This window comes from Sus scrofa, chromosome 9 (genome assembly GCF_054392235.1).
Source record: "Sus scrofa isolate SSC_HxYL_T2T_F1_AM1 chromosome 9, Sscrofa_HxYL_maternal_Yorkshire_Landrace_v2.0, whole genome shotgun sequence".
In the NCBI taxonomy this organism is placed as follows: domain Eukaryota; kingdom Metazoa; phylum Chordata; class Mammalia; order Artiodactyla; family Suidae; genus Sus; species Sus scrofa.
The window spans coordinates 130,719,776-130,833,619 of NC_139391.1; the positions used below are offsets into that span (position 1 = coordinate 130,719,776).

The 113,844-nt window shown below is 38.9% G+C and overlaps 1 protein-coding gene and 1 long non-coding RNA gene across 7 annotated transcripts; one reads left to right on the forward strand and one right to left on the reverse strand.

Moving 5' to 3' along the window:
* Positions 1 to 18,769: 18,769 nt before the first annotated feature.
* On the reverse strand, positions 18,770 to 92,873 carry EDEM3 (ER degradation enhancing alpha-mannosidase like protein 3). Of its 6 annotated transcripts, none has more exons than XM_021102625.2 (21): positions 92,496 to 92,873; positions 87,504 to 87,549; positions 72,651 to 72,751; positions 71,968 to 72,007; positions 67,156 to 67,268; positions 65,864 to 66,017; positions 60,749 to 60,883; positions 57,471 to 57,576; positions 51,159 to 51,256; positions 49,427 to 49,552; positions 49,149 to 49,232; positions 47,561 to 47,644; positions 46,155 to 46,279; positions 41,908 to 42,073; positions 41,508 to 41,662; positions 40,530 to 40,683; positions 38,762 to 38,953; positions 35,877 to 36,042; positions 32,484 to 32,669; positions 31,152 to 31,199; positions 18,770 to 22,644 (listed from the first exon to the last, which is right to left on the reverse strand). In XM_021102625.2, exons 1-21 carry the CDS (start codon positions 92,654 to 92,656, stop codon positions 22,235 to 22,237), a joined length of 2,850 nt encoding a protein of 949 aa, XP_020958284.2. In that variant the 5' UTR covers positions 92,657 to 92,873; the 3' UTR covers positions 18,770 to 22,234. The 6 variants fall into 6 exon arrangements, with proteins under 6 accessions (XP_020958284.2, XP_020958283.2, XP_020958287.2 ...); XM_021102624.2 differs by having other exon boundaries at positions 40,530 to 40,686; XM_021102628.2 differs by lacking the exon at positions 31,152 to 31,199.
* Positions 92,874 to 93,408: 535 nt separating this feature from the next.
* Positions 93,409 to 94,795, forward strand: LOC110262256 (uncharacterized). The gene is made up of 3 exons (XR_014816515.1): positions 93,409 to 93,542; positions 93,965 to 94,048; positions 94,667 to 94,795. It is a non-coding gene; the product is annotated as an uncharacterized LOC110262256 (long non-coding RNA).
* The last annotated feature ends 19,049 nt before the right edge of the window (positions 94,796 to 113,844 follow it).

Here is a 113,844-nt window from a genome sequence, read left to right on the forward strand (position 1 = left end):
CTTTATCCTTTCCCAAGATATTCTATCTTCTTCATCTACTAGGCTATGAAAATTGACTTAGTTATTGCCTTAACTTTAGTGGAAATATAAATGAGTTTATATTAACTGTATGTTACACTAATGATAATTTTATACATACATAAATTGTTATTTCAAAAATATTTTCATATTCATCATCTCATTTGTTTTCCATGACAGCAAATCTTCTAAGGTGTATGTTAGCATAATTGTACTTTACAGATGATGAATTCGACACATGGGTTAGAATACCTACCCAAGATTATGAAACTTAAAGCTGAATTTCAGTTCCAGTAATGATGGAAGGGCTTATATTGAAGGACTATCCTACAGATAGCATGTATAAATTACGGACACAATACTCAAGCTTGTTGTTTTAAAGCCACCGGAGAATAACCAAAAGTAGGCAGAAACTGAAAGGGAAATGTTTTAAAACCAATAATTGAAGTTTCCATCTTAGGGAACTAGAAAAATATCACTAAACTAAACCCAAAAGATGTAAAGGAGATGAGATAAAGATAAGAACATAAATGAATGAAATAGAAAACAAGCTGTAGAAAAAAACTGACAAAACCTAAAATGTCTTTATTGAAAAAAATTAATAAAATTGATAAGTCCTCTCAGACTAATAAGAAAAAAAGAGAGGAAATACAATTTATTAATACTGGGAATGAAAGAGAGCATCACTACAGATCATATAGACAATAAAAGAATAATAAGGAATTATTGTGAACAACTTCTATGTTAATAAATTCAACTTAAATGAAAAGCACAAATTCCTTGGAAAACTTATCACTAAGACTGGCAAAAGAAGAAATGGAAAACATGAGTATCAATATGTTATTTTAAATGAATTTCTCAAAATCTTGCCACAAAAACTATTCCAGGTCCAAATGATTTCTCTAGTAAATTATGTCAGACATTTAAGGAAAAAAATAACCCTAATCGTAAATTCTAGAAGAGGAACTATTCCTAGTTTATTTTGAGGCCAAAATAACCCTAGCACAAAAGCTTGATGAAAACATTATGAGAAAAGGGAATAAAACATACCTCTCAGGAACAGTGACATGAAAGTTCTTAGCAAATTTTTAAATCAAATTCAGCAATATAGAAAAAGAACAAAACATAATTACCACATGAGATTTATCCAGGAAAATAGTCTTGGTTTAATATTTGAAAATCAATGTAACTACCACTAATAATATAAAACAGAAAAGCATGATGATTTCAATAGTGTTAAAAGTACTTGACAAAATTCAACAACTTCACAATAAAATTCTCAGCAAAATAAGAAAGAGAGGGAAGTTAACCTGAAACATACACCTAACATTATAGGTAATAATGCAATATTATATACTTTCTCCCTAATTTCATGAATAAGGCAAGAATATCAACTCTTCACTGCCTCTACTCAATATTGTACTAGAGGTTCTGAGACAGTTTTATATGGCCAAACAGTGAAATAAAGTCAAGATTGAAAAGGAAAAAATAGAACTGTCATTTTTTCACAGACAGCATGATTGTTTACATGAAATTCCAATGTAATCTACAGAAGTTACTAAAACTAACAGGAGAACCTAACAAAGTTCTAAGATAAATGAATAATATACAAAAATCAATCATATGCCTATATATTTGAACAATAAATAACATTGATTTTTTTATTTTAAACTTTAAAACAATTTCATATCATCATAAACACAAAATACTTAGGAACAAAACAAAAGGCATGCAAGAACTTTACACTAAACACTATAAAATATTGCTTAGAGAAATTAAAGACCTAGTTAACTGGGAAGATTTACCATATTCATAGAATGGATGACTCAGTGTTATTTAAAAATGTTCATCCTCCCAAAATCCGATCTCTAAATTCAATTAAAATTTTAGTCACAGTCTCATCAGACTTTCTTTGAAATGATTGATAAGTCATTGTAAAATTTACCTGGAAATTCAAAGGACCTAGAATAACCAAACCAGTCTTGAAAATAAAAAGCTGAAGGACTCACACTACCTAATTTCAGCACTAACTAGAAACCTACATTATCAAAGAGAAAGCAAAATTTGTGTAATTGCCATGAGAACCTACTAACTTGACATGACTGTATAAATAATATTTAAAGTTCATTTCAGTGCAATTGATCATTTCTTACCTCAGGACAAGAATGGCCTATATCTATTAAAAACATACACAGAATAAGCAGTATAGTATATTACAGTATTTTCCAAAATAAAACCCATATACCACTGATTTGAAATGATTTTAAATAATAGATAAACATGTTTTTTAATAATCATGAATTTAAAGATTTTCCATGCTTAATATCATGAAATTTTTCCATTAAAGACGATCATACAGCTTTTCCAGTAAGCAAACCGAGGTGACCTCTAAAAGTTTTAACTCAGAAAACCCAACAATATCATGCAAAACAAAGAGTTTCAAATCTTAATGTTCACTTTAAGAATACTTGTGGGAGTTCCCGTCGTGGCGCAGTGGTTAACGAATCCAACTAGGAACTATGAGGTTGCGGGTTCGATCCCTGCCCTTGCTCAGTGGGTTAACGATCCGGCGTTGCCATGAGCTGTGGTGTAGGTCGCAGATGCGGCTCGGATCCCGCGTTGCTGTGGCTCTGGCATAGGCTGGCAGCTACAGCTCCGATTAGACCCCTAGCCTGGGAACCTCCATATGCCGCGGGAGCGGCCCAAGAAATGGCAAAAAAAAAAAAAAAAAAAGTGAAACTTCCCAAGCCATTAAGAGAATGCATATCTGAAAAGCTACCAAATATCGAAAGGATGTCACTTTACAGAAGCAATGGCTGCCATTCCATTGCTACACAGTAGCGTTAGTAGTTGGTAGATGTGCTCGGGCCAAACAGTGGAGCTGGACACAGGGTCCATGACCCAAAAGTAGTGCTGAGTTATTATTGCACATGCTCAAAAACTCAGAGTAATGTTGAACATAGGGGCTTAGATGTAGATTCGTGGAGCACATCCAGGAGAACAAAGCCCCCAAGATGGCCCACAGGACCTACAGAGCTCACGGTCCCATCAACCCTTGCAAAAGCTCTTGCTGCCGTGCTGAGATGATCCTTACTGAAAAAAAAGTGGATTGTTCCTAAGCCAGAGGAGGAGGTTGCACCCAAGAAAAAGATATCCCAGAAGAAAATAGTGAAACATAAAAATAAGACCTGGGAATAATTGCTGCAAAAAAAAAAAAAAAAAAGAAGGCAAATAAAAGTAAAAACAAGCATACAAAATTTCCTCCTGAAATAAATTGAAGTTTGAAAAACACAGATGTGTTTTAGGACTAACATTCCAGAATTGGGCAGAATTACTTGGCCCAGCTCCGGCCCAGTAGGAAAACTCAGACTTTCCACATGCACACACCTCTCCCCTCACAGGCTTAGACTCCTTTTACTACCCAGGAGAAAGTAGACTGGGAGTCGTGTTTTCCATAGATAGGCTGGCTCCCAACTCACCGATCTGGTAACACATGGATGAAGAGGCAAACCACATGTCATTACCTTAGGGCAGACTCTGGGCATAGACCTCTCAGCTTCACACTTTTCCTGGCATTGCTGGACCCGGATGTTATCAGTATGTCTCCAGAGACTGCTTTTAGGGGATGCCAATACACTCGTGTGAACAGATTCCAGGTCGAGCCCGCCTTTAATTCAAAGCTGCAATTCACAGGATTTAAGCTACCAGCCTACCTCATGGCTGCAGAAGAAGCTGCCGAAGTAAGACTGTGTCTGATAGCTTGTATTTCTATAGTGGTGATCCCATGGGCCCATCTAACAGAGAGACTGGGGGGAAGCATGTTGGGCAGACAAAACCAGGACTCTATAGAGGAGAAAGCCAGGTCTCAGAGAAGTTAGGTGAGTTGTCAAGGTCATGCAGCAAGCAAGCCCTTCTGCCTATACACCAAACCCTCCCTAAGGAAGCTCTGGGAACCAGAGGCTTCAGGAAGGAATTTTGGTTCTTATGTGTGAGAAAGAAATTTTGTAAGGGGGACCAAAAGACCAACAGCACAGAGGTTGCAACCCTCTCGAACCAAGGAAGAATGATGTCCCCGTCTGAATCACGACGGCTCTGTGTGGCCCACGGCCATGTCAGGGAGCTGCGTTCCCCTGCCTTTATCCAGGGTTATGAGTTGTACGGTGTCTTTTTGATGGTGAGATTAGAATTCCCAGGAAAGCACCTTTGTTTTTTCCATGTAAAGCTAGAGCTTTATTGGAATACCTGTCTTTTTTTCTTTCTTTTCTTTAAGTCCCTTCTGCCTCTGTTCCTGTACAGCTCTTTGGCAATTCGGGGCTCTTTCCCTGGATTCAGAGCTTGTGCAAAGGGACCCACACTCTGCAGCTCAGACCCTCGGGCAGTGGTCCTGCTACCCTTTCTACACGGCAGACACTCTCCTCTATAGTGCAGTTGTCTGGTCTGTTCCCTGGCTCATCTCTGGTAACCGTATCAGGAAGCAGCTTTAGGGACAGCGCGGGCAGGCCTGCTCCTGGGGATTCCTGGTATAGCAGCTGCACTGGAGAAGAAGCAGGATGTCCTCCCTCATGGGTACTTTGTTTCATTCTGGGATTCACTTTCTTACACCCTTCTCCAGGCACACAAGTTCTGTATGAACAATCCAGGCCTTTCTTATTGTTTCTCCTCCGAATACCTAGCTTTGGAAAGCTCCTTAGGATGTCAAGGATTCTTTTCTGCTGGTTTTTGAGACTGAGATGATGAAGTCTGTTTCCCTTGGTGGGGTCCTCTCCCTGTATCTCTGCCTGGACCAATCAGAGGTTGAAGGACTTGTGAGTGGGCCACAGCTACCCCTAGTGATGCCCAGGATGGCGGATATGGTAGAGTTTGGAGGTGAAACTCAAGGACGGCAGTCTGGGGGGAGAGAGACGGACACGAGAGGGACTTGAAAGCACAGTTACAGAGCACTTTATACCTTAGCTGACAACAGCCATCCTGCTGAGATTCCTCCGTGAGTGTGGCACTGCGCTAACTGCTTTAAACGCAACTGTCCTTTGAGATAGGCTCTGTTACTATCCCCACTTTACAGATGGGGAAACTGAGGGACCCAGTTCAAGTTCACCTAGAGTAAGCACTGGAGCCAGGATTCTAATCTCAGGGGTCTGGCTCCAGGGCCTATCCTCTTAACGTCCACCTTCTATACAAAAAAGAATAAGAAATTCTTTCCCTTTTGGAGTTCCCATCATGGCTCAGCGGTAGCAATCCCGACCAGTATCCATGAGGACTCGGGTTTGATCCCTGGCCTCACTCAAGGCCAAGGGTCTGGCGTTGCCATGGGCTGCAGTGTAGCTTGTAGATGTGGCTCAGATCTGGCATTGCTGTGGCTGTGGTGTAGGCTGGCAGCTATAGCTTAGATTCGACCCCTCGCCTGGGAGCTTCCATGTGCCATGGGCACAGCCCTAAAAAGCATAAAACAAACAAAAAACTTCCCTCCCTCTGTCGCCCTAGTGTCACCACTAAAACCCTCCAGGAAATCTCTCCTTTCCAAGCCTGCTTTATTTATCCAGAGTATGTTTCTTTAAGAACCCCAATGGCTAAGCCTCAGTTTTCTCATTGGTAAAATGGGAATGGGAATGGTACTTGTCTCGTAAGGTTGTGTAAATTCTAAGCATGCGGTAAACATCCAAGAAATGATCCTTGTTATTACAAGCTATTAGACAATCGTACAGAGGTTTAGAAAATACTGGCTTAAAAGTAGATGTTTCTGGCTTCATTAGTCTAGAATTCTCCCTTATTGCTTTACCAACATAGAGATAAACAGGTAAACAGGTTATTCACCATTCTTTCCGGCAGCCCTTTATCTTACTCGAATGTCAAACTTAGAAATTTCAGATTCAGCGATTCAGTTCTAAAGAATTCCTGCCATCACCACAAAAGTTCAGAAACCCTCGGGTTTGAGGCCCAGGAGAGGGTCACCCAGCAGAGGAGCTTGGTTGTAAACCACTTGAGCTCTGCCCACACACATGGTGATTCAGATGCATAAGAGCACAAAAGACAGTACACTGTGCGTTTTCTCTCATTAGTGGGTTTGTTCATCAGGGAAGGAAGAGAAGAATAAATGTTGCCAATGAGAACAGCCTATTTTCAAGGAATTAGAAGACATTTTTGCTTGAATGTGCTAAAAGGTTAAGTAATGAACAGTACAATATCTAAGTCTCAGTCATTTTCACACTGTGCTCAGTGGAGCCCTGGAGTTTTGCAAAGGCACCTCGGGGGCAGCTCTGAAGTTAGCAGTTATCTCACCAGCTGGAATGTTAACTTGCAAAGGAATGGATAGATGGAGGCTATAAAGCATGTGCAATGTCCTTGCAACAGAAGCAGCAGAATCTTCTTGCATCCTACAGGCATAATCCATCCTGGATATGTGTGACTTTGGTCAAGTCACTTCCCACCTCCTCTGACGTCTGTTTTCTTTTCTGTCCAGTGAAGAGAATCAGCGATGGGTTGATCACAAAAATCTTTTGGCTCTAAAACTCCGACCACTACATGACCTGTGTTCTCTTCAATGTCTACTTCCAACAACAAAACAAATCTTTTTAGGATTATCTTTATACAACTCTCTTCAAAGCTGGTACATCATTTCTTTGACATTTCTCAGTGATTGCAAATCCTGGCTCTTTCAGGAGAAATGTGATTTTTTTTTTTTGAAACTTACCCAAACAAAACAAAACAAAACAAAAAAACCAAACAAAAATCCACTAGTTCAAAACCAGATTGTAAAATGACATTCATATTTCATGGAAAGACCAAAAAAAGATAAACATAAAAAAGTGTTCTCTGCCCTTTTCCCTCTTCTTTGCCCTCCACTGTGCATCATGCATCTGCATTAGGCATGGACCTATCCTCCCCACTGGCAGAAATACCTGCTCAATCTAAAGAGCAGCATTGCAACATCGTGTCTAGCCTCAACAAGACAACTCCTTAAAAGATAACATTCCGGAGTTCCCGTTGTGGCGCAGTGGTTGACGGGTCCGACTAGGAACCATGAGGTTGCAGGTTCGGTCCCTGCCCTTGCTCAGTGGGTTGACGATCCGGCGTTGCCGTGAGCTGTGGTGTAGGTTGCAGACGTGGCTCGGATCCCGCGTTGCTGTGGCTCTGGCGTGGGCCGGTGGCTACAGCTCCGATTCAACCCCTAACCTGGGAACCTCCATATGCCGCGGGAGCGGCCCAAGAAATAGCAACAACAACAACAACAACAACAACAACAAAAAAGACAAAAGACAAAAAAAAAAAAAAAAAAAAAGATAACATTCCTCCTTCATCTTATAAGAGCTCACCATGGCCCATGACCCCCTACTTGCTAGATGGGTAAACTGTCAATAACCCATCATGTAATGTACAGCCCTCTGTCTCAAAAAAAAAAAAAAAAAAAAAAAGCCTTATGTAACTGTGCTTTGACTTTGAATCAGTAGAGCAGTTCTCTGAGCTTGCTGAGATGCTGTTCCTGGGTTATAATTCAATTTGGCTCAAACAAAATTTTCCATTTCTCTCTTAGATCTGACCGATGAATTTCTCATTGACAAGGTATTTCATTTGGCTCTGCACAAGAGCCAGGTACTGGTGTAGATAAGACACAAATGAATAGGCCCACCTCCTGTTTTCTCAAGGGGCTCCTAGTCTAGGGTTGAGCTGGTAAAACACACTTCTGTGATTTCTTTTGGGCTTTATAGATGTCTCCTAGTTCTGGCCATTCTGACTGGAAATGATAAAACATTTGAGCCAATGATGAGAGAAACCAGTATTTGCCTTGCAAAGATGGACCTTGTCTTTGGGCTTTGGGCATAGGGTTAGCAAATTTTGAAGGATTATCCTCTCAGCTCAGAGGCCAAACGTCTTGCCTCTGTAAGCAGTACATTCTCCTATTCCTACCCCTTCAGTAAGTGCTAAGTACTTTCACTTCCCAGGTCCCTTTGGTGGCTGGCTGGTTGACAGTCGAACTTTGTTTAGCAGCCGTATTACACTTGTTTCAAATGGATCATTGTGCATAGATAGGAGGGCAGTCTGTGTAGTAGAAACCTGATTCATCTAGGCTCAAGTCCCAGATCCCTCTAACTGGCTTTGTAGTTTAGGGTTCCACTTAACTTTGCTGAATCTTATTTTTCCTTATCTGTAAGATGAAATTACAGACAAGTTTGCTAAATGGATAAGGAATCACATATATGGAGTGCCCAGTATACATGAATACCTAGTGAGGATTCAAAAATGGTTCTTTTTATTAGCTGGTCTGCAAAGAGGGCATTAGTCCTCACACTGCCTACAAGGGGAAAGATGACCTGGACCAGTCCTCTTTGAGTGTTGCTGGAACTTGAAGGAATCACCACTGAGCTGAGCACAGGCTTATATATGTATCCTAGGTGGGTATGTGGCTCTAATGGGGCTCCTGGAGACAGGGAACCTCCAAGAACCACAGAGGGAAGAAGTTGAGGTGAGGCTGAGTCAGACCAGTTGATGGAGGCGAGGTCTGAACTGTGTCTCTGTGGCTGACATTAGATTTGTAGGAAGGTGAATGGATGAGACACATTTTCCCATTGACCTACTTGATTAAGCCAATGATCTGGTTCGGAAAGCCACATGATCACCACCTGAGATGATAAAGCCATCAGAAAATATCAAGTTGGAGAAGACCTTTGATGCACATACTAGATCTCAAGTTGGATATTGGAGAGTAGCTCCTTGAAAATGAAGGTGTCTTTTCTTCACATAGACATGTGGAGAGAAGGCTTTGCCGGCTTAGAGGTTGCAAACGGGAGGCTTTTGTTGTCACATTTATTTTGACTTGAACAGTGTTTAAAGTGAGATTTCACCAGGATTTCTGGCTTTTCTCAAATGTTAGAAGATGGAGGCACACCAAACCTACAATCTTGGACACAGCAGTGGTTCACTGGCACCAGCTCTTTGGTGGTTTCAGGTTATTCACGGCTCCTTCATTGAAATGAGCTTTTCTTGTGGTTTTTATAACACTCCTCTGTCCTCATCTTCCTCTAATCTCTCCACCTCCTTTTTCATTTTGTTTTATCCAAGCCCCTCCTCCGCTGCCAGTCCTTAAACGCCAGCAATCTCAGGGGTGGGTTTTAGAACCTCTTCTCTTTTCCCCAGTCCACATGCTTTTCCTGATAAACCTCATCTCCTCCCAAGGTTTTGAATCCTACCTAGTTCAATGATGCTACTGGCAAGGAGAAGTTTTTCACTTCTTCCCTTCTAGGTTCTTTGGCTGATCTAGATTAACAGGAGAAAAATTTAATTTCGTGTGTACAGGAGCTCATAAAAATATGAGAGTCCAAGAAGTGACCAAAGTAGGCAGCGTGTATACCTTTTAGACAAGGAAACAATAAACTTGTGAAGAAATTGACAAGACAAAGGGGTTTGGGCGTAGGGTTAGCAAATTAGCAACCGAGGAACAAGGTTCATTTATACAGACTTTCTTGTCCCCAAATTCCCTGTCTCTGGTGCTAAGGATGCGTTCTACCCTCCTGGTCCAGGGAGGGTACCTTTCACGTGGGAGATTTATTTTCTGCTCTCAGGACAAAGGAGGGTCAGAGTGTCCTTGCACTGACGATTCTTAAGTAACTTTAATTCCAAATAATATGTAGAACAGGCATATTCTACTCCCCTTCCATGCTGATGTTCATGGAAGTATGTGGCACAGAGGTATCAAGACTCTTTTATAATGTATTTTCATAGTAACTGATAACAAACATCACACGGAACAAGATAGCTGGATTGCCAGGTATTTTCCGATTTCTACCCTTAATTTTATATGTGCATTGATATACTTGGCTTATACTCTAAAACTTATCCGTGTACTGAAAAAAATGTTAAGCTGGTAAATTTTTACTTACCACTTATAAACATTTAGCTTTAGAGAAAAGCACATCTTTCAAGTAGCAGAACTCCCAAAGAGCCCAGCTCCAGGAGCCTCTCCCCCATTTTCTCCCTTCCAGCCAAACTGTGTTGCTTTTAATTTCCACCAACAAAGCACACCCTCTCTTGTCTTGGGGTGTATCAGTTTTCTGGTGATGCTCTAACAAAATTCTACTGGGTGGCTTCACAGCAGGAAAGAATATCGTGCTCTGATTTTTAAGCAATAAAACTGCAAATGGCTATTATGTCTAAAGTGCCTTACTTCTTATTCTTCCAAATGTCTCTCCCTAGAACATGGTGAAATTTTTACATGAGCTACTTTGTATGGAAAGACAAAGTAGTTAATGTATTCTGAATTATGCAGAAGCACAAGATGGGAGGGTTCTGATGTGATCATTTTCTTTTTCCCCTTCATCCTTTAACTGACCTACATTGTTTATTTTAACATCATAATGCTCATTTATCCAAACACAGATAATTATAAATAAGGAAATAGAAATTACCTATAATCCAGAGATAACCCCCATTGATGTTTTGGTTATTTAAAATAGAATTCTGGAGTTCCCTGGTGGCTTAATGTGTTAAGGAACCAGCATCGTCACCGCTACAGCTCAGGTCACTGTTGTGGCACGGGTTCCATCCCCAGCCTGGGAACTTTGCATGCCATGGGCATGGCCAAAAAATTAAATAGATAAATAAAATATAAGAACTTTTGCCGTGATTTCCATCACTGTCCTCTTACCATAGGTTCTTTTTCTTCATAAACTCATTATTACTTATTTACTGCTTTATTTTCTATCTTCTTTACTAGGCTTGGCCCACTGTTGCAACCCCAGTCCCTTATAATAACGCCTGGTACACAGGAGGTGCTGGATAAGTTTTTGTTGAATAAATTAGTCTCTCAGAGTTCCGGCTGTGGTACAGTAGGTTAATGATCTGGCTTGTCTCTGTGGTGGCTCAGTGGGTTAAGGATCTGGCATTTCTGCAGCTGTGGTATAGGTTGCAGCTGCAGCTCAGATCTGATCCCTGGCCACTGACTCATTTAAAACCCTTCTGTGATTTCTCACTACCCTTAGAACAAAGCCTAGCATCCTTATTACTCTTTCCCATAAGCTGTCAGTCTTTGGAAAGACACACAGTCCTCGTCTTTGAAGCTATGGCATCTCCAATCCTTAGCATCTGCCATAGGCTCCAGGCTCCTCTCCCACATCTTCTCCCTTCCAGCCAAACTGAGTTGCTTTTAATTTCTACCAACAAACCACACCCTCTCTTGTCTTGGGGCCTATCAGTTTTCTGGTGCTGCTCTAACAAAATTCTACTGAGAGGCTTAACAACAAAAATTTCTTTTCTTACAGTTCTGGAGGCTAGAAGTTCAAGACCGAGGTGTAGGCAGGTTCATTTCTTCTGAGGCCTCGCTTCATGGCTTATAGATGGCTTTCTTCTTCATGTCTTCACACAGTCTCTCCTAGTGCATCTGTGTCCCAGCCTTCTCATTTTCTAAGGACACCAGCCACTTTAGTGATATCATGTCACCTTAAATTGCCTCTTTGAAGACCCTCCTTCCAAATACTGTCACAGTCTGACATATTGGGGATTCAAATTTGGGGGGACACAATTCAGCCGAGAACACAAGGCCTTGAATTGGTTGTTCCTTCTGTCTCACTTCCTTTTATTTGCTTTCTCAGCTTAAATTTCACTTTTCAGACAACTTTTCCCTTACCTCCACGAGGCTGGGTGGGTGCCCACCTTCAAGGCTCCCTTGGTATCAGCATCGTCCCCTTTTTTTTTTCAAATCGAAGTATAGCTAATTTAAAATGTATTAATTCCTGCTCTACAGAAAAATGATTCATATATATATATAGATATAGATATATACACATTCTTTTTTATTCTTTTATACATGGTTTATCACAGGATATTGAGTATAGTTCCCTGAGCTATACGGTAGGACCTTGTTGTTTATTCTTTCTTTCTAGTTGGTTTTGTTTTTGTTTTTTGGTAATGAAATGCCATTTTAACTATTTAGGATAACTTATCTTAGCTATAACTGAATTTAAACTGATTAATTCTTGAACTTCAGATATATATTATATAATATATATTTACATATATTAATAAATTTTATTGGCTCAGATAGTTGACTTAGAAAGTTGTGTTAGTTTCAGGTCTCCAGAAAAGTAAATCAGTTATACATGTACTTATATCTATTCTTTTTCAGATCCTTTTCCCATATGGGTTATAACACAATATTGAGTCATTACCCTGTACTATACAGTAGGACTTTGTTGTTTATCCATTCTATATATAGTACTTTGCATCTGCTAACCCCAAACTCCCACTCCATTCCTTCTCATCCATTGGCAACCACAAGTCTGTTCTCCATACCTGTTAGTCTGTTTCTACTTTGTAGATAAGTTAATTTGTGTCTTATTTTAGATTTTATGTATAAGTGATAACATATGGTATTTGTCTTTCTCTTTCTTACTTCATTTAGTATGATAATCTCTAGGTCCATCCATTTTCCTACAAATGGTGCTATTTCATGCTTTTTATGGCTGAGTAATATTCCATTGTTTTGTGTGTGTGTGTGTGAATAATATTCCATTGTGTGTATATATACATACAAATCCATTGTGTGGACATTTAAGTTGTTTTCATGTCTTGGCTCTTATGAATAGTGCTACTATGAATATACAGGTGCATGTATCTTTTCAAATTGGAGTTTGTCTGGGTATATGACCAGGAGTGGGATTGCTGGATCATAAGCAACTCTATTTTTAATTTTTTGAGGAACTCCATACTATTTTCCATAGTGGTTGCACCAACTTACATTCTTATCAACAGTGTAGGAGGGGTCCCGTTTCTCCACACCCTCACTAGCATTTGCTATTTGTAGACTTTTTGATGATAGCCATTCTGACTGGTGTGAGGTGATACCTCATTGCAGTTTTGATTTGTATTTCTCTAATAATTAGCAATGTGGAGCATCTTTTCATGTGCCTGTTGGCCATATGTATGTCTTCTTTAGAGAAGTGTCTATTTAGGTTTTCTGCCCATTTTTCAATTGGGTTATTTATTGTTCAGTTGTAGGAGCTGTTTGTATATTTTGGAAATTAAGCCCTTGTTGGTCGCATCATTCGCAAATATTTCCTCCTAGTCTGTAGGTGTCTTCATTTTGTTTATGGTTTCCTTTGCTGTACAGAAGTTTGTTAGTTTGATTAGGTCTCATTTGCTTATTTTTGCTTTTATTTCTATTGCCTTGGGAAACTGACCTAAGAAAACGTTAACATGATTTATGTCAGAGAATGTTTTGCCTATGTTCTCTTCTAGGAATTTTATGGTGTCATGTCTTATATTTAACTCTTTAAGCCATTTTGAGTTCATTTTTGTGTATGGTGTGAAGGTGTATTCTAACTTCATTGATTTACTTGCAGCTGTCCAACTTTCTCAATACCATTTGCTGAGGAGACTATCTTTTTTTTTTCCATTGTATGTTCTTGCCTCTTTTGTCAAAGACTAGTTTATTATAGGTATTTGGATTTATTTCTGGGCTCTGTATTCTGTTCCATTGATCCATATGTCTGTTTTTGTGCCATTACCACACTGTTTTGATTACTGTAGTTTTGCGGTACTGTCTGAAGACTGGGAGGATTATGCCTCTTGCTTTGTTCCTTTTCTTCAAGATTGCATTGGCGATTCTGCCTTTTATGGTTCCATGTAAATTGTAGGATTATTTGTTCTAGTTCTGTAAAAAAGGTCATGAGTAATTTGATAGGGGCACTTTAAATCTGTAGATTGCTTTGGGTAGAATGGCCATTTTAATAATATTAGTCTTCCAAGCATATCTTTCCATTTCTTTGAATCATCTTCAGTTTCGTTTATTAGTGTTTTGTATTCTCAGCATATGAGACTTTCACCTCCTTGGTGAGGTTTATTCCTCAGTATTTTATTTTTTTGGATGTGATTTTAAAAGGATTTTTTTTTTTACATTCCTTTTCTGATATTTGTTAGTGTAAAGAAATCAACTGACTTCTGTATGTTAATCTGGTATCCTACTACTTTGCTGAATTCATTTATCAGTTCTCATAGTTTTTGTGTGGAGTCTTTAGGGTTTTCTATGTATATAGTATCATGTCATCTGCATATAATGACAATTTGGATATATTCTATTTCTTTTTCTTGTCTGATTGCTGTGGCTAGGACTTCCAATATTATATTGAAGAGAAGTTGTGGGAGTGGGCATCCTTGTCCTGTTCCAAGTTTTAGCAGGAAGTCTTTCAGTTTTTCACTGTCAAGTATTATATTGGCTATGGGTTTGTCATAAATAGCTTTTATTTCACTGAAATATGTTCCCTCTATACCCATTTTGTTGAGTTTTTATTATGAATGGATGTTGAATTTTAATCAAATGCTTTTTCTGCATCTATTGAGATGATCATGTAGTTTTTGTCTTTTCTTTTGTTGAGTGATATATCTTACTGATTTGTATATGTTGAACTATCTTTATGCCCTGGGATGGCTCCCACTTGGCTGTGGTATATAGTCTTTTTATGTGTTATTAAATTGGCTTTGCTAATATTGTGTTGAGAATTTTTGTATCTATATTCATTAAAGATACTGGCTGGTCTGTCATTTTCTTTTTCGGTAGTGTCTTTGGTTTTGATATCAGGGTGATGGTGGCTTCATAGACTGTCTCTAGGAGTGTTCCCTTCTCTTCAAATTTTGGGAGGAGTTTGAGAAGAATCAGTATAAATTCTTCTTTAGGATTTGCCTGTATAGCCATCTAGTCCTGGACTTTTGTTTGTAGGGAGTTCTTTAATTATGGGTTATCTTTCACTTCTAGGGAGTATCATCCTCTTTCAAAACCCTCATCATGTTTGTAATTACTTGTTCAATGTCTGTCTTCTAGATTTGACTCTAAAATTGATGAAAACAAGATCTGTAACTGTGCTGAACATCACCTAATTCTCAGAGCTTAGTTCAGTGCCTGGCAAATAGGAAGTGCAGTAAATCTTGGCTCAATTAATCTGAATTGAAGAACAGTCTCTTAGATTTTAATAGTTTTTATAAACATCATTTTAATGAATGCACATTATTTTTATTGATGTGTGTGCACACTGATTTTATTGGTAATACTCTTAATCATTACCCCATAGGCATCTATATTATATCCAAATTTTTTCTCTTATTCACAATCGTAGGATGGAGATGTTTCTGTCCCTCTCTTTCCTTAGATTCCTAGTAATAGATGATGAATTCAAAGGAAATAAACAGTTTTAAGGCTTTAATGTAAAATGTATACTGCATACTTGATTTCTAAAAAGACTGAATCAATTTATACTTGTATTAGCAGTAAAAATGAAACAAAAATAAGCACAAACTGATTAAAAGTATAAATAAAAGAGCTTATTACATAAAATTTTAATGTATAGTTTATTGCCCAAGTTCTCTGAAAGGAAAGGAATATAAGTTGGTGTCGTGTAGGTTTCTGGATCTTGAATGACAATCCTGTATATGTACAGTATCTTATATTTATTTTCATAAGTCCCAGTGATGGAGATAATTTGATGCTCCCTCCAGAGTTGGAACACATCTATGGAAGGGAGTAGTAAGGTGTGGTGGTTGGAATTTCTTCACCTCTGTGGTCATAGCACCCTGATTCTTCCATCTCTGAGTCTATCTGGTTTGAGTCTGGGGGTTCCTACTCTCTAATTGTCAAAGTAGGGAAAGTTGATGATTGTCCTAGAATATGTATAGGGAAATTTCTATCAAAATAAATGCAAATGCAAGTCATGCGGATTCACTAGGTAGAGAAGTTAGTGGAGGCTAAAGTCATTCTCATTTGCGTCTATTTTCTCAATAAAATGTGTGGTGAGGTCACTGAGTGAGGGGAGGAGTAGGGGATATTTCAAAAGAAAGGTGGTGTGAAACTGTTGTCGCAGAGTAGGAAAATAAATTAGCTAGAGAAATACAGAATTGTGGGAAGTATTGAATCTCATTTCAGATTTGTGTTCATGATTTAAAGTGAGGCTAGTCACTGGTTATGTGGTTTCATCCAGTTCCAACAGCTACTTAAGTTTAGGTGCAACATTGGTGGGTAATTTGGTGTAATAAGATTTAAAGTTTTGCCAACTTAACTCAAAAGAGGAGAAGAGGGAGTTCCCATCGTGGCCCAAAGGAAACGAATCTGACTACCATCCACAAGGGCACAGGTTTGATCCCTGGCCTCACTCAGTGGGTTAAGGATCCGGTATTGCTGTTAGCTATGGTGTAGGTTGCAGATGTGGCTCGGATCTGATGTGGCTGTGGCCAGCAGCTGTAGCTCCAATTGACTCCTAGCCCGGGAGCCCCCACAGGCCAAGGGTGTGGCCCTAAAAAAAAAAAAAAAAAGAGAGAGGAGTTTTCATTGTGGCTCGGTGGGTTAAGGACCCAATGTTGTCTCTGTGAGGTTGCAGGTTTGATTCCTGCCTCACACAGTGGGTTAAAGATCTGGAGTTGCCACAAGCTGCATAGGTCATAGCTGTGGCTCAGATTTGGTGTTGCTGTAGCAGTGGCATAGGCGGTAGCTGCAGCTCCAATTGCACCCTAGTCTGGGAACTTCCATGTGCCACAGGTGCAGCCATAAACAAAAAACAAAAGAGGAAAGGACATTAATGGTGGGTAAATAGGGAAGTGAGACCATGGGAAGGGGTGAGGGATTCTGCAAAACTAGAAGGAACAGTGGGTTGGAGGTCCTGAAAAACTATCCATGTGAATAGACAAGACTGAGTTGAAAATCATGATTAGATACTAAGATCTCAGGGTTTTAAAAACATTTATTTTGGAGTTCCTTGGTGGCCTAGTAGTTAAAGATTTGGTGTCACTGCTATGGCTTGGGTGTGATCCTAGGCCCAGGTTCTTCCGCATGCCATGGGTGTGGCCAAAAATTTACGTATTTTTATTAAATATGAATGCAGTAAGACAGTTAGGGCTGGAATTCTCTTGGCTCAAGGCCTCAGGTAAGACAGGAGAGTGGCTAAATGAAGAGATCAGTCCTTCTAAAGATGGCAGCGGTCTGGGGCTGCCCTTAGAACTTCATCTACTGTATAAATGGAAGGGGCTGGTTGGGAGACTGGGGAAAGGGCATTTAAGATAAGCTGGCTCACAGTGTTTGTCGGTTTGCCTCTTGACCCTAAGGTCAATGGCTTCTCCTAGAAACTTGGCAAAGATAAAGTTGGGGGGCGGGGCTCCTGTGTAGGATGTGCTTCCAGCTGCCCTAAAACTGTAGCACTGGGGTCGTGCTGGTGGTGCAAGAGTAGCAGCCAGTCCCTTGCTATTAAGTTCCTCTGTATTTGCCTAGTCTATTTAAGGGCTTTGCGAGGGAGGTTTTCGACCTTTTCAAGAAGTCCCTGTTACATCCAAAGTATTTTTTTGTATTGTTACCTGCTGTTGCTGTTGCTGAGAGAGTACCACTTCATAGGCAGCTGAGACCGAAACTGTGCGTGCTCTGACACCACAGGACTTCTCAAACATTTCTCCCACTGTCATCTGGGATGATGAGTCCATTCTTTCACAGCCGAAGAGTGCACCCCAAGCTTCCATCAGTGGACTCTCGTTGATTACCTCATTGAAGAGGTGTATGGAAACGACAGACCTCCAGGCTTATTAGGGTGAGCCGTGAGAAGCACAAGCCTTCCTAGGAGGCAGATGCTGACACTCACCAGTCTCCACCCTTAAACTGCGAGTAAAACTTCTCTCAGTATATAGACCACTTCAAGTTTGCTTTACCTAGAACAGCAACCTCCTCTTTGAAATCTTGTAAGAGAGACTGTTGGATCTTTAACTCTTTCCTGAAATAGTGGTGCATTGTTCTAAAGGCATGGAGACAGGCTGAGACTGGAGTTAATGCCCAGACAACTTGAGAATGGATGCTGCCACTTCTAAACTTCAGTCCCAGGTGGGGAAAAAGTGATCAGGTGGGAGGGCTGAGCCAAGGGTGAGCAGAAACTGAAATGGAGGTGGGAGGAGAAAGGAAGGGAGAGGGCGGCACATGGAAGGGACACGGGCTCTAGAAATAAACCAGGGCTCCCCTTCCGTGGCCCAGGCACCAGATGTGGGACTTTGAGTAAAATGCTTGAGCTTGCTCAACTCTCAGTTTGTTCATCTTTAAAGAAAGCAGTTATCAAGAAATAATACCTATTACATCTTTCAAGATATCTGTGCTCAGAAACCCTGGAACAGTGCAGATGAAAAGCATACTGTCTTAAAGTGGCTGCTAAAGGAAATGGTCTCACTGGAAATAATAGGTTAGTGTAACTTTTTATGACAATGTTCAAAGGACAATTGCTTTTATTAAATATTAGTAAACTCAAAATGTAAGCGAGGAGTTCCCATTGTGGTGCAGCAGTTATGAACCAGACTAGTATCCATGAGGTCGCAGGTTCAATCCCTGGCCCTGCTCAGTGGGTTAAGGATCTGGCATTGCCATGAGCTGTGGTGTAGGTCGCAGACACAGCTTGGATCCTGTGTTGCTGTGGCTGTGGTGTAGGCCAGCAGCTGGAGCTCCAATTTGATCCCTTGCCTGGGAACTTCCATATGCTCCAGGCGCAGCCCTAGAAAAGCAAAAAAATAAAAAATAAAAACATGTTACCAATATTGACACTTTGAAATGCTAACTCCTCTAACTCTACTCTGAGGGTCCCTGGCACTAGTTCAGGCGTGGAACTGTTCAATGTGTTTCTATACTTGCAGCTGTCCCCAGATTTACTCTCCGGGAGTAAAATGAAAATTAAAGGGAAGACAGAGTGGCAAAAAAATTTTTTAAGATATCAAAGTATAAAGATATGCAGACTGATTTTAAAAATTAAAACTAGACCAGAATATTTACATATTTTATTAAATCTTTACAATCAGTAATTATAATCAAATACACAATTATATACAAGGATTATATACATTTTGCCCAGACTTTTACATCACAGTACATAGTTTCCCTTAGAAATATGGTATACATTTATCACCAAACAATAAAATCCAACAACAGTAGTGTTACAGCACCTGTTAGTACAGACATCTTTTTCATAAATTACATCATAAGAAAATATACGGCTGTAAATTGGGCTTTTAAAAATGTCTTTTATAAAATCTGAACATACAATATTTCATTCACAGAATGTTTTTTTTTTTCTATGTTCTGACTGAAGCCTTGTGCATAAAACGACCGGTTGGAATATTTATTAAATGCCCCCCCCCCAATTATAAGCACTATTTGAATTACTTATGCTGAGCTTTCTTTATGATGAATTTGGCATGGGGTTTGGTGAGGGAACAAATGCTGGTTTTCCTATAAAAAGGGCTGTGGTGGTAATTAGAAAAAAATATCTTGACAGAGTAATTAGAGAAGTCAAATCAGAGAGTGCACAATTTTTCATTTTAATTCCTAATACTGTGGGGGAAAAAGGGAAAGTATAACGTAAAAAAAATTTTTGTTCTGAACAACAATGGTATTCTTGTTGGAAGCCTATTAAAAGTTAAAAAAGAAAAAGAACCTACCCAACAAAAGCTCTCATTCCAAACGTATCTGGTACATTACAGTTCTTTCACACCTAAACTTTATGGAGAAAGCACTGCAAATTAGGGTATGTCATTTCAATGGACTTTCCAAAGCAGAAAAAAACTATTTCTATTAGGTAAACAGGTTACGTTTTAAAACTTGAAAATACCTGAATTAAATACTTTCTCTAATATCTGATTTTAACTTTCAGATAAAATCCTTACTTGATTCCAGGTTTGTAAACATTGCATAAATCCTTCTTAGTCAAACAGTTTTATGGCTGTGGTGATCACTTCAGCTCTCTCTCTGTACAGGCAACACTTAACTGAGGTAGACCAGATGTTTCTAAAATTCAGGGTCACACAGAATCTCCTGAATCTTTAGGAAGTAAAGAAAATGCTATAAAAGGTATTTCAAAAACAAAACATTAAAAAAAAAAAAAGCCTAATGGTATTGAAAGTTTTTAATGAACTCAAAAACAGCTTTGTGGCAGTATGTCAATTAAGAATGGAGAGAGTCAAGGACAATGTCGGAATCTGAAACTGAACATGTTACCTTCTTTTCTTAGCTAGGGAAAAATCAAGAATAACTCCTTCTGGGTGTTTTTTTTCTTCTTTTCTTTCTTCCTTCTTTTTTTTAAACGATTCATTTTCGAAACGAGTGAACAATTTGCTTCTAGACCTCAATGGCAACAGCTCCCCCTAACGGCCAAAGGAAGGGAGAGTGGCAGTAGTCTGGCTTTTCCTAGGATGCCACAAGACCTCTGCTGGACACAAAACTATGTTGTTTTGTTAACTTAGATAAGTCAGATTTAGACAACAATGGCTCTGTGCTACAAATACAAAATCAATGTACATAAGGCTCTGTAATCCAAGTTTTAAAGGAACATCTGCTCCTTTTCTCCAAGCCCCAGTCCTATGAATCAAGGCAAGTCAAGTAATTAAGCTTCAGCTATTTTGGTGGCTTTGCAATGAAGATGAACAAAGCAGTCTATCCTTCCATAGACTGTATGTATTATAGTTCTATCTTCTTACACCAAATTTCACATGCAGAGAGACTAAAAATAGCCATTTTGGTGTCAGGTTTAATTAAGGGCCAATAAAGGTCTTGTTTACTACTCTTCCCCCGCCACCCCCCCAATGTGAATTCTCTATTAGATTACTCACTGACCCAATTAAGTTTAGATGGAATTTTTGAAAGTAGCTATTTATCCCCTTGTGACAGAATGTGTTTGTTTACCTGGGATCTAAGACTGTACATGAATATACATAACTACAATACAGCACTGCTGTTCTTTTAACAGCTCCATATACAGTTTAAGTTCATCAGTACCTCAAAAACTGTTTTAAGAAAAGGTTATTATATAATGTCATGGTAAAGAAAAGGGGAATTCTCAAATATTCCTTTAGAAATGATACAGGTAACTTTGAAAATAAAATGAGTAAAGCCATGATTTCAATTACAGGGCTATCTACAGATATCAACAACAAACTTTTTAAAACTTATATGTGGCCAGCACCAGACTGCCACACACACACACACACACACACAACACACGTACACACGCTGGAGGGCCGGACTCTCATTAAACTATATGGCTGTATGTTAGTTGCTACTGTGTAAGTTTTTTACACAGATTACCAAAGACTAATTTTCAAGTCCATATCAGATGGAATACTAGTTTTTTTAAAAAAAGCAAACTTAAAAAACCATGATTCAACAGAAAATGTGACAGACTCCTTAGGTGCAACTTTAGAAATCATAGTTTCAAAGGAGGAAAATAGTAGTTACCCCAGAATTTTTAAATCACTACCACAGTTTTATCATGGCTCCCGAAGATAGAAAAATGGAACAAAATGTATTCAGATATTGGCAACACAGGCCTTGTGGCTCAAAATGCGTACTAAACATGGGATGGAGTAAGGCTGATGGCAAGAGGTAATCACCTCCAAAGAAATGAACTGGAAAAGATTTATAATTCACCCTACTAAGATATAACCTTAAGTTCCGTTTCAGAGTAGTCACAGCTTTCCCTTTGGAAGGCCCAATGGCAAGTGCATATTGCAACATTATGTTTCACCCTTGCTCCATTTTTCAAAAATATTAAGTCCTCAAATTCCACAACACAGTATATGACCTTTTTACCTGGTCCCAAGGATTAGTAACTCACTGAGAAAAGTATACTGGCTTCACCTTTGGTTTAAATGAAAAGGACATTGTTAAAAGGGAAAAGAAATCAAGTCATTTTGATCGTGTTACACAATGAAGCAAGTGAAAATGATAAGCAAAGACCGTTTTCACCGTGAATGCAGTTGCTTCATCACCACATAGGTCACTTTGAGTGTTTTTGTGAAGGCAGCATCATCGGAATGCCCGCAATACTCATCTGTGTTTTCCCCAAAGAGCCTCTAACCCCCAAAGCAAGAAAGCCGAGCTTCCTTTCATTAGAAAGAGACTCAAATTCATATTCCCCACCTCACAGTTAACTGAATCCTGTCTCTCCAGAGACTCCAGCAATCTCCTCCTGGCCTGAGGTACAGCAGGGTGGTGCATGCTGTCACCTGAGGGGGGGCTGTGAGTTTCCATTTGTGATGGGACAGTTTAAACAAGGTCAGTTCTAGCCTAACACGCTCCAGATTCCTATGATAACTCCCTCTCCCAGTCAGAACGTGGTTGCTCATCACCATACTTAAAGCCTCCCATGAGAGAGCCTGCTTAGGACCAGGGTGTCTATGAACCACAGTTTACCTTTTCTTTGGAAATACCTACCACCAGGTAGACTTTAGGGAGTCAGAGCTCATCCTTCTCCATCATTTCAAATGCTTCTATATCTTCATTCCAGTCTGCTAATATGGAGTCTATAGGCTGGACCTTCTTGCCCCAGCTGACATTAGGATTGGAATCCTCCTCAGTGTCTGACTGTTGTTCAAGTTGGTTATCTAAATCTGTACATTCACCATCCAGACGTGTCGGCTCAGGGCTTTCTGTGGGATGAGAATTCTGTTCAGAAGGAGGACCACCTGCAGCACTGTCCCTATCTGCTGGAGATGATGAGTCTGGGTGAGAGTTTGAAGAACCTTCCTCAGGAGACTCTTCATCAACTAAATCAACCTCTTGAGAACCTGATGCCATCTGTTCAGCACTCTGATTCTGAAAGTCATTTTCAGAGGATGGTTGTTCTTCATTTTCCATGTCAGGATCTGAGTAGGAAAGAAACAAACTTCATGTTACTTTTCCCCTCAAAACAGGTACTATCACACGTTCAAAAGCATACTGGTTTTGAGAATAAAGCAGAACAATAAAGATTAAAGAAAATCATGTTAATGCAGAAGGGTGAACAGGAACACTGAAGAGTAAAATATTGCCTTACAATAAAGCAATCCCATTTCTCGGTATATTCATAGACATTGTTATCCCCAGCTGGACTGCAAGATCCAGGTGGGCAGGTCAGGTGCAAAATGTGGCACTTGAAAAGTCCTTTCAAACTGAAAGGAATGACTCTAACAACTGACAAGACTGCCTTCAATGGGCAATGGTAAAGGCCGAGAAATACCTTAAACAGTATTATTAAAATGCATTTAAATTTGCAATATATGTTTAAAATTTATTAAATAGTTAAATTCAGGAAAGTGTGCACGTGAGGACATATTCAATAGAATAAATTCTAAACAGCACATACCATTGCTATATTTGAAGATAATACTCTTTTGAACAGTGAAATACACTCAGCCATGAAAATGCAGACAATACAAAATGCTGAATGATTCATGGATATTAATGTGGTTGATTAGATATTTTCATGAACACAAGAATTGAGATTATTTATAAAACTTCTACTTCATTACTGGAGGTCTATGAATTATATAATCATAAAATCCACTGGAAGGCTGGAGAGCAAGTTAAGCCTCTTGTAATGAATATATAATAAAAGCACTAGAGGCATTTTATTTAGGGCTCCTACAAGAAAGTGCTTAAAATAGCTTCAACATGCACATGCTGCATCTGCCTCAGACTCTGCAGTCAGCAAAGACCTCCCGTGTGTCCACTGTGGCAGGCACTCTGCAAGGTGCTGGGGCAAAATGAGGTAAAACCAAACACCTGACCTGCCCACCTGGATCTTGCAGTCCAGCTGGGGATAACAATGTCTATGAATAATCACACAAGTAAACAGAAAGCTCTGAGATACGCTTTATGGGGAGACTGGAAGATTTCCTTCAGAAAGTGACGCCTGAGCTGAGATTTAAAGATAAGCAGAGAAAATCTGTCAAAGAAGAAAGGGAAGGTAGACTCAGTATAAAGCCACCGAGTGTGACGGGACCACAGGAAGGTACGCAGGTATACCCTGATTAGAAACGGTACCTGAATAGGGAGGGTTAACTTAGTTCTTAGAGTGTGTGCTGGGGGAGAGGGGGCAGGGGGAGGAGTCCCCACATATACGCTCAGCTACCGAAAAGCTACATTTTAATTTGACAATTAGGGAAAGCATGGGGGGCCCTAAGAAGAGAAAGCAGCATCTGGCTGCTGGGAGTTCATTTATGCTGAGCTTATCCTAAACTGGATGGACTGAAAAATGAACAAACAAACCGAAACCTTTAAGTTTCTTTCCAGATTGTATTAATCTAGTGTAGAAGGATAGGAGAGTGCAGGGCTGTTTCATCTACTAATGAAGATTGTGCTTTTGGCAAAAAATCCCTCTTAAGGTTACATGTTATGTAATATTATTTGGAAATCTAGCTAATGAAATGGGATAAGAAAATAAAGTGTAAATACAGGAAAATAAAAGATCAAGTTGTCAGTATTTTCAGATTGTGTTGAATACCTAAACTCAAAGCACCTCAATTTTTAAAAACACTATTAAGATGATAAAAGAATTTGATAAGGAGAGTAAAAATTAAGGTAAATAGTGAAATACCAATAACTCCTCCATAGTAGGAATAACTGGTTAGAAATAAACTAAGTATCCTTTTCATAATAAAAATAAAAGCTACAAGACACAGAACTAAATTTATTAGGAAATTCTATTGTTTAATAGTGTAAAATCTCAATAAAAACATAAAATAAGATCTGCTTAAATTTATAGGTAAGTGTATGTTCCTGGATGGAAAATCTTTTTTTTTTCTTTTATGGTCTTTTTGCCTTTTCTAGGGCTGCTCCTGCGGCATATGGAGGTTCCCAGGCTAGGGGTCCAATAGGAGCTGTTGCCGCCAGCCTATGCCAGAGCCACAGCAACGCGGGATCTGAATCTCGTCTGCAACCTACACCACAGCTCACAGCAACGCCGGATCCCCAACCCACTGAGCAAGGCCAGGGATCAAACCCGCAACCTCATGGTTCCTAGTCAGATTCGATAACCATTGCGCCACGACGGGAACTCTAATATTCAACATAGTTTTAAAAGTCCTAGCCACAGTTATCAGAAGAAAAAGAAATAAAAGGAAGCCAAACTGGAAAAGAAGCAGTAAAACTGTCACTGTTTGCAAATGACATGATACTATACATAGAAAATCCTGAAGTTCCCATCGTGGTGCAGCGGAAATGAGTCTGACTAGGAACCATGAGGTTGCGGGTTTGATCCCTGGCCTTGCTCAGTGGGTTAAGGATCTGGCATTGCTGTGAGCTGTGGTGTAGGTTGCAGACGTGGCTTGGATCTGACATTGCTGTGACTGTGGCATAGGCAGGCAGCTACAGCTCTGACTAGACTCCTAGCCTGGAAACCTCCATATGCCATGGTGCGGCCCTAAAATGACAAAGACAAAAAAAAAAAAAAAATCCTAAAGATGCTACCAGAAAACTACTATACCTCATCAATGAATTTGATAGTTTCAGGATATGACATTAATACACAGAAATCTCTTGCATTTCTATATACTAACAATGAAAGATCAGAAAGAGAAACTAAGGAAACAATCCCATTTCCAACTGCATCAAAAAGAATAAAATACCTAAGGGTAAACCTACCTAAGGAGACAAAAGACCTATACTCTGAAAACTATAAGAAGGTAATGAAAGAAATTGAAGAGGACACAAACAGATGGAAAGATACACCATGTTCTTGGACTGGAAGAATCAATATTGTCAAAATAGTTATACTACCCAAGGCAGTGTACAGATTCAATGCAATCCCTATCAAATCACCAATGGCATTTTTCACAGAATTAAACAAATTTTAAAATTTGTAAGGAAATACTAAAGACTCCAAATAGCCAAAGCAATCCTGAGAAAGAAAAACTGGAGCTGGAGTAATCAGCCTCCCTGACTTGACTACTCTACAAAGCTACAGTCCTCAAGACTGTATGTTAGTGGCACAGAAATCAGAAATATAAGTCAATGGAATAGGATAGAAAGCCTAGATATAAATCCATGCACCTATGGTTATTTAATCCATGACAAAGGAAGCAAGAGTATACAATGGAGAAAAGACAGTCTGTGAAGGGAAAACTGGACGGCTGAATGTAAAAGAAAGAGATTAGCACATTCTCTTACCATATACAGAAATAAACTTAAAACAGATTAAAAGACCTGTATGTAAGACCAAATATTACAAAACTCTTAGAGGAAAACATAGGCAGAACACTCTTTGACATAAATCACAGCAATATCTTTTTTTGTTTGTTTTTTTAGGGCCACACCTGCAGCCTATGTAAGTTCCCAGGCTAGGGGCTGAATCAGAGCTGCAGCTGCTGGCCTACACCACAGCCACAGCAATGCCAGATCCAAGCCATGTCTGTGACCTACACCACAGTTCATGGCAACACTGGATCCTTAACCCACTGATTGAGGCCAGGGATTAAAACCTGCATTCTCATGGCTACTAGTCAGGCTTGTTACCAGAGCCACAATGGGAATTCCACAGCAGTATCTTTGAATCCACCTCCTAATGAAAATAAAAACAAAAACAAACAAATGAGACCTAATTAAACTTAAAAGCTTTTGCACAGCAAAGGAACAAAACATAAGCAAAGCAAAAAGACAAACCCACAGTATAGGAGAAAATACTTGAAAATGAAGTGACCAGCAAGGGATTAATCTCCAAAATATACAAACACCTCATGAAGCTTAATATCAAAAAAGCAAAACAACGCAATCAAAAAATGGGCAGAAGATCTAAATAGACATTTCTCCAAAGCAGACAGAGGCCAAAAAGCACATGGAAAGATGCTCAACATCACTGATTATCAGAGAAATGCAAATCAAAACCACAACGAGTATCACCTCATATTGGACGGAATGGCCATCATCAAAAGGTCTACAAACAATAAATACTGGAGGGCGTATGGAAAAAAAGGAACCTTTCTACACTGTTGGTGGGAATGTACATTGGTACAACCACTATGGAAAACAGTATGAGTTTCCTTAACTTAAAAACATAACTACGATATGATCCAGTGATCCCACCCTTGGGCGTATATTCAGAGAAAACTATAAAGATACATGCTCCCTCCTGTTCATTACAGCACTGTTTACAAAATGTCCAGGATATGAAATTAATACACAGAAATCTCTTGCATTTCTATATACTAACAATGAAAGATCAGAAAGAGAAACTATGGAATATTACATATGTGTGTATATATGTGTGTATATACACATAGAATATTAATAACAAAGATCAGAAAGAAACTATGAAACATTATATGTGTGTATATATAATAGAATATAACAGAATATATTAGAATATAATGGTATAGAATATTACTATATACACTATTATATATATTAAAATGATATATAATAGACTATTACAGAGCTATAAAAAATGAAATAATGCCATTTATAGCAACATGAATGGAACTAGAAATTATCATACTAAGTCAGTCAGAGAAAAAGAAATACCGCATGATATCTCTTAAAAGTGGAATCTTAAAAAAAAGATGCAAATGAACTTATTTACAAAACAAACAGATTCACAGATTTCAAAAACAAACTTACGGTTACCAAAGGGGAAAGGTGAGGGGGAAGGATAAACTAGGAGTTTGGGATTACAACGAGGACTTACTGGCACAGGGAACTCTACTCAATTTTCTATAATAACCTACATGGGAAAGGAATTTGAGAAAGGATGGATATATGTATAACTGAATTACTTTGCTATACATCTGAAACTAACTCAACATTGTAAATCAACTACACATTAATTAAAAAAAATAGCAAACTATTTTATTATTGGCACAAGAATAAGCAAATAGATCAGTGAAAAAGAAAAGCCAGTCCAAAAACAAATCTAATATATAAGAATATCTGATATACAGCAAAGTGGCAACAATGAGCTAAATAAAAATGGCATTTGGAGAAGTTCAAAAAGGAAGAAAGAATCTACCACACAGCTACAAATCTTCATTCTAAGGTGCTGTTATCACAGCATGCAGTATTATAGCCCTTAGAGTGTAAGGCTACGTCATTAAATTCATGGTGTATCAGAAACACAGGAAGCAAAAAAATAAAGAAAATCTCAAGATACAAAGAAAAGTACTGGAGTTCCCGTTGTGGCGCAGTGGTTAACGAATCCGACTGGGGACCTTGAGGTTGCGGGTTCAGTCCCTGCCCTTGCTCAGTGGGTTAACGATCCGGCGTTGCCGTGAGCTGTGGTGTAGGTTGCAGATGCGGCTTGGATCCCATGTTGCTGTGGCTCTGGTGTAGGCCAGTGGCTACAGCTCCGATTGGACCCCTAGCCTGGGAACCTCCATATGCTGCAGGAGTGGCCCAAAGAGCAAAAAGCCAAAAAAAGAAAAGAAAAGTACTAAATGTTTTTTTGTTTGTTTGTTTTGTTTTTTTTTTGCCACACCTGAAGCCTATGGAAGTTCCAGGGCTAGGGATCGAGCCTTCACCACAGCTGTAACCAGTCACAGCAGTGACATCGGATCCCTAACCCAATGAGCCACAGGGAACTCCAAAAGTACTAAGCTTTAATAATAAGATGACAAGGGGATCTTAGCAGAGACTTAGCAGTGGATATTCTACAATCATTCATTCATCCAGCATTTACTGAAAGCAACGGATACAGATCTAAGAAGCAGGTGAGGAAGTATAATGTAAAATAAATAACATTCCACTATATTAAGATGTCCTTAAATTTTATCTTCGAGAATAAGAGAGAATTTCGTAAAGAGGACAGCTCGGTCTTTAGGATGGCTAAATGTTCTAAAAGAGGAAACAGTCATGGGATTGACAAGGCATTTCTAAAGAGGGAAGAGATGTGCCAATGCGAAAGTGCAGGAGAAAACCTGCTGTAGCTGAAAAGAAGCCCAGTTGGTTAAGCATTCATCTGCTAACAAGAAAGTTCCGGTTGCCCCCTTTCCAAGCAAAGATTCCACCTGCTTACACACTAGATTTTTCTCCTCCGAACAAATCCTTTCCAATAGCAATCTAAGTTCTACAGATCACCCAATCAAGTTCAGTGGAGGATAATCTTGGGAAAAGCAACTCTGCCAGACTTAAATCTTGAGCAGTTCACACATAGGACCTTTCTTTTCTTTCCCCCATTTTTGCTGTCTGCTTCCCCCAGATAGACACAAATAGAGGAGTAGCCCTGAAAATATCTGTCTATAGCTGTTAAGGCACTGGAAGTCTCCAATGTAAACTACAAGTGTGACAATGCATTGAAACTTTAAAATGCTGATTTTTTTCCCCCTTGAGAAATACTGTGAGAAAAGGCAACGGAATCTTAATTGTAAACTGTTTCTATTTGAATCAAAAGGTAAAAACACAGTGTGTTTTGTTTCTGGACACAGGGTGGGAATTATTAAGTACCTTTACAAACTCTGGAAATTTCAGAAAGATGGGACATATGACAGAGATGACATTAACACTTTTGTGATAACTTTTTTTTGGCCATGCCCACGGCATGTGGAGGTTCCCGGGCTGGGGAATGAACCCATGTCACAGCAGCAACCCAAGCCACTGCAGTGACAATGCCAGATCCTTAACCCACTGTACCATAAGGGAATTCCTAACTTAACTTTTAGAAGTATGACTGGTTTGACCCAAAGAAGCAGCATTTCCACCTGATGCTTTATTTCCAGAGAAGAATGTGTAATAATGTATCTGGACATTTTTGCTAGCAGATAGGACTATTTGCCGGTATTTCTATATTAATGGCTGGGACTTATCATCAGAACTAGAAGGTGGGAGTGGGAGTGGGGGCTTGTTCTGGGCTGTTTTCCATATTAATATGTGGGAAGAAGTGCTCAATTAAAATTGTGTGACTTTTTAAGGGAAATATGTATCTGTGGAATAAAATTTTATTTTTAGGAAGGGCAATTTGGAGGACATTTTATCATTCAGATTTTAACGATGCTATTATTTGGTGTACTTATATAACCCAACCTAGTACCTTTGATGGCATAAGATGGCCAGATGCAGAGCTGGGAGATGATGAAAAAGGGTGCCTTCTTACTCTTGCTCAGTGTTTCTCAAAACATAGCTGAGTGCAATTAACTGGGATGCTTGTTTAAAATTTCAGACTCTGGAGTTCCCGTCGTGGCGCAGCGGTTAACGAACCCAACTAGGAACCAGGAGGTTGCGGGTTCGGTCCCTGCCCTTTCTCAGTGGGTTAAGGATTCGGCGTTGCCGTGAGCTGTGGTGTAGGTTGCAGATGCAGCTCGGATCCCGCGTTGCTGTGGCTCTGGCATAGGCCAGTGGCTACAGCTCCGATTCGACCCCTAGCCTGGGAACCTCCATATGCCGCGGGAGCGGCCCAAGAAATAGCAAAAAGACCAAAAAAAAAAAAAAAAAAAAAAGTAGTTAAAATTTCAGATTCTGATCCTCTGCTTTCAGAGGATGATTCAATCAATATTCTGGAGTAAGATCCTGGAACCTACACTTCTAACAAGTACATCCGCTGATTCTGATGCTGAAGAGAAATGCTGATGCAGGCGGTAACTGACACAGGACAAATTAATGATGACCACTACCGACATTAACTTATAATATTTTCCTAAGTGAAGAAAGTAGTTGATTTATTAATAAAACTATTATCATTGATTTTTGTTACTCTGATAAATATTAACAATTATACTATAACTTGTTACTGATTTAGTTAATAATGCTGTACAGCTCTTGAAAAAGCTTTATAAAAAGAGGAATTTTTTAGGACTTTTTGTCAAAAGATCACTACACAACAGAATCACAGTTCAAAAAATTGATAGAGTACCAAAGCTTTTTTAAAAATATAATTTTAAAAAGCCTTTTTACGACAAGTTCCTTAAGGGAATACTGTTGTATTGTTTAGACTTTTTTTAAATAGTAGAACTAATCTTTTCTCATATCCTTTCTCTAGTATGGGAAACACATGCTTTACCACAATCTCACAGTCCTAATCCCCACACACCCCTATACACATATGGGTTTTTAAAACAAGTGGATATTTTAAATATTTGACAACTGTATTCAAATAAAAAGCGAGATCAAAAATAATACATGCATAACAACATCTTTTTGTTAGAGTGACTTGTGTGTATTTGGACTAGTGAATTAACTTCTTAAATGAGATATTTAATTCATAGGATTTGTTATGACAGGATCAATAAATTATCATTATGGGACAGCTGACTAGACATGAAAATAATCTAATTACATTAAATCGGATATTATCATGGTAGCCACTGAAACTATATATATATATGTGCACACACAGGCATGTATATACATGTATATATACACATACACATATACATATATAATTTAAGGTTCATCAATGCGAGATACTTACTACTATTAATAATGTAGCTTGGAATCATTTTACCTTTTAATATTGCTGCTGAAATTCCAATGGTAGCACAAAATAGGGGGGGAAAAAGCAAAGGCATTAAAGAGTTACATGGATAATATTTGCCTGTGTTTGATGTGCCTAAATGCATATAATACAGGAAAGAAGATCTGAGGTGAAAAAAGGGTTCCAAAAAAAAAAAAAGAAAGCGGCACACCGGAGGATTTAAGAAGATCAGAAATCCTTTCTCTTCTGTTCTGTTTCTATTTATACATCCTTACATACATAAATACTCACTCTCCATACTGCTTAAATAATTGACATCTGGATGAATCTCCAAGAAGAACAAAGTAATATGAGAAGAAAAGACAAAACACTGTTTTGGCTAGCACTAGATTATTGCTAAACTTTCGTTGTTGTTGTTCCACTTGGAAATTATACTGAATTGAACTGAATCAGTTTCCTACACATCTGGAAAACAAACATCCCAGGGGACTCAACAACCCTGTACAAATTATACAATGTATCCATGTAAGGGGGATGGGAGGAGTAGTGCTCTCTACAGGTGTCTCCAGGAGATTAGAAAGGCTGCTGTCACAAGCAGGATCCAGTCTATGTCTGATGGTGCACTTTCCCTCATTTCTCCTCGATCCCTAGGAGTGAAACTATGAAGAATACTAGAAAGACCTTGGATTTGTACAGTAATTTGGGCTTCAAAGAGCTTTTCAAATTACTAACAAATGTCTTGGCCTAGAGAGGACTATATACTCATCAATTAAGGTGTCCTATCTTGTTCTTCAGGAACCAGTCCTGTGTGACTCTTGTAACTTATAAATATCTAAGTGATAAACTTAGGTCTCAGTGGAGAGAAACTGCTAGATTTCTGTTGCCTCCACCAAGACAGCGGTCATTTGATTAGGGGGGACCTGGTGAAACCCGACTATTATATTGTATATATATAACCCCATTCTGTACAATCTCTCTTTATTCTTTGTAAAAGAAAAGTATGATGTATCATCGGCAAGGCTGAATGGTGAACATTTGTGGTTGTTAAAAATGACTCTCAATGTAATCTCTTGTATTTTAATCACTGGGCAGAATCATAGCCAAAATTATGAATTACATATAAAATATTCTAAAAACATTCTAACTCAATAAACATAGCAAAATAAATGTTTTACTCCAGTTATTTCCAAAAAAAAATATTTTGACACCATCTTCTAAAATGTTACTTCTTTTGTCAGCGAACCATAAATAATCTTTTTGTAACTCGTTTTTGTTATTGGATTAGTAAAATTGATGCTCAACTGAAATTAAATGATTTTTCACTCTTACCTCGATCTTTTGCTTTGTCAGAAAGGAGCACCTCTACCTCCTCATATTCCCGCATGGCATCCAATATGATACTTCCTTCTTTACTGAATAAAAACAGCATGGGGATCTTGATGTCATCCGTGTCCTTTCCATCACCTGCCATCTGGAACAGAGGGGCAGTATCACTGCTGCTCCCCTCGTTGTCATCTAGCCAGGAAACCAACACAGCGAACATTAAAAGTTCATCCATTAAAAGGGTCTGCCAACCAATCTCTACTATTTTTTACCTGTTGATGGCATTAATTTTATGTATCAAGAATCATAAAAACAATCATACTTTTGGGGCCTACTAATTCTACCTCCTAGAAATGTATCCTGAGGAACTAATTTGAAAGAAGTAATGTGATCTATGCCTGAAAAAGTTTACTGGAGTGCTTTGTATAATTGTTAACAAGTGTAAACTGTTATAAGTAACTTATAATGAACTACTTGAGGGAACTCCCAGAAAAAACAAAATGTTATTATTAAATAAAAAGAACACAAAATTCTATGATTATGGAAAAACCTAAAAATGGAAAAATTCAAAGATCTGAATTACAATGATGGAACTATCAAATTTTATTGTTTAAGATTTCCTCTAATGGCATTATATTGTTTTACCAAACTACAAACTGACAATTCATTTTACATATATATATATATATGTATATATATATATATATATATATATTTTTTAGGGCCGCACTTGCGGCATATGGAGGTTCCCAGGCTAGGGGTGGAATCAAAGCTGTAGCCATTGACCTATGCCACAGCCACAGCCACATCAGATCCGAGCCACGTCTACCAACCTACACCACAGCTCATGGCAGTGCCAGAGCCTTAACCCACTGAGCAAGGCCAGAGATTGAACCTGCGTCCTCATGGATGCTAGTCAGATTTGTTTCTGCTGAGCCACAATGGGAACTCCCGACAATTCTTTTTAATATACTGTTCACAAGGAATAATTATGACTAGTGTTTTTTCTCTATAAATTAAATGAAACACTATTGTGATTTTACACCAGTTAAATAATAGTACGAGGACTGCTAAATACTGTTTTACTGGTGATGCTAGTTGTGCACAGCCCTAAGCTCACACACCAGTCTCCCTGGAGAATCTGCCTGTCCCTTCTCAGCAAGTCTGCCTGGACAGCCCTGCCAAGTGGGGAATACCATGTAGAACCCACGCCCTTAGCAATAACTCACTAGACTAAGCATGGCTACCTGGCCCTCAGTCTCTCTGGGCAACCTGGAAATGGCACGCAGAAAGACTTTCAGTTAACAGTAGATAGAGAGCCAGTTAAGTAACACAGACTCATGGCTTAGGTTGCAATTTGGGAATGGCCATTTTAGAACTGAGAGTGAGAGGCGAAGAGAGAGCCGCCTGGTAAGAAGTTGCAGAATGAAGCAGAACTGCAAAGAGTTGCAGAGAAGAGGGCCCAGAGATAAGAGATGTGAAAAACGCTAGCAATCATGGTTCTTGTTGATTTTTAGTTCCCAATTCTACTTCTCAGAGCACTCAGTTGTATTTCTCATTCTTGGGTTCAATGAAATTAATCCACTTCCATATAGTAAACAAACCTGCCTCCTAAACCAGCTTAAATAAATTGTCTCTTGCAGCCACATTATTTCTAAAATAATTTGTACTTCCAGCGCTTGCAATAAAAAACAAAACAAAGTCCTAAATTCCTCATTTACACACAAAGTCCTAAATTCCTCATTTACACACAATTAAAACACACAATTAAAACACACCAGTAAAAATCAAACAAAATGCTTCATTAGAAACAAAAAAACTTAGAGGAAAGAAGTTACAACACAAAGTTTCCATTTGAAAGTTAAATTTTTTGAAAATAAGGATCACTGGCTCTTATTTACTGACCCATGGAACTCAGTATAGGACTTTGTGACTAATAGCTACTAATGAAAACATTTGATTCGGAGGGAAAATCTATTGCACGTGCGTTCCAGACTTTTTTTTATGTTTTTAAAGTCTCAGTAAGAGATGTTAAAAGGGATAGCGATGGCAAGCTATTGAATCCGTCAATAAAAACAACCTCAGTATGGAAAACAGCTAAGGATCAAGAGATGATTTAAATCGGGCATCAGCAAACTTTTTCTATACCTGGCCAAAGAGAGACTCTTCTCTGCTTTGTTATTCGCTGGTGCAACCACTCAGCTCCGCCACGGTACCCTGAAGTGGTCCTGGACAGCATGTGAACAACCTGACAGGCTGTGTTCTAATACTTTTCTTTACAAGGACAGGCAGTGAGCTGAATCTGGCATACAGGCTGTAGTTTGCCAACCACTGATTTAAGTAAGTATTAGGAGAAACTCTGCCTAATAGCTAATGAAATTTATATATTCATTAAATCAACTTTGGAGTGCTCATTTGGGATAAGCAAGCGGAATAGTAAATAATTTCTCACTGAAGTAAACCTACTATTTTAAGTCTCTTATTAATTTTACTTATCCTGAATTCAAAAAAGGAAATCTATCCTAATTAGAACACAAAGTGGATTTCCCCTGTGAGATAAACTATTCAGAAGAACTAGCCTCACAAAAAGGAAGTAACCTTAGATCTTCCAGTTCTGTTTACTCGAAGCATAGAAAAATATGTATTTTCCCTGATAGTCATGGCCTGCTTGTCATGATATCAGTGATTTTTAATGAAAAATAAAAAAGCAAACGCACTGGCTGAAAAACTTGGGTAAAAAAATGATTTGAAGTTTGTGAGTTCAGTGGAAAAAGACTGAAGGAGATAAAAATTTGCTACTGCTCATATCTATGATATGTCAGTTATCTTAAGAAATTTTATACATCTTATTTTCAAACTTTACAACCACCTAAAAGATATTTATTACCATGTTAGCTGGAGCTCAGAAAATATCCTATTGAATAAACAGATAAAGAAACTAAAGCTGGGCCACGGTTGTACCATGATTTTGTGGCCGAGCCAGGAACTGCACCCCCATGTGTCTGACTCCAGAGCCCACATATTTGTGGAAGAATGGATATTTTCCGTGGCTTCTTGCTGGAAGTGACAGGGGGTAATTTGTCCTTAAGGGGTTTTGGATCTCGTGGGCATTTTCGTATCCATGGTATTGGGTGTTTTTACCATTCACCCTACCACACCTTCACACCTGACCCTAAATACTTTCCTAGGCATGAATATACAGAAACCCAAATCTAGACTTTCAAACAAGAAATGAGATATACACAAACGGCTAAGAGAGTCATGGGATTACTGACCCATTATGCTATCTAGTGAAGTAAAAATGATATGGCAAACTCTTTGATATAATTTTGGAAAACTAAAAGGTGAAATCCTAAAAACTACCTCTTGGTCAACACAATGACATGGAGGATGACTTACCAATAACAATGCCACCAATGGCTCCAGCATTCTGGATGTTGCGTGCCTTTTCTGCAAACATGCACTGTCCTCTCTGTATCAGGGCAATTTTCCCCATCACTGCCTCGGGGTTAGTAAGCTCTGAGCAGCCATTGTATGGTTTACTACTTGCAACAAATCCTCTTGTCTGTCAGAAATAAAAGTAACTTAGTCTTTTATCTTCTGAAATCACTACCTCGTCATTAAAATTCAATATCTAGAGTTTTAAGTAGACCTCATTGCTTTTCTAATGATAATATAGCCAATAGATATTTAGCATTAATTTTTGTTGTAAACATTTTGCATACCACACAGTACCCAACCAATATTCCTCTTGTGCTTTGCAGTTTGTAAAGCATTTTTACATAAATTATATATAAACCAGCTTTTTGTAATGACTCTGAGCGAAATAATACAGATAATATTTTCATTTTGCATATGGAGAAACTGAAGTTCAGGTTACATAATTTGCTTAAAGACACACTGTTATTAGTAAGTGGTAGAGCTGGAACCTGTCGGCAGATTCACTACATACCCACACCCCCACATACAACAGCTGAAATCATTTTTAAGCCATCATTGGTGACCAGAATTTTTTTTTTTTTTTTTTTGCTTTTTAGGTCCACACCTGTGGCATATGGAAGTTCCCAGGCGAGGGGCTGAGTCAGAGCTGCAGCTGCCAACCTATATCACTGCCACAGCAACAAGGAATCCAGCTGCGTCTGGGAACTACACCACAGCTCATGGCAATACCAGTTCCTTAATCCACTGAGCAACGCCTGAGATCAAACCCACATCCTCATAGTTACTAGTCGGGTTTGTAACCTGCTGAGCCACAATGGGAACTCCCAGAAAATTTTTTGAAAGAGGAAAAAAATGGGTTTAGCCTACATGAATCTGCAAGCAGTTCTTCTTGCTAGAACAATTAAATTCACCAAGGAATTTATTTTAAAGATGTGAGTGTAAAGATGTTTTAAGGTCGTTCTCTCTCCTAGAATATAAACTCTGAGGGCACGGATCTTCAATGGTTTTTGTAAACTTGATATATAACAAATACCTAAAGTACTGCCTAGAATAAGAGTTGTTGATGGATGAATCAACTATAAACCCACACAGCTTTTAAATACACACTAGAAAAAGTTTAAATTAGGGATAACAGAGTTCAAAGACCATTGGCTTTAGGTTATTAGGATACTTGGGTTCTGGTCTAGTAGCGAGCTTTGCTAGCAGTTAGTCGGATGAACTGGTGAACGGCTCAGCTATGTACGTCTTTGTCTCCTATGTTAAAACTAAGAGGACTGAGTGGCTGAGTGTTTTCCAGTTCTGCCCAGTAGAACCTCAGCATCTGATGCTCTCCTCAGCCACTTGTTCTGAGCACCTCTGCTTTTTCTCTACACTAAACCTCTTAGATTTGTGTTCAAAGAAAGGTTCCAGTAGTTGGAAAGTTTGAAAACCATTTTTAGACAAATTAAAGGCACTGAATTAGAGAACAGACCAGGAATTTGACAGTATCTGAACATTTTATGTAAAATTCTATAAACATATTATATATGTAAGTTATGACAATATTTTCAAGATATGCTTTTAATTTTAATATACTTTAATCTGGGAGATTGAATATTTAGGTGTTTTAAATAAGTTAAAACCATTAAATTAGAAAAGAGACTAAGAAATCAGACAATACCAGTCTCCCAAAGCAATAGAAATAAGAGCAAAAATAAACCAATGGGACCTAATCAAACTGAAAAGCTTTTGCACAGCAAAGGAAACCAAAAAGAAAACAAAAAGGCAACTTACAGAATGGGAGAAGATAGTTTCAAATGATGCAATGGACCAGGGCTTAATCTCTAGAATATATAAGCAACTTATACAACTCAAAAGCAAAAAAGCCAATCAACCAATGGAAAAATGGGCAAAAGACCTGAATAGACTGTTCTCCAAGGAAGATATACAGATGGCCAGCAAATACATGAAAAAATGCTCAACATCGCTGATTATAAGAGAAATGCAAATCAAAACTACCATGAGATACCACCTCACACCTCACACCAGTCAGAATGGCCATCGTTAATAAGTCCACAAATAACAAGTGCTGGAGGGCTGTGGAGAAAAGGGAACCCTCCTGCACTGTTGGTGGGAATGTAAACTGGTACAGCCACTATGGAGAACAGTTTGGAGATACCTTAGAAATCTATACATAGAACTTCCATATGACCCCGCAATCCCACTCTTGGGCGTATATCCGGACAAAACTCTACTTAAAAGAGACACATGCACCTGCATGTTCATTGCAGCCCTATTCACAATAGCCAGGACATGGAAACAACCCAAATGTCCATCAACAGATGACTGGATTCGGAAGATGTGGTATATATACACAATGGAATACTACTCAGCCATAAAAAAGAATGACATAATGCCATTTGCAGCAACCTGGATGGAACTGGAGACTCTCATACTGAGTGAAATGAGTGAGAAAGACAAAGACAAATACCATATGATATCACTTATAACTGGAATCTAATATCCAGCACAAATGAACATCGCCACAGAAAAGAAAATCATGGACTTGGAAAAAAGACTTGTGGCTGCCTGATGGGAGAGGGAGGGAGTGGGAGGGATCAGGAGCTTGGGTTTATCAGACACAACTTAGAATAGATTTACAAGGAGATCCTGCTGAGTAGCATTGAGAACCATGTCTAGATACTCATATTGCAACAGAACAAAGGGTGGGGGAAAAAATGTATACATGTAAGGATAACTTGATCCCCTTGCTGTACAGTGGGGAAAAAAAAATTAAAAAAAGAAATTAGACAATACTTAATATTTAAATTCAATTTCAAAAAGCATATTCTAAGTGTACATACCTCTTTATGTTTAGAGAGATCAAGCCCAAACTGAGCTGGTCCAGCAGTTAATACTACTCGGCCAAAAAATGGGTGGGAAACAATTTGTACAGCTCGTGGAGGCAGCTGCTGTTCTTTCTGTTGCTGACTTGATAATTCAATCATCTCCTGCATGAACCTCAAACCATCTTCAGCATCAATTGAACTAGCAGCCTAGGAAAGAAAGAGATTAATTTTATCTTTTCTTTCTAGAAACTTTTAACTTTTTGACTTCTTAAATATTGCTGCACTATGATTTGTACCCCCAAATCTCTTCTTTCTGTTTTCGGTCACTAACAAATATTTATGGCCTTATTTGTTCTCAAAAATATTACTTCTGGAAATATTTTCTGAATATATTATCTGTAATTTTTATCAATGTCCCTTTCACTGTTCCATAAACCACTTTTGATACCAATTGAGAACTGGACTTCCACCAAATGCTTAAATGCTCAACTTTGCTTATTTTCTCCACTGGTTGCCCTTTTAAGGAATAAACCTCATACCTGACTCATACGCTCAGTCTTCGAAATTACGAACCAACAACCAGATTAAATATAAAAGATCAGTATCAGGCACCTATTATATCTCAGCACTTGTCTAGGCCTGGGGACATAGTCTTCTACTTTAAGAAGTTTGAATCTAGAGGAGGGATTTGCAAAATTAGAGCTGGGTTTCAGAGCTAAATTCAGAATCAGGATTATATACATATACTTAAGAAGTCATGCCCACAAAGATGATAGTGGAGCTTATAGAAATAGACGGCACTGCTGAAGAAGAGTATAGAACAAAAAAGATACGATTCCAATTTTTCAGTTGTGCCTACATTGAGTGGTTATACCAAGAAGAGAAGAGCTGCAAAACAATCTACAAAATAATGAACAGACAAGTGGAAAGATGTTGCTGGAATGCCCTGGGAACCAAGAAAGGGGTATGTTTTAAAAAGAGGCCAGTCATTAGTTACATAAAGTTCAATCATAGAAGCGTTAAGGGGCAGTGGCTGGCAATTCTGTCACCGGTGACCTAAGTGGAAGCGACGTCATGAGCGATGTCACTCCCGCTGCTGGAGAGTGAAGACAAGCATAAGGAAGCAGACCAGAGACTCCTTAGGGAAGGATGGATGTGGCAAGAAAGAGATGAGATAGAAACCTGAGGGGAGGGCGAGGTAGTGGGTAGGTTGGATCCAAGATTAAGAGATATCTGAATATGGTTACAGGTTGACATTTCTCAAACTGTGTATTTTTCTCAGAATTAATGTAGTAATAAAGTGGATAATGTACAGGCCTCAGGTTATCAAAACTTTTAAAGCAAAAATCAATAAAAATTTCCCGAAGAGGCATGTTTCCTAGGTATAGACAAACAAATGCAAATTTTGATTTCTATAATGAATAAAATACTTAAGATTCAGCAGCTCTTTAGAAACTAAAATAGTGTAAAAACTAATCATTAGCTTTTAAGATTATGTTCTAAATAAAATAGTGGAAAGACAAGGGACTGAGAAAACGTGAGTCCTGCATCTGACCATATTAATGTAAGAAAACTACCGAACCTATTTCTGACTTTCTTGCTTTATACTATAAAGAGGTTGAATCAGATGCTTTCCAAGATACTTCCAAGTCCTAAAGTTTTGATTCTCTACCTTTAACTCAAACATTTAAAGTTTTTAAAAAGCCGAATGTCATTATCTTATTAAAGCTAAAGAGACCAAAAAGGACGGAGATGGTATCTAATTAGCATAGCAATGTCTTACTTGGATTGCATGTTGAACCAACTGGACTCTCCCGTCTTTGAGGTGAATCAAACTCACCCCCATCTTCTTCAAGATTTCTAAATGCTCAGGGTTAGTGGCCATGAAATCTCTGGCTCTCAGAGGGGGTTTAGCTCCACTCCTGAAACTCTCCTCTCTGCTAAAAGTAATTATAGGCAAGGCTTAAAAAACTACAAATCAGAATTGTGGAAAAACCTAAGGCAAACATTAAAAAATGCTACTACATATATGCAAAGTTGCTAGTCTGAAACTAGTGAAAAATGGAGTAACTGGAAACTGTTATTTACCTACATACAACAGGTTTTTAATAAGTAGTACTGCTTTCAAATATATTTCATAGTTACAAAAGTCTGTATCTATAAGGCAGTATTAGTCAACAGTATTATAACTATCCGAAGGTACAGAACATGCTGGCTTAGGGATTTGTTACTATTTATTTCTGCCCCCCCCCAAAAAACAGAGGTACAAAATAATACTTATGTCAGTGAATGATAACATTCACTTAAAAACATTTTTAAAAATTTCCTAGTAATGGCTTTTCTGAAGTAACTATCTAGAAGAAAATGAATACCTTAAGGCAAAATTTTTTATTTAACAACCAAGTACCTTATCAAAAAATCAAATCAAGACATTTTATTTTTCCTATACAGAAACTACACATAAAAGGAAAAATATTTTCTACAAATACAAGACATGGAAATATTTGATGGAATGCTCCTTGGTTCATTAAACAAAAGAGAAATAGAAAATTTCCATAATAATAAAAAGACATTATTGCAGAATAAACTTTGTTATCTAACTTTACTAGCCAATAATTTTAATTTTAATCAGTGGTAAGTACATACCTCAATATTTTTGATCTAAGTGAATATTTTCTTGGCTGTTACATGTTCCTTATGTTCTCTGTCATTTACTAAGAATTAACTTTGAAATTAACAAAAATAAAATAAGACATCTTACACTCTGATGATGCCTCTAGGACAGCTCTTGTCCACCACATTTTTCAAGGGTTCACGAATGCTCTGAGCATACAATGGATCATTAGGGAAGAGAATCTGAGTGTTTGGACAAGTCCAGTCAAAATTACTATCATCCAGTTCTGTATAGTCTGAAGTCTAAAAATATAAAAGAATGTTATGTAAATAAAAACAATTACTTAACATTATAGTTTGTTCAAAGGAGACATGAAGGGAAATGTGAGCATACAGAGAACGCAATAAAAGAAAACAAAGTAAGAAAACATCGAGGGAACTTCTTTCAATTTATTAAATTCTACTCATGGATTATTTTTCACTTAGAACAAACAAACATACAGAAGTAAAAAGGAGAGTAGGACATTTAATTCAAAAACATAACCTACTGTGTTCTTCTTAGAGATGCTTTGATTTGTAGTAGAGAGCCAAAGGGGTAACAGATGAGCTTCTGTGGTAAAAATATAATCTTCTATGTCAAAAATAATGTCTTCTTTATCCGCGAATAACAGGTAAAGATACTTAAACATTTCAGCCAAGAAGAAAGAATCCATTCTAAAAGAAAAGTTTACAAATAAATCTAAGAACACAAAAATATCCAAATGCCAACTATCTGAAAGCAGCAGAATCAAGGTCAATAAACCTGTCTACACCAATGCAGATATCCAAAGAACCACGGGATGTATCTATCCCCCCGTGGTAATGGCCTTGATTCCAAGCATATTCCAAGGAAATGAAAAGACCAGAGGGGATGCCTACCACACAGGTACACTAAATCCTGTCGAAGCTGTGGACAAGATTTTTCCTATGGGCCTTCATGAAGGATTTCATTTCTTCTACAGAGAACCAAGAGCAGGGAGGTGATGTAGATAAACATTGCTACTGAGAATTACATGAGAATCTTCAACTAATATTAATTGAACTGGATAAAGTAGTAAAATTTTGATGCAGCTTATCATGCAATCATTTAGGTGATAAGTGAGAAGGCCCTAAAAGTAACAGAAATCATTTACAAAAAGGTACATGAAAAAAGAATAACACAAAATCACATGGACCACAATTATAAATTTGTAAACACTTAAATATCTGTCAAGAAGGGAATATGGAGAAATAGAGAGGATTAAAAACATACATGACTTTAAAATTTAATGTTATAATGTTGTAATAAACATTTTAAAGAAAAGGTTTTAATAAAATTAAAAGTGGTAAGAAAGAGCATAGTTGTTAGATGGGGTTACAGTAACATGGGATTAAATGTACTACCTCCCAAATCCTAGGTTTTAGCAGTTACTAGATGGGCTGCGTAGTTTCACAACTCAGGCCAAGAACAATTCCTGGCACACAGTAGGCACTCAATAAACATTTACCAAATTGAATGCAAGTTTAAACAGCACTGATAAAGAACGAACTGGAGGGGCAGCTGGACATGGCAGTCAAGAGCGGGGACTTTGGAAAGAGGAAAGACCTTCCAGTGACCAGCTGTGTGATGAAGTGGGTATGATATAAGGACTACAAGCTTCAGCTTTTTCTGAAAAGACATAATGCTAATACATGCCTAGCAGTGGTGTAAGGACTCCATGAGATATGATGTCAACTATTTAGCACAGTACCTGGCATGTGTATGTGCTCAAAAACAGAGCTATCATTACTTTACCTAGACATAAATGACGTTTTATTTTGGAACAACTCACCTGAAATGTTTCAAAATGTTTTTGAACATTCTGAATGTTAATCATTTTGGAATAGATAAAACACTTCCCTGTCAATCTACAATATACTTGTGATAATTTAACTTTTTCTGGAGGACTGATGGTTATTATCATGAGCACATGTTAGCTTGGGAACTATAAACAATGAGCAAGATGTTGATTTTTGGCAAATTCCACAACTGATTATGAAAAAGATGATTTATAAACATTTAGAAAAGAAGAGAGATATGGTAAGATCAATGCCGTCTGAGTTGGGTAAAGCTAGCAAATTTGAGTGTTTTTATCACATAACTTATTTTGTACTTAAAAACCATAAACTTTTACACAAATGCAAACACACAGGCACTGAAAATATCTAGAATACTGTTTATAAAATTGCCAACAGTGTTTATCTTAGGATGACAAGTAGGAAGAGTGTTTTAAGGAAGATTTTCATATTCTTTTTGCCATTTAAATTCTTTCCAGTGATGATTTATTATTAGAAAAATATAGGTATTTCTATTTTGACGTGTGCATGCATGCCTGAGTGCATGTGTCTCTGTGTATGTGAATGTCTGTCTGTCTGTCGGTGTACACTGACGAGCCAGACAACAGCAATGGTAGATCTGTAGGGGAATGAGCAACCAAATGCAAAGTGCATTAGATGGAAATTTTTAAGGCATACTTATTTAAACCCCAGATCACTGGAAACAGCAATTCATTTAATACATTAGATGACTGAGATGAGATTTAAGCCTTCTTTTTGGTTTAGAAGCACACCAAAAAAGCCCCCCAACAAAATGAACTTTTGCTGGGATACGTATGATGTTCTAAGTTTACACATTAAAAAAAAAAAAAAAAAATTAGCTGCTTAAGAGCAGGGAGAGAAAACCCAATTGTCAGCAAGTCAAAGTTAAGTATCTGAGGTCAACTGACTATAAGTTCCCTCTGTGTTGAACATAAGAAAGCTCCTAAAAAAAATCTAAAGCACATCTAATACAGAAGTTCTCAAACTTCTGTTTAGCCAAATGCATCTGAGAGAAACAACGCTATCCTAGGAATAATGAGTTAACCAAGAAGTGATTCTCGAGTGAATAGAGGGTAAAAGGCCATCAGCCCCAAAGAAAATGACCCATCTGGTGCCTGAATTCAGATGGCAGCAGTGCTGTTGTGCCAAGCACACCTTGACTATGGTTAATTCTGTACGTGATGTTTTAAGAGACACTACATATGCTGGAATACAATCAGAACGGGGCAAAGACAGCAGCAGGAGATCCAGAAACAACGTCATACATGAAATATTCGGTTGGAGAAAAAAAGAATGTTAAATTCAGAAAAATGGAATTCTCTAAACGTGGTAAAGCATGTCTTCTCCGATTCCTCGACCTACTGCTCTCCTGCCACAGCACACATCACATGGCTGCAATCATTTCTTTACACTCCCATCTTCTTCACTGACGGTAAGTCACAAGAGGCAGGGCCTGATTCTGACTCATCTTTTCATCCTCATGCCCAAGTGCAGCATTTGGCATACAGCAGGTGATTAATTAGTGTTCCATGAATGAGTTGCTGCTATCGCACAAAGTCAAAAGACTATCTGCTATGGAAATACCCCTGTGGTGCGGCAGATTCTGACTTAATTTTACTGTTTGATCTCGGTCAAGAGCCCTAATCTCTCTGTGCCTTGCTTTCTTCATTTATAAAATGAAGACCACAATAGAAATTATACCTCAGAGGGTTGTTGGAAGGATCAAATGAGTTAAACAAAGAGAGTGCTTAATTAGAAGAATGCCTGGAATGTAGGAAGCAGCCAGTAAATGTTAACAGATAAATACCAGACATCTGCTTTCATTTCTTGCTGTTTACTGTAAACCTGCTTCCAGAAACCTATCCATTGCTTAGCAGCTATGGTCAGGGAAGGGGGTCCCAAGCCTAATTAACTATTATTAAATCCTCTGAGAGAAGGGCTGAGGGGCAATTCTGTGAGTGGATGATGAGTGTTGTACCTGTCCCTAGTTCCTGTCTGTAACGCCTATTACTACTTTCTTTATTCTAATTTTTGCTCATCCTTCAGGACACAGGATGCTCCAAAACCCTTTCAGTGACTATCACATTTCCTTAATATGTTTCATAGCATTTACACAGTGTTTTAAAGCCTGTTTATCTGCCTGTCCCGGTGACCTGAATGGTAGAAAAGACATCTTTTATCTTTTATCTTCAAAAACTAGTATAACTCTGGCACTTTAGACATCTCAGTAAATATTTGCGGAATGACCATTTGCTAACCAAAGGAACAAACAAACTTTAGTGTTCATTTAGAGATGTGTTACTATGTTCTGGGTGGTTAAAAGTAAATGATCCTGGAATAACTGGAACATCTGTGAATATCACACGAACCAAAGCATGCTTTTTATCTCTTGAATACTTCATGTCACCTCATCTCTCTAGTATCCATTGAAACAAAAACTGCCAAGGGTCCTCACCAGCCCCCCACATCAGCCAAAGAATAAGAATACACACATTAATGAACCACAATGCTGTTTTTGAGGAATTCTTGACTGAACAGGAATCATAATCCAAATCATTCATCACCACCTTGATAATGTCTAACTTTTTTCATAGCATAAAAAACCATTAACGAAGAAGAAAACTCCAACTTTCCTAATACGCTAAAGACCAAGGTTGTGATGGTGAACAATCATTTATTTATCTATTTAAAAATCACTGGACACCTACCACATGCCAGGCACTATGGTAAAATACAAAGTTTTCAAGCAATTTAAAATGAGCCTATTCAAGAGAATTAAATAAGCACAATAAACTCAGGTTTGCGGCGTCAAACACCTTTTGTAAAAAGCATTAAGCTTCTCCGAATTCTAAGAGTCATATCTGGCGTTGTCTCAGAGTTCTCCCGAGACAAGGGGAAGGGGAGGTTAGGAATTGCTTACCTGTCCTCATGACTTCCAGTACGAACATCCTTCATGGCAGCAAATCCGCAAGGCACTCTAGCATATTTATTTAAGTTTTCAATAAGTGTTTTCCCTACTTCAAGGTAGTAAGGGTCTCCTGTAGCCTGTTAAAAAGGAGAATATATGTATACATATAGATAGCTTATCTATTACCACAAAACCATTCATTTATCAAGTATTTCTTGAGTACCTACTAAGTGTCGGGCCTTGCATCAGGCACTGGAACACACAGTTACAGAGAACCCAGTTCTGAAAATAAGCCACAGATCTCCTTTATGAAGTTCTTACATGCATAGTTGGAATATGCTGTCCAGTTCTAGACCTTAGGGTTTAGATGAAATTTTTAATGCCCAGAAAGTTTGCCTGATTGAAAGAAGGCAAGAGTTTTCATATATTTTGGAGATTAGGCCCTTGTTGGTTGCATTGGTTGCAAAGATTTTTTTCCCATTCTGTGGGTTGTTTTTTTGTTTAATAGTTTCCTTTGCTATGCAAAAGCTTTTGAGTTTAGTTAGGTCCTATTGGTTTATTTTTGTTTTTATTGTCCTTATTTTAGGAGGTGGATCAAACAAGATGTTGCTATGATTTAGGGCAAAGAGCGTTCTGCCTATGCTTTCCTCTAGGAGTATCTGGCCTTGCATCACTGTAAATCAACTATACTCTAACAAAAAAGATTTTTAACTAAAAAAAAATTAGGTGAAAAAAAAAGGTCTTTTCAGCAATCACCATGATTCATCTATATATATATACATTAAGCTCAATAAATCAATTATATTATATAACATAGCTTTAAAAAAGAAAGAAGGCAAGAGTCATGCTTTAGGAAGCATTTCTAGAACATAAAATTTCTTTTTAGGAGTTCCCGTCGTGGCGCAGTGGTTAACGAATCTGACTAGGAACCATGGGGTTGTAGGTTCGATCCCTGCCCTTGTTCAGTGGGTTAACGATCCGGCTCCGGCGTTGCCGTGAGCTGTGGTGTAGGTTGCAGATGCGGCTCGGATCCCGCGTTGCTGTGGCTCTGGCGTAGGCTGGCGGCTACAGCTCCGATTGGACCCCTAGTCTGGGAACCTCCATATGCCGCAGGAGCAGCCCAAGAAATGGCAAAAAAAAAAAAAAAAAAAAAAAAAAGACAAAAATAAATAAATAAATTAAAAAAAAATAAAATTTCTTTTTAAAGAAATTTTAATAAATATTTTGAAAAGGCATAAGACTTAGATGTCAAGTCCTGCACCTTTCAAAACTATGAGTTAGCTTAATAAGAACCACCATATATCCAACCATTATAACATTAAACAAGGACTTAAAAACCCTCACTACTACTATAAGACAGTGAGATATCCAATAGAGAATGGGGGCAAAACAGCAAAAAGAGAGGTCAATGAGCTTACTTTATACAAGAAGTAGGTACTTTCTGCAAATTCTGGCCTTAAAGGATGTTGAGCCCAGTGCACCCTGAAATCTGTGGTAAACGCCTAAACAAAACAATATACAAATAAAGTATGATTTAAAACAATAAACAAGTAGTTCTAGAATATACAGTATATAAATTAAATCTAAGTAAAAATAGGTAAACAATTTTCATCTATAAAATGAAAATTTGCTGCCTGATGGGAGGGGGAGGGAGTGGGAGGGATCGGGAGCTTGGGCTTATCAGACACAACTTAGAATAGATTTACAAGGAGATCCTGCTGAATAGCATTGAGAACTTTGTCTAGATACTCATGTTGCCACAGAAAAAAGGGTGGGGGAAAAATGTAATTGTAATGAACACATGTAAGGATAACCTGAACCCCTTGCTGTACAGTGGGAAAATAAAAATTATTAAAAAAATTTTTTTCATTGCTTAAAAATCACAATTCATTTTTGTGATGGCTGCTGTTCTTACCAACTAAAAGTAATTTTTTTTTTTTAAATGGTCACTCTGGCTATTAGGAAGCTTAGAAAAAACTACGACCTCAGTAATGCCACTACATGGATCTTGATGGCCTTACATAACTGTGTTTTCTTCTTTTTTCTTATCTCCATTTTTTCCCTTAATCATTAAGTCACTCATTCTCTTATTTCTATTTTAGCATATGCTCTCTTTCACAAGAGAGTCAAATCCCCTGTGGAATGAGACAGGGTATTACTTAAAAAGAAAACTTTGCCTCGCTTAAATGTATTCAATAATAGGGTCAACTAGTTAAAAATTATTAAAATAAAAAGAGAAACCTTTATGGGACAAGTAAAACCTCATTTGTACTTAGTTCAAACCTTAGTTTACACTGAATATGGATTTTCTACCACGTACAGTCCTATTCATCTGAAGGCTAATAAAACTGTACTTTCTGAAACAAACACATTAGGAAGCCTTCTAAATTGGTGAGATGCTTAGATGTCTCACAAAGGATAGTCAGTAAGCAAGTACAGAACAAGGCCATACACAAATTTGGAAATTTTTAATGGTCCGTCTCTTGAAAGCCAAGAAGTAAGCCATTAAAATCTTACCATATCCAGCTAGCAAGAATATTTATTACTAACATAATGTATAAAACCAGAGAGAATAATCTTAATCAGCACAAGAAAGAGCTAACATTTCCAAAGTTCCAGGGAGCATGTGTGATCAGCAAGGATATACTCAATGTGCATTGTTTTCATAAAAAAAAGTTTAGAAAATAAAAAATCTCCGTAGCTGGTGGTTATTTGTAAAAGTTAGAATGAGACAATAAGCAATGGTATGGACGAGAAAAGGTTGAGAAATACCAATATGGGAATTTTTTTAAACATAAGATTAATAAACTATCAGCATTATCCTAGAGTTCTCTTAATACACAAGCAAAAGGAAAAACATGTACAATATTGTATAACTAAAAATATATTAAACGATTTAACGAGGAAAAATGAAAAAGAACAAAACAACCTTGAAGATGGCATTTTCTACCTTTAAATTAGCAACCTACGGTATATGTAAACGTCAAAGTTGATGTGCTTACTTACCTCTGGTAGAAAATTGTGTTTTTTTATCACCTGATACAACATTTCATGAGTTTCAATAGCAGGTCTAATATCCCCTTTTAAGACCTAGCAAATGACAATAACAAAATTACCTAGTAAAATATGAGTTGACTTTATAATCATTATACAAACAGAAAAACGTAGATCAATACGATTTTGAAATGTGACTCTGGGTTTTGGTAATTCAGTTTTAGAGATGGCAAATGCACTTAATTATAATCACTTTAACATTAAGAGAATAAGAGTTGGGTTTTTTTTACCTGCAAACCTGGAAAAAAGGCAAGCAAAGCATCCATCCAAGTCCGAGCATTCAGCATTGGCTTGTGGATATGCACATCAAGTAGAAGAGGTGGCTGGCTAATGTATCTCATTATGGCATCATAGTGCTAAAAAAAGATCACAATAGGTGGTCATGAAAGTAGATGATAAAAGATGTACTATTCTAAAGACAGCATATCACGAAATCACGCTGTGAAGAAATTAAACGTTAATTTACACACGAATACATTTGCTAAATAATTGTTAACCATGGAAATAAAGAGTTAAATTACTTTAGATGGAAATCTTTCTAAAACATATGTTCTTAAACTCTGATGCAGAATACTAAAGATTATAGATATATCGTGACCTTCTGAAGGGTATAGGTCTGAATATCACTATCCTGTGGGATTAGTGAAAGGTTACGAAGCCCTTGTGGCCCAAGGACACTCTTCCACTTTTAAAATATAGTTACAGGCTTTTATGTCACAGAATTAGTCTCGTTTTCCCCTTTGCCTAGGAAGTTTGGTCCCTTCTCAGCTAACATGAGATTCTGCTGCTCATCACTACCTAGGCTAAGGCATCTAATCACTGTTGTCACACTTATGGTCTGCTACTTTTGCCTTTTAGGGTCTTAAAAGCTCTTTCCTTTTTTTAATCTTCTAGCTATTTCTCAGCCTTGACAACAACAGGTTGAGCTATTAAGAGTCAATGAATGCAACAAACCAACAAAAATGATCTGTCCTCATTCACCTCAAGAAAATCTTATTATAATCTCATAAATGATGTCTGTAATAGTATTCAATTGATGACTTATTAAGACTCTTATTAGTTTTTCCCCTAACTCATCTACCATTTAATAACTATTATTGATTCCCTGCCAGATTTTAAAGCACTCTTCTAATCACTTCATATGCATCAGCTCATTTAATCCTCTCAGTAAATAGTACCAAGTATTCTCATTTTGTGGGTGAGAAACAGAGGCAAACAGTGTAAGTTACTTGCCCGAAGTCACAAACCTAGTGGTACAACCAGGATTTAAACCCAGGCAGGACCCATACTTCTAGCCATTAGACTGTCTCACAGTAATATGGGTGAACTCACAGGTAGGTGAGGAAACGGTCAATTATTGCAAAAAGAATTCAGTGACACGGCTGCTAAATTCACTGTAATTAATTTCAGTTTGCTTTAATCACAGAAAAAGGCGATCCAACCAAGGATTATTAGGCAGTTCAACAATCCTGCCCTTCTCCTCTGAAAATCTGCCTGTGGGTCTGACCTTGACTTAAGACTTTTGGAATGAATACTAACTACTTTCTCCAAGTGTCCAAAGCCCTGAATACTTGGTGTGATCAAGAACTAGGCCAAACTTCCAAACTATTCCCAAAAGAACTGGAATCGAAAGGAAAAAGCTAACCAATAACTTATTTCAATAAATTATCTTCCCTGTATAGAAGATTAGGTAAACCTCAAATCTACATATTTTATTACTTACTGGAAAATCATAAAACTTCTGATAATAGATGAAAATGAAATTACTTTGTAAACTAATTTTTACAATGTATGTGGTTTTTTTACTCTGTCCACTTGTCCAGTATCATCAGGGAACACTCACCAAAAAACTATTACACATTTAAAAATAAATTATTTTTCAGAATGCCACTCGGGTAATTGAGTTTCTACCAAAATTTTGCAACTTAAATTGGTTCTAAATAGAAAATTGGATCTACTTACTGTATTAAATCTTTCCAGAAAGCTGTCATCTCCAAGCAAGACATAGGCTTTCAGCAGATATTCATAATACGAATCAATCCCTGCTCCAACTCCACTATCTATGGAAAATATAGGTAAATGTGATTCTTTATTAAACAAGTCCTAACAATTCTTTATGGAGTACAAGTGAGGGAAAAATCAGTCTAAACATAAAACTGCTGAAAGTAAAAATTACACATTTACAGAAATATTAACCCTACTAGATGAGTAATAGTACCTTCGCCAATAATTGTATTTAAAAAAAAACTTGCTTTGCAAAATTGGTTATAGAAATCTTATGTAAAAGCAGGAGATAGTGGCTTTAAAAATTCTTTAAAACTCATTTTCTTGGTGAGGAACTTCAAAGAGGAAGCACTAGCTGGTATCATTATACACTTATTTAATCAGGGTATAAATCCTTAGTAAGATGGACATCAACCTTTGAAGTTATAACAGACACGAAGACAACACTGCTGCTGTTTGGACTGCCGAAGCTAACACAATTGCTCACTTCTCCCAAGACCATCAGAGAGGACCAAAGAAAGAAAATAGTTAGAAGAAAACTGTTAAGAAGTTGGCAGGGGGATTGTGAGGGAGGCTTTACTCTAGAGCAGGCGGCAGCCAAGCATAGCTATGAAAGGATCAAGTAGTAGAAAAACTGCTGGAGCTTTCCTCATGTGTCTCTTCTGTCACTGCCTTAAGATACAGTGTCTCTTCCCACACCTGCTACAACTCAGATCTATGCTCCAGGTATCCTCAGGAGTAAAATCAGGCAGTGAGGAAGCCCTGTATATAAAGAACTGAACTCAAAAAGAGATGGGAGCTAATTTGAGACCTTCTCTTTCTTCCGCACCTCTTCCCTCCCAAACTCTAAAGGCTGATAAATTAGAATTTAAATTTTAACTACAATTGTTATCTTTGAAATCCCTATACCCATGGCACATTCCAGGCCCAATCAAATAAGAATCTCTAGTTCAGGTACTGGTATTTTCAAAAACTTCTGAGATAAGAGAAGGACAAATACCATATTATATCACTTACATGTGGAATCTAAAATATGGCACAAATGAACCTATTTACAAAACAGAAACAGACTCACAGACATAGAGAAGAGACTTCTGGCTGCCAAAGGGGAGGGGGTAGGGAGTAGGATGGACTGCGAGTTTGGGGTTAATAGATGCAAACTATTACATTTAGAATGGATAGACAATAAGGTCTTACTGTACAGCACAGGGAACTATATCCAGTCTCCTGGGATACACTATGATGGAAATACTTAACATGAGAAAAGAATGTGTGTGTGAATGTGTACATATGTATGTGTATCTATATATATGTATGACTGAGTTGCTTTGCTGTACAGCAGAAACTGGCACAACATTGTAAATCGATTATACTCTAATAATAAAAAAAGTATTGGAAAACAACAACACAAAAAACTTCTGAGAATACATCCCTAGGATCATTGGGGCTGATAAGGGTTGGGATATGATCTTCTCACAAAGTAGGTGACAAGGGAAATGAACTTATAGGACAAAAACATTGAAGGTGTGTGACTTTTTACACAGAAGAAGAAAGTACTGGAATAGAAGAAGAAAAAGAAAATATTAGAACAGACAAACCAAGAATTTTTTTTTTTTTTTGTCTTTTGTTGTTGTTGTTGTTGTTGCTACTTCTTGGGCCGCTCCCGCGGCATATGGAGGTTCCCAGGCTAGGGGTCGAATCGGAGCTGTAGCCACCAGCCTACGCCAGAGCCACAGCAACGCGGGATCCGAGCCGCGTCTGCAACCTACACCACAGCTCACGGCAACGCCGGATCGTTAACCCACTGAGCAAGGGCAGGGACCGAACCCGCAACCTCATGGTTCCTAGTCGGATTCGTTAACCACTGTGCCACGACGGGAACTCCAGAACAGACAAACCAAGAATTTAAAAGTAGTCTACTAAACACACTAAAGAGATAGGGAAGATATTAGCAATACAAATTGAGAAGAAAAATATTTTTAATTGATAAGAAATTAGGAATAAAAATGTAACAAAATAACATAATAATAGATGGGAAACACAGCACCTAGGAAACAGCTGAGGAACAAATCGGCAAATATAAGACTTCATGTAATAACAGGGACTGCAAAAAGATAAATAAAAATGAAAAGTATAAAATGTCTTTTAAAGGTTAACTTTCAATAATTAAAAACAAAGATTTTCAATTGACAGGGCCCAGAGATTACCAGAAGGCGAGATAAAGATAACTCTACATCTATACCTATTGTGACATTTTCAGAAATTTCTCTTTGTCTTTGATAATCTTGATACTCCAGAGAAAGAGTAGATCACAAATAAGGACATAAGAATCAGAATAGATTTTTTAAGAAGATTAAGAAGGTAATAGAGTTGTATGTTCAAAGACCTGAAAGAAAATAACTTAAAACAGAAACTTACATGCAGCTAAACTGTCACTGAAATATAAAAGAATAATAAAATTATCATGAAGTGTATAAGGCTTCAGAAGCTATCAAAGCTACTGAAGACAGTTTGAGATAAAAACATAGAAGAGAGGCAAATCTAAAAGAGGTTGCAAGAAATATACAAAGTATAGGTAACCAAATACCTTAATAAAATTTGTTATTTTTACAGAAAGAGGCAGGGAGGTGGCCACTAAGACCAAAAGAAAGAAGAGAAAACATATTCATAATGGTTAAGAACGAAATATCTACATGGTATCAACATAACAGGGGATGAGGGTTGTGGCAGAGGGAGGCCAAAGGCTAGGAGAGCATACTGAAGTTCATGTCTTACTATGAGGTAAATACAGGTTTCCACTAAAAACAAAAGGATTGAAAGGAAGCACAGAAAAGGTGAGACACGCTGAAATAATAATTAAGACAGCATAAGTCCAAATACATAAATAACAGTAAGTATCACCAAATCCACTAATTAAAAGACAAAGACTGATAAAATGGATTTTAAAAATCCATAAATTTTACACAAGTTACACATGTGGTATGAGCACCTGCAAAGACTGAAAGTATAGAAAAAGACTTATCAGGCAAGTATTAAGCAAAATAAAGCTGATGAAGCTATATTACTATCAGATCAAAACACTTTAACATGGTATTATTAGAGATGGTCACTGCATAATGATGAAAGGTTCAACTAAGAAGAAGTAACAAATTTAAATGAATGCTCCCAACCAAATACATGAAGCAAGAACAGAACTACGGGGAGATGTTCACAGGTCCACTATCACTGTCAGAATTTTATCCGTTTTTTTTTTTTTTTTTGCTTTTTAGGGCCACACCCACAGCATATAGAAGTTCCCAGGCTAGGGATCGAATCAGAGCTACAGCTGCTGTCCTACACCACAGCCACAGCAAAAAGGGATCTGAGCATGTATGCGACCTACACCACGGCCATGGCAACACCAGACCCCCAAACCAATGAGCAAGGCTAGGGATCGAACCCGCATCCTCATGGATACTAGTTGGATTCATTTCCATTGTGCCACAGTGGGAGCTTCCACTTCCCTTAATTCTTAAGAAGTCAAGCAAACAGAAACTTATTAGCAAGGACCTGCACAACATTATTAACTGAGCAAACTGACATATTTAGAATTCTGTATCCAAAGTACAAAATACACATTTTTATTTTTTTTGTCTTTTTAGGGCCACACTCATGGCATATGGAGGTTCCAGGCTAGGGGTCAAATCAGAGCTGTGGCTGCTGGCCTACACCACAGCCACAGCAAGGCCAGATCAGAGCCATGTCTACAACCTATACCACAGCTCAGGGCAACGCTGGATACTTAGCCCACTGAGAGAGGCCAGGGATCGAACCCGAAACCTCATGATCCCTAGTCAGATTCGTTTCTGCTGTGCCGTGACGGGAACTCCAGAAAATATACATTTGAAAGCACACTTGAAATGTATACAAAAGTGGACCATGTGCAAGGCCAGAGAGAAAACTTCGATAAATTTCAAAGGACAGGTATCACATAGATCGTAAGTATCATATAGGTATGAATTTTATATATATATAAATATATAAACACAAGTAACCCAATAGAAAATTGACAAAATATGAGAACATCCACAAAAGAAAAAAAGGGAAACACATATAGCCAATAGATATGAAGACGTGCTCAACATCACCTATGATCAAAGAAATGTAAATCAAACCACTATGGGAAATCATTTGTACACCCATTTGGCCAAGTCTTTGAGTCTGACAATACAAAGTGCTGCCAACAAAGGATGCTGATCCACAGATCTCGTCTATGTTGAGAGTGAAGGTATAAAACTCCAGAAAACAATCTGAGCTTACCTCCTGCAGCTGAACTTTAGCTTACCCTATGATCTAAAAATTCCACTCTTAGATATATAGCCAAGAGAAACTTATACATGTACAAGAGAAGAAATACAAAAATATTCACAGAGTAAAATATACAAGAGTAGAATCCTAGAAGCAATCTCAATGCTCATAAATCATGGTTTATTTGTCCAAATAAAACATTACTCAGCACTCAAAAAAAATAATGTGCAAGAATTTTAGCAATATAATTTTAAGTGAAAAGTTTCAAAAGGTCGCATATGACATGATACCCTTTCATAAGTTTAAAACAAAACAAAAAATTTATGTAATGCACAAAGATGCAATAAAACTTTATTAAAAGGAAAGCAAGGGAATGATCAACACAAGATAACAATGATGCTCTTTCAGTTAGAGGAGGCAGAGGTGTGTGACTGCAAGAGGTAGGGAGAGTCAGGGACCACATGTAAAAGTGGTATGCTGTCAAGTCAGCTGCTTTTAAAATGAAAGGATGGTCCACTTGTGGTTGGTTATTACATTATTTATTTATCATTATTTGGCTTTTTAGGGCCACACCAGCAGCATATGGAGGTTTCCAGGCTAGGAGTCTAATCGGAGCTACAGCTGCCGGCCTACACCACAGCCACAGTGATGCAGGATCCAAGCTGCATCTTCGACCTACACCACAGCTCACAGCAACGCTGGATCCTTAACCCACTGAGCGAGGCCAGTGATCGAACCTGCAACCTCAAGGTTCCTAGTCGGATTTGCTAACCATTGAGCCACGACGGGAACTCCTGAGTGCTTATTACATCATTAAAATGACTAAATAACACGGGCCATGCATAGGCTGAGGATGAGAATGTCATAAGCCAAGGATTATAATTACTTCAAAATTAATTATGATTACTTAATTGGTATCTGAGTTTCAAAGTAGGTTAAAAAAATAATTAAGAAATCACAGAATTCTGAGGCCAGGATTCAGATGAGTTTCAGGAAGGAACCATTCAGATAAAACTTGGGAAACTTTAGACAATAGTGAATAGGGGCAGTGTTTTTTGTTTTTTTTTTTGTCTTTTAGGGCCACACCCGCGGCATATGGAGGTTTCCAGGCTAGGGGCTGAATCAGAGCTGTAGCTGCCGGCCTACACCAGAGCCACAGCAATGCAGGATGTGAGCCATGTCTGTAACCTACACCCCAGCTCATGGCAACACCAGATCCTTATCCCGCTGAGTGGGGCCAGGGATTGGACCTGCATCCGCATGGACACTAGTCAGGCTTGCTATCACTGAGCCAGAACGGGAACTTCTAGGAACGTATGATTTTCTAATTTTTACCTGTTTCCTCAGGCTGGATTCCTGGCAGTGAAATTACTAACAAAGGACTAACACCACATTAGTGAGCACTAACGTCACAGTAAGCACAGCACATGCCGGGCCCTGCTCCAAGTGCCTTACATTAACTCATTCAGTCGCAGCGACTCCATGAAGTGTACACCATCACCCTCATTTTATGGGTGTAGATTCAGAGGTACCCAGAGGTTATATAATTTATAATTTGCCCAAGATCAGACCATAGCTTAAAGCCCAACATGATTCTAGAGTTTACACTCTTAGCTGCCGTGCTATGTCTAAAGGTAGAAGAAAAAAAAAAAGATTGGTGATAATATTACCAAATACAGATTTCCACTTTACATCTTGATGTGAGATGGCTGAGGTATTCTGAGCACTAATTCTTGAAGAGATTAGTTGTATTGTTATATTTATACCCTCTGTCTATAATGCTATAAGGTATGAAATAGGACACTAAGTCATATCTAGAGTAAGTGTACCATTATTTGGCACCAAAGAAAACCTTGCTACATTGGTTAAAAGTCTAGTGACCTTATGAGAAATTATGTTTTATTCTGTCCTAAAGACTATTTTAACAAATAAAAATCCTTTATTTCCCAACCATTTTGAGGACTGAAAAGCCACCTTACATACCTTTTCGTACCCAATCTCCAGTATGAATATTTATGGTCACACCCACTAAATTACTACTTCGCTGTCTTTTTTCCCAGAGAAAATCAAGAGCTTTTCTTGCATACTCCTATAATAAAAATAGAAAAAAGCATACTTGAAGAATTGCATATCTTTGGCAAACAGGAAACAAAAATCAAAGTCCACAGTATATTTTAAGGATTAAGTAAAAGTCCCAAAGATAATCATTCATAACATACATGACATTTTCTTCCAAGTCAAATATTGGCTCTTTCGGCCAGTGTAGCCTAATTAAAAAGAATGACTCTAAAAATGCTACTTAGTTGCAATGATCTCATTCTGAGACCATTCCTGTTGATCTGCTGCTGTAGTTCAGGTCCACATTCACACACATGCATTATTAAATGAAAAACTGCTGATGTCATTAAATTAACTTATTAAAATAATTTCTGTCTTTTAAATGCAAAGTGAAAATCTCCTTAGATACTCTTAAGTACTCTTATTTACAAAATTGGAAGAGAATTTCAAAGTTGGCATGACACATGTTTGAAAGAGAATAAGCATTTTAAGCTTACTTTCTATTTTTTTTTTTTTTTTGTCTTTTTTGCCATTTCTTGGGCCGCTTCCACGGCAATATGGAGGTTCCCAGGCGAGGGGTTGAATTGGAGCTGTAGCCACCGGCCTACGCCAGAGCCACAGCAACGTGGGATCCGAGCCGCGTCTGCGACCCACACCACAGCTCACAGCAATGCCCGATCCTTAACCCACTGAGCAAGGCCAGGGATCGAACCCACAACCTCATGGTTCCTAGTCGGATTCATTAACCACTGCGCCATGACAGGAACTCCTTACTTTCTATTTTTTAGTTACACTTGCAGCAGTTCCCTGGGCCAGGGACTGAACCTACAAAACAGCAGCCACCCAAGCCATAATAGTGACAACGGTGGCTCCTTAACCTGCTGCACCACCAGAGAACTGCAATAAATCCTTGCTTCTTTTTTCTTTGTTTTTCTTTTTTTGGCTACACCTGTGGCATGTGGAAGTTCTTGGGCCAGGGACTGAACCTCAGCCATAGCCGTGACAACACCAAATCCTTAAGCTGCGCTCTCTGAGCCATCAGAGAACTCCTGAAATCCTACTTTTTAAATAGCAGGCATCTTCATTTAGCGAAGAGTAAGTAAAATGACTAGTCACAAAACCAAAAATGTAGCCTTATAATACATTTTTCTCTTCTTTTCTCATTTATTTTTGTCCATTAGACACTAAATTAAGATTATTTCTTAATTCTTGGCTTTAGATGAAAAGATGTAAACAAAAGCAAAGAATATGTGCAAAGGAGTTTCTAAGTTAAAATAAATTTCAAAGCATGAACTACTCAGTATGGCATAAATATTTCTAGAAAAGAAAATAAATCATTAAACCAATGTGTCACCTTGTAGATTTAAGAACAGGTTATAAAACAGTTTTACTTTTTTTTTTTTAAGTATTTAATTTAATTAATTTATTTTTTTTTCCTTGTCTTTTTGCCATTTCTTTGGGCCGCTCCCACTGCATATGGAGGTTCCCAGGCTAGGGGTCGAATCGGAGCTGTAGCCACTGGCCTATGCCAGAGCCACAGCAACGCGGGATCCGAGCCGCGTCTGCAACCTACACCACAGCTCACGGCAACGCTGGATCGTTAAGCCACTGAGCAAGGGCAGGGACCGAACCTGCAACCTCATGGTTCCTAGTCGGATTCGTTAACCACTGCGCCATGAGGGGAACTCCAGTTTTACTTCTTGATTCAATCTATTTATGCGGAATTTTTAAACAAAGCAGATCACAGCTTTATTTAATGGTATGATTTCAGAGCTGGAAAGTTTCATAAAGATTACATTTCCCTACTTCTATTTTACTGCTAAGAAGACAAGCCCAGTAAAATCAAAGATTTAACCAAACTTTAAAACCGAATTATAGGACATCTAATCTGAGAATTCAAGTCTCTTTATGTATTAGATCAAAAGTCAATAAACTTTTTCTGACAAGGGGCAGACAGTAAATATTTTAGGCATTATGGGCCACAGAGTCACTGTCACAGTCACTCAACTCTATCACTGTAGCACCAATGCAGCCACAGGCAAAAATAAATAAATGAGCACGGCTGTGTTCCAATAAAACTTCACAAAAAAGAAGCAGTGGCTGGATCTGGCCTGAAGACTGTAGTTTACTCGTCCTGTGTCAGTTTGCTTCTCTCATAATAAATCACTGTACATTGAAGAAGTTAAAGAAAAAACTATGGTTTTTAAATATAATACGGCCCAGAGGAAAGTATCTGGGCTTTAAATTCAGAAAGTCATGTATTCTAATTCTGGTTCCACTCACCCACCCACCCACTAGTCATGCAACTTTGAGCCTTATTTTCCTCACCTGTAATGCATCAGTAGTTTAGAGTTTGTAGATCAAATTAAATTAGAAAGTGTGTTGACACTTTTTTTTTTTAAGGAAGGGAAAATATTAGTCAGCAAGTTATAGAATAAAAATTAAACTAAACAAGATAAATTTGTCCTTAAAGTACGTTGAACATACACAAATACAAAGCCCATTTAAATTGTTTTATTTACACCCAGATGCAATGTCTTGAATGTTAGCATAGTTCCTAGTTTTGCTTGTTCCATGTGCACCATTTGCTGAACTTTTAAAAATACTCCTAAGTAAAATATTTGCAAAAAGGCTATTATTGCACTCCAATGACATGGTTACACAATTAGCTAAACTGCCAAGTGTGAGACATAGCTAGTCCAGAATAAAATATTTGGGGGACATTAAGTCTTTGGATCATGAAAAATACTTCCCTTGGAGTAAAACAAACTTATGGATAAGACTCTCAATCAAGACTGAAGTGCAGAAATTCCACTATGTTTTACAAGATCTACTGAAATTTTCAGAAATGCAAAAGACCATCTAAAAGTCTAGCAAATAACAAGTTTAACAAACACAGAAACATACTGCTTCATAAAAGATACCTGTGCTATCAAATTTCATATAAGTAATACCACTAAAAAACCTTCTAAGAGTAAAGCTAAAAATTTACTTTGTAGTTTGTAAACAAAATGCTTTTTATGTTTTTAATATAGCTTTTATGTTTTTCACTATTAAAGGCTATGTGCTGGAATTTAGACAAAAAAGTTCACTAAAATAACAGAAATCCTTCAATTGATAATCTTAATATTTGATTAATGAAGGAAATCTATAAAGTTAGTTATGCCCAATGCCCCAGTGATCAAAGACTATAAAAAGCAAACCTCAAATATCGTTGCTCCTGTGAATCGACTTAAAGCAGCAAACTCAAGGATCAAGGTACCTGCACAAGCGGTACAGGTATCTGTCTCAGTTCCCGTCCGAGCTTCTGGTTTTCTGATACCAAACTTTAAATTAATCTAAATAAAATCAAAAGATTATCATTAGCAATTATCAACAGATAATGGCTTCTGGATAAGAAACCATTTTTCAATCAAGGTCTTTAATCAAATCATGAAAATAATTAATAAAATAAACACTGAAATTTTACCTGATGATCTCTGTGACTTTCCAATTAGTCTCTAGGGAATTATAATCTAAGTACATGATATTCATGGGATAAATAAAATTTTCATTTAGTTCCTTCCTCAATGACATCAAAATTCAGTATCATTCTAATAATTACACAGAGAAAATACTTTCTATAACCATCTTGTTCTCTGGACAATTTGAATTAGTTAGTACAAAAATGGGAAACTAGGGAATTCCTATTGTGGCTCAGTGGTAACAAACCCAACTAGCATCCATGAGGATGCAGGTTCGATCCCTAGCCTCACTCAGTGGGTTAAGGATCTGGTGTTGCCGTGAGCTGTGGTGTGGTTTGCAGATGCAGCTCAAATCTTGTGTTGCTATAGCTGTGTTGTAGACCAGTAGCTAAAGCTCTGATTCGACCCCTAGCCTGGGAACTTCCATATGCTGTGGGTGTGGCCCTAAGAAGAAAACCCCACCTCCCAAAAAAAAAACAAAAGTAGGAAACTAGACAGTCCTAAAGGAAATAGGTTTAATTGTGAATTTATAAAAAAGCAGTACTAAGTTAAGTAGTCTTTCATAGAGAAAAACTGATTAAATTATGGTATGTGTTTAAAAGGAGATCAAAATTTTATTTACAGGTTTAAAAAATTTAAACTATAGAATACATTGCCTTGCTAGCAATATACTGAAAGGCTAACAAATAACAAAGAAAAAAATCTGCAGACAGACAAATACCACAGTATAAACATAGATTAATAAGAACCAACCTGACCAGAAACTAGGTCTAGGGTTTACATGTGAGTTTTTAAAATGACCATTAAAATAACAAAATATTAATAAGAGAAATGAGAGACAAAACGGCAGAGCAAAAGGACACAAGCTTGTCTCTTCTCTTGAAAACACCAAAATCACAATTAACTGCTCAACCATCAACAAAATACACTGGAAACTACCAGAAGGGATATCCTACATTCAAAAGACAAAGAAGAAGCCACAATAAGATAACAGGAAGGGTGCTTTTGTGATGTAAGCAAATACCATACCCGCTGGTGGGCAACCCACAAACTGGGAAATAACTATACATGCACGGGCTCTCACACAGGAGTGAGAGCTCTGAACCAGACATCAGTTTCCCTAAACTGGGGGTTGGTCATTGGGGCACTGAACGCCAGTTGGACTTGAGCACAGGAGCTCCACAGGACTGGGAGAAACAGAAATTCCACTCTCAGAGGGTGCACACAAAGTTTCATATATACTGGGTACCAGGGCAAAGCAAAGACAAAGGAAGAATCTGCACCAGACCTACGTACAGGTCTTGGAAGCTCTCCTAGGAAGGTAGTGGTCAAATGCAGCTTACTGTGGGGGAAAGACACTAGAGGTGGAGGTCTTGGAATAATTAACAGCATGAGCCCTGGGGAAGCTGCTATTTTGGAAAAAATCTAGTCCTACCCAACAGCCTGCAGGCATTAGTGCTGAGAGGCCCCAGGCCAAATAATCAACAAGGTTGGAACACAGACCAACTTATCAGCAGAAAGGCTGCCTAAAGTCTTCCTAGGCACACAGCTGCCTTTAATCACACCCCTCAACACAGCCCTGCCCACCAGAGGGACAAGACCCAGCTTTACCCACCAGTGGGCAAGCACCTGTCCCTCCCATTGGGAAGCCATCACAAATCCCTGGGTCAACTTCATCTACAGGGGACAGTCACCAGAAGCAAGAGCAGCTACACCATGAAGCCTGTAGAAAGGAGACCACAAACACAGAAAGCTAGACAAAATTAAATGGCAGAGAAGTATACTCCAGACAAAGGAACAAGACAAAACTCCAGAATACCAGCTAAGTGAAGTGGAGGTAGGCAACCTACCTTTTACACACATAAAAAAGACTTCAGAATAATGATCGTGAGGATGATCCAAGATCTTGTGGGAAAAACATGGAGGCAAAGATCGAGAGCTTACAAGAAATGTTTAACAAAGAGACAGAAGAATTAAAGAACAACAAATGAGTCATACAATAACTGCAATGAAAATAACACAAGAATAAACAACAGAATACATGAGGCAGAAGAATAAGTGAGATGAAAGACAGACTCTTTGAAATCACTGATATGGAATGGAATGAAGAAAAAAGAAGGAAAGGAAATGAGGACAGTCTTAAGAGACCTCTGGGCTAACATTATGTACCAACATTCACATTACAGAGGTCCCAGCAAGAGAAGAGAGAAAGGACCAGAGAAAATATCTGAAGAGATAGTAGCTGAAAACTTCCCTAATAGGGGAAAGGAAACACAGTACAGGAAGCAGAGTAAGTACAATATAGGAATAAACCCGAGAAGAAACAAGCCAAGACACATATTAATCAAACTGACCAAAATTAAAGACAAAGAGAAGATGTCAACAGCAACTAGCGAAAAGCAACAAATATCATACAAAGGAACCCCTATAAGGTTGTTAGCAGGTTTTTCAGCAGAAATCCTCCAGGCCAGAGTGGCATGATATATTTAAAGTGATGAAAGGGGAAAACCTATAACCAAAAATTCTCTACCCAGTAAGGCTTGCATTCAGATTTGACAGAGAAATCAAAAGCTTTACAGACAAAAACTAAGACAATTCAGTAACACCAAACCAGCTTTACAACAAATGCTAAAGGTACTTCTCTAGGTGGAAAGGAAAAGGCCACAATTAGTAACACAATAATTACAAATGAGAAGGCTCACCAATAAAGTAAAACATATAGTAAAGGTAGGAAATTATCCACACACAAATATGATTAGCAAATCTAGCAATCATGAGATGAGGAGAGTATGACTGCAGGATATTGGAAAGGCATTTGAAATTAAAAGACCAGCAACTTAAAACAATCCTGTATATATATAGACTGCTAAATCAAAACCTCATGGTAACCACAATCCAAAAATCTACAATACCCACACAACAAGAGAAAAAATAATGCAAAGACAAGACTAAAGACAGTCATCAAACCAAGAGAGAAGGAGAAAGGGAAGAAAAAAGACCTACAAAAACAAATCCAAAACAATTAACAAAATGGCAATAAGAACATACATAACAATAATTACTGTAAAAGTAAATGGATTATATGCTCCAACCAAAAGACAAAGACTATAGACTGGTTGAATGGACACAAAAATAAGAACAGTATATATGCTATCTGTAAGAGACCCACTTCAGATCTAGGGACACATACAGACTAAAAGTGCAAGGATGGAAAAAGGTATTCCATGTGTCAGAAATCAAAAGGAAGTTTAAGTGGCAATACTCATACCAGACAAAATAGACATTAAAATAATGTTACGGAGTTCCCGTCGTGGCGCAGTGGTTAACGAATCCGACTAGGAACCATGAGGTTGCGGGTTCGATCCCTGCCCTTGTTCAGTGGGTTGGCGATCCGGCGTTACCGTGAGCTGTGGTGTAGGTTGCAGACGCGGCTCGGATCCTGCGTTGCTGTGGCTCTGGCATAGGCTGGCGGCTACAGCTCCGATTAGACCCCTAGCCTGGGAAACTCCATATGCCGCGGGAGCAGCCCAAGAAATAGCAAAAAGACAAAAAAATAAAATAAAATAAAATAATGTTACAAGAGACAAAGAAGGACATTAATAATGATTAAAGGCACAATCCAAGAAGATGTAACATATTTGCATTATTTGTAAATACATGTGCACCTCAATATATAAGGCCACTGCTAACAGACATAAAAGTAGAAATTGGTAACAACACAGTAATAGTGGGGACTTTAACACCCCACTTACAGCAATGTACAGACCATCCAGACAGAAAATCAATAAGGAAACACAGTCCTTAAATGACATAAGAGACAAGATGGACTTAAATGTATAGAACACTCCATCTAAAAGCAGCAGAACATACAATCTTCTCAAGTGCACATGGACCATTCTCCGGGAAAGACCATATGCTGGGACACACAATACACACAATATTGTATACACACAATATTGTATACGGAATGGGTGGTCAATGGGGACCTCCTACATAGCAGAGGGGACTCTACTCAATACTTGGTAATGGCTGAGGTGTCTGCCCTGGGTAGGAGGGAGAAAGTAAAGTAACAGCACTAATAAAGAATGAAATACGTCGGGACAGAGTCCTTTCCATCTTCAACGGCTTACGTCCCTCTGCTTTAAGTATCAAATTTTCTTAGGGGGAGAAAAACACAAAAACTCCTTTGACTGACTCTGCTGCCAACTCTCTTTAATTATCGACACAGAAGAAATCTCAAAGTGAGTGGTCCTATACTTTCGCCTGTTTTGAATCCTTCTCCCCTTTATTCTACTGCATTACATCCTTCGAGGCTCTCTCTGCACCTAATTCTCCTAATGTTTGCTACAACATCTCCTTTGGAGACTTTCTTTTTAGGATTTTTGTAATACCATAGACTATTTTGTGGTTCTCCTCCTAAGTCTCCAAACTTTTCACTGATTGACTTTTCACAACTTTTACCTCCTTTTCACCGCTCGACTTCCTCCTCACTGTCCTATATCCTCTCCTCTGGAGAGTAAACACCTACTCTCACTCTTCCATCATTTCTTCTGCATGAATAATTCTGTACCCAACTTCTAGTCTGGCATCTGTTTCTTCCTTCAGCAGTATAATCTATTGTGTCATACAGTGGTACATAAAAGGCTTTAGTTAAACTCATCTAAATTCTCATACCGTTCAAATGCAAAATTAACTGAAATGTCAATATAAATTTGTTATATAGTTTGACGTACTTTTTTTCCAGCCTCAAGCAAGTGAGAAACAATGGCTGGATCACAAAAAATTCATTTTTTTCCCCTTAATAATAGCAAAGGAAGTATATAAAGACTGCCATATTTTTTCAGAATTACTTACTCTTGGATAAGGAAGGCCACTGGTAGTATTGAAAGCTGGTAAAAGCTTGTAACCCAACTGCTTTGCCATTTGGAGAAGTTCATCATTGTACCACTGCATGTACTCGCCTTTTTCCTTCAGCATGATTGCCAGTGAATGTCCACCCAAAAGGCCCCTACAACCACAGAAATGAAACATTAGCCACGCCATGCTGATACTTACACATCACCATCTAAAAAGATGTGGAAAGACCACAGAAGAACTTGACTTTTCTACCTACCACTAGCTACTCACTTTGTGGAAAATCATTATATATTACATAACCAGCATTTAAAAAAAAAATCAGATGTTTTGTCTGTTGTAAAGTGTTTGGCATTCTTAGATAACTTAAATTTTCTTGAAATTTAACTGATTTAATTATATCATCATGAAATCGTTGACTCTTAGTATAACACTATAAAAAAAAGAACCCAACTCCCTACTCTGTATTAAATGTACTAGACTAGTAAACTATGAAAAAGCTACAAAACTATTTCTTAAATTTAACTCAAGAATAGACTTACTTCGTCTGACAAAAGGAAATGAGTTAACACAAAAGTAACCATTAAATATAAAAATGTAATAATGCTGAAAAGTGAATTAATAAGTACTGGAATGCCTGTTTTCCAAGAGTATTTCACTGTTTAGATCAAAGGTAATCCTATAACTTGTTTCATTGGGCTTGAAAAGGTGCCGACTGAGGTTAGGAAACTAGGTAAGCTGGCGAAAACCGAAGTAAGCTGGTGAAAACCTGAGATGCCGCTAACATGCAAATGTTTGACCTACAGTCAGTCGTTTAACGACATAACAAGAACTACCTTTGATTTGAGTCTGCAACTATTCCCAGAGCCTGCTACTTACTACCTGCCCTCATATGATGAGGGTCATCCCACAGCCTCTGTGTTTCACAGCATTTCATTTTTAACTTTTAAACATGAGACATTTCTTGTTGGGAGTGGCTCAGTGGAAATGAATCTGACTAGTATCCATGAAGATACAAGTTCAATCTCTGGCCTCGGTCAGTGGGTTAAGGATCCAGCGTTGCCGTGAGCTGTGGTGTAGGTCACAGATGTGGCTCGCATCTGGCGTTGCTGTGGCTATGGTGTAGCCTAGCGGCTACAGCTCCACTTCAACCCCTAGCGTGGGAACCTCCATATGCCGGGGGTGTGGCCCTAAAAAGACATTTCTTGCTTTATTACTATCAAGAAATAAAGAGTATACCCTTTTTTGCTTTTCTATTATTAAAATTAAGCTTTAGTGTCCCATATACTCACCCAAGAACTCTGATGTTTGTTTCAAAGACTGATACAACTACATCATTATCTAAATTAACATCTCTTAAAACTTTTCTCACAGCATCTTCAAATTCTTTAGTTTTATTTAATACCTAAGAGAAGAAAATATTGAAAATAAAGTTGTTTTCAACCAAGACATAAAGAAATAGACTCAGAATGAGCTACTAAAACAAGTTAATACTTTAAGACTCTAAAAATTAACTCATACAAAAAACATTTCCCTTAAGCACGTTATAAAAATGTGATACTGGAGTTCCTGCTGTGGTACAGTGGGTTAAGAATCAGACTGCAGCAGCTCAGGTCACTGCAGAGGCATGGGTTTGATCCCTGGTCCAGTGCAGAGCATTAAAAGATCTAGTGTTGCTAAGCTGCAGTGTAGGTCACAGCTTTGGCATGGATTCAGTCCCTGGCCTGGGAACTTTCATATGCCAGGAGTGTGGCCATAAAAAATAAAAATAAAAAAAGTGATACCGGAGTTCCCGTTGTGGCTCAGTGGTTAACGACTCCGACTAGGATCCATGAGGTGGTGGGTTCCATCCCTGGCCTCACTCAATGGGCGTTGCTGTGAGCTGTGGTGTAGGTCACAGGCTCGGCTCGGATCCCGAGTTGCTGTGGCTCTGGCATAGGCCATGGGGTTCCAGCTCCGATTCAACCCTAGCCTGGGAACTTCCATAAGCTGCAGGTGTGGCCCTAGAAATAGACCAAAAAAAAAAAAAAAAAAAAAAAAAAAAAAGTGATACTATTTAAAACTAAAAAAAACTAATGCTTATTTATATTGCAAGGAATCTTTATATACTTTTTTTTTTAGACACACTGATATATCATTAGGACTTTAAAACAATCACCATAAGAACCGTTAACTGGTGTGTATAACCCATGACCTAGAGCAACAAGAGGTAAGCTCTACTGGGATTTGGTTTCCAAGTCAAAATAAAACAAAAACCACCCTCTTCACCAAATGTGGTTTTAAGAGTTGCTTGGCCTCAGAAGAAAGGCCGTGATCAGTTGACCCCAGATCACACACCATTCGCCATCTTCACCCTGTGGTTGCCCTGGCCCCTAACGAAGGAGGCAGTGCAATGTGGGGGTCAAGCACAAGCCCTACTTGAGTTCTGGTTCCTGCCTTCTACTTCTACGCCTGTTCTTTCATTTACAAAAAGAGGAAATACCTCCTCTCATGGGTCTGTTTTCCTAAAGGAGGTGATGTATGTGAAGGACTTTTAGCAGAGCGCCTGACGGGTATGTGCTTGATACTCCTAGTAACATTATTACCACAAGGGTCTAGAATCCTAAGCTGAGAACTCCGGGGATGCTTGCAATGAGTTCCACGGTGGTGGTGGGGGGGGGGTGTCCACTGTCATTACACAGGTGGCTTTGATTTTTCAGTCTCCGTTAAGGCTGCACAATGCTAATACTTTGTACTGCTTCTCACTCGATTTGATCCTTTCGCTAAAAATTCTAATGTAGGTATAAAACATTCCATAACAGTGTCTCTGACTAACATTCAAGTAAAAGTAAAATTTAGGGTAAGCCCTGAATAAAATATCATATAAAACCCGATATTAAATTGAGTGCATTCCCACCTCAATCTCAAAGTCCATGTAAATTCCGCAGCCACAAACGCGGATGCGGACAGCCCTCTACCGCCTCCAGGAGACAGAACGGTTTTACTCACGCCTCACATACACACACTTATCAGTTTGTTCATCCTATTCTTCCTACGTCTATTTCCAGAGAACCGCCCTCAAGATCAGTTCCAATGCTTTCTGCTTCAAAGGAGAATAAAAATGGAGAGTTCTCTTCATTCATAAACAGCTAGAAAATTCATTCTAACAGCTCCATTAGTGAATGCGTTACTTAAACTTTTAGGCTGATATCAAAGCATGAATTCAGGTCTCTTCCTTTCCCTCACTGTCTTTAATCTGTTCAATATCGATCTACAGATTTCATGGTAATGTTGAATTTAGAGGTAAATGTAAAGTGTTACTGCTGGGAGTTCCCATTGCGGCTCAGCGCTAATGAACTCAACTGTATTCATGAGGGTGCAGGTTCAATACCTGGCTCCACTCAGTGGGTTAAGGATCTGGTGCTGCTGTGAGCTGGGGTGTAGGTAGCAGACGCAGCTCAGAACTGGCATTGCTCTGGCTGTGGTGTAGGCTGGCAGCTGCAGTTCGGATTTGCCCTCTACCCTAGGAACTTCCAAATGCCGCAGGTACAGCCCAAATAAATAAATAAAGTGTTAGCACTAGACTTCATTACAATCAATAGCAACTACATGGCTAGAATTATGAACAATAGTTTAAACTGAAAGATCAAAGACAACAGAAGTCCTACTGAATGTATTATGGTATGACCAAAATAAAAACAAGAGGTTGTATTCTATCCCAAGTGACATGTTTGTCCTATTAGTATTTTCAAATAAAGAAACCACAAATCAAAAAACAACTGCAAAGTAAATTAAAATATTAATACTTGATTGATAAGCTGTACATGCCTTCTAAACGTAGGAAAAAAACTTTCAAACTAATTTCTTTTAAATCTTCTGTTTACATAAATATCTATTAACAGATATTTAGATATCTAGTCTAGGCCCTTCTGAGGTAAAAAGAGGGGCCCAGAGAAGTTAAATAACTTGGCCAAGGTCACACATATCAGTATTATGTGATCGCTTCTGGTCACTCCCTGCAACGAGGAGTCAGAACTAAGGTTCACCACGCTTTACTGAAAGTGTGGTCTGTGGACCAGCAGCAATAGCACCACCAAGTGGCATCTTACTAGAAACACACATTCTTGGGCCGTATCTTCAGAGTCCTACTGGATCACTATCTGCATTCTATTTTAGCAAGATCCCCAGGTGATTTGTTGTACACTGGAGTTTAAAAAAGCAATGCATCACTGCACGGTGGTTCTCAAACTTTAGCACACACTAGACTCATCTGGAAGCTTGTTAAAAAACAGACTGCTGGGCCTTACTTCCAGACTTGCCGATTCAATATGTCCGAGATGAGGCCCTACAATTTGCATTTCTAGCAAAGTGCTAGGTGACGCTGATGCTTTTGGTACTAGAATCATATTTTGAGAACCAATGCCAAAGTGGCATAACTTCAAAGAATAGAACCTTTTAATAATGGCTGCTTAACTAGCGGCCAACAGATTTCTAAATATAGGAAAAGTTATGCAGCCTAGAACCACCTTTTCTCCTTCATTTCCAATAAAAATTTAAAAATATACAATATCTGAGGTCCATGTCCTTGAAAATACTAGCTTCCGCAGAGACGGCAGGTAATCTGCTGTACGTAAGGATAATGCCAAGGTGACGAATGGGAAACCAACTTAAGTCCACCTGAGGTCTTTCCTAACACACAGCTACTGCCCGTCACTCACTCCTCTCTATCAACATAGGCCTGATGTGCATCACCAGGTAACTCCACTTAATTTCTCCCAGGGTAGTCATTTGTGCCTTTTGGGATATGTGTTTATCTTTTTCTCTTCTATTATATTAGCAGAACATCTAAGACCACCAAATCAAAAATAAGGCATATGAGAGTTCGCTGGTGGCCTAGAGGTTAAAGGATCCAGCATTGTCACTGTGGCAGGGGTTCAATCCCTGGCCTAGGAACTTTCACATACTGCGGCCGCAGCCAAAGGAAAATAAATAAATAAATAAATAAGTAAAATTAGGCACACAATCTTCTCTCCGATCGTCACAGTCAATATAATGTGGTTCACACATTCCTTTCATCTCTGAAAAATGAAGTCACAACTTTTGATACCCTGATACAACGAAAAAGATCCAAACAACATGGTATTCTCAACAAAAAAAGCTCCTCTCAACCAGGGCTGAATTTTATAAACAAAGAAGTTTTAGAGGAATAAATAATAATGCCCAGTCGTACTCCAGAAAAATTAAATCAGAGTAACTTGAGAGAGAGCATTTTTTTAAGATTTCAGAGGCAACATTCCCAAGGTACTGGTATAGTTGAGAGTCTCTGGTTAAAAAAAAAAAAGAAAGAAAAAAATAACTGCCCAGTGAAAGAAGAATGCAGAAAAAATACTGGGAAGAAAAGCCTGGTTCTGAAAATGTTCTGCCAACACAAAGATTGTTTATTTTGTTTTTAAGACACTAATCAGTACTTGAGACATTAATTCAAAGTTGAGAATTACGCCTTAAGAGAAATCATGAAGCAAGTCTAATTTTATACCATAAGTGATGTGAGAGTGAAAAACTAGAAAGATACTACATTTAGAAATCATGACATCTGGAACTCAGTCATTTGCCTCTGCCATCACAAACAGTCCCTAGCTAGAATGAACTGAAATGATTTTGTACGGCATGAGGTTGAGAGGAGTGCCAAGTCCTGATCGTTTGGTGCTAAAAAATCTCTGCTGAGAAAAAATTAAATTTTTAATGAATATATAAAATATATAATTTAACAATCTCAGTATCATTGTGATGTGTCATTCTGGAACAAGAGTATCAAGGGTATTTTCTAGAACACAGCTTTCACTTCCTCGTCCAAAGGGAAACGACCTTCTTGATTTAGGTGCTGTGGCGTAAGCTGACATACCTATAAATGACTTGAGTATCTCCATGACTCCACATAATTTCACTCGACATGCACACAACATTATCAACTCAATAGTTTGAAAGATTTATTTAGAAGCAAAGATCAAATCGTCTTAAATTCTGAAGGCTTCTATTTCAGACTTAGAGTGTAACAATTATATTCATAATTCTTGAGTGCACATACCATGAAATTTTTAAAATAATTCAAGGAGAATCAAACCTACCACAAGAGTGTCCAAAGAATCAATCAGTGTCAGGGAAAATCTAAGGAACAAGTATAATGAGATAGACAACGTTAGAATTCTGAATATTTTATCCATGAATGTATAAGCAGATGTATCTACATCCTACTGACTGGAAGTTTCCATTGACGAGCACTTCCATGCATCGATAGAACCAGGTAACTATACTGAAAAGGCCTAATGTTACATTTATGTTCAGCCTAACTATGTATCTTTCAAAATGAATAGATACTCATTAGCTCTTTTTTTTGGCCGCACCCACAGCATGTGGAAGTTTCCAGGTCAGGGACCAAACCCATGCCACGGCAGCGACCCGAGCCGCTGCAGTGACAATGCTGGATCCTTAACCCGCTGTGCCGCAAGGGAACTCCCTCATTAGCTCTTTTCAAAGAAAATAAAAATATTGAAGTATCAACACCTTATAACATGTCAATGACTTCATATACATTCTAAAACTCACATCCATCGCAACAACTCAACTTTTCACTGACTTAAGAGGTAAAGTGATTATAACATTTTATAAAAGATAACAGAAAGGAGTAAAGGAACTCAATGTAAGACTCAAAGCAGTCTTTGAAATTTAACCAATCCCCAACAAATGACTGCCTGTAACATGTCTTAAGACTTGGGAACTTTAGGATGCCATTCTCTGTATCAATACTCACTTTCCCAAGGCATCATCAACATCACCCCGACTTGGCTCCTGGCCTCTAACACGACCTCTGCAGGTTAAAGGCATGAGTTCATCCGCTGGGTAAGCATGTTCCTGCAAGGAAAATCTTAGTGAGTCACCAAGGAAAATAAGAGTACGCAGACATCATTTAGAGAACACAACTTTTTCACAGTTACTAAAAAAAAAATAAAAAAGGTAAAATGAAAGTTAGAAGTTCTACTATCCTTACAGTCTAGGGAACCTTAAAAATTTTTTTTAGCTATAAATACATATAAGAAAATATTTCTTTAAAAATCTGATGTTTTCCCTCTTCCCAATCTCATTCCCCAGAGGTAACTACTGTTGTGAGTGGCATTTATCCCTCCAGATTAATCAACATCCACTGAAATACATGCACATACATCATTTAAAAATTTTATTTACAAACAGGTGCTTATGCCATATGCACACATGGCCCTAATATTTGTCTACTGAAATCACTGTGGGTTTTTCCATGCTGGAATTTTGATACATTATTTTTAATAACCACAAGATAATAATTTAATGTTAGCTAATATTACTGAGTACTACTGTTCTAAGCACTGTTCTATATACCTTAGTTTATTTATCATGCAACCCTCTGAAACAGATTCAATTATTTCCCTTTTATAGATGAGAAAACTGAGGTCCAGAGAAGTAAGCCTATATCATGCAGCTAGTAAATGATGGATCTAGAATTCAAACCTGGCAACCTGACTCCAGAGCCTAGCAATGTCACAATACCTGCTCCTCACAGTATTCCAAAGTACGGATAAGCTAAAATTTACTCATTCTTCCATCGATGAACATGTAAGTTGAACTGAACTTTTCACTGTATAAAGGTTTCAATAAACATCTATAAGTTTATACACTTCTATACCATATTTTTTTTGCACATATGCTTGTATTTCCATGAATCAAATCCCTCAAACCAGACCCTACTGGTCAAAGGTCTCAATATTTAATTGCTGATAGCTACCATCAATTTACACTCTTATAATACTCTCACCAACAAAGGAGATGATCAATGGTTTACATTTTGCCAATCTCCCAGACAAAAAAATGGTATCTCAAGTTTCATTATTAATGAGGATAAACATCTTTTTGTATTAGCCATTGCTATTTGTCTTGAAATGTCTATTTATACCTTTTGACCTTTTTCTACTGGTTGTCTTATTGGCCAAGAGACGCCCTATACATTGTTATATATATAGTAAACATTTTTCTCCTGTCTTTTGTTTGGCTTTTAACTTTGTTTATGGCATTTCTTACTTTTAACATGCAGCTTAAGTTTTTAACATGCAGTCAAATCTATTAGTCTCTTCTTTCATAGTTTCTAGATTTCAGGCATGATTAAGAAGGCTATCTTGAGGGAGTTCCCATTGCGGCTCAGTGGAAAAGAATCTGACAAGCAGCAGTGAGGGTTCAATCCCTGGCCTTACTCAGTGAGGGTTAAGGATCTGGCACTGCCGTCAGCTGTGGTGCAAGTCGCAGACCTGGCTCAGATCTGGCATGACTGTGGCTGTGGCGTAGGCCAGTGGCTATAGCTCCAATTCAACCCCCAGCCTGGGAACCTCCATATGGCCATGGGTGCAGACCTTAAAAAAAAAAAAAAAAGGCTATCTTGAATCTCAAAATAATACTCAATTTTTTTTAATGTCTAGATAGTAACTCCATCTGGAATCTAATTTTATGATGTGAAATAGGGATATATCTTTATCTGTTCCCCCAAATACCCAATTCCCTAAATACCACTTTTTAAACACTCCATCCTTTCCCTAATCACCTAAAATACAGCTTATTAGTTCAAAACTGTCTGTACAAATACACCTATCTGCAGCCTCTCCTTTGTTCTACAGACCTGTTTCCCTCTCCTATTGCCCTACAGACCTCTTTGTTCTATAAACCTACTTCCTGCTCCCAAACCATTATCTTAATTATTCTATCTTCGCAACATGGCTTGCTACTTGGTTGAGCAATTCACTCCCCTCAATTATCTTCTTCTAAGGTTTTAAATAACTTTTTAAAATTTACTCTTCTGGATACCTTTAAAAGTTCCTTAAAATTCCACTGAAATTTTAATTGGAAGAGCCTAATTTGGGGAATACTGTTTTTTTTGTTTTTGTTTTTTTACCAATTGAGTTTTCCCTTCTAGAAATACAGTATCTCTATATTAACTCAGATCATCTTTCATGAATTCAGTTTCTTCCTATATGTCTCAGCTATTTCTTAATATTTATTAAAAAGTACTTTTTTTTTTTTTTTTTTTGGCCATGACCGCAGCATGTGGAAGTTCCTGAGCCAGGGATGGAACCCATGCCACAGCAGCGACCCCAGCTGCTTCAGTGACAATGCCAGATCCCTAACCTGCTGTGCTATAGAGAACGCCTAGATTTAATAAATGACCATGACAGAGTATTTCTAGTCTAGATAATTATGAAGTACCTGCAAGATTCTCCCCTCCTGTACACTACAAACACAGTGAAATGTGGTATAAATTTTTAAAAATTATTTTAATGCCTAGCTGAGCTTGATAATATGAAGAAATTTTCAAATATCAAAACTGAATAGTGAAATCTAGAAGATGAAGCTGCCCTGACCACAACATTAGGAATAAAACAGGCCTTAGTGAGAATTGTGTTACTACCCAAAGGGTATGAGATCTGATGCTGTTGGCCTGGCATGCATGGCCATAAGCCCTAAAAAGTAGGTTTTCTAAACTGGTAGCTGCTTCAGTAAAACTAGACTGGAACATCTCTAGCTACTAGTTGCAGGTTTTAACAGAAAAGGAGAGAAAAAAGAAAGGCCTGCTGAACTCTTAAAAAATTTTCTTCCCCAGGAGAGTATCCTTTTTTTAAATTTTCTTCATCAGGAGAGAGGAAAAGATTCCTCTAAAATTAATAAAATGTGACCACTGAGAAACATTTAGAAGTTAAACCACTGTATTTACACACTGCACGACATTTACTGACTACCTGACAAGAATAATAGGATTAAAATACTCCTACTTTCCCCCAATTCGACTTGGGATTTTTGTCAATTATATTATTACAGGCAGTCTTTATTTCTCTATTCACTATACACTCACAAACTGAGTTTCCACAATTTAGTTGACCAAACCCTCAACAACATGGTTCAAATTTCAGATACCACAGTGTTATTAAATAACTGCACACAATACAAAGTTGAGGTTCTTCAATCTACAAATAGCCATGTAAATAACAGAGGCTCATTAAGATCAGTGATCAATTCCATCATTTCTTTCAAAGCCTATCAGTGACTGATTACTGTGTATCTATTTTTTAGTTCGCAAACAGACAGCAAGCATGTAGTTATGTGCCTCCTTGTCATCTAGTGATAATCCTACATGACAGTTTGACAATTTATAAAAATAGATAATCCAGGGAGTTCTCATCATGGCTCAGCGGAAATGAATCTGACTAGTATCTACGAGGACACACGTTTGATCCCTCGCCTTGCTCAGTGGGTTAAGGATCCGGCGTTGCCATGAGCTGTGGTGTAGGTCACAGACGCAGCTCAGATCTGGCGTTGCTGTGGCTGTGGCACAGGCCAGCAGCTACAGCTCTGATTTGACCCTTAGTCTGGGAACCTCCATATGCCATGGGTGAGGCCCTAAAAAAAAAAAAATAATAATAATAATCAAAAAAGGAAATTAACCAATGAGGATAAAAGTCTGCAAAGAAATGAAAAGTGATAACACAAAGTGAAATTCAAATTGAACATAAAAGGGTTATAGAAGAAATAGCTGACCACAGAATGCTGATACTGCTGCTATTCAGCAGTATCTAGATATGCAGCCGGAGGAACTTAGCAAAGGCCAGACTATCCACAAAGATGAAGAAAGTGGCTGTGTCATCAAAGGATAAAGACTCTGTAGAGGAAATAATGCCTGCAGAAAAACTTTACATTAAAGGCATTCCCAGATATATTTCATGACACAGACGGCAAAGGATCCAATTCGTGAAGCTGATCCAAATTTTGAAATTTGTATAGTTTCTTTTTTTTTTTTCCTGATAGGCAAGATATAGATTTATGAGGACAGGATGCTTTTGAGAGATGCAAGCGGGCAGGCAAGGAAGCTCTGCCTGAAATTTTTATACTTTCTTCACAAGGTATAGAAGAGGTGTGGCCTCTATCTGAAGTTACACAATGTGATGAAAGCAAGCGAGGCAAGCACCATTCAAACTTCTCTTAGTCTTTTACAAAGAAATAACACTTTAAATTTCAAAGTCTCTAATATTTTGAATTACGGTATACTAAAGTTTTTGCTATTTCAAAAACTTCTCTGTATATTTATAATCAACAGAAAGAAAAACTTTAAGCTTTTGGCAAAGATTTTAAAAGATTTATAACATTTGTATTCTGGTCTGGAACCGTATTCTATTTAGGTGGCATCAATGCACACCATTTTTCTATGGCTTCTCTATATGTGAGTTTTTATTTTGCTTCATCGCTGGATTGCCTGGACTGTGTCCTCAAGTAAGTTATATTTGTTTGTTTATTTTAAAAGTGTGTCATCAGTACTGTTATTTCTCTGGTATTCCCAGGTTAGGCTGGCTCTTGCCTTATACTTGAAAAATAATCTGAATGGTTATAAAATGCCTGCTTTTTTTTTTTTTTTTTTTTTTTTTGCTTTTTAGGGCTGCACCCACGGCTTATGGAGGTTCCCAGGCTACCGGTCTAATCGGAGCTACAGCTGCCAGCTTACACCACAGCCACAGCAACGCAGGATCTAAACAGCACCTGCAAACTACACCACACCTCACAGCAATGCTGGATCCTTAACCCACTGAGCGAGGCCAGGGTTTGAACCTGCAACCTCATGGTTCCTAGTCAGATTTGTTTTTGCTGAGCCACGATGGGAACTCCTACCTGTGTCTTTTAGCTGTCAAGTTCCTCACTACTTCTTTGGTTAATTCCCATAGGACCATAATTCATCAAGAATGCACAAAATTTTTACTGCTTTATGGTTTTATATTTAATACAATAAGCAACATTCAGAAGTAACTCAAGATAAGGAATCTTCTTAAAAACTTGATGTATTTTGAAAGGACTTTGTAGGAGATCATTAGAATGTTAATTTGATTGTAAAGCACTCCTTACTTTTTAAACCACTGCTTAGAAAACTTAATACTACTATTTTTAGGGTCTTGCAAAACACACATGCATACATACACAAACACCTTTGTCTGAAATTAAATATGAAACTCAAACCCTGAACTTCTCCAGATTAGAAAAATATTAATAGCAACTGCAAACCAGAATAATCAAATAAGGGGATTTTGAACCAGGTGTAAAAAATACTTTATGTTCCCCTGTTTCAACATTAAGGATAAAAACAAAACCACAACTTTTTCTTTGGGTTAACCACAAAGCAAACTACAGTTGGTTTGCATAAATTCAGAGCAATGCATACATTGCAAATGAACAGCTGTGTTACACTTCAAATATCTTGGCTATTTGAGGAATAGTAAGGCTTTCTCTTCTTAATTCATATTATAATGACTCAGAGCAGGGAAAAACAGAAAAACCCTTAGAGATTATGACTCAAAGGAAAACTCAGGTGATAAAGAGTCCTATATAAATTAAGTAGAACACGTGCCTAGCTAAAAACAAGAGCAAAAACATAAAATAAAGCGTTGTAGACTCTCCATATCAAATTCCAAATTTAGTAGCACTTTGAAATAACTCTGCTTTAAAAGACTCAAGTCAAAGCAGCATCTAAAACTTTTTAGAAAAACCAATTCCAAAAAGAAGGCAGAGGGAAGGGACTTTATTCTACTAAAAACAATAATAAAACAAAAGCATTATTTATAATGGTGAGTTATTGAAGATATCAAATCGATTTAGTTCCCCATAAAATTATATGTGCTTTTTTTTTAGGGCCGCACCTATGGCATATGGAAGTTCCCAGGCGAGGGGTCAAATAAGAACTGAGCTGCCGGCCTACATCACAGCCACAGCCACAGCAAGGCCAGATCCGAGTCGCATCTGTGACTTATGCCGCAGCTTGTGGCAAGCAACACAGGATCCTTAACCAATGACTGAGGCCAGGGATCGAGCCAGCATCCTCAGAGATAGTAGTCGGGACCTGCTGAGCCACAACGGGAACTCCTACATCCACTTTTAAATGTTTTATTCCAGCTCCTCACTATTAAACACTTCCCTCTTTGAGGCAGCTAAGATATTCCTTCCTAAAGTAAAAATTAAATGATATTTAATAAACCATTTATCATACACTGATAGCATATGCTAATTACCGATTAAACGTGCATAATTTATTAGTTTTCTTTTCACTTCAAGTCAAATTTTCCTTTTCCCTTTTGTTCACATTTATACTCATTTATCAAACCGTTTTTCAGGTGTTTAGGATTCCATTTATTTAAACTATTAAATTATTAATACCCCCTACACTGAACATATGGTCCTTTGAGGTAACATATTTTATGAAATGTTTCAAAAGCACTGAGGAGAAATAAATAACAAAACTGCAGTTGTCTCATGATTTTAAATTAATCACAACAGAACAGCATGTCAGCATACTTTAAAACTTTGTACTCAAAATAAGATGAGAACCAAAGTTTCCAAATCCTTCAATACATCCTAATCAATTTGGGGTTTTTTTTGTTTTTGTTTTTTTTTTTTTTTTTTTTCGGGTATGCAGAAGTTCCTGGGGCTGGGAATCAAACCTGCGTCACAGCAGTGACAATACCAGATCCTTAACTACTAGGCCTCGAGGGAACTTCCTTAATCAATTTGGTTTTAATCAATGATAACATAAATTGAACTTATGAAATAATATTATATGAAATAAATACATGATAATAAATAATAATGTTATAATGAAATAGTCCTGCCACCAACAGATTTTTTTAGGAGGATTGTTACCAATAATGCAGAAAAAAATAATGCAGATAAAGCATCTGATAAAATTCAATAATACCCTGTGATGAAAATTCTCAGCAAACTAGAAATAGGCACTTACTATATAGAGAGAGCATCTATGAAAAACCAACAGGTAATATCATCCTTAACAGTAAAAGGCTACCTGCTTTCTCCAAAGATCAGGAGCAAGACAAGGATCTTACCACTGCTTTTCAACATTATACTACAATCCTAGCCACTGCTATGAAAGAAATAAAAGACACATAAGTTTAGAAAGGACGAAGGAAAAGTTCCTTTGTTTGCAGATGATATGACTGACCACATGAAAAATCCTAAGGAATCTACCAAAAAAGCTACTAAAAATAAGTGAGTTTTCCATGGATATAAGGTTAACAGATTAGTGTATTTCTGTATTAACATCAATGGACGATTGGAAATTAAAATCTGAAAAACTACAAATTACAATACCACAAAAAATATGAAATATTTATGAATAAATTTAACAAAAGATGTGTAAGAGCTGTACACTGAAAAGTACAAAACATTAAGAGCCAAATAAGTGAACAGAGATACTACGTTCATGGACTGAAAGACAATACTGTTAAGAGGTTAACTGATCTATAGGTTTCAACATAATTCCAATCAATAATTCAATAGGCTTTTTGGGTAGAAATTGATAATACAATGCTAAAATTTACACGGGAATGCAAAGAATCTAGAATATTCAAAACAATTTTGAAAAAGAACAAAGCTGAAAAACTTCTATTGCCTGCTTACAGGACTTAATATCATTCAATCAGGAAAATGTGATACTGATGTGCAAATAGATATTCAGATCAGTGGGAAAGACCAGAGTCAAGAAACAGACCTATGCATATATGGTTAACTGATTTTACAAACGTGCCAAAATAATTCAGTGAGCCAAGGATATTCTTTTCAACAAACAGTGCTGGAATAATTGGATATCCACATAGAAAAAAGATATAAACAAACCTTTACCTCATACCATACATACAGACATTAATTCAAAATGGGTAATAAATCTCAATGAAAAAGCTAAAATTACAAAACCTCTAGAGAAAACAAAAAAAGCCTCTGTGACTTTGGGCTAGGAAAATATCTGGGGGGAGTAGGATATAAAAGACATGAATCATAAAAGGGTAAACTGGACTTGGTCACAATTCCAGACATTGGCACTTCGAAAGATATTAAGAAAATTAAAAGATGAAGTACAGACTGAGAGAAAATATCTGCAAAACATATATGTGAAAAAGGGCTGACATCCCGAATATATCACTCTTATGACTCAGTTATAACAGGACGAATGACCTGATTTTAAAATGGTAAGAGATGTGAACAGATGTTTTGCCAAAAAAAGACATACTAAGCAAATGGAAGATTTTTTCAACATCATTAGTCATCAGGAAAAATCAAATTAAAATCACAACAAATACCACTACACACCCACTAAAACGCCTAAAATTAAAAAGACTGAAAATACCAGTGTTGGAGAAGATATGGAGTAACTAAAACTCTTATAATTGCTCCTGTAGAATGCAAAATGTTACAGACACTTTAGAAAAGTCTGTCAGTTTCTTGTAAAAAGTAAAAGTTAGCCTTCCCATATGACCTAGCAATCCAATTTCTAAGTATGAAAATATACGTCCACATAAAAATTTGCATTCACAGATTTATAGCCATTTTAACTAATGGCCGCAGACCAGAAACAAGCCAAATATGTATCAACTGGTGAGTGAAGAAACAGTGTTCTATCAAATCAACGGACTACTACGGAGCAATAAATAGCAACTACAGTACCTCCAAAAATATGGATAAATCTCGAAAGCATCATGCTACATGAAACCATGGGAACCAGAACACTGAATATTGTACGATGCCACTGATACAAAACCCTAGAAAAGGGAAAACCAGTGACCAAAAGCTGATCGCAATGGTTGCCAGAGATCAGAGGCAGGGAAAAGGACTACCAAGGACTACCGAGGGGCAGGAGGAAGCATCCCGGAGTGACAGAGATGTTCCGTATCGTGACTGTGGGGGTGAACAACTCTTCACAACCTGTCCCACTGGGGACCATGCATTTCAAATTGGAAATGCTTTTTGTCTGTAAATCACACCTAAATAAACAGAAAGACCTGGTTCTGCTGAGCTGAAATCCTACATAGTATATCAAAGTGTGATTTAAAAAAAAAAAAAGAAAGAAAGAAACCTGTGAGAGGATACTACAGAATTTCTTAAGTCATTCTGGCAGTTTTAGGATACTCTCAAAACAGAGGCCAAGGAACAATGGTTAACAAAAGGTAGTCTTACTATCATCTACACAAAGATTTTTATTATCTTCCTACTTTCCAACCATGAGCACCACTTCTAAACTACTTTATTTACAGAACCCCTCTTTTTGATGAAGAAAATGTCAAAAGAAATATCAGGTACAGAATTTTCAAATGGAGAATATGCAAAAGCTACAGTGATGGCTGTAAAACAATGTGAATGTAATTAATGCCACAGGACTGTACACTTAAAAACGGTTAAAATGCAGGTTCCCAGCGTGGCTCAGCAGTAATGAACCTGACTAGTATCCATGAGGACGCAGTTCAATCCCTGGCCTTGTTAAGTGGGTTAAAGGATCCAGCACTGCTGTGAGCTGTGGTGTGGGTCACAGACACGACTTGGATCCCTTGTGGCTCTGGCGTAAACCGGCGGCTATAGCTCCAATTGGACCCCTAGCCTGGGAACCTCCATATGCCATGGGTGCAGCCCTAAAAATAAATAAACAAATAAAGTTCCTTTCATTTTTTTTTAATGTATTTACTTACTTTTGTCTTCTATTTATTTTTATCTTTGAGGTGTGCTCTCAAAATCAAGCTTACAAGTGGTTATAAGGTATAATGTTACAGGTTAAAGGAAACCATGCTTACTTTTAGAGTTTATTTACAATGTTTAGGGCTCTATCAAAGTAATTTCTGCTTGTAACAGTTAATAATTGAGCTGTCTACAAAGAGATTAAGAAACTGGCTGAAAGTCACACGGCGGACACATGAGCCAGGATTTCAATCCAGCAGCCGTAGGGTTCCTTGGTAGATGTTCTTACCTATTATGCTGTGTCTCAATGAAGTAAAAATGAAGCCTCAGTGTATTATTAGCGTTTTTACAAGGACAAAGTTCAAAAGTCAGGCCTTTGTTTGAGGTGCATCCCAAACTCTTTTCTCCCATTCTATACACAAATCGACTTCTTAGTTTGAGCCGCATGGAATGGAGAAGAAACACATTACCTGCCAGAAACCCCCAGAGTTGTCATTCAAAACACTTAATATTGTATGTGCTTGCTGGGTGATGTCTTAATCTGCTACTGCATTTTAGGAATACATTCATCTTTATTTCTCCAAAGCAAAAATAATGATAATAATAGTTGAGTTGTCTTCAGTAGACAGGAAAAAATATTAGAAAAGAAAGATCAGATCAGAGAGTTTAGATCCAAAATGGTTCTGCATTTGGCGGCCTAAATACATATATTTTGTCATCTAAATTAATCTGCAAACTAACCTCAGCACAAATACTATAAACATGCTAACAGTAGCTCTAAAGTGGCTGTGGTCTGAGGTTTAATAAGGTCATATAAGAACTGCCAAAACAAACATCTAATTTCATGTTATTTGGGGAAAAGAGAAAGCCATCTGTGCAATTCACTGTGGATAAACTGCAGTCTGAATGGGGCTAGAGATCTGTCAAATATAATTGTTATGATATTAACATTGATGCCATTAGTTGATGAAATCAGAGAATTCCTGGAGGTAACATCTAGAGATGGCAGAGGTGTACTAATCTACCTAAGGCTGGCAGGGCATTGTTACTGAAAAACAGCATTAACAGAACCTAGGGAATCATAAAAAAGGAAAGAAAAAAATAAGCTCAAAGGCTGTATGCCTAGAAGAGGAAAGAATGAGTGTGTTTGAAGAAAGTTCTATGCATATCTGAGGAACAAGTTCTGAGTTGAATAAAGCCTAGACTGAATTTTAGGAGGGCAATTTCAATCTCGGGTAGAGAATGAATTGGTAGCAATAGTGATGGTAAGTTACACTGCGCTTCCTATGCGCTAGACACAAATTACATTAACTTGTTTAATCCTCGCAACAACATTGTGAAGCAGGCAAACCATTTCAGAGAGATGGGGAAATAGGCTCAGGGAGATTAGGTAACTCTCCCAATGAAATCCAGCTGGTAAGCAGCAGAGCCACTTCAGGCTGTTCTGCTCTATTACCAGAATTCTTGCTCTTAATAATATTTATATTGTCTTGTCTTTGGAAAATAACCTTGTTTTCCCGAGAACAAAGAAAATTAAAAGGAATTGCTGTAATGGAGAGTAGAATGGAGAGTAATATTTTTAAAAACTAGAAAAAAATGAAAAGTATTCAACATTTATTAAAAGCCCACCACGTGCCAGGCATTTCACATTTTAGCATAGTAGGTAACTAACACAAAAAAGTAAACAGAGTTATAGGTCCCCAAATTTACCATTAACTTGTATTTTTAATAAAACATATTACATAATTTCTTTGAATTTAAAAGGCAAAGATATATCACAATAATCATATGCAAAAAGCCCCACTATTTGATTATACTTTCACAATAATTCAATTTGGTTCTTTTAAGAACCAACAACAAAAAATAAAAAATTTATGTAATAGGCATGATGCTAGGCACATGACATATTGAAGATGTATTTATTAAAAATTAAAGAAAATGGTCCCTGTTCTCAAAAATCATACAGTCTACAACAGTCCTCTATAATTATTCCCATTTTACTTAGGGAAACACTGCTCAGGGTGGGTTAAATAATCTGTTTAACGTGCAAGCTATTAAATAGCTATCATAGGATTTGAACTCAAACCTATCTAACTCCAAAAGCCTACATACATTTTTACTCTACAGCAAGCTAACAGTGCTTCTGAGTATACGAACTAGGAAAAATTTTCAACTGACTTCAAGTAACAAATACAGGGCACCTGGTCTCTGTTTAATATTTTACAACTATTTCACATTAGTTGAGAACTTAAAAAGGGGAAGTGTGAATTCTAGACTAAATCTTGGATTACAAACCTCACGTAAGTGGAGCACAGCACAAGTACGTTGCAAGAGTCACTCATGTTGTAAAATAAAACCGTTGAACATTTTAAAATACCTATTGCAGTGGATGGCAGGTGGGTGTGGCTCCATGGAAAAAATGGAGGGGGGGGGGTCTTGATTCCAGGAGTTCCTGGTCTTTGGAGTCAAAATCCCTCTCCTTTGCATCTTGTAGGTAGATGGTTGTAATAGAAAGTTACCCAGTTAGGATCCAATAAAAAGGAATTGGACCAGGAAGTCCTCTGAGCACTGCCCTTGGTACCTGCTCTGTGACACACCCATGTACTATGTGCAGTCTGTTTAGGAAACAACGTACTGATACAACTTTCTGCTGTTTAACTAATAAGAAACAAGATGTTAAAGATACTATGCTTTACAAAGAAAGGATCCTAGTCACAGAGAGATGTATTTAACTGACCCAGCTGTATACCGTTTCATTCAACTTTTTTTTAATTTCATGGCTGTACTTGCAATGTATGGTAATTTTCAGGCCAGGGATTGAATCTGAATGGCAACAGTTGGATTCTTAACCCATTGTGCCACAGTGGGAATTCCCATTCAATTTTAGAACTAAAAACACTCATTTCTGTCATGGTTTAGGATTGAGGGTATAGCACAGATGCACTTGGCCACCACAAAACCATCAGCCTAGATCTGTAAAATTAAATTATGCTTTGCCCAAGCTGAATTAAGCAGGGATAAATGATTTGGAAAGAAATGGGTTTTTTGGTTTGTCTTTGGGGTTTTTTTTTTTTAGGGCAGAACCTGAGGCATATGGAGGTTTCCAGGCTAGGGGTCTAATAGGAGCTATAGCCGCCTGGCCTACGGCACAGCCACGTGGGATCCGAGCTGCATCTGTGACCTACACCACAGCTCATGGCAACGCAGGATCCTTAACCCACTGAGCCAGGCCAGGGATCGAATCCGCATCCCCATGGATGCTAGTCTGGTTCACTGACCACTGAGCCAGGATGGAAACTCCTAGAAAGAAATGTTAAAGGAATGGCTGAGGTTTTAAGAAATGAATTGAAAATTGTTTTCAAGATGGTCAAAAATAACCCAAACTTCATCACTAGTATATCTTTAAAACTTTTATTAAGAACTCAGTATAGGAGTTCTCTTGTGGCCCAGCAGGTTAAAGATTCAGAGTTGTTACTGCAGCAGCTTCGGTCGCTGCTGTGGGATGGGTTGGATCCCTAGCCCAGGAACTTCCATGTGGGTGTGGCCAAACAAAACACAACACTCAGTATGTACTCTTAAAAAACGTACGACATAGGAGTTATCGTCGTGGTGCAGTGGTTAACGAATCCGACTAGGAACCATGAGGTTGAGGGTTCGGTTCCTGCCCTTGCTCAGTGGGTTAACGATCTGGCGTTGCCGTGAGCTGTGGTGTAGGTTGCAGACGCGGCTCGGATCCCGCGCTGCTATGGCTCTGGCGTAGGCCGGTGGCTACAGCTCCAATTCGACCCCTAGACTGGGAACCTCCACATGCCGCGGGAGCGGCCCAAAGAAACAGCAAAAAGACAAAAAAACACACAAAAAAACAAACAAAAAAACGTACGATATGGAATTCCCACTGTGATGCAGTGGGATCGATGGTGTAAAAGCAGTGCCAGGACGCAGGTTCAATCCCCAGTCTGGCACGGTGGGTTAAAGGATCCCGCATTGTTACAGCTGCGGCATAGATCACAACTGTAGTTGGGATCTGATCCTTGGCCCAGGAACTCCATACGCCACAAGTGGCCAAAAAAGAAAAAAAATGTACAATATAAAATGGAATAATAATTAAATATAGAACATGTTTAAACAATATAAAAATGCATACATGCATATATACTTACATGTTATAAAAGTAATATTAACATATGAAGATATTTGGGTAATATATAATGAAAAATGGACTCAGAATCAGATGAAAAATACTTAGAGCCGAATCAATTAAAATCAGCTTCTTGCCAAACTTTTCCCAACCACATTTAATAAGCCTTAACCATAAAAGGAAATCTGTGGACCTATGTTAAAATGTAAAAACAAGGTCATAAGAATTTTCAGAATAATTTGATTCTTTTCAAGACTATACAAATTTACATGTAAAATTACCTTTTGAACTGTAAACTCTGCTGGCTATTTCCTTTTAAAAATTATTTATTTATTTTTGCAGTTTAAGATAATTTTAAGTGGTAAGCAGTGGCCAGGGTGGGGAGTGGGGCAGCCACAGACCCAATTGTGCAACAGGTCTCCAAAACTTTTTCATCCTGTAAAACTAAACCTGCTACTTTTTATCAAGTGAGCACTAAGACATTTTAAAACAATATGGATCAGCATATCTAGAAAGTAAAATATATTCAAATCAAGGACCACCGTGAGGATATAATTCGGACAGCATCTAGGTGATAGCTTGAATCTCTTAAGCAATGGTTTCTTCATAGAGTGAATATATTATAAATAGTTTTTTTAAATTAATAGAATCATTTCCCTTAAGGCCAAAGATAACATCTTATTCATATTTATATCCATAATATCTAACTATATAAAGTATTTAATAAACATTGTTGATAGCATCTGAAGAAACTATTTAAATGCAAAGCTTCATAATCTAATTCCATTTATTCCTAACTACGCAATAAATTGGTTCTCTAAGAACCACTATCAGGAATACACTCTTTTTAAAAAATTTCCTTTAAAAAAAAAGTGCTATTAATTCAGGTTTTAAAATTCCCAATTGACTGTGCTCACATAATAATTAGCTCACATAAATGGTAAAGATAAGCTTTCTACTTACCATATAGTTGCCATAAGCATGATCAAACATTTCCAGTACTTGATTCCTAATTTTAAAAGAGCAGAAATGAAAAAAGTTAAGTATATTCTATTTACTGTCTTTTAAAAAGTTATCATTCCTTCATAAACACATACCAATAAAAAACAAAAGAAATACTTAGCTAGAAAGGAACATAAACAGAGTCAGGAAATCCACCAGTGTTAGTAGACAAGCATTCATGAATCATGAAGACCCGGGCTAAACTTTTACTATTCTAGCATTTTAAGTAAAATTCTTCTTATAATTTTCCCTAAGAAAATCACTGAATAATACAGAGAGATGAAAATCTGATTTAAAAAAAATTACCTCTTAACAAACATTTAACGTAAATGTCTTGAAAGAGGAAAATATTGAAGAGTCCCCAAAGAAATAATTATTGTTACTACTTATTGCTTACACTATACATTCTTTCAAAAGAGAGGGGTGGCTGTGTGTATTGCTAAGGAAATAACAAAACTATCAAGCCTCTGCCGTTCCCCTTAAACCAAATAAGATCACTGATGCTTAGTTTAAGCTATATTTCTTAATATTTGTCATATTTTTAAAACATACATTTTTATGCTTTTATGATACACTTTTTTGCTCCTTTAAAAAAGTGTCAAAGGTCAAATAAACAATATTCAACCCTAAAACGAGAAAAGTAATCCTCAAAAGAAGACTTGTGTGTTTGGGCTAAATGTTTCTCAAAATCCCCAAGATGACTGTTTAAAATGGAGGTTTCTGATCTCTAAATAACATCAACTAAATCTACAAGGTTCGGACTAAGGAATCAGTCTTTTAATTAAACACTCTCAAATTTGGGGGATTGAGGGTTATAGAAAAAAACCACAAAAGTTAATGCTATGGCCAGACAAGCCCAAGTCTCTCAAAAAAAGAAAAAAAAAACTAGTATTTTATTAATTCTTACTATTACTCTCAAAGTTCTAACGGCAAAAATTATTACTATTACTCTCAAAGTTCTAATAGCAAAAATAGCACTAACAGCAAAAACTGAAGTAAGTATTAAAGAAAATGGCTGGATATATTTTTATTTTACCTCCTGCTATACTGCAATTGTCGTTTTAAAAATGGTAAGCATAGATGATGAAATACGGTAATCATAAAGCTAGATATGTAGTCCTTTTCACTCTAAAGCTAGAGAAGGACTCATTTCCAGATCCTGGTTATAATAACCAGCAAAATCAAGTACACTAAAAGTTATGAACTGAATAAGCTAAGTCCCGACAACTTTTTATGAATACTAATCATTTAAAAACACCTATTGGTTAAAAACAAGGGGGTAAGCCACTTTGCTAAGATATTCTTTGTGTTTATATGTATGATATAGATCAAGCTATCTCAGAAAATTACAGAGTATCTCAAAGAATCCTTATAGACATTTCCTTATGATGCTGCAGATAAAGAGCTCTCAAATTAGCTAAGAAACAAAAAAGTTAAATTTCCCTTCAAGCACTGATATCAACGAAAATATGGAAATTCTTTTTTCCTTCCACTAAAACAAAATACAAAATGCCAACAAGTAAATTCTTATAATCAGTAGTAGTTGCACCTAGACGTGTGTATTACAGATAAATAACATAAGCTTTAACTTGTTTACACAATTTTGCCAGCATTCAAGCTTCAACACTATGAATAAACCATGACTGCAAATAAGGACACATTATTTTCCAATCCTTACACTTATGCAGCCACATGATCATCAAATTTCACAACACATACTTCAAAGTGGAGATGTTTAATACCCAGTTGAGCTCCCCGCTCCCTCAATTAGACATAAGTGCTAACGAAGACATATTTAAATACAGAATGGTAGAATATTATACAGAAAAAAATTTTTCTATAAGGCTTTAGATCTATTCAACAACTGGATAAAAATGTACTAGAAATCAGATCCACAGCTCAAAGATTATGTTTCTTTCTTCATTTTGAATAATTTCTATAAGTCGGCTTTTACTAAAGTTACATTGCTTGCCAACATGCTACAGAAACTGGACTGTTTTACACTTCATTTTTTAGGTAAAAACATTAACAACTGCTGTAACATTTAAAACACAAAACAAAAAATGAGTTCCAGGAAGTTTAGGACTATATATGACCAGGTAATTAAGTCCATAAACTATAAACTGCAAGCAACTGAGCAAATGCGTACTATTTATGACAATTCCAGTCTTGATCATCAGTTTAGTTTTGTGAGGGGGTGGGAAAGGGACGGGGCATTTTCTGCTTTATCATAAATCATTATTTGGGCTTTCAAAAAAAAACCTGTACAGGTAAACCCAACGAATCAGCATTCAGTTTTCTAAAAATTCCCAGAGAAGAAAGCAGTTAAGCAATTGTGAATTTGTGATTTATAGCTCTAGACTTATTCCACTCTTACCCTAGAGTAAGGCAATCTAAATTAACTGGCCTAAATAATTATAACTTCACATTCATAAATGATCTCATAATTTGAGCTGAAATCTCAAGCCAATGTAGTTGGACTTTTCCAATTAAAAATTAATTCTGGTCAAAGTTGAGTTATCCAATGACTTTTCCCCAAATAAAAAAGTTTAATATAAAGGGAAGAAAGGGGAGTAGTGGTCAAATAAAAATACTTGCTGTCCCTAAGTTTCTTTCAGTCTTATGGAAGTTCAGCATAGTGGAGAGCACAGGCTCTGAAGTCATACAGACAGACCCTGGCTTGAATACTGGCTTCACCATTTACCAACTCTATGACTTTGAACAAGTCAAACTTGAGTCTCAGTTTCCCCATCTGCAAAATGGGGATCACATCCGCCTCATTACAAAATAGAGAGGATTACAGAGATAGCACATATAAAGTGCCTGGCACAGGGTAGGGTATTCAGTCAAGCAGTTATCAATGATACACTAAATCCATAAACAGAAAATTTAAGATACTTACTATGGTTTACAGGTAATTCTGTTTTATAGTTGATACTTTATTTTTTCCAACAAGCATCTTTTTTTTTTTTGGCTGCTGGAAGCATATGGAGTTCCCAGGCCAGGATCAGATTCGAGCCACTGTTGTAACCTCAGCCGCAGCTGGAGCAGAGCAGGATCCTTAACCCACTGGGCAGGAAGGGGGATTAAATCCTTGTCCCAGTGCTCCCAAGATGCTGCCAATCCCACTGCACCACAGCAGGAACTCCCAACAAGCATCTTTTATTGCTATTTTATTTAAAAACTAAATCAAGACTCTTGCAACAATTTAAACAATGTGGAAGCCTGCATATAAAACAAAACCTGATGGTTCCACCTCCCCTCCATCCTAACGCGAGGAGGCAGTCATCTTTCAATGTTTTCCTGAGCTTAAACAATTTCTTTCTGGTTTTTGTTTTTTTAAAAACATGGGACAGGGAGTTCCCTGGTGGCCTAGCAGTTAAGTATTCCCTATTGTTACAGCTGTGGCTCAGGTTAGATCCCTGGCGCAGGAATTTCTGCAATGCCTCCAGCATGACCAAAAAAAAACAAAACAAACAAAAAAATAGGATGGCACTAGAGATATTATTCTACAACTTACATCGTTTCTGTCTTGGGAATATATCCCGTAGCCTTCTAAAGTCCTACCTCCTCCTTAATGTCTGAATATTATTCCATAACACGGATGTTCCAAGGAACCAGTTCCATTAGTTCAAAATGCACACTCTTGCACACCTATCTCTAACAGTGTTTTCTGTAGGACAGATTCCCTGAGATGGGATTAATGAACCAAGAGTACATACTGTTTAAATTTTAGTAGACACTGTCAATAAGTTACGGCAATTTACACTCCCATCAGGCTTCTTCCCACATCCCACCTATCCAGTACTCTATCCATGTATTGCGTTTTGTTGATTAACTTGATGGCAAAAAACAAAACAAAAAAAAAAACCCCAGCTATTTCATTTTTTTTAATCTCTCAGATTATAAGACTGAGTAACTTCATGTTTACTGACCATCTGTATCTCCTCTTGTGTGAATTAATTCTAAACACCCTTTGCCCATTTTCTACTGGTTCTTGGCTTATTCCTTATTTGTTTGTGGGACCTATTGTACATTAGGGATAGTGACTCTGGGTTCAATGCTGTACAGATAACTGAAGATTTACGGCTTTCAAGACTAATATGGAGATCCTGATGTGGCTCAGTGGAAACGAATCTGAGTAGTATCCATGAGGACACAGGTTTGATCCCTGGCCTTGCTCAGTGGGTTAAGGATCCACATTGCTGGTGAGCTGTGGTGTAGGTCCTAGATGTGGCTCGGATCTGGCGCATTGCTGTGGCTGTGGCAGAGGCCTGCAGCTACAGCTCCAATTCGACCCCTAGCCTGGGAACCTCCATATGCCGGCGGGTGCGGCCCTAAAAAAACAAACAAAAAAACCTATTAAAACTACTTTGAATAAAAAAGCATAGTTAATTAGGTCTTTTAAATATTGCCATCAAATACTATCCTATTAGGAAAGTGCAAAACAAGAAAACACCACAAGGAAATGGTAAAGTGTTTAAAGTTCAGGTTCCAATGAATACCCCCTTTTCCACAGCAGGTGTAAACATGATTTCCTTAACTACTGTGGGATCAGCAACATTTTCCCAGCTGGGAGCTCACTTATGCGAGAAATCTCACCACGTCCCTGATGAAAGACAACCCGCAGAATTCTCACGCGCAGGGACACGCTGCAGCCCCCTTCACCTGCCACTGACATGGCAGCCGCCTTGACACACCGCGGCTGGCCTCAAGGAGCTTGCACATGTCACCGACGGCCCCAGAGACACCCCGAGAGTCCCCTCGAGATCGCATCGCGGGCGGTGGCCCCGTCCTTCCTGCACCCTGTCCACCCCGCCAGGGTCCTCTCGAGGCAACAGCCGTCCCCATCGCGACAGGAGAGGCCACTGCGCGCCCAGGTCGCAATGACAGGCACCTAACCTGTGGTCAGCCTCACGAGGAAACCCACCCCAGGCTGCCAAGCGCCCTTACCCAAGCCTCTGTTTCTCCTCCCTGCTCATGGGCGCGGCCCCCGCCGTCCACACGGATGTGGCTGACACCAGACAGAGCGCGGCCGTCGCCGCCACCAGGTTCCATGGCGCTCGCTGGGGGACCCGAGACCCACAGCCCCTGCCGCCGCCGGCTCCGCTCATGGCCCCGCGGTTCCGCGCACGCGCAGCTGCTACGCCCGGCCGGTGGGACACATTGCTGGACGCCGGTGGCAAAGGGGCTGCGAGCCGTGCGGAGGGCGGGATGCGGAGGAACGCGAGCGGTCGCCGTCGCCGAACGGTTTCCCGAAGCCACCGAGCCGGTCCCCAGCGCCAGCGCTGCCACCGCCCTCCGCCCTCAGCGGCCCAGAGCGCCTCCCCCAGCTTTCCGGTGTCGTAGTCTAGGAAACCACCTCCCCCGACGCGACTTCCGGGTAGGGCCCCAGACGCTGAGCCTCAGGACCAATGGGGACCGGATCAGAGAGGGGCTGGCTCCGGGGACAGGAGAGGGTATTGGCCAGCAGAAGTGAGACGTGGACAAAAGGCGGGACTGGGGAGGGACCTCTAGCCTCGGCCGTCCTCCGACCCGTGAACTTGAGACCTGAAAACTACCGGTCCCAGCGTGCACTGCTCCCTCCTCGGAGCTCTCGCAGTTGGATCCGCCGGGCTAAAATTCCGGGGTGGGCGCGCTGCACCCTGGGACATGTGGTTCTCCGAGGGGCACGGGCGGTTCCTGCGATCTGGCTTTCCCTGGCGTCTTGCACCAGCCCTCCCTTTGTGGGTTGCATAGTTCCCAGGAACCTGTCAGCTCTTTAGCCTTTTTCCTGCAAATACATTTCCGTGAGTGCCGGCTAGATGAGGCTCACATGGCCTCAGGTCCGTGCTGCACGCCATAAGGAATAGTAGTCCCTAAATGCATACGCTTTTGGAGTTGTCCTCTGCCCTCACCGAGATTGCAAAACGTTAAAGGCAAAAATGAATCGAGCCTTTGACGGCAGTGTGCTGAGAGTTTTCCTTGTAATCGCTCATGTACTCTTGGCAACTTTAATTGGTAAGTACCCCGGTCCCATTTTGCAAACGAGGAAGCTGAGGTCGGAGAACTTAGGTTACAAGCCTCATCTGCTGGGTTAGATTCCAACCAGCTTCTGTGACTCAGAAGTCCTCGCATGTAACCACAAGGGTGAAATGAAGGAGGGCAGGGGAGGCCTCGCACTTGCTTAATAATAGTTATCTTAAAAGCTCAATGTAAGGAAAATAGTGTGAGCTGCAAAGAACGTTTAATAAAGATTGGAAATTGCAATTTATTTTGATCACCCATTCCCACCGATTCACATTGGTAAAATGAGAATTAGGTTCCTCTTGAAAATACACATCGTTTTTCACACGTGGTAATTGAGTGGGTAGGTGTGGAGTTTAGGAGCTTGGATTTGACCTCTATGACCACAGGAAATTGCTTTCTCCTCGTGCCCTCAGCAGCTGAGCTGCCTTTCTGGAAAGTTTCTTCCTTGATTTCTATCACCTTGCATCATCTGCTTTCCTCTCAGACGGACCATTCAGGTGAGATCAATGAATCCTCCGCCTTCATGCCCCCTCTTTGCCTTAAAATGCAGGTGCTTCCTGCATTTTAAAGTGTTTATGTGTGTGCGTTTTTTTCTTTGTACTCTATTCCGTGGTGATTTCTTCCACTTATATGGATTCAAGCATCATATCCCTGTGGTTGATATACATCCTGATTTCTAGACCCACTTTTCCTCCTCCCTAATAGAAATTCCCAAGAGTAAGCTCAAAAGTCATGTGTTCACTGATTCAAATTAATGTCAGTATCATCTTCAACGCATCCTGCTCCTCCACGGTCTGTGCCCAGTCACTTGCCAGTTAGATAGATTCTACTTCTGCTATCACTTTCTTTCTTTCTACTGCTTAGTTTAAGCCTCCATTACCTCTTTCCTGAACTATCACGATGGCCTCCTAAATTATTTCCCTGCCTCCCTAACTTTTCTCTGCATTGCTACTAGAGTTGGCATTTGAGGACATCTACAAACCCCTTGAACACATTATATCCCTTCTACCCCTGCCCTGCTCTGAAATCCTGTGGGAAAACTCACAGGTTCTCATGGTAAATCCTTTTCGGTGCCTTTGCTCACTATTCCCTCTGCTATCCCACTTTTTCTGTAGAATACTCACTACCCATGACGTCTGACTCAGATTCCATCTCCGAGGAATCCTTCCAAAACCTTCCAGCTATTAGACGTCATCCTCCTATTGTATTGTGTGTCTTTATTATTGTGTTTTTCACAGTCAGCCCTGTCCACTAGTTTGTGACTGCTTGGAGGGTATTGACTTTAGCTTATTTCTCTGTATGTTCCAAAACTCATCACTGTGCTTCTGTTAAAAATAATAAATGCTGGATATACTTGTTTCCTTATTCCTTCAGTTTCGTGTCTATAAAGTAGAAATAAGATGGTTTTTATCTACTAATGTGGAGGCTGTGAAAGCACAAGGCCACTTCTGTACAATGTTTAATTTTATCCTTTTTACAGACCTGCATCCCTATGTTGGTTCCATCCCGGATCCTCTTTGGCAGCTTTAAGTCACTAAGTCAATAATACCTGTGGATTGTTCTTGGCTCTGGCACAGAGAACATGGCCAGCTAAAGGTCAACACCAGTCATTCAGTATTTGAAAACTAGGAACAAAGAAAACAGAAAAATAGTCAGTGACCTTCAGCTATATTGAAATGTGGTCAATTATTTGTAGTGAATTATTGGCAATAATTCAATTTTCTTTGCCTTCCTGATGCTCCAAGCCTTTATAAGAAATCAAAATTGACTAGTAACTATCATTGAGAAACAATGTCTTTAAGAAAATTACTGGCTTTTAGTGTGTAGCATTGTCTGGGGATATTTCCCGTAGCTTATTTGTTTTCCAGCTAACATTGCATTTTAAAGTGTGTAATGAGAGCAAAAAACATATTCATAGTTGACTTAATAAGCATCTTTCTCTCCCTACTGCAATTCAGTCTCTAGCCAGTGGTTGAGTCCATTTTTCACTAATCTCTGCAAAACCATAAGGATAAAAGCTATGGCCTAAAAAGCATTGCAGCATAACATATCTAAGTTGGAGCCTGTGGAAATGAAAGAAAAATATGATCACAAAATGTATTTCAAAAAAGAACCCATTTTAACCCTTTAATGGAAATTAAGAAAAAATTCTAAGATAATTGGCAATTTATGGACACTAGGAAAAATCTGCATTCATTCTTTTAAAACCTACAACACATTATTTTAGACCGAATACACTTAGTCATAAAAAGGATAGAGGAGTTAAAAATGAGAGAGACCTTGGTGTGTTATGCAAGGGGGAAAACACTGGTGGAAGGCTAGGATGAGGACTTTTAAAGACTATGAAAGAGGTTTCAGATGTGTAAAGCTCATTAAAAATGGTAAGAAATAAGAGCCAGTTATAAAATGCCCTTTAACCAGATAAGAGTTTGTTTGCACAGCCTTGCAGCTTATGTAAATATGTATGTTCACCTGGGGTTCTCTTTGCTTGCTTACCTGGATGAATCAGGAGGTAGGGAGGGGTAGGAAGCCCTGGTTGGAGTCATATGGATTCACAAACATAAAAGAGAGTCTCCACTTTAATATTACGGCTCAGAAATTATCCCAGGAATCGGGCCAGCTGGGTGAGACCGACCACACAGCCACAGTTGCCCTGAAATGACTTGAATTCTTCAGTACGACAGATCTAATTACTCCTGAAACTCTCGTGTAGAACTTGGGAGTGGGATTTTGTCATTCTTCAAATTGCTTATCCTGTTCTTCGATAAAGGGTGGAATTTAGAGAACACTCTTCTTCCTGAGAGCCCAGTCTTGCAAACATTAAATAAATCAAGTCAGCACTTATTCTACGTACACAGCTAGCCCTACAAAGAGTGCTTCATGAAAAAGATAGTCGGGGTCCTTGCGGACTGACTCTGTGCTTGGCTGTCTGACTGAGGTATCCAAATTCCAAGAAAGACAACAGGAAGTTTGAATGATTCACTGCCCCCTAAGATGTCCCTGGGGCTCTTTCCACCTCTCAGTCATGAGCCAAGAGCTTCAAAATCACATCAGGTTCAGATTATTATCTCACTTCTCTCAGTAAGGCAGGCACCTGTTCTCTCAAGCAAGAGGTTTTGCTCCCACGTCATGCTGACTGTTAAGCTCGGTTTTGTGGTTGGGTCTCTCCTTCATGTGTCAGAAACAGCTTCAAGTCACATGGCTGTTCACAAGCCAGTACATCTTGCCTCTGGCCCCTCTCCCAAAGCCACCTTTTGTCCTATTAACATAGTTTCTACTTCACATTTCAGTCTGCCCACGAGGTTGAGTCCACACCATTCAACAGCATTCTGCACAGCTTGCATACGTGGCATAGTGGCCAAGAATGGTGGCTCTGAGCCAGCTCTGCTGCTATTAGCCACGTCATCTTAAGCAAATTACTGAACTGTCTTGTGCCTTAATTTCCTCACTTGTAAAAATGTGAATAACTACCTACATCAGAGCTTGTTAGGTGGATTAAACAGTTTAATTGTAACACTTCATTATAGGGATGTTGTGAAGATGATGTATGTAAAACATTTAGCGCAATTTGAAAGAGCTCAATAAATAGCAGCTATTGATATTATAGGGGATAGGATTCAAGGGTGCAAGTGTACTCTTCTTAACCCAATGCTAAAGGTTAATGGACTTGGTTATTAGTTATAGAACTAGCTTTTGAGCACATATCTTCAGAGCTTTCCCAGCGCTTTGGGGCCTTACACTCAATTTTAGCACCCTCTCTGGGTTCCCAGGGCACTGCACTCTAATGTCTCAAGTTTTTTCTCCACAACCCCTCACATCACTTCCCTTTCCTTCCCACTCCTCCTTTTCATCTGACGTGGGTGTGTGTGCATGCGTGTGCCTGTGCACGCGCGCGCACACACACGCAAACACACACATTTGCTTTGTGCCCACTGCTGAACACAGAACTTAAAATCACATGACTTGACTTCTCAACCTACATCTGCCATTTGCTCTTCTATGCAAGCCAGTTCCTCGAAGACTCAGTCTTTTTTGTTTTGCTTTGTTGTTTCATTTCATATGGCCAACAGCGGTGGGCTGGAGTTCTAGATGTCAAATTACATTAGTGGTTAAGAAGGGGGAAATAACTTGCAAATAGTTTAATTATGTGCAACTGCTGGCTTATTTTTGGTAGATAGTGATAGCAGCCAAAATAGGAACTGGGTTGAAAATTAACTATTCTCCAACACCCTCCTAACCCGCTTATAATTAAACCAAGTCATAGGCCACTTTCTGTCATACATTTGTTAAACATTTTGTTAGCAAGCAGAGACAATGTAGCACATACCACCTGTCGTGTGTGTCTGATAAAGTGTCAGGTCTCTGTCCTTTTGGGTTCTGCAATCATGAGTTTGCATGAAAGAGTCCCTGGAGGCATTTGAACACTATTCCAGAGGCAGGATTCTATCATCCTTATATAGTAAGCATCAGCCAGCTGGAAGTCCTCCCTCTCACACACCATTTCTAATGGTCCAGCTTTCCACAGCATGTTTGCACAGCAGTGGGAGTGCCCCTCAACTATTGCAGCTAGTCCACGTAGCTTGGAAACCACTAGTTCTATCAATGAGAGACATTTCTAACATCCATTATGATGCCTAGCCACTAATTTTGGCAATGAAAATTCACCTTTGACATTTTTTATATTAAAGAGGATGACCTTTGGTCTTCAGGTGGACAACTGTACTTTTGCACCTACCTCTATAGGGAGTCTTCCTAATGAGACCATCCTGGAGTGGGGATTTGTGATGGGGCAACTGATTGCACCTTGAGTATCACTGAACCTCATCCATTCATCATATCACACTGTCCCAGCTGAAGAATTTTAAGGCATACGTGCAGACACCCTCAGGATAATATTTGCAAAGGATATGATCCACTAAGGATGGCCCCCCTTCCCTTAACATGTGGGAAGTATTATCCTTGTTCAACAGATGAAAAGAATGAAGTTCAGAGAGGTTATAGCTTCACTTTGTGAAGGTCAAAAGCAGGGAAATGGTACAGTCACGATGTGGATAAAGTCCAGACCATGTTAGGATGACCATAAATTCTGATTTGCCTGTAACAGTCTTGATTTACATCGTTGTCCTCTCATCCTATTTGATTAGTATTCCCTTTCATTTTCAAAAATGTCCCAATTTAGGAGTTCCCATCGTGGCGCAGTGGTTAACGAATCTGACTAGGAACCATGAGGTTACAGGTTCGATCCCTGCCCTTGCTCAGTGGGTTAAGGATCCAGCATTGCCGTGAGCTGTGGTGTAGGTCTCAGACACGGCTCGGATCCCGTGTTGCTGTGGCTCTGGTGTAGGCCGGCCGCTACAGCTCCAATTGGACCCCTAGCCTGGGAACCTCCACATGCCGCGGGAGCAGCCCTAGAAAAGGCAAAAAAAGACCCCAAAAAAGTCCCAATTTAAACAGTAACTTATGTGATCACCCAAACTGTCTACATTACCTCCAGGGCCTCCATCCCCCAACAATGTCAGATTCTCTCAGATATGAACACATCACAGCAAGTGCGTCTGGCCTGGCTTTTTCTTGCCCCATCATGCTGTACTGAACAAAAAGGAGAAAAAACAGTGTAATTAGGTGGCAAATTCAGGGGAAAAATATCCTGCTAACAGGAAATACAAGTTTCCTCCTTTACTAAGAAAAACGTAATAGTGAGTCACCCAGAAACTGGACAGATTGAAGGAACATTTTAAAATGTGATGGAAATTGTAGGAAGAAGAAGACCATTATTGAAATTAGGATGTATTTTCTTTTTATGGCCACACTTGTGGCATATGGAAGTTCCCAGGCTGGGGATCAAATCTGAGCTGCAGCTGCTGGCCTATGCCAGAGCCACAGCTATACCAGATCTGAGCCGCAACTGCGACCTACACCACAGCTCACAGTGGCAATGCCAGATCCTTAACCCACTGAGCGAGGCCACTTCCTCAACGGAGACTACGTCAGGTTCTTTTTTTTTTTTTTTTGTCTTTTTGCTATTTCTTGGGCCTTGGCATATGGAGGTTCCCAGGCTAGGGGTCGAATCAGAGCTGTAGCCACCGGCCTACGCCAGAACCACAGCAACGCGGGATCCGAGCCGCATCTGCAACCTTCACCACAGGTCATGGCAACACCGGATCGTTAACCCACCGAGCAAGGGTAGGGACCGAACCCGCAACCGCATGGTTCCTAGTCAGATTCGTTAACCACTGCGCCACGACGGGAACGCCGACTACATCAGGTTCTTAACCTGCTGAACCAAAATGGAAAGTCCTCTTTTTTTTGGCCTCTCCCGTGACATACAAAAGTTCCAGGGTCTGGGGTCGAACTGATGCCACTGCAATAACCAGAGCCACTGCTGTGACAACATTAGATCCTTAACCCACTGAGCCACAAGGGAAATCCAAAATTAAACTATATTTTCAACTATGTTTGCCCAAGAACATTGCTATTGACTAAACTGGATGTCTGTTTCCATTTATCCTTACTCAGAGGAAAAAATTGCACCCAATTTTTACCATTTAGGTATAATATAAAAATCATCCCTGTGGTTATAGACTTCCAGTTATAAATGTCATGGGGATATAAGGTACACCTTGCTGACTGTAGTTAATACCACTCTATTTCATATTTGACAGTTGCTAAGAGAGTAGATCTTTAACTTCCTAATCACAAGGAAAAGATTTGGTAACTGTGGTGACAGATGTTAACTAGATTTACTCTGATTGTTTTGCAGTATATACAAGTATAGAAGCATTATGTTGTCACCTGAAACGAATATAATGTTATGTGTCCATTATAGGTCAAACACACACATGCATACGACCTTTTGGATACAGAATTAGATTTACTGGTCACTTGTGGGAACTAGAAAGCCCTTCTCTAGGATTCCTTGAAAATTTACGCAAAGATCATTCCTTTTCCAGGGAAGACTAAAATCCCTTCCCTGTGCAGTGCCCTTTCCCTGCAGCGGTAAATAATACAGCTGTCTGTGAATGTATATGGGTTGGGAAATGCCGGCCTTTGTTCATCTGTGGGTTCCTCATGGCAGAGACGCATCGCCATGTGACTCAGGAGTGAGCGGGCCTCCAGAACTAAGCGCTCTTGTGTGAGGCAAAGCCAGCCCTCTGCCAGTCACCATCCCATGACTGGGCTGACCCTCCGAGGCTATTGTTTCATTGTTTCTCATGGCCGCCCAGTATGAAGTATACTATTCTTTGCAACTTCTGCACTAAGGTTAAGCTGCAGTCAGACTCTCTTCCCACCTCTGATGCTGCCTGAAGTCTTGCCAGTAGTGGGCTCCCAAGAGTGACGCTGGCAGCAAAGGCAGATTGAAAACATTGGAAGAGGACAGCATGGCCGACTAGGTAACCTGGAATCCTCGGATACATTTTTTTTTTTGCATTGGGCCTCAGAATTGGCTAGATCCAGGCTCTTTCTTTCATTTCTAGGAAGCTTCTTTTGGGGTGAAGGGAAGGAAGGGAGCAGGGGACAACCACACCATACAATCTGTTCCCTTTGCCTGGGAGGGGAAACAATCTTTTGAGTAGGGAATGCTAAAAAGGATAGAATGTGATTTGTGTGGAAGTAACACCTATTTGCTGGATCATAAAATGTGTTTCAACTCTTACCTACATCTTAAAAATGCCCCCAAAGCCTCTTTGGTGTCATGGTCAAGGAGGGAAGACAGGAGAGATGATTTCTGTTTTGTATTTTCCAAAGAAGAAAATTTCCTTCTTTCCTAATAAATGATCCCGTCCCCTCCCCCTTTCTTCCTGTTATTGTAAGAAAATCATGGCTCGTGTCTAATGAACACCATTCTGTGTGCATTGTGTGCCTGCATTATTTGTTATCCTCTTAGCAATTCTGTGAAGTAAGTACTGTTACGATTCTCATTTTCCAGGCGAGGAAAGTGAGGCACCAAGAGGCCCTCTTGGCGTCACCGAATGACAAAGCCAGGTTTCACGTGCACGCAGTCTGGCCCTGGAGGCAGCATTCAACTAGCCAATACCTGGCCTCATGAATAACTTTCTAAAACTGGTTAGCATGTTCTCTGCTGCCTTAAAGAACTAAAACAAACATCTGTAAAGTACTTAACTATTCAGTCGGCTGCTGTCATACTGGAAAACATGACAAACGTCAACGCACCAATTATAACACGATTCCTTTGACTTATGGGACATTTGATATTATCTTTAAATGGTTGTTTGTTGTGGTTTTTTTTTGTCTTTTTGTCTTTTCCAGGGCATATGGAGGGTCCCAGGCTAGGGGTCTAATTGGAGCCGTAGCCACTGGCCTATACCACAACCACAGCAACGCCGGATCCTTAACCCACTGAGCAAGGCATCGAACCTGCAACCTCATGGTTCCTAGTTGGATTAGCTAACCACTGAGCCACGATGGGAACTCCTAAATGGGCTATTTGATATTGAAAAGCCTTCACAATTTACTGTTCCTCTCCCAAATATAAAACACAAAATCAGGAGTTCCTGTGGTGGTGCAGTGGTAATGAACCCAACTAGTATCCATGAGGACTCGGGTTACACCCCTGGCCTCACTCAGTGGGTTAAGGATCTGGTGTTGCGGTGAGCTGTGGTGTAGTTTGCAGACCCAGCTCAGATCTGGCATGACTGGCTGTGGCGTAGGCTGGCAGCTAGAGCTGTGATTTGACCCCTAGCCTGGGAACTTCCATATGCCTCGAGTGTGGCCCTAAAACGACAAAAAAAAACAACCCTTCCCCCCAAAAAAAACACCACACACAAAACTGAGTATGCCCAGAGTCTTTGATGAGGGGAACCTCTCTGATAAAGTAGATAAAACATACACACGATCATAAAATGATGCAGAAAATAAGTGCCATCAGAGAAAAGCAAATAAAGAGCTTAGGGTGTTCAGGAAGGCAAAGCTGCCAAATGTAATGAAATTACACACCAAAGAGTGTCCCATTTTCTTAAGTATTCAGTGTAATAGCTACTATGTGTAAACTACCATGAAATCTTTGAAGGTGTCATAACAAGGAAGTTATTAATAATTTACATTTCTTGATTGAGCTTAATAAATAGTATTTATCTCACTTGAAATACAGTGACTACTTCTTTTTCCAAAAAATCATGTTCATTACCCAGAAAATATTGTTAAAGTCTAATCCTTAATAAAATCAGTACTTAACACAGTGCATTGTCCTGTTACTTAATAAATATTCATTTGGTTGACAACTTTGCTTAATTAAGCCAGCCTTTAGCCCTTGTGTGCACATTTGAACATAAGCTTCACCATATCATTCTCAATAGTCATTCTCTGTTGTCTTTGCTATACTTGATGCATTTTTCATTCATTTAGTCATTTAGTCATTCAACAAACATTTTTTTCAGATTAGGGATCTGGGTTGATGCTTTTGTTTCTTTGTAAGTTGAGCAATTTATTGGATGGTGGTGCCACTCGCCAAAATGGCAACCATGGGATGAGGGGCACCTGGGGAGAGGGTAATAGGTAAGTTCAGTTGGGACATGATGAGCTTGAATTTAAGATGCCTGTTTACATCCAAGTGAGGGAATGCATGAAGCAGCTGGATGCATGGGTCTGGAGAGAGAGAGAGTCCAGCTGAGTGTAAAAGATTTGAGAGTCATTAAGTACCACAGGTGGTAGTTAAAGCCATGGAAAACCAGTTCTTCACCTGAGGGGTAAGGATGCAAAGGGAGTCACCAGCTGCTTCAGGAGGTCCATGTAACCCTAAAATGAAATGCAAAAGCCCTCCCCACAGGATGTGTTTTTATCACATTCTCCAAGGGGTTGGTGACTTTGAAAAGGCTAAGAATGAAGGGTGAAAAGAGAAGGGTCAGGAAGGAACACTGGAGGTTCCAACGTTTAAGAAGTAGATGAGTAGGGAGTTCCCATCGTGGCTCAGTGGTTAACAAACCTGACTAGCAGCCATGAGGATGTGGGTTTGATCCCTGGACTCACTCAGTGGTTAAGGATCCATCATTGCCCTGAGCTGTGGTGTAGGTCACAGACTCAGCTGGGATCCCATGTCGCTATGGCTGTGGTGCAGGCCGGCAGCTACAGCTCCAATTGGACCCCTAGCCTGGGAATCTCCACATGCCGCATGTGCAGCCTTAAAAAGCCAAAAAAAAAAAAAAAAAAAAAAAAGAAGAAGTAGAAAATTGAGAGTTCCCATTGGTTCAGCAGTTTATGAACCCAACTAGTATCCATTAGAATGCTGGTTCAATCCCTAGTCTTGCTCAGTGGGTTAAGGATCCAGCATTGCCAGCGAGCTGTGGTGTAGGTTGCAGACGTGGCTCAGATCTAGAGTTGCTATGGCTGTGATGTAGGCTGGCAGCTGTAGCTCTGATTCGACCCCTAGTCTGGGAACCTCCATATGTTGCAGGTGCCGCCCTAAAAAAAAGAATAGAAGAATAGCAAAGACAAGATCAGAAAATTTGGATAGAGTCACAGAAGTCAAAGGATGAGAAGTTTTCAAGGAGGGAGTGGCCAATAGTGTCACATATGGCAGGAATGTCAAGTGAGATAAGGAGTGAAAGGTCTTTATCTTATTTGGCCAATTCCTTCAGGGGTGTTCCGTATGCAGTAGCTACTCAGTGAATGTTGATAGAAAAATTATATCCATTAAATAATTTGAGAGGAATGAAAGAAAATTAATAGAATGATATGCCAACAGCAGGTTAAACTAGGTTTGCTGTCACATTAACAAATGAAACACATAAGAAGTTGGACAGTTGGAGTTCCCTGGTGGCTCAGCAGGTTAACAATTGATACTGTCACTGCTGTGTCTCTGGTTACATGGTTACTGCTGTGGTGTGGGTTCAGTCCTTGCTCAGGAACTTCCGAACGCTACAGGCACAGCCAAAAAAAAGGGGGGGGGGGAGAAATTTAATTAAACTATTAACATCTTATGAGGCCGTTTTATAAGGTCTTATAATGTGGTGAACCAAATCAGTCTCCCAAATAACTAGGTCAGCTTTATCCACAGGTAAACAACCCCTTCCATGGAGTGAATGGAAAGATAATGCTTCTCTTTACTTCAGTGTCCCTCCTTCTGCCTGAAAAAGCAATTATTCTGGAAGCATGTGCGTGTCAATTGGATTACATTACCTGGGAGGTGGGCTAAAAACATCATCTGGCTAAAATGTTTGCAGAAATACCATTAACCCGCTGCCATTGTGGATTGTTAGCTTGAGATCAACCCAATGACTTTCCACTTGCAATCCTTTTATGTTTATAAAGATTCCATAAACACCGTATTGTGTCATTTTAATACTAACAATTCAACCTCCCCCCCCCAAAGTAGTAAAAGCCTGTTTTTTCTAAGTTAAAATTAAAAAGTCCCTATGTCTTTGAAGGAGACAGTCTCATATAGTATAAAGATGGTAAAAAATAAAAGTCTTGATCATAGTTCGCATGATAGTGAGGATGACGCCAAACCCTTTCATTAGTTATGGTATAAGCCCAGAGGCTGTGAGAAAGAGATCCCAAATACAGTGACTTACACAAGAGAGAAAGTTGTTTCTCTCCCAGTCTCCCAAGTAATATTCACAAGCAGGTGGGTGATTCAGTCCCAATGAACAATTCTACTCCACGAAGTCATTCAGGAACTCAGGTTGCTATTCTGTCCCCTGATAGGCATCTCTATGTTAGAAGGTGGTTCACTAGCACCACATAAACATTCTAGCTGCCATGAAGGGTAGAGAGATGGAGGAGAGAAAGTAGTTTCCTTCATAAAGAATGGACAAGGAAGCTGCATGCATCACTTAATGCTCACATCTCATTGGAAAGGAGTTATTCAGCCTGTTACACCAAGCTGCAAGGAAGGCTGAGATTTTTTTGCCTTTAATTGGGCAGCCATGTGCCCAGCTTAAACTCAGAAGATCCTATTACTAGAAAGGAGAAGAGGATAACAAATAGAGCGCCAATTTGGCACTTGGCAGTCTGTACCAAACTCCTGTTTGGGTGTTTTTACAGTCATGATGATACTTATAGTGAAGATGCAAGTACGAGTTTTTCAGTTTGTTTGTTTTATGGCCACATCCATGGCATGTGGAAGTATTCAGGCTAGAGGCTGAATCCAAGCTGCAGCTACGACCTGTGCCACAACTGTGGCAACACCAGATCCTTTAATCCACTGTACTGGGCTAGGGATCGAACCCACGCCTCCTTAACAACCCAACCCACTGCAGTCAGATTCTTAACCCACTGTTCCCCTGCAGGAACTCCTGAGTTTTTGAATTCTTAAAATGGCTTAATTCTAGAAAATCACATTTTATTTTTAATTTTGTTACGTGCAGTTTACCTGTCAAATCCCTAAGTCAATAAATAATAGGCTCTCCTTGCAGAAGTGTTATTATTCCGACAAAGCCTCCGAGAAATTTTAGTTACAGAGATAGCCCAGTTTATGAGCTTTGTGACTTTCTCTATCCTTTCTCATCTATATAAGATGCAGAGATGAGGTGTTACTGGAAATATTGCAAGGCAGCTTCCCTGGAGAGTACTTAAATCCCATGATGAGAAGAGACACAGCTAGTAAACACTAAAAGCTATAATATCAGTAATTGCAGGTGCTCCTGGAATCAAAGGAGAGAATAAAAGAATTAAATAGAGTTAGGATTAACATAAAAGGACTAGAGAGCTAGTGCTTACTGTTTCACTTTTGGAGAGGTGGAGCCTGTGGGAAGTTGATAAGAAAACTTAACAGTTTGTGAAGTTATTTAATGTACTTAATATTAGGTTTTGGCGAGAAAGCAGGGACGTGATGAGAGCAGTCACTCAAGGAAGTGTGAAGGAAAACCAGGTAAACAGAAGTGTTTTCCCATCACTTCCGTTCCTCTCCGATGCCAGGAAACCTAGATTTTAGGAACCATTTTTGTGTATTTATTAAGTTTTTTTTTCCTACTCCCAGAAGTCTGATTCATGATTTTGTTAAAAGCAAATTCTAAAACTGTCTTGTTTGATATGGTAGCCAGTGGCTGCATGTGGCTATTGAAATGTGATTAGGCCGTAAGTGTAAATATATACTGGATTTCAAAGACTTGTTATGAAAAAATAATGTAGCATATCTGATGATTCTTTATATTGATTCTATATTTAAGTGATAGTATTTTAGATATATTGGGTTAAATAAAATACATTATGAACACTAATATTTTTTTGGGGGGTCACACCCACAGCATATGGAGGTTCCCAGGCTAGGGGTCTAATCGGAGCTGCAGCCATTGGTCTACACCACAGCCACAGCAACGCCAGATCTGAGTCAAGGCTGCGACCTACACCACAGCTCAAGGCAACGCCAGATCCTTAACCCACTGAGCAAGGCCAGGGATCAAACCCACAACTCAGGGTTCCTAGTTGGATTTCTTTCCACTGTGCCCCAGCAGGAACTCCATGAACACTAATTTGACCTGTTTCACCTTTTTAATGTGACTATTAGAACATTTTAAATTATGTTATGATTCATATCATATTTCTATGGAACATACTGATTTAGAAGCTCCATTACAAAGAGGATGGACGATCTCTTTTTCCAGGCTTGAATTGACCTCTGGCACATTGTCTTCATCCAAAGGTTATAGAATTTTAAACCAGCAGCCTCTCCATCCTGCACTCTCTCATACCACAAATCAGGGCAAGGATGCAGATTGTGTGGCCCAGGGCCACTGGCCTTGAGTTGAAAAATGTCTAATGGTGGATGTCTTACGAATCTGCAAAGAGGTCCTTTCCATTCAGGGGCAATTCTCACTGTGAGAAACCCTTTCTTTACACTGGGAAGAATATTGGCTCTCTGTACTTTCAACTTCTTCTGAGGCTTTCTCCTTTAGCATAATTAAAATAAATCTAGGCGTTCCCATCGTGGCTCAATGGAAACAAATCTGACTAGTATCCACAAAGACACAGGTTCAATCCCTGGTCTTGCTCAGTGGGTTAAGGATCTGGTGTTGCTGTGACCTATGGTGTAGGTCACAGACGTGGCTCAGATCCCTCGTTGCTGTGGCTGTGTATAGGCCAGCGGCTACAGCTGATTGAACCCCTAGCCTGGGAACCTCCATGGGTCACAGGTGCAGCCCTAAAAAGACAAAAATAACATAATTCTGATGCTAATCTTTGATGAAATTCCAGAACAGAAAATGAATACAGTAGGGGAACCCTAGTGAAAAGTTATTGACATTTCACCTTCCTCCCCTTGTCTCCACTATTCTTGCTCCCCACGAACTTTCCTTATAAAATCTTAACTCCTTGGGGACAAGAAGAGAAGTATGAAGTAGATGCCAGTAGAGTTAGGTAAATTAGTAATAGCTGGGTACCTGGCCAGACCAAAAAACATGCTACATGAAAGAAGCTCCTTAGGAAAGAGCCAGACGACCTGTCTTACACCGTATTTTTTTATTTTTCAAAATGCTTGGAATTTTGAAGGACAGACACCTTTGCACATGGAAGAGAAGAAATAAAAGCCACCTAGAAGTCCAAAAACTAAAATTTAGTCTATAAATGGATTTTGTCCCTTGAGCCTATTACAACTTTGGATAATCTTTTAATTTCTCTAGCTTCTAGATTTGTACTTTGTACTGCATCTGCTCATCTAGGTTAAGATTTGGCTCAGTTCCTGGCTTCTGCCCCATCACTTATCCATTGTTCTTCCTCCCCTGGACACCTCTTAGTCTCACATTCACTGAATCCCCTGGCTTGAGTCCTGCTAGTGTCAGCATTTAGACACTCGTTATTGGCTTCAGACCCAGCCGTTTCTTCCAGTTTCCAACCAGCCCTTGCCTGAATGCTTGGGACTTTAACATTATTGATGACTTGGATGGAAATACCAATGTAAATCAAACCTATGGTTGCCATAAAGCCAGAAAGATAGCTAATGCATAGGATGACAGTATTAGAACAAAGACTATTTCCATAGGTTGGAACAGAGAACTGAAACTAACAAGGTAAGGTAGATTCTGAAGTTAGTTTTTGTTTGTTTCTTTGTTTGGGGGCCACTTCTGTGGCATAGGAAGTTCCCATGCTAGTGGTCACATTGGAGCTGCAGCTGCTGGCCTACACCACAGCCACAGCAACACCAGATTTGAGCCACATCTGCAACCTACAGCACAGCTCATGGCAACACTAGATCTTTAACCCACTGAGCCGGGCAAGGGATCGAACCCACATCCCCATGGATACTAGTCAAGTTCATTTCCACTGAACCTCAATGGGAACACCTGAACTCAGTTTTAAAACTCCGCCACACAAGCATGAGATGAGAAGTTATGAATTAGTTCTGCCACATGTGGAAATGACATAAAGTTTAAGCAGACTACCTTGCGTGTGAGTCACTGGAGTGGTGCAGTAAGCGGAACTGCCAATGACAACTACATGTGGGCTGAGGCTTCATTACCAGACACAGAGTGAATTGGTCCCAGCGGACATGGTCTCACCTTCCACCACACTTGGAATATCAGCTTCAGTTTGGGGTCACACAGTCTAAGGCAGACTCCGTGGAGTGTATCCACCTTCTCCTCCCATCACAGTCTAGATTCTGTCTTACCAAGGTGCCGGTGACTTTTTTGTGTGCCAATGGACACATTTCTTTCCTTACCCTATTTTGACCTCGCTACAAGACAGAAGCTTGGACCACTCCTTCCTTCTTCAAGTTGTCTTCTCTTTTGGTTTTTTGTCATAACCTTTTACTTTTTTTTTTTTTACTACTCATCCGACCATGACTTTTTCTCCTCCTGCTCCGCAAACATGGATGTTCCCTAAGTTTCCCAGCCCACTTTTCTTCTATAGATTCTCCAAGATAACTCCTATCCATTGCTGTAGCTTTCATTATCAAATATATGCCAATGACTCCCAAACCTCTATTTCTAACTTTGATCTTTTTTGAGTTCTTGTTCTACATATCCTCGTTTATTTTTGGTGAAAATATTTGATCAATAAATGCCCAGAAGACAACAAAGAAGTATCTAAGTGGAATGATAAAATTCCAAAAGGAGATAGACCTTCCTAGGTAGGACAAATCTAGTGGAGATTATGTGCAATCTGGGAGTCCTTCTAGATTTTTAACCACTGAAGCACTGATTTTTGCCCAAATCACATTCTGGGGAGAGGTGCTTTCTTAAAAGAGTGGGTTTATTATGGCCATCTCTCAGTGAGGGTCGGAAGTGGAGAGGGGACGGTGGATGAGCCCCACCTTGAGAAATACACAGTGAGCTGACAGTCAATAAGTCTTCCCTTTTTTTTTTTTTTCCCTGTCTTTTTGCTTTTTCTAGGGCTGCTCCCATGGCATATGGAGGTTCCCAGGCTAGGGGTCGAATCGGAGCCATAGCCACTGGCCTACGCCAGAGCCACAGCAACACCGGATCCTCGACCCACTGAGCAAGGCCAGGGATTGAACCCGCAATCTCATGGTTCCTAGTCGGATTCGTTAACCACTGCGCCACGACGGGAACTCCCAAGTCTTCTTTTTACCTTCTCAAAAGGGGTCCAAAATGGCAGACCTCGAAATTTAAATCTATGGGCTTAACTTTTTTGTCGCTTTTAGAGGTTTTTTTTAATTATCGTTTTTATATCATTTATCTTCCCACAGTGCTTGAAAGCAAAAACTTTACCATTAAAAATAATGCTCTTTTCTTTCCTTTGAAGATAGATTACAGGGAATCGAGGAAGTGGCAGGAAGATGCCTTACTCTGGGCCAGACTAGGGAAGAGAAGGTTTTTGCTAGAAAGGGTGATAGGTCAAGAGGTAGAGGCTGTTGTGGGGAGAGGGGAGTTTGAGGAGCCCGCTTCAAGGGAGACAGGAAAACACAAGGAACGCGCTTGTGCCTGAGCTGTGGAAAGACTCAGTGAAGGAACTCAAGGCCACATTACCTAAAAAAGCTGAATTGGGAGATGTTTAGTTGGGAAAGCAGATCTTGTTTTTTTGGAGATGTTTGAAATCTGTCAGGAGGAAAGAGCTTAGAATGCTGTGTATTTCCCTAATGGACAAAATTGGACCCACGGGATGGAAATTGTAGCTAACGATAGTGGCTGAGGAAGAGTGGAGAATGAGAGTAATATTTTTGCTCTCCAACCATCAGAGCTGTCTGAAAATAAAATGATCTCCTATGGGAGACAGTGAGTTCCCCATCCCTGGTGGGTGGTAACTAGCAGGATGTTTTAAAGGGGGAATGCAAGCACTACGGATGCATTTGCACTCATTGAACTAATATTAGAGTATTTCCAACCCTAAGAGTCTATGATTTTAAGAATATACTGAATATCTAGACATGGAAGGGAAAACCCCTATCTTCCAAAAATTATGAGTCAAAACATGAAAAATCATTAAACATTTCTTGGTGACAACTTAAGTAGTGCCCAAATCAATGTTATCAGCATAACAACCAAAGGAATTTGGAAAAAGAAGGCTTGAAATGATGCTGGGAACAGAATGTGAGTCCTAATGTGGTCCTTTGTGTTGAATAGACAAGAAAAAAAAGGGCATTCTTGGTGAGATGGCATACAGCAATGGGAAGTAAAATTTTTTTAAGTTCCAAAGCCTTTTATCCAGCCTTTATTAAAATTTTAAGAGAAAACTCTAGGTCTCTAGGTTCAATATTGTAGCAAGAAAACTGGAAGGGCAAAATCTGATAGAAGGGCTTTTAAAAGGTTATATCCTGGGGATCATATTTTAACAAGAAAAGAAGAGGGATTAGGAATATTGACAAATCAGTTAGCTTAGAGTTACAAAGAATACAGAATATTAACCAGGTAGGATAAAGGATTTTAGTAAGATTTATCCTTACTTGCTTTGTGTCAGAAAATAGAGTTTCTAGCTTATTTACAATTTTTGTTTTCTTTTGCTTTTGAGAAAGAAAAAGAGCTTTCCTTCAAAAGTGGGTAAGTGTTGGAGTTCCCTGGTGGCTCAGGGGGCTAAGGATCTGGCATTGTCACTGCCGTGGCTCAGATCGCTGCTGTGGCGCAGGTTCAGTCTCTGGCCCCAGAACTTCCATGTGCCACAAGCACAGCCAAAAAAAAAAAAAAAATGGGAGTGTGTTATAGTTATCCCACAAGGACTGACTGTTACCTTTTCTAAAGACTAGGATTATTTTCTACAGAAACGTGCATCTGTTATTGGCATGTTCGTTGTAGAGAACTGTGCTTATTTATATGAAGTTATATACTATTCATCACAGGCCAAATTTTCTCACTCAGCCTGAGACAAGGAACAAGTTGATGATGACCCCTGATCTTGTTATAATGAATCACATTAGCACAGAAACTATATATTGCTAAGAGGGAAGGAATCTCTCAGGCCTTTCTTCTTGCAAAGCTGCTAAGTTTAAAAAATACTTTTAAATAGAAGACTCATTTTCTACACCAATGCAAAAATCAAGATTGTTGGATAGATCAAGAGATTAAGGTGGGGAATGATGCTATTTTGTTCACCTAACAGTGAGTGGGGCAAGAGCAGCACGTAGGCATTGGGAAAGTACGTGAGAGGAATCAGCGTTGGCTCTGTGAGAGTTTTTAGTTAGTATGGTGTGGAGGCAAGAGTACAGTTTTCGAATCAAATGGGAGTCATCTGGATCCCAGTGAGGTAGGCTGATTGCACTGATGCCCCAATTAATGGCTTCCTTGAACTCATGCCCAGCGTGGTGTGACTTTGCAGCTCTCTCCATCCCTGAATCTTGCCCAGCCTTGTGTCTTGCTTTGGCCAATAGCAAATGGCAGACATGATGTTGCACCAGTTCTGAGCCCAAGTCTCAAGAAGCTTTTGCACCCTGACACTCCCTGGCCCCCCACTCTTGCTTTATCTCCCTCTTGCTTCCTGGCTTCTGCAACAGGAATGAGCCTGAACCAGCTGGCTGAAAGATAAGAGACCCCATGGAGTAGAGCCCAGTTATCCCGGCAATGGATAGGCTACACCAACACATGGCCAGCCAGCTCCCCCACATGTTGAGAGCCAGTTAGCATGAGAAGAGCTGTCTACATGATGCTTGACCTGTAGCCTTCTGAGCAATAAAAAATGCTCACCGTTTTAAGCCACTGAGTTTTGGACTGGTTTTGCTTTGTAGAGAATGCTAAATGTTACACCTGGTTCAAATAGTTACTAGCCATATAACCTTCATAAGTTAGTTTCTGAGCCTCATTTTACTCATTGGGCTTAAATGAACAGTATCTCTTTTAATCCTGAAAATAACCTTGTGGTGTGGGTTCTGTTGTCCCCATTTTACAAACATTCTTTTTCTTTCTTTCTTTCTTTCTTTCTTTCTTTCTTTCTTTCTTTCTTTCTTTCTTCCTTCCTTCCTTCCTTCCTTCCTTCCTTCCTTCCTTCCTTCCTTCCTTTCTTTCTTTCTTCCTTTCTTTCTTTCTTTCTTTTTTTTTTTGCCATTTCTTGGGCTGCTCCCGAGGCATATGGAGGTTCCCAGGCTAGGGGTTGAATCGGAGCTGTAGCTGCCAGCCTACGCCAGAGCCACAGCAACACGGGATCCGAGCCACGTCTTTGACCTACACCACAGCTCACGGCAACGCCGGATCCTTAACCCACTGAGCAAGGTCAGGGACCGAACCCGCAACCTCATGGTTCCTAGTCGGATTTGTTAACCACTGCGCCACGACGGGAACTCCCAAATTAATTCTTATAAAGGTTAAGTGATGAGGCCAAGTTTACACAATAAATTGACAGCCATACGATTTTCTCATAAAGGACCTCAAAGCATGTAAACCAAGTGGACAAGCAAACTTAGTGAAGAATTCTAAATTGTGATCCGAAGCGGGGAAAGGCTCGTTCACATTAAGAGTATTTCCTTGGATTGAATAATTGAGGATTTCAGTGCAGAAAAGACAACCCACAAACTGAATGTAGTGCCTGCAGAGGCTGATTATTTTGTTCATCACTCTATTCCTGGGGTCTGGCAAAGACCATGGCACATTAATAGATATTGATACATATTTTTTGAAAAAAAATGAATCCATGAATGGATCCTGATGGTACATGGAAAACATCATTTATTCTAAGATCTGAAACAAAAATTCAAGGTTCGAAACTTGAACCAACAGATAGAAATGAAAATACCTTTGTTTTCCCTCACATGGTCCCTCTTAACCCAGTATCCCCCACATGATTCAGGCAGCAACCCAGAACAGGGGGGGAGCAGGGAGTGGGGGTGTTGAAGGCTTACCAAGAGACGTCAGCTCTTAGCTTCAAAATCACCTGGATGTCTCGCAGGAATTCCCTAACACATACAACCACTTTCCTACCCCAAGGATTCCACCTGGAATTGCTAATACAAAGAAAGCTT

Excerpts from the sequence above, each read along its gene's own strand:
- EDEM3 (XM_021102624.2), bottom strand. The coding sequence starts at position 92,656 with ATGAGCGGAGCCGGCGGCGGCAGGGGCTGTGGGTCTCGGGTCCCCCAG. Across the intron at positions 87,550-92,495 it reads GAGGAGAAACAGAGGCTTGG|GAATCAAGTACTGGAAATGT; the intron begins GTAAGGGCGCTT and ends TTTTAAAATTAG. Across the intron at positions 60,884-65,863 it reads GTGGCCTTCCTTATCCAAGA|ATTAATTTAAAGTTTGGTAT; the intron begins GTAAGTAATTCT and ends GATTTTATTTAG.